Below are 144179 nucleotides of genomic sequence, written 5' to 3'. Positions count from 1 at the left end.
TTGCTTAACTCACAGACCCTTAAGAGTTTGAACTGACTTGGTTTATGTATCAAAGTTGTATTTACACAAAAGTCTTTAATGAGCAAGGTTGCAGCTTTTGTTTGAGTTCTGTGTGGGTAGCTAAGCATCTGCACCAGTTATGCACTGCAGTGTATTTTTTTCTGGCTAAGAAAACTTAAAGAAAACTACATTAATCTCTGTTTCAAAATTAACAATAATAAAACCAATAAGCACTAAAACCCTGGAAAAGATGCATTTATCTGCTTGGGATAAGAATAGTCTTGGAAAATACCAAACAAAAGCTATTTTGCACAATCACTATGACAGATAACAAAGCAAGGACCTAAATGAAGTGGTTCACTGAACCCAGATATTTTCTGTCTTCACTATATATGTTCATTGCAGCTTAATATTTCATCCTGAGATGTCCTTCATATGAAATTATTAGCAGCTTGAATTTTGCAAAGGCAGATGCTGAATGATATGTTTTAAATCATTAGAAATTGCAAGGTCAGGTGAGATTGGATCTGAGATTTTATTTCACTTCATGATAATCCTGGGTGTTAGCAGTGAGGACATGAGTCACTAAAGATCTCTGTTAAACAGTTTAGAGAACCACCATAGAAACATAAAGATTGACATGAATAGAGGCAGGCCTGGATGTGGGGGCACAGGAAGGGATAATAGATAGGAGGGTCATAAGAACAGCATGTGTTGATGGCACGCTGACTAGCAGGTCATGGAGATCCCTGCATGGCTGCATGTACCCAAACTAAAAGATTCAAACCAGTAAGGTCTCCCATCAGGGTGGGAGGACAAAGATCAGTCTGGGGCCCTTGTCCACCCAGAGAAGATGATGAGAAAGGGCAGTGAGGACATCCTAATGACTCACAGAAGTGAAACAGGATGGAAAGGCAAAAATCGCAGGCAGCTGCTCAGGAGCACAAAGGGTGCTTCCAGGCCCAGCCACAGTCCCCACTACCAGCAAAGCCCAGAAAGGACTGAGAGGTGGTATCTTGTCTCAAGCACCTGTCCCAGTGCTTATGAGAAGCAGGGCAGGAAACTGTGAATAAAGTTAGATTTCTGTTAAAATGACATTTTCATCATTTAAGGGCTCAGGTAGAGCTTGTAGCAAGAGTGCAGCAGCATTATTTCCTACAGCCTAAGTGAGTTGATCCTAAATGTCCCCAGACAAGTAAGATGAAGTGCATCATAGAAAAAAACAGCAACAACAAAAACTAGGCCCTGCAACAGGCTGCCAGGGCAGCCTCAAGGTGCAGGAGTTCAGAAAGCATTTGGAAGTTCTCTCAGACACAGAGTTTGAACTTTGGTGGTGTGGTGTGGAGCCAGGAGTTGGACTTGGTGATTCTTATGGGTTACTTCCAACTCCGGATATTATGTGATTCTATGAACTGCTCAGTTTTAACAGAGGAAGAAATGGGAAAATATAACAAGTGGTTAGAGGAGGATTTATCTTCCTGAGCTTTCCTAGAAGACAAAGCCCAAATAATTTTATAGATTTGGGCTAGAGAACAGCGGACTGATAGTTTCTTTCCAGAACATCCAGGAGCTGAAGTCCCTATCGTATTGACCAAGAACTAAAAAGCTGCCCCCAGCCTCAACTGGCATGACAGTCACAAGCAATGGTGCTGCTCCAGCTGACACTGGAATGAGAGGTGGCACTTCCTGGATGGAGCTTTATCCACTGCCACCACAGTGTTGTCACCTCCATTGCATTCCTCATCCAGTGGCTGCTGCCTGCTGGGACAGCATGGATACTTCTACAGCACCCTAAAAGGGAATTTAAGGGAAGCAAATGCTGTTAAAGTGCTTGGTTGTGCAGTGTGGAGAGACCATTTATTTCCAATCAAAACATTTCATTCCTTCTGGGGTTTGGCACTTAACATGATGGGGAATTCAGCTGTTCTACAGTTAATAAATGCATACTAAAGCTCACTTTTGTACAGAAGAAACACACCTTGCTTGTTTTACATTTCAAGGCACACGGTTTTCTTAGATTCGCCAGCACTTGTTTTCCCAAGCCTGTTCTATATTCATCACATACTTACATGTCCTCTGCTTCTTTGCATTACAGGGATGTTTGCCATAAAATATATTTTCTTGAATTCCAGTATCTTCAAACACCTCAGGTATTTTCACAAAATCCATTTTATTTTCTTCCTAGTGAAGTTTATTAAAATATCCACCGCTACAGGCTGTAGTATATGGAATGAAGCCATAACTCATACTTAACTACCCTTCTCCAGTCATGTTGCTGAGAGCAAAATAAATTTAAACTCTTCTTTTGACACTGCTGACTCCTGGACATGGTGTTTCCCTTACTAACTAGGGTCATGTCTTTAATGGCCATCAGTTATTGAGGAGCACTGTTAGACTCTCTCATCACATAATTATTAGCACCCGTTAGGTAGCAACAGCTACTATTTCAGCTACTGAAATGCATAAAGAAACCAATACCTATTACATTCCCCAGTGCTTCATTTTAATCACTCCCATTTTGTCCACTCTATTTTTCCCTACTTATCACTACAGTAAAGCAAGACTTAAGATCATTGGAATATACCAGTAAGACACACAGTGTTAATTAATCTATAATAATGGGCATCACTCCCAAGCTACACTTCTTGCCTTTTCCTCATTGAAACCATTGTGAATCAAATACTGTCTATGCATCTCACAGGGTCACAGTCATTTGGCTTTCTGTTTCCCAACACACATGATTAACCTGTGCAGTTTTTGTCAGTTCTTTGCTCCACTGACTGCATCCCCACATATGCACTACATGATTGCCCCACTTTCTCGTTACTGTTACCTCCTCATCAAGCTCGTGCTACACATTCCTTTTTTTTTAAGCAACATTTACTGTGCTTCAGAGAGCAGTTTGTTCAGTCCATAAGAAAAAAGTATGAAAGACAACTTGATTATCAGAAACAGAAACAGAATATTATATCCTAAAAGAAGGAAAGAACATAGCAAAAATCAATAGACAAACTAGAAAAATAATTCAATTGAAATTCTATGTGTATGTTTAAACAGAAGAGGTAAATTATAAAACATGTGAGTCCTCCATCTCTAGATGATTCCACACCATGACTGGATGCCTTCTGAGGAACTGCCTTAAATCAGACTGAAAGTATGGCTCAATATGAGGCAAAGCGTGTGAAATGCTCTTTTTTCTTGCAGTAGAGGAAGCCTAAGCACACAGATTACTTCTTTCTTTGAAATCTTGAAGCTACATAAATTAACTAGCCTTTTTTTTTCTTCCAAGTATATTTGCCTACATTTCAGATTACTGTGAGTCTTTCATCCTGCAGGTTGCTTGGCCAAGCTAATGTGTTTTGTTTAAAAGAAATAAATAATCAGAACAAAGAAAAAAAATTGCCAGTTTACCTTGTTATTGATTGTGAGGAATTGGCACCAAGAAACTGCATAACTGGGAAGCCTGAGCATTGCTTTTCTGTAGGCATACTGGAAAATTTCAGCAGAAGTGCTCTGAGGACAGCATTAAAGTAAGTAAGAAACAGAAGATAAATGAAGGACATAGTTCAAGCATGTCAAAATTTCCTTTTGCTTTGTTTCAGTTATCTGCTTGTATTGAATACTATTATTATCATTGTTTTTTTTCTTCATGTGAGATAGTGGCTGATAGGACCCTTACTGAAGAGTTCAGAGAATCTTTCAACTTATGTTGTAGAGTACAGAAAATTGAAGCAAATTAAATATGATTTGTATAAGAGAGTCTGGAGGGAAATAAACACACACTGCACTCCCAGAGACTATGTGACTAGCTTATATTACAAGATACAGGAAGAAGAGACCCATAATCCAAAAACAAGATATATGAGCCAAAAAAACCCCAAAAAACAAAAGGCAACCCAAAAACCCAACAACCTGAAAAAATTCTCAAAATGTGATATTTTTCTGTGCCTACCATCACTTCGGACAGGCAGTATAAACTTAATTTACAGTAACTTACATTTCTAATGCATGGAAAATTTTTCAAAAAGACTGTAACAGTTTTAAATATTTATAAAACTCATAGGACTGTACAGTTGTTGAATATTATAATTTACATAAACATAGATCTCTAAAAAGATACTTTAAAGTGAAAGGATTCTATCTCTGTGGTTTTATTATCAAAGGTTCCTGAAATCAGTAATGTTAAACAAAGAAGAGTTTATCAGAAGGGCACCCAGAAGCTCCCAAAAGGGGGATGTGCTGGCAATACATTATCTGCAAACATGGGCTGTCTGCAGGGACTCCACACTGCAGCTGAGGCTCACAGCTAACTGCCAAGCAGTAGCACAATCCCTCTGGAGAGCAGTGATCCAGGATCTTCAGGGCTGCCCATTGCCAAAGCAGCACCACCAAAGTTGTCATGTTTTGTTCACATTACACATTAGACCTATCCACTTGGATCTGTACTATTCTCCAGAGAGCAATAGCAATAGCATGGTAGCTAGATATGTCACCTTGGCTGTACTCATTGGCTTCCACTACTCTTCAAGATTTGCCATGCAGATATTAAACTCTATAATGCAGTTTAATGTGGTATGAGAATAGGAAAGATGTTTCATTACAGAGAAACACATCTCTGGAACAGGGTGGGGGAAGGGGAGTCACTTGGAACTATGTCTTTTCTCTGGCAGACCTTGCTGTGGTTCAATTATAACTGGGAATCTCATGATTTATGATGTTACTTGTGGGCTAAGAAAAAAAAATGGTGAAAAGCAAGGTCTTGTTTATCACTACTCCATTAGCAAGCTGCAGCATCAGCTTACTGCCTTCCTGGACCAGCACAGAAATAATTAATCATTTAATTCAGAGCTGGAGCATGGATGATGCAGCTTGGGCCAGGGATCTGCACTGGGTAGGGATAAAACACCCAGAACTCTTCCAGAGTTTCCATCTCTTTCAGGAAGGCTTTGAGTATTTTTTTTTTAATCTTTGCTAACTTAAAATATAAAGCAGAGAAAATAAAAGCAGCCCCATGTTGTATCTTATCCCAGCAGTTGCATGGTAACTATCCCAGCAATTTCATAAAAAACAGCTAAAGAAAGTGGGAAAAAATATATTGCTGCTGTCAGAGTCTAACAAATTTAGAGATTTTAATTGCAAGAGCAAGAAAACACAATCCACAACCATTTCATGAGTGGTGTTTTGTTAGTAATGTGTGCAGTTGACAGACATAAAAGGAAAAATTATCACCTGACATAGCATGTAAAGGAGGACATAGATAACAGAGAGTCTTCCTTCATACCTTTTACTACCACATCATTGATCTCTTCCAAAAATATAGAAGACTGTGAAACTTTTACAGTATCATTGCTGTGCCTTTTTTCTCAGTGGTAATTCAACATGAATTCTGTGAAGGAAAGCCAACATAAGATCCAAAGCAATTCTGCACTTTGCCATTTTCATTAGGCTTCACAAATAGACCTTCAATATTTCAGCAGTGGGAAATATCACTCAGATAACTAACTTTTGGCTCAACAAGCAGATATGATACAGATAAACATGATGAAGTGCTCAAAAAGTCTACAACTTAAGCCGAATCAATATAATTCCCCACAGTATAAAATTGTTCTGCAGTGATTCAAAATAAAAATAAAAAATGAGTATATGTGGAGAGCAGGAGCAGAGATGGTACCAGCCCACCTTCAACCTTAGAAGGAAAGGGATAAACTCTACATTTCAGAAAAAGATTTAAAATATGTACCAGTAGTTAGAAGGCCTTTCCATGATGATTTTCTGAAACAGTCCTCTCACATTTAGTTTCAAAATACAAAACAGTTAGTAAAAAATATATAAGTAAGAACTAAGAAACACAATAGAGTCCTATAACCTTAAGGTAAGAGCTATCACATAAGATAAAGACACTTTAGTGACTGGACAAAACGAGAAAAAAAACCACAAGCAATCATAAATTTAAATAATACTGTTTGCCTTCATAATAGTTCCTCCTTCATTTGGTCCATATGTCTGCAGGACAGGATATTTGCCTTGTCCATATGGAGCATAATAACGCTGAGATACTTCTTAAAAACTAATTGGGAGGAATAAGTTTTATATTAAGAAAAAAAAAAAGAACTTTGAAAGCATTAATTTTTCTCATGGTTCAGTAGAATCTGTCTACCATAGTGTTAGGTTTCTGTGAGTCATTGGACAGCACACAGCAGTCCCATCCAATTTAAAGAAATGTAGTGAGAGTGGTATTCCTCATGTTACCTGGCCAAGTACCTCTTTGTTTTCCTGTCAAGAAAAGCCCTACCTGTGAGGGCCATATGGTTTGGCACCACATACATTTGAGCAGCCCCAATGGGCAGCAGGACAAAATGAGCAATGTGTTTATCTTGAAAAAAGTAGTGTGCTTCCTGGAACATGCAAACTCAGAAACTTATTATGACTCCCAGCTTTTTTTTTTTTTTTGCTTATATATAGGCAGTATCTCACAGCTTCACACCTACTAGCCATGGGAAATGTGACTTTTAAGCCACTTAGTGCCTCGTTTAGTTTGTGAGGTTGGTGCCTCATATGTTGCAAGACCTGGTCAGACATACATCGCAATTTGAACAGATCGATTTAGCTACGAAGTCACTATAGGAATCCCTTTCCTTTTAAAGATATAGTGGCTTGAGAGAGGTGCAAGCTGATATTTAGAGTCTTCTTGATATGGATTACTTTCTGCTCCTTTTACATCTTCTGCTCTCTCTGATTCTTAATTCTGATGGTCTTGTGGGCACACGTAACTACAGAATTCAGTAGCTGATTTTTCAGGAAGATTGAAGCCACCCACAAGCCAAGGCTGATGAAGTATATAATTTTTCATTTAATCCCCTTACTGGTCATTTGACATTTTCCTTTGAAACAGGTGCTTGTTGAAGACTCCTGGGCTTCTGGACTTTTCTCTCAAGTACAGAAATGTCCTGCAGTGTTTTCTCTACAGATTTCTTTCCACCAGCACACTTCGATTCAGTTTTAAAGAGAGAAAGAGGCTGACATCAGATGAGAATCTTGCATTAACTTCCTGGATAACAAGTAGTAATTCAGATCTTTTCTGCCTAGCAATCAGCAAAGACTCTCTTAAAAGTGCTTCCTCAATTAGATGCAAGCACACAACCAAAAGTTAAAAGTCCATTGAAAAATCTATGAGGGAAGACAACAGAACAACAATCCTTATGCTAAAGTACATAATGCTGCTGAAATGCATATTCAAAGACTATTCCTGCATACGAACAATAGCTGCTCAAATTCCCAGGGTAGAAAAATAGACAGGATTTTGTCATTGTGCTGTAGCAATATTGGTGCCTTTTTGCTTTTCTTTCTTAAATGGCATATACTGGCTACCAGTACCAATGAAAACATGCATTTTAAAAAACCCTTAAGCCACTGCTTCTAGTTACTGTCCTTGAAGATGTAGCAGCTGGTAACATGGGAACTTTCATCATATATCAATTAGTTAGTGAGCAAGAACTAGTGCACATGCTAATTTACTGTTTTCATTAAATGGAGCTGAACAGAATTATCACTGATGAGTCTAATGAAATGAATATTACCTCTCAGTGGATACTCTGACTCAGAGGCAGAAAAAGTGCTGGCAGATACAGGAATTTTTTCACACTGAATTTTGAAAGAAAAATCAGTTCATATATCTCATGTACTTACACACAAATCCACAGAAAACGTTCACTTAAAAACCAAGTTCTTAAAGGAATTAAGTTTTGGGATGAATAAATTTAATTTTTCTGAATGGAATAAAAATGCTTCATTTCTGCTAAATTTTTCATTGGGTTCACTGCATTGTCTCAGAGCCTCACAGTCACAGCTTTGGGTATTCCCACTGTCCTGGTTGTTGGGCTGTTATTTACTCAAGCCATTAACACAAATGCAAACTATCACAAGACATGAAATCTGTATGAACTCTCCAGTGAGGGGAAGTAGGAGGGGTAAACACAATTCTATTTGTTTAATGTTACTTTTGCAAAAGGACTTCAGCACTTCAATTCATATTGAAACTGGACTTGCATGTTTGTGTCCCAGTACCCATGCTGATGGCTCAGTTTACAGAACGAAAAAACAACAGGCAACCCCTTCAACCTTTGATATTTACTGAAAATTTAAATAATTTAAATTTATTTTGCAACTTTAAATGGTAGAGGGATATCAGCTAGAAATATATTCATATATAAATATCCATAATATAAATATCAGCTTAGTCCTCCTTAGCAAGTATTCATACAGAAAAAAAAATATATCATTTAAGTGGAAGAATTAACAGAGACAGGAAGATTAAGTGTTAAAAGAGGCAGAAATGCTAAGAAAAACCTTCCTCAACACCTAACAATCAAGAGGTAGGAGGAGATGGGGAAGAGGTGAATGCCAGAGAGGGTGTAGTGGATTCCAGCCAGATCTGAAGTAAACACATGAATCTTAATTGCATGAGAGAAATTCCAAGCAGTCAGGAATAAATGAGAAAGCAAAATGTGGAGTGGCTTTGTCCTAGAGTACCAAAAGCCTGAGCAGGAGAAATGAAAGAAATTCTGCCTTTTATTTACAACTAATTTTTACCTGTCAGTGATTGACAGTGGAAGCACGATTCAGAATGTTTCTGAGCTACCTGAAGCATGTGCTGGATGGAAGCTTTCAGGACTGCAAGTTGTCACCAATGTCTTTGCTTAGCTCCACAAAGAGGAGCTGTATGGGGAGTCTGTATGACATACAGATCTTAGCTAATTTAAATTAGTGCTTGTTTCATAATCTTTATAGAGACATGACAGATTTATATCAGTTGAAGATCTGCCTTATTCTGCCTTGTTCTGCTTCCAGCAAACATACTGTTTATCTCCATTTTAATGCAAAACACCCTATTAAAGCCTTTTTTTTTTACCCAAGTGGGCCGCATGAGTAAGAGAGAAAGCTCAGAAGGTTCCCAAAAGTTGGCAAGAAGATCACCAAGTAATGAGTAAAAAATCTGAGTCACAGACCCACTCTTCTGATGACGACTATTTCTAGTCATTGATGTCAGCATTGCAGGTCTCAGAGAAGGGCTGTTTTGGGTAGGAAGTGTTATGATGCTTGAAGACTGTGAACCCATCTTTGTAAGTCCTTACAGAGAGACCCAGGCATTTCTGCGAAAGCTTTTATCTGGAAAGGCACAAACTTTTACATCTTATGCAACAGTGGCAGGGATGAAATTCCCAACAGGGCAAGATTAAAGGTGCAGCTGTCTCAGGCAGTTCCAAATGGCTGGTGCAACCCCTCTTGTCTTGGCTTGCCCCAGCTTCTAGCATGACTCCGAGAAAAGCAAAGGAGGACAACAGCTCTCTCCCCATCACAGAAAGTCAGGTAGTGTTCGTCAGTGCAACTGAAGCTGACCAAAGACTGAATAAGATTTCAGATGCGTAAACTTAATGTCTGGATTTCATGCATTCCACACCAAGGGATTTAGGAATGCCGCTAAAATGACAGCACCATTTACTTGCTGATTTTTCAGCTATTTTTGAACTCCCTTCCTTTCCTTATCACCACTTTAAAGGCCAATTTGTTAACTTGTGAAAGAGTATTTGCAAAGGTCTCATATCTACACCCTATATGAGAAAATAGCGAGTGATTTGCATGATTGATTCAGATGTTGCTGCCATCTGCAATAACCTAAATACTATGTCTCATTTGAGAAGATACATAAGGAAAGAGTCATAAATACGTGACTAACCACATGAGAAATCAAATACCTAAGGAACAGTACTTTCTGTACAGTCTCAAACTCCACAGAAAGAAATATACTTTTAGTGATTAAAGAGATTAGTTTTAGCATTTGCAGAAATCGTGCTCATTGAAACTTGCCTGAGAGAAAACTGCAAACAAATAAAATGTGTGGACAAAATATACATACATTCACTCTTTTCTTCAAGCATTACCAATGATGGAAAATTAGGCTGGAACTTAATTTAATTAGAATTGGAACCAGAAAACACTCCCAGTAACACAAAAAATATTTTGGAAGTCAGCGATATGTGCAACAGGAGTTCTCTTCTCAAGAAACAAGATTTGTATTTAACTGAAGGAGAAATTTTCACAACAAATATTCATGAGCAAAATACAGCAATAATTTGTTCTTCTGTAACAAATGAGTCTGCACAAATAAAGAATTATGCTCAAATCTGTTGGAGTTTGTAGTTTTCTCTTTTGATCTCTCAAGTGAATTAAAGTATGTGGTTAAGAAATAATCTGCATTTATTCAAGAAAGAAAGAAAGAAAGAAACAAACAAAAAACAAAGCTGAAATAACAGTGAGTATAGTCAATATTGATACTTAATTTCCTTGTTCACAAACACCATCTTGAAAAGCCTCATCCACAAAGATAAAAGTAATTATGTCTTATTTAATAAAAGCACCCTATCTAGCTCTTCACCCAAACTGATAGTGAAAACATTGATTAGACCAGAGTGAGACTTCTTAGATCTACATAAATACATAGATCCATTTGGCAAGAATCTACTGAAAGGTATTTTTGTGCATGTTTTTGCTTGAAGGCAAGGGCTGCTTCATCCAAACTATGATTCTGTAGCTATAAATATTGTGTTAAACATAATAAAAAGACTTAGTACAACCAAAGTATAAAACATTCACAGCTTTCCTTGCGTCCACTAAGGCCATTTCCACAATACTAAGAGAATTAGTTGGATTTGCCAAGAACAAGTTAGATGTGAAGAGAGTAGGCAGCAACATATCCTGTTATAATTTTCCTGTTAGTTATGAATAGATTTTGTTGAATTATTTGTTCCAGAGTTTTTAATTTAATTGTAATTAAGACACAGGGTTTGTTGCTGGCATTAACTGTGTTTCTCGATGAATTCTACTGTAGGCTGAAAGGTAACAGACAGCATCTCTTCATAGATCACAAAAAATACTAAGCCTTCTACAAAATTTGTATTTTCTATATAATGTTGTGAGGCCAAATATATCCTAAAGTTCAATTAGAAATCCAGTTTACCAAAATTCAATATCACTCAAAGTTGCAAATAGTTCAGGCATGCGATGGAATACATAATTGTCTATTGTATTTCCTTTAAATGCTGGTTAACCTCACACTGCTTCTAGATTAGCATAAAAGCAGAGACATACAAAATAAGACTAACCACAAAATATCAATATAAATTGATTGAAGTATTTTGCTGAGAATGCAACTTGAATGTTAAAATGAACACTTTAGTTGTGATATAGAACTTGAAAGTGAAGGATTAATTCAATAATAGTCATAAACTTTCATCTTCTTAAATTGTTATTAAATATACTGTCGTTAAATATTATGTAAATCATTAATTATATCCAGAAAGGAAAATACTGCAACGTAGATGCCATTTCAGTGGCAATAATCATAGGGACATATGTCTCTCATAACATTCTTGTGGGTAAGCTTAGGAGATATGGGATAGACAAGTGGACTGCTAGGTGGATTGAGAAGTGTCTGACTGGCAGAGCTCAGAGGTCTGTGGACAGCGGTGCAGAATCTGGTTGGAGGTCTGTAGGTAGGATCCCTAGGGATCAGTACTGGGTCTGGTCTTATTCAACATCGTCATCAATGACCTTGATAAAGGGATAGAGTACATCCTCAGCAAGTTTGCTGATGATACAAAGCTAGGAGAGTGGAGAACACACCAAAAGGCTGTGCTGCCACACAGCAGATAGAAACCTGGACAGACTGGGAAGGTGGGCAGAGAGGAATCTGATGCGGCTCGATAATGGTAAGAGCAGAGTCCTACACCTGAGGTGGAAAAATCACAGTCATCAGTACAGATTAGGGGCTGACCTGCTGGAAATGAGCTCTCCAGAGAAGGACCTGGGTGTCCCGGTGGACAACAAGTTGGCCATGAGGCAGTACCATGCGTTGCCAAGAAGGCCAACGGTATCTTGGGATGCATAAAAAAAAGCATAAACAGCAGTACTGTGTCCAGTTCTGGGCTCCCCAGTTCAAGGAAGACAGGGATATCTTAGAAAGAGTCCAGCAGAAGGCAACAAAGATGATGAGGGGCCCGGGACATCCTCCTTGTGAGGAAAGGCTGGGACACCTGGGAGTATTCAGCCTGAAGAAAACTGAGAGGAGGATTTTATCAATGCTTATAAATATCTAAAAGGTGCCAAGTGGGTGGGGCCAAGCTCTTTACAGTGGTGCACAAGGACAGAACAATGAGCAACAGGTACAAACTGGAACATGGGAAATTCCATACAAACATGAGGAAAAACTTCTTTAAGGGTTACAAAGTACTGGAACAGGCTGCCCACATAAGTGGTTGAGTCTCCTTCCCTGGAGATATTCAAAACCCACCTGGAGACTTCCCTGTTTGACCTACTGTAGGGAACCTGCTTTAGCAGGGGGTTGGACTGGATGATCCACAGAGGTCCCTTCTAACCCCTGTGATTCTGTGATGCATTTTTCTTGCCTTACTTGCTCTAGAAAAGGAGAACTTTGACATCTATTGGCGAACAGAAAGATATTAAACCTGAGGGGAAAAGCCAGACCTAGTTAAAACAAGCTTTTTGATCTGGCAACTTCTAGAAGGCAATTTGTACTTGATCTAACTTACATATTAATACTGTAGATGATTAACTCAAAGAGTAATTGCTTCTTAAAGTCATATTTTTGAAAGCGCTAACACTCCCAGAAGTAAATTAAAATGAGATTTTAGAACTGAACAAGATGAAAATGCTGTCATCTTTAATAGTTTATATATGACCATGGTACCTTCCTTGGTACTTTCTACCAAGAGCCTTTGCATGTAGGTCCAGAGGAAAAGTTTAACTAAATTGTTAGGTTTTCATTTTAGTCTTAATTCATGCAATTAAGCATGTGACCAATTTTCACTTACAGGGGTAAGGGTTAAGTGCTGTGGCTCTGGATAAGCCTGTGTTTACCTTATTTTTGAGGTAAACACAGCCTTAAATGATAAAATAATGCTAGAAGTAAATTTTTCATATTTAACAAAATATGAACAAAGCAGGCTATGGTTGTATAAATGTGCCATCTTTTCCTGTAAAGATTTGGTGTGATTGGAGTAGGCAAAAATGTCATAAAACAGAGGAGAGAGAGAGGCTCATGTTTCTCCCCACTCAAGTGGGAGAGCACAGAGGTGCCAAACAGATTTTGTTGCAGTTCCACATTGTGTGAGGGCTGCAGGGCCTCTGAAACCATCAGGATGGGAACTGCTGTCCCCAGAAAACAAAAACACTGCAGGGCAACGTTATATTAGTCCTTCACTTAACATGTCAAGGGGCAGAAACAATAAGGCATGGCAATGAACAGCATTTTCAGGAGAGCTGCAGTAGGAGGAGATTTTGACAATCAAGGTTAGCAAAGTAGACTTTAAAGGACGCTTCATATTCATTGAAGCTGAAAGGCTGATGCTGCTCCACTTTTGGCTCTTGTCAGATCTCACACTGACTGCAGTGAACTCAGAACTGGAGGTGAAGGCCCCAGTTGAAGAGAGCACTTAGCCAAATTCTTAAGTGTTTTGTTGACAAGGGCTAGGCTGAAGGATGTGCTTAATGTGCAGGTGCCAGTGCTCATAGAAAATGAATTGAAAATGCATATCCCAAAAGGACTGCAGTGCAGTTTCACGTTTGCTCTCAAACTGTCATTCTGTTGGCAGAACCTTCCTGCACATGACTTGCAGAAACATGACTCTGACTGGAATAAAGCTGCATCATTTCAATAAATACATAAAGCATCTTGTCATTTGCTGTTCCTGCCACCCCAATAGGAATTCAGTGGAATACTGGCACTGCATGCCAAGATGAAAAAGTCATGCATACTTATTTCTGGGCTAATACAGAGTAAGGGCAGGACACTAACACTTGTCCTCAGTTTATAAAGTGACTTTAATAATGAGGAACAAGTATTGAGGTTCAGTTGAATGAGAGACCTAGAAAGAATACTGATGTTATAACCGTGTCTTAGAAACACAAAAGCATAGGGGCCACCCCTAGTATATGTAAAAATGTTTCAGAGTCCTTACCCTCTGTATGACACAAAATGATCCACAACCACAGAGAGGCATCACTAGGTTGATTAACATGCACTAAGCAGTGCCCACCTTTTTAGTAACATTACATTCAAAGTGGAACTTCTACATTGTCACTTCTGGTTAAAATACAGAGAAGGTCCAAGGAGTTCCAGCCATGGGAATTTTCCACTCCAGTTGGAATATCTATATCAGTGTACTGCAGGCAGCCACATTATTACCTTCTGTCTTCTTTCTCTCTTGCACATTTGGACACATGAGCAGAACAAATTTTGCTTTTAGTATTGGTCCAGCTTCAACAAGATACGTGCTTACAGGCTAAACCAATTCTTTAAGGAGAGAATTCTCCTGGACTGAAGAAGTCCTTTTCCATGAATCCAGCTGTATGTTTGTTATATAAAATATCACCATCACACTACACTTACTCCAGGACCATGAAGACAGAAAAGGATTTTAATAATCAAAATGTAAGATGAAAGGCAATTTTTAGCATCTCCATTTGCAATGCAGAGCTTTTCTAAGTAGCAGGATATTCAGTTCCATGGAAGAATCACTCTCAAGAAAGCAGCTGCCAGCAGAAGAAATCTAATAGGATGGTGACTTGGAAGCTACATGATGTTCTTCTGTGCCTTAAGGGCAATACAAGTGTTTTGACTTCGTATCTTTTATAATCATAAATTTATCTTGGATCAAATAATTCAAATAGCAGTATGCCTTTGGTGATACATACACATTCCTATTCCTGTATTAGATATTATGCTATTATGTAGAAAAGATACATTAAATACCCTATTGATGCCATAAACTTGGTGATAAGAACGATTAGTTTCCTTTGTTTATGTTTTATTTTTTAATTTTTTTTTTGTCTTGAATGAATAGTATTCCTTTCTTAAAGGAACACATTTATGAAGGCTGCTCCAAAAGTAATGCCTCCAATTTTATCATATTGGTCCTTAACATCAGAGGTAGGTGGTCGTGGTATGGCAGCAGAAGTTAACCTTCCCAGTAATATTCCATTCCATTTTGTTGCTGTGACAAACGGCATCAGAGGGGCAGTCTGACAACATGGCATCTGACATGGAGGTGTATATGGAGCTAAGGTGTGCCCCTGAATTCTTCCATTCAGAAACAATGGCACCCACTGACATTCAATGACACTTCTGAATCTTTATGGAAACTAAACAGCAGATGTGAGCACAGTGAGGATCAGTGTTGCATTTCAGCAGCAGTGACAGTGGGTCAAATCTGCTCTCTGCTGGTGCAGATTTTTACGAGTGCATCATGCAGATTCATGCTCATCACAGGAGAAATTCCATACATAGCTAGAAGTGTTGACTATGTTGAAAAATAATGTTTTGTAGCTGAGAATTTGCTCTAACAAACAGTGTTATTTTGTTCTTTGTGTCTATTGTTGTTTTTTATGGAAGTAAATAGAAGGTATTACTTTTGAAGCAATCTACATAGTTTAAACCTTGAAAACACTGAAAGCACCTACCAATACAGAAAGAAATGCATTCCCTTTTGGCTACACTCTTTACAGCAGTAATGAGGTGGTAAGACAGAGACAGGAAAATTAATATATTAATTGATTTCTATTAAGGCAACATTAACTTTTCAGTATTCTTGTTTAGCAGGAGTACTGACTTGAGGCTACAGTTTAAACCTTTCACAGCATGATGACAGTAAGGCGCTCAGACCCAGTAACTTTTATTTCAAGGATTGCATGTAAGTAACTACTCTGAGCCACAAAATCAATACATTGTTCCAAATTTCACCTCTCAACAATGGTGCAAAATAAAATTATTGAACAGCTGAGGACTTCTTAGTTGTCCCTGTGCTATCAGTCTACAAGACAATTATAAATAGAACTCAGAAAAGTATGTCTTAGTGTTCCATATTAGCTGGGAGTATTTTTTCATTCTTCACCTATATTTTGAAGTCTGATTAGCCAAATTTATGTAACCTGAGTTAAAGGTGATGTACTTCTGGTAGGGGCTCATAGCATCTCCCTTGCACTTGCAGGAAACATTTTAAATTATCATAATGTCCAGTCTTACCTCTTCCAAGAGAAAAGTTTTTGGAGCTTTATTTCTTTAATTTAGAGACCTTTTGTCGATTCCAGTTTCACGGAAATGTTTTAAAATCTTAAGTGAAACAAAAACAGTGTGAAACTTCATTATCAGTGAAAAACTGTACTGTTATGAGATGGACTGCTAGGTGCAGTTACTATATACACTAGAGGTGTTCAAGAAACTACAGATGTTGCACTGAGGAACTCGGTTTAGTGGGGAAATATTGATGGTATGTAGACAGTTGGATTGGATGATCTTGGAGGTCTTTTCCAACGTGGGTGATTCTATGATTCTGTGATTCTATACTGAATCGAACTAGTTTTATTCAGACAAATTGGGATAACTACTGCCAAGAAAAAGGAAATTGAACTGTGCTTTAGGTATTTAGTCTGTGATTAAACATAGTTGTGGTGGTGAGGTGTACTAGAAAAGTGCAAATGGTAGCTACAAACCAGACTTGAAAAAGATGTACCTTCAACATATGCAAATCTCCTATTAAAGCAACAACAACAAAAATCCATAAAATAAAATTAGATGTTCATTTTTATCTTTACCTAGGTATTCTTCAGCCCCCTGAATGAAACTGTCCAGGGGTACTTCTGCAGCTGGATCAAGTTTGTCACCTTCTGTCCTGAGCTACCATGCTAGCAATGACAGGAATGTTCATCTTGTTATTACCCAGCAAAAACACAACAAAATATAATCTAAGAAATGTATCCACAACTGCAGATGCTCCACGTTTTGCTACAATGAAATTAACAGCATATTTTAGCTGATGTGAGCTGCAAGATGTCTTTACTATGATAATAGTTTCTGATTGGACGGTCATGGATGATTAGCAAGTGTAAAGTCTGAAATATTGGACAGGGAATGCTGAGAACAGATAATTCCTTGGGAGGTGCATTTGTGTCAGTTTGCATCAATAACTGTACCCTCAATATTTACACATCTAGTTTATCTCTATAGCTTTTATTTAATATTTCATCTCAGTAATACTTTGCAACCTGAACTGTAATTCTTCCTCTATGGAAGGTTGAACGAGGACAAGGATGCTGCAGGGTGTCTACTTGATTTGCTTATGGCAGTGTCCTCAAAGCTATCATTTGAGATACTGTCTGGTTCTTTATGTGGCAAAAATAGTTTCTTGCCCCTCCCCCCCACTTTTTCTACAATACTAACAAAGATCAGAAAGCAGATGCGCTTTTCAGACATTAAAACATCTTGTGAATCTCTGGTGGCAATTTTCCCCTTGTCCTGTGAGTCTGAAATTTTGAAGAATATAACTGGAATGTAAACCTATACACAATTCAGCCATGGAGAATTTTTATCTGTTGCAGCTCTAGCAGAAATCTTTCAAAATACACTCACAAGGAAATGCTCTGAGCAGGAAGACTCAAGGCTGCCATTCAAAACCCCTCTCATTGCCAAATCTACTGAGTATCTTCAGAGACAGGAAAAACAGGGTAGGAGCTGATGATGACAGGTGTCCAGAAAGACAGAAAACCTCCTTGAGAAGGTGAATGGACAGACTTCAAAGCTTACTTTCTTTCCCCCTGCTGATATGTATACTTTTTCTTACAGAATACACAAATAAATAAATCTTAGTGACTGATGTAGTTACTTTTTTTTTGCCATTGATAAATCTAGCCTGTCTGTCCCGTCTTTCCTTAGCTTGGAAATGGCTTTCAGGCAGGGTTGCTCCATCTGCCTATGGACTAATGTGAAGATGAATGTTCAGCTTTTCCCCAGACTCTCACTTTCCCTATTTGAAGATGTACTTAACATTTGCCTTTTCTAGACACTGGAGACATCTTCTGATTGATGCAATAAAAAGTGGTTCTATGATGGCTGTTCCACCAGAACACATGGATGTGTCCTGACTGGTCCTCTTCCCCGAAGAGAAGTAGTGTAACTAAAAGTGATGTTGCTACACTCATTGCAGTTATCTTGACTCTACTGAACTTTCATAATTACTTTCAAGATCTGGCACAGAAGTTTACAAATTCTGTCTATGACTACAAGAATTGTCTGGAATGTCAAATGCTGAACTGACAATTATTTTATGCTTACCTCCTGTAAGCAAGCTTACCTCCTGATTATTATTTCACTACTCCTGCAGAAATATGAATCTCAATCTTTGGTGTCTTGTTTTCCTTTCACATGCCATAAATATAAAATTTAGGAAAGTTATTTTATAGAAGAAGAACACAAATGTCAAGAGGATTTGCTCTAAAGACATACAGCAGAAACAGGAGCTGGAAACAGATCAAAAAGTAAAAGCTGCAGTAAAGTGATGTTACAATGTCCTAAGACTTTACACTAGAAAAGGAACATGTAGTGGTGAAAATGAAGAGCACAGACATACAAGGTCAATTATCAGTAAGAAGTTACCAACTTAGAATCAAGTGATCTGCTTCTATCTACGCAGAACTGAGATTGTAAGTGAAGTGGGAAAGTTATCCTAACGACACTTTATGCCTTTCTGTTTTAAGAACATATTCAATCTCTGTAACATAATACTTATATAATTATTCCACTATAGGTACACAGTAATCCTAAAGAAAATAGCAAGAAAAGTGAAGAAAAAATAGCCTTATGTTGTCAAGTAACACTGAAACTTTGTCCAATTTGCCAGGCAATTAATTTGTTGTGGCAATGACACCTGCATGAACTACAATTGTAAATTTGTTTGAGCTATGTGTATGTAGTCTCTGTACCTACTTCTCACTTTTAGACCAGTTTTGTTTTTTTTTCCTATTAAAAAAGCTAAACAAATAAGAAACACATTTACGGACTAGTTTACCACTCCCTTAAGTGAAAACTTCACATCTAATAAGAAAAGCATCTATTTTTGTCATTGTACACAATGAGAGATCAATTTCTTTAGGGAAATGTGGAAGGGCTATGGAGTACTATGCCTTTTAGCCAGGGGAAATCCACCCCTCTGAGATGGGATTTTCAAAGTACAATGCAGTCTTGAAGGTCAGGGAAAGGTCGTCCTATTCATTTGCACAGCACAGCAAGGCTTCTGCCAGCACGAATAGGCTTCTTGAGAACAAGCTACAAACTCAGGGAAAGCCTGGCTCAGTATACGAGCCTGATGCACAAAGGGACACAGCCCCTGCTCAGGCAGGGGGCTGAAGGGGCAGTTCATACTTTTCTTCATTTTTGTTTGACCAGAGCAATCCCAGGCAACACTACAGGCTTGGAGCAGAAGGGCTAGAAGACTGTGTAGAGGAAACGGACCTGGGGGTATTGGTTGATGCTCAGCTGAACATGAGCCAGCAGTGTACCCAGGTGGCCAAGAAGGCCAACAGCATCCTGGCCTGTATTAGAAATAGTGTTGCCCGTGGGAACAGGGAAGTAATTGTCCCCCTGTACTCAGCACTGGTGAGGCTGCACCTCTAGTACTGCGTTCAGTTTTGGGCCCCTCACTGCACCAAGGACATTAAGGCCCTGGAAGATGTTCAGAGAAGGGCAACAAAGCTGGTGAGGTCTGGAGCACAAGTCTTATGAGGATCAGCTGAGGGAGCTGGGATTGTTCAGTCTGGAGAGGAGGAGGCTCAGGGGAGATCTTACCGCACTCTATAACTACCTGAAGGGAGATTGTAGTGAGCTGGGAGTCAGCCTCTTCACTCTTGTAACCAGTGATAGCATGAGAGGGGATGACTTCAAGTTGCGCCCGGGGAGATTCAGACTGCATGTTAGGAAATACTACTTCTCTGAAAGAGTGGTCAGGCACTTGAATGGGCTGCTCAGGGAGGTGGTGGAGTCACTGACCCTGGAGGTGTTCAAGGAACATTTAGACATTGTGTTGAGGGACATGGTTTAGAGACAACTATTGAAGATATGAGGACAGTTGGACTGGATGATGTTGTAGGTCTTTTCCAAACTTGGTGATTCTATGATCCTGTTCTGATCCTTACCCAGTAATACAAGCTAGTTCACTTGCCTGACTGTCTCAGTCATCCAGGTTCCCTTCTCCTTTGAAGCTGGATAAAATCAGCATAGTCTAAATAAATCAGTTCTTAAGCACTTTCCCAAAAGAGAGGAGGAATTCAGCTTCTGTGGAAAGAATAACTCATAAATTAGAGAAGACAATTAACTTGATGGGACATAAACTCAGATAAAATCAGCTCTCAATTCACTATTGTGAAAAGACAAACATATAATTGGGAAAAGTTGATCCAGTGTTAACAGATGTCAATCTTCTACCCTCTGGCAATGACGTATTATAAATATGAGTCGTGTTCAGAGTGTCAAACAAAGGTGCAACAAACATCATACTACTGGAAAATCATGAGGTAGTTGCCATCACCAAAACCATGAGATGATTCTCATGACTGGAATGTGGCTATTGATAGCCACAAGATGTTCAGTAGAGATAAGTTCATAAGTTCATAAGGTTGGAAAGGACCTACAAGATCATCTAGTCGAACTATCCTCCTATCACTATCCCTACCCAACTACTAAATCAAATCCCTTAGCACCTAATCTAAATGCTTCTTGAACAGCGCTAGGGATGGTGCCTCAACCACCTCCCTAGGCAGGCCATTCCAGTGCCTGACCACTCTTTCAGAAAAAAAATGTTTCCTCAGGTCTAATCTAAATCTTCCCCGGCGCAACTTGTGGCCATTCCCTCTCGTCCTGTCGTTATTTATCAGGGAGAAGAGGCCCACCCCCTCCTCACCACAACCCCCCTTCAGGAAGTGGTAGAGTGCAATAAGGTCTCCTCTGAGCCTCCTCTTCTCCAGACTAAACAATCCCAGCTCCCTCAGCCGCTCCTCATATGACTTGTGCTCCAGACCCCTCACCAGTTTTGTTGCCCTTCTCTGAACACGCTCCAGGGCCTCAATGTCCTTCTTGTAGTGAGGGGCCCAAAACTGAACACAGTACTCGAGGTGCAGCCGTACCAGAGCTGAGTACAGGGGGATGATCACCTCCCTGCTCCTGCTGGCTACACTATTTCTAATACAGGCCAGGATGCTGTTGGCCTTCTTGGCCACCTGGGCACACTGCCGGCTCATGTTGAGCCGAGCATCAACCAACACCCCCAGGTCCCCCAGGTCCACCCCCACCCCCAGGATGGGTAAGGAAGAAGGGGAGGAAGAGTTGCCTTCTACATTGAGGAAGGAATAGTGGGAAAAGTTGTCCCAGAAAAATGACGACAAGCATGTTGAAAGTCTATGGGTGAAAGTTAGAGAATGAGGCAACAAAGGAAGCCTTGTGTTTGGGGTCTACTACAGGCCACCTGACCGAGCCTGTTGATGAAGCCTTCCTCTAGCTCTAGAAAGCACAGCAATCACAGGTTCTTATTCTGGGAGGCACCTTAACCACCCTAACATCTGCTGGAAAAGTAGCACGGCAAGCTGTAGGTGATTCAGGAGGCTCCTGGAATGTATCAAGGATAACTTCCTGAGTCAGCAAATAGACAGCCGCAGCAGGGGGGATGCAACCTGTTGCTTACCAGTGCATGTAAGCTGATTAGATACATCAGGATTGGAGGCTGCCTGGGCTGCAGTGACCGTCCAATGGTGGAGTTCACACTCATGAGGGATATTGGACAGGAAAAGAGTAAAATGAGGAAGACAAATTTTAGGAAAACCAACTTCAAGCTCTTCCAGGAGTTAGTCTCCCTCTGAATCTGTCCATGAGGATAAGGGAGCAGCAGAGTTGGCAGATCTTTAAGGAAGCTTTCCTTGGGCATAAGAGTTCTCCGTCCCCAGATGCAGGAAGTTAGGACAGGAAGGCAACAGAGACCAGCATGGCTGAACAGTGACCTGCTGGTCTAACTGAAGAGTAAGAAGAAAATGCACAGGCAGTAGAAGTAGGGATTAGTAACCTGGCAGGAGTATAGGGATGCTAGGGGTAGGTCAGGAAGTCCAAGGCCCAGTTGAAACAAGCTTTGGCAAGGTGTGCAAAAAAGGATAAGAAAGCCTTCCACAAGTACATCAACTGGAACAGGAAATTCCAGGAAGGCATACCTTCCCCATCCTAGTGAGCAATACAAGCAGGCTAGTATCAATGGACAAGAAGAAGGCTGAGGTACTCAGCAATTTTTTTTGCCTCAGTCTTCACTATAAACTACTTTGCACACAGACCTTGAATGGATGGTTCAGGAGGGAACTGGGTGAGCAATGCCCTACTGTAAGTGAAGATCAAGTTTGTGACCACCTGAAGAACCTGAAAATGCAAAACTCTATGAGTCCCGATGAGATGCATCCCAGAGTCCTGAGGGAACTGGCTGATATAGTCACCAAGCCATTCTTGATATTTGAATAGTCACGGTGGTCAGAAGTCCTTGGTGACTAGAAAAAAGGCAACAGCAGACACATTTTGAAAAAGGGTAGAAAGGAGAACTACTGACCTGTTAGCCGCACCTCTATGCCGGGAAAGATCATGGGACAGATCCTCCTGGAAGCTTTGCTAAGGCATGTAGAAGACATGGAGGCGATATGGGATAACAAGCTTGTCTTCAGTGAGGGCAGGTCCTGCCTAACCAATCTTGTTGCTTTTTATGATGGTGTAGCTGTGTCAGTGGACGTGGTTGTCCTTTATTTGAACTTCAGTAAGGCCTTTGACAAAGTCCCTCATAACATCCTTCTATCCAAATCAGAAAGATATGGTGGACTGTCCAATGGATGAGGAGCTGGTACCCAGAGTGGTCAATAGATCAATTTCCAGATGGAGATCAGTGATAAGTGGTGTCCCCCAGGAATCAGTGCTAGGACCAGTGCTCTTTAGCACCTTCACTAACAACACTGACAGTGGGGTCAAGTCCACCCTCAGAAAGTTTGCTGATGACACCAAGCCATGTGGTGAGGTTGATATCTCTGAGAGACATAGACTTCAGCAGTGGGCCCAAGTGAGTCTCATAAGGTTCAACATAGCCAAGTGCAAGTGCTTACGCCTAGGTCATGGCCACCCTGACTATCAATACAATACAGGGAATGAAAGGATAGAGCACAGCCCTGCTGGAAAGGACTTGGAGGTACTGATGAATGGCAAGCTGGACATGAGCCAACAATGCACCCTCACAGCTCAGAAAGCCAATCATATCCTGGACTGCATCAAAAGAAGAGTGCCAGATGGGAGGTGAACCTGTCCCTCTACTCTGCACTGATGAGACTTCTCCAGGAGCACTGTGTTCAGATGTGGAGTCCTCAGTACAGGAGAGATAATAGACTTGTTGGAGCGTGTTCAGAGGAGGGCTGCAAAAATGATCCAAGGGATGGCACACCTTGCCTACTAGAACAGGCTGAGTGCTGGGGCTGTTCAGTCTGGAGAAGACTCCAGGGATAACTGATAGCAGCCTTTCAGTATCTAAAGAGTGGCTATAAGAAGGAAGGGGACAGACTGTTTCGCAGCATCTGCTGAGAGAGAACAAAGGGAAATAGTTTCAAACTAAGAGAGATTTAGACTTGATATAAGGAAGAGCTTTTTTTACATTAAGGGTGGTGAGGCACTGGAACAGGTTGCCCATAGAGGCGGTGGATGCCCCATCCTTGGAGACATTCAAGGTCAGGCTGAACAGGGCTTTGTGCAACCTGATCTAACTGTGGATGTCCCTGTTCATTGCAGGGGAGCTGGACTAGATGATCTCTAAGGGTCGTTTCCAATTCAAAGGATTCTGTGATTCTATGATCATGGGTATTGAATGATTAAGTCACAGAGCAGACAGCCTGAAAAACATTGTTCAGCTCTGCACTTTGATGTCGCATGCAAAAGGGCATTCATTATTTTTAACTTCTTATGGTTGGCCACAGAATAACAGAAATTGCTTTATAGCACAAACCCTAAATGTCTTCAGAGATTGATTAACTGCTTTAGTACTGTATCAGCTATTAATTTCTCTGAGGGTTACCCAAGGCTTTATATGTTTCAAATCAATAGAGATTCTCTCTTAAATAACCTTTAAGGAGATAAAGCAAGCAGTGCAGCACTTCACTGGACAGTGTACACAAAGCTGACAGAAAACCATTTTATCCTGTATTAATCTAGCAGAATTTGAAAAGGCTTTCAAGGTGTGCAGGGATGAGCTTTGTAAACCAGAAGGACATCACTGATTATCTAAGGGCATTTTATTACGAGCATCACAGTGATACATAGCACCAATGCAGTGACTTCAAGAAAGGACACAGAAAGGGAACTTCACAAAAACAGACACAGAGGTTTGGGGAGAGGGACAGAGAACCAAGTCATCTCTGAATGGAGACCTGGGGGTCCAGGAAATTTTTGCAAGGAAATGGAAAGGAAGGAGGGGTTTGCAAGGGTCTGTGCCAGTCCTGTGCCCTTTGCAGTGCTCACACAGGATCTGAAACTGTTGCTGAGGTAATGAAAGGATCTTGCAGGATCAGTCAACTAATACCCAAACACAACACTTACTTTCCCACAAGAATAGCCCAGCTGGAGCTGTTTAAAAAAAATTACTATGGAGAAATTAAGCCAGGTCAATTATCATACAATCATTACATAATATGTGCAATGGACTGTTCCAAAATTTTCTAGATTTCTGCTGTGCTGTCATGCTGTTAACTGCTGTACGGTTTCACAGGAGAGCTGCAGGCAAGCATTCATCACAATATATTAATATATGAGAGCTTTTTTTTCTTTTCCTCTTCATCCTTTTCCATTTAGATATGTTCCTAGCTTCTCACTCACCGCTTTAAATTCCCATGAGCTCTATATAATATCAAAGAACCACAGGTTCTGATTTTTGCAAGGAGGTAACAAATAATAAACAACCAAAAAAACCCACCAAAAAGCAATGCTATGAAGTCAGTTTTCTCATCACTGATTAGAAAAAAATATTTTGCTATCATTAAAATAATAGTTGCTAATAGCTAATGCCCAGATCTTCTTATGTTGTTTTCTGAGCTCAGTCAACACTGTGTACTTCAGCTCCTCAGAGCAACAGAGCAGTCAGTCTGACACTTTTCACCACTAGCCCCCTATGAGTTATTAAGTACACCCAGAATATCAATTCATTGCAAACATTCACTCCTAATTAGAAGGATAAAGAGTGTCAAGCTCAAAAGCACTAGATATGAGATGGGATAATTTAGGCCCCCCTCCCTCAATTAGAAACTACTTCAGGACTCTATGTGCTACAGCTGTATAAGCAGGGTTTAAAGCATGACAGAAGCCACAGGAACACTGTACTATGCTTTGTTCAAGACTATAGCTTGTTTCCTCAAAGCAGCTCTTCCTCTAACTGTACCTCTAGCTGTAAGGGGAAGGTGAACAACACACTGCCAGTATGAATTTCAGCACTCTTAGTTATTAAATAAAAGCAATTTTAGACCTATAAATACCATGAATAAATACCTCATGGCATTGATTAGAATACTATTTATTAGATTAATCATGTTGCTTGAATATTTCAGGCTTTGGTCACAAAAGCCTGAAAGCTGAAGTAGACTGCATGTGATCTGTATTTCTTTTCAGTGCGCTGTTTTCTTTTTTGTTTTCTTTTTTGTTGATCAGAACAGTTTTACTTGAATCAAAATACCTTCTGTAATGAAATGTTACATAATGAAAGCATCAAACAACCTTGAGCTGAACACCTTCTTTTCCCACACCACTTAGTTATTCTCTTCTGGCATGGAGGTGTAAACAGATGTGTTCAATTTTGCAGCACCGAGTGATGGTAATACTTAAAGGCAAGAACAGAGGACAACGTACCTGAAAGGAGATGGCATCTGTGACTGCCAAAGAAATTGGCTGCACAGGCTTCCACTGGCATAAAGTATTGTCTTGCATTGACTCTGGATAGATGTCTGGTTGTAAAGAAAGCAGTTGCAAATGTTTACAGGAATCAGAACAGATATTGCTGACGTTATCTACACTAGTGAGTACTATTTGTTGATTTTTTCTAGATAAAGATGTATAACAAAATGTAAGAGTTTAAGTTCATTTTGAGACACTTTTTATAGTCACTTTATGTGTAGTCCCTTCAACCTACAAGATGTTTCCCTCTCATATATTAAGCTCTATATATAAAGCCTAGGAAACTGGTAAGATTAGAGGTTTGACTAAACTGTTCAGGAATCTCTGTTTATACATACACTCTCAGTAGATGTGGACACAGGTGCCAGAGAAATAACCTACTGAATTAGTGTGCCAAAGGCTGAGAGTTAAGGTTGTTCATAATAGAGAAGAAAAGTTACAGAGGAGACCTTATTTCAGCTTCCAGTTCTAAAAAGGGGTCTACAGGAAAGATGGGAAGTGGATCCCATCAGGGAGTGTAGTGCTGGGACAAGAGGTAATGGTTTTAAGCCAAAAAATGGTAACATTAAACATTAGAAATAAATTATTAAATATTAGAGTGGTGATGCATGGAACATGGAATGTGGATGCCCCATCCCTGGAGGTGTTCAAGGCCAGGTTGGATGGGACCTTGTGCAGACAGATCTAGGGGAAGTTGTCCATGGTCATGGCAGAGAGGCTGGGGCTAGACAATCTTTAAGGTCCCTTCCAACCCAAACCAGTCTGTGATTCTATGATGCTGAAACAGAAAAAGGAAAGGTTCTGTTTCGAACTTCAGCAAAAATTACAATAGCTGCAACGACAGAAGGACAGTGGACTTCAAACTGACATAAATATACAGGAGGTGCTAAACCAATGACCAGTCAGTCCTTGGAACTGGTTGGATTCATTCCATAGCTCTGGAGGGTTTCATATGTGAAACTGCAGGGCCACTCTTACCTGTTATGCAAACAACCACGATACCAAAGAAGTGGTGATATAAGACTATGGCGAGGTCTGCAGGGAAGCCTGGACATCACAAACAAATGAGTCTTTCAGCTCTGGTGAGGTGGTAGAGTCTGTAACAAAGAAGAACGCAAAACATGTGGAACAGTCTGCTGGGAAAGAGTCAGCATGGTGTCAGTATCTGGCTCACTAACAAGCTAGTGCTTGAGTAGGGTTTCAATGAGCACGCAGATAAAGGTGATCCAGCACAGAAAATATATTTGCATTCTCCAAAACTCTCTGACAACGTTCTTAATGAAAAGTTATTATAGCAACTAACATGACGGAAGATAAAGTCTTTTTATGTTTTTTATCTCCCTATTGTTATAGCAACCAAGCTTCCTATGAGCCCCTGAAATGCTATCCCCTCTAATTTGCTGCTCACTGCAACAAGATGCAGATAACTATTCACCTTTGGACCACCAAGAAAACAGCCCAAATTAAAAAGTCTCTCTTCTGCCAGCTAAGCCAAGGATCTGAAAATAAAGAAACATCATTTGGAACCTCCACTCTGAATTTCTGGAAAATCTAAATACTTTTCTGTATGCCTGTAATAGGCCATATTTTCATATTTCCATTTCTGTAAACAGTGAGGTTACAAGAGAATCCAACATCCAGTTGGAAAAAAATAAAGCGTCACTCTTTATGGTAAATCAAAATTTTCTCAGCTAACACGGACAGTAAACAGCCCAATTCCCTAGTTCCCTATCCATCTGTTAATGTGTTTTTACCATGCTTTCTCTAAAAGGTTTCCCTTTCCTCAAAATTTATCTCCATGCTTTTTGCTTTCCTTTAACTTATCTGTCTCATACTTTCTCATATAGACTTCTTTCTTTTCCCTTCCTCTGTGACTCCTCTTTGTCTGTCTCCCTCTCTTAGGGCAGAGGAAGAACTGGAGCCGTGGTATCCACAAACAAGGAAGAGGAAGAGGAAGAGATGGCACTATGAGCAGAGAGGAAAGTGCACATTTGAAGAAATATTAGAATGAAAGTTTTCAGTGACATAGAACCAAAAAGCTATCTGCAGAAGGAACTACATTGATTTCTCCTAATTTTTGAGTATTTTGCTACTGTTTCAACATGATAGCTCTGGCAGTTTTCAATACCTTGAGAAGAGCTAGTTTCTTACATCTTTCACAAGCAAATACTTGTTATATTCAACTTACTGCTTTATCTTCATTGCTTTTTAACATTTATTCTCAAATAAAAAAAATCCCTTTTTTTTAGTAAATAAAGAACTCAAACATACATTTTATTTCAGAAAAAAATAAAATAAGCCTATCATAAAAATCTTTTTTTGCCAGAGTTAAAGTTCTGATAATGAGTGCTCCTCCAAAAGTAATGCTTCCTATTTATTATGTTGGTTCACAATGTCAGAGGTGGGTAATGGGGTACAGCAGTAAAGGTTGAACCTTCCTGCTAATACTGAGGGCCACAAAGATGATCAAATGACTGGAGCACCACTCCTATGAAGAAAGGTTGAGAGAGTTGGGCATGTTTAGTTTGGAAAAGAGAAGGCTCCAAGGAGACCTCATTGCAGCTTTCTAGTACTTGAAGGGAGCTTATAAACAGGAGAGGGACTGATGGACTGGAGAAATGGTTTTAAACTAAAAGAGGAGAGATTGAGACTAGACGTTTGCAAGTTTACCCAGAAGTGGTATGCTGCTGGAACAGTATGCACAGAGAGGTTGTGGATGCCTCATCTCTGGAGGCATTCGGGGCAGGAACTAGATGAGTTTTAGGGTTCACTCCAACATAAGCCATTCTGTGCTTGTGTAATATTCCATTGCTGTGTGACAGATGGCAGCAGAGGAGCAGTCTGACAACATGGCATCTGACACGGAAGTGCATATGAAGCAAAGGTGAATTGTTCCATGTGAAAAAAATGTCACACAATGACATTCATTGATGCTGAATGTTTATGAAGACCAAAGAGTGGATGTGAGCACAGGGAGGTGTGTTTCAGCAGTGGTGACAGCAGGTCACCAGTGGATCACCCCTGCTGGAGCAGATTTTTAAGGATGCAGCATGCAGCTCCTGTTCATTGCTGGCAAAACTGCAAAGCACATGGTGGCAACTATGCTGAAAAACAGCGTTTTGATGAGATGAGAGTTTTCTCTACCAAATAGTGTTAATGTGTTCTTTGTATCTGTTGTAGTTTCCATGGAAATATAGGAAGCATAAATTGGAGAGATCTATGCACTAACAGAGAATCTTGCTACATCAAATTTTCAACAGAAGTGACTGTTCATTCATCACAAGGTCATTGCTGTGCCCTGCCACAAACCTACTGACAGCTAAATGAAAATTTGAGTTCCCACCTACAGAGGCATAAATCCTGTAAAAAAGTAGGCAAAAATCTCAGTTAGAATCCCTTTTACCTATGCATTTAAATTAGTAGTTATGTAAAACTATGCCAGCATTTCCTTTCTTTGGAGTCAATGGAAATAAATAACAAGTGAGGATATTTGCAAGAACACTAGACAAGTTGTCTGTCTGAGGTGCTTTGCTACCTTGTCATGTAAAACCCAGGCTAACCACAAAACTAAGTTTTGTTGCCTTGAGATTTCCCTGCTTAAAGCCTGCTTGTCATACAAGTTTGTCAAATAAGAGACAAAAAAAAAATCTTCCCTGAAGACAATGAATTTGTGCTGGAAGACAAGAAATCTCACTTATAGAGATGCAGTGGCTAGGGATATTATCTTTATGAAATAGAGCAGGGACAGCAGCTGACAAACACAAGAGGTCTACCCTGGGCATTGCTCAAGCCAAGAGAAGGGCAGCATTAGCACATACATATGGTACTGCATCAGAAGCATGGAGGGAGCATTTGTCATGCTTACAATTCCTGATGCAGGGGACAGGCTCTTCCGCAAGACAACACTTTTCAAACTTGCTCATTCCTCATTGTTTTCAAAAAGGTGAGACAGTAAGCCACGGGCTTTGAGCTGCCTTTTCTCAGCCTGCTGTCTCTGGCTTGTGAGGGACGACATTTAGGAGCAATCTCTCTGTTCACCGTAGAACCTTAGAGAGTCAAAATATTCATCAAAATGTGTCTTGGTTGGAAACTATCCACAGGGAGACACAGGATGGTCTTTTTCACTGTAATTTGAACCTTGGTTAGCACTGATGATTTTATGTCTTCAACTACATGTCCAGAACCGACCAAGTGCTAAGCTGCATACCATCTCCAAAAGTAACACACAAAATACAAACTATGCTTGCCCTCTTAGTGCAGGGACAATTTTGAAAACACTATGCAAAACAGTTCTCTCTAGTGGGACAGCAGCCTTAGCAGCCATTTTTACAGCATTCATTTCCCTGAGCTCTGCAGTTTCCTCCTGCCTCATCTCACTCTCAGCTTGCTCTGGCTGCTATTTCCCTCTGCAGAAGACTGACAAGAAGCAACAAGATTAGTACTGTTTGATTAGGCTGTAACAACAGAGACAAAGGATCATTTCACTCGTCAGTGGACTGTAATTTAGAAACAAAGCTAGTAACATGGTTCGTACAGAAAAATAACAATTCTCAGTGGACCGTGCTGACATGTTCTTTTCATACACTATTTTTCTACCAGGCATATTAATTTATTAGAAAATTACCACATAGAAGCTGAGCTTTCACACAGTGAATCACATACAAATTAAAATAGCCCAGGAAAAAGATATCACACATATATCTGTCCAAATTATTGTCTGCTTGGGGTTTTTTTTTGTATGACATCTAGGATACAAAACTTGTTAGAAGTCACAGAATAAATCCTGAAATTGTACATTGTTTTACAAGAACAGATCATGACAATAAATTCTGAATTTGAGCATGTGACTCTTTTGTGTCTAGTTATGACCAGCAAGATATTTACAGTGCTTATTTTAAAGTGAATGTATTAACTGGCCTTCAGAATAGATGACCTAAAGCTTCATATTAAATTTATATAAGAAGCTACAAGTGTTGATATTTCATTCTGTTTTGCAGAAACTGCATTAATTATTTCCTAATCTCCTGCTTTCTTCTGAAACTATCAAGCATTTCCAGATTTTTACTTATTCATTTATTTTTTAAGAAAATCTGGGCAAGTCCACTGGTGCTAACAGAAAACTGTTTGCTATACACAATGTGCACTTAGATCAGAAGCCAAAATCTGAAACAAAAATGGAAATTATTTTAAGTAATAGGAATATCTACCTGTTACAATCCTACTCCAACATAAAAATTACTTTGTCTCTACAGCAGTAGCTCTGCTACAAGATCAGTTAGTTCGACAGCCCAATGCAATGTAAAGAAATTTCAGGAAATATCATGCAGTTTCCCTCCAGCCAAGCAGCACATCCCTTGTCCTACCTCAGGCTGACCTTAAGAGATCTATGGTAACAGATTTTAGCATGAGGCACATCTGCAAAGGGACATTCAGGCACCTGCAGCTTAGTGGTTCAAGCAGAGGGGTTTTGGCCATTGTACAAAATAAACTGAGGCTGTTAGGCCTGTCTGTTACATGCAGTGAAATAGACATGTTTTGAGTGCAGCAATTGTGAGCAAGCACTTATTTCTCTTCAAAATAGCAAAAAGTTGTAAGTTCTTAAACATTGTAGCTGAAAGCAGTTGCGGTCAGGTAAAAAGTCATTCAATACCAGTAAGATCTAATAATTTCCTGAAATACATTAAAAATTCAATTTTTTACCCAAGAATTTCATTAATAATTATTCATAAGGAATAATTTATTTATGGTGAACAAAGACAACACAATTTTTATATAATAATGCTATGTACAAAGACAAGTATGTCTTTGAAATTGGCAACTGAGAAAATTATATTGAAAAAAACTCATGAAGTCAGTGTAATTCTTCAGTATGCAGCATTTTTTTTTTCCATACAGTTAAGCTCAGATGGTTATCAGGGACAGGTTAGAAAAATAAGGTAATGCTCATCTTGCCCTAACAGATTCAGATAATTCCTGGGGAACTCTTTCAAAATTACATCTTACCATGAATGTACTACTGCATTTCACATATTGCAAGAAACTCCACTTTATAGAAACTAGCTCTTATGAAGGATAAAAGAGGATGACTGTAGCCAGTAAGGCTATATTAAAACAGTATAGAATAAAATATTACAAAAGAATGAAATCAAGAAGCCTGATTTATTAAAAAAAGAATGAAATGGAACTAACAGCACAGAGAATTAATGACATTATTTGAATTTTCCTTCTAAGAAGAGTAAAATGTTGAAGTTGTAAACTTGTAAACATATTAGAAAGCAAGAAGGAAAAAAGAGTAAACAAAACTGGGGGAGTTTCCATAAAGCTACTTATACACTTGATAATCTAGATGCAGACTGTGGTCCCGCAGTTCATTCTTGTACATAGCTTGTGTCACCACATTCCTTTTTATTTGTACTTTAATTCACCACTGCTTTGTGGAGAATGAGTAACGGACAATGATTAATAAAGTAATAAGTAGACTAAAAAGCTTAGAAAAAAAAAATAAAAGTGATGGAGGGTATGAGGGAAGGAAGGAGAAAACCTTCCTTCTTCAACTGGCTGCTTCATACTAGACTGTCTCTGGATGTTCTTTGTGATGAGTAAGACCAATAATCTTTACGTCTCTGGTTATTACATTATTCCTCATCATGTCAGTACACTGAATATTTGTGTAAGCCTTGTGTTTCTCTAGTCCTTTTAGTTGGTTTTGATCCATAGGATTCTTTATAGCCTGCATTAAGTTCTGCAGGTGAAAAAGCCTTTAGCAGTCCTGATAATGCTGGCACAAGCAGGAAATGGATTAAATCCGTTGCTATACAACATACAGTCATCTTTTTCACAACACAGATCTTCACTTTGTAGCACAGCCCCTTTGTTGAATGTGGATGACAAACACTTCTAAATGAGGCATTTCAATATTATACTGAATTATATTATAGATATTATATCTTCACTTAAAAAGAAACTGAATTGTCTCCTTGCCTTGTGCAAATCAGAGTACCGTCTGGCCCACGGATAACAAACACTAGAATAAGATCTACTGACCTCTGCAGTAATATAAGCAAACAGTACACACATGCATACAAACTGCACACAACTTTCTAATGTACAATTTTAATAAGCCACATTTTTTTTACTGTCTCATTTCAGGAGGAAACACTAATGATGAGAAAGCATTTCTAATACATTTGTGTGTACTTATAGAAAAGGCTGATATTCAATATTAAAAAACAAACAAACAACTGCAACGACAAAACCACAAACACATTCCTTGCTGCTATTTGATTTATTTTATTCTCTTTTACCTCTTGATAACAGATGTTATGGGAAAAATGAGATTCAAGGCAAAAAAGTAATGTACAGCTTTGCTGCCAAGAAGTTCTCACTTCTAACTATGTCTCCTTTTTATAAAATATCTTTCACTCCTCCTTTTGAAGATAATTAACTGCTGTTATTATTCTAGCTCCATTACAATGTGTTACCCAAAAATGCTGATCCATATGTTATGGATTAAACTGCCAGAAACAGGTACAGGTGATTTTTGATTATTTGAGTCAAGATGAGTCAAGGTGCCAATGTCGTTACAAAACCCAAAGATTTATGTCCCAAAAACCTGAAGCATTTGCATTTTTAATTAGCACTATGTAACATTAATTCCAATTTCATCAAGTGTGTTCATCTTCTTTGTTAGTGTCCGTTATATAAATATTGACTTGTCAGTTGGCTCATCTGGTTTTTTAGTGAAATGGTCTTGTACAAAGAATATAATAATTTTCTTCTCTCAATGTATCTGCCAAAGTAATTAACTAATGAGAACTGAAAATCAGAACAAGAAGCATGGATTGTATTTCACTTGCCCAGACTCCTTGCTCCTCTAGTTATACAGCTGTGACTGCTACACAATCACAGTGATGTGATGAGGTGTTGCATGTATGGTCTCATCAATTTTTTTTTCTTCCAAAATACACCATGTGCCCAGCTCTGGTCCTGCAGCCAGTGCTCCCTGCCCAGTACCCCCAGCAGAGAGGAATGCATATAGTGCTGCTGCCAGAAAAAGGTGGTGATTTGGCTACCGCAGTAGGAGTGATGCTGCCAGACTTTCACTCATCTTCTCTCACACATCCAATAACTCTCACATTCCATTTTGCAAAGCAGTAGAGAAACACTGCAAGTTAAAACAATGAAAGTGGCTAAGGTGTTCTTCTGAAGGGTTACAACCAGGAATACAGGCGACTAAGAACATCAAACCTCAGACTTAGAATATTCAGCTTTTTGGGTGCACATTAGAAGTAGGCAACGACTCCAAATAGCTGTCCTTTAATAGAAAGAGTGAGCATGCCCCATTGCTTATGTATAGTCACATGCTCTGTGGAGATGGTTACACATTCGGTAAGCAAACTCCCAAGAAGAACCTGCACAGAGGTGGGAAGAAGCCTGCTGAAATTTCAAGGCAGGACTTCAACATTCAGCCCTCTTCTCCTCTGCAAAATCAGTTTTACACAATACCTTTCTCAGTGCTTTAGCTGTTTGGATACCACCCTGACAGACCAGACAGTCCTGAATGATTATTATAACTGCATACCTAACTGCACTTGGGATTCCTTTGTCAGGAACAAAATCAAAGCAACAGCATTATAGTATCTCAATGCTGTATATCAATATTTAAGTCCTTTGTTAATCAGTTTCTAAATTAGGGACACCTGGCCTAAAAGGAGATGATTTTACATCTAGTATAGTACTATTGGCTTCCATATAGAGCAGATGTTCCATTTTGCTACAGTCATCTTCAGATTCCTTCTAAATAACTGTCTAATTTCTGGATCCTTTTGTCCTCTCATTTCAGATGCTGGTGAATGACAAAACAGCTGTGGTAGTTGTGTGCCCTTTTCATTTACCATCTACTCCAGACAGGTGGAGAAAACACTCTTTAACATGCAAAGCAAAAGATAGAACAAATTACTAGTGCTGCTGAGGCTGCAAAAACTCTTAGCAATTAGCAAATTGCAGAACGGTGGTAAAAAGGGATTGGACAAACTAAATATCCCATGGGAAAACCTGGGTTCATATTCTGTCCCAGTTATTCCTCATGAAACTCAATGTGAAGGCAACCCTCAAAAGTGACATACAGTTGAAACAGAATTTCTCTAGCACGGCAAAAGGTTTTTTGTTGTTTTACAAGCGGTGGTGCAGAGCAGCCGTCACACACCTGAGGGCCCCCATCTCAGCTCTTTAAAAGATGTGAATGCTAGCATTCAAGCCGAGAGTCCCAAAGTGATTAAGAAGTCAGGAGGTCCAGGTTCCCAGCTTATCTATTCTATTTCCTACTTTGGTTAGTTTCATACAGCTGGGCTCTCTAACTATTGGTGACTTCACACCACACCTGTTTAAATTAAACACGTCTTTTCTTCCTGTTCATATGAGATTTAGCTACCTAAATCTAGGCTCAGAGTGCTTAGATTGCCTAAAGTTTAATGAAACAAGAGTGTAATCATTTTATTTTGTATCTAATGATGTATTCTGTTGTTTCTTCTTGCTCACTGTGCACCTTGGCTGGAGATGTGCAAAGGGCCAGTCAGTCTAAGATTTAAGATTTTCTTCTGAGCACCTTGATAATGCTCTGAATTTCAGGCCTTGACTTTGTTCTTAGAGCCCAATTATCAGGAGGAGCTTAACAGGCTTTCATAGCTAATAAATGCTTTTCTTTCCTATTATTTTTACTGTAATGAAGCCTATCCCCATCCTTGAAACTTTAATACCATTCATCCTTGCCTTCCTAGTGTCTGTCTTAATTGCCTTTTTAAATACTTTCAGGCTCGTAGACTTTCTCATCTTGGATGTTGCTCATCTCTTAAAATCCTCCCAGTAAAGTACACTGTGTGTTGAGTGGGGGGTACTTGCTAATGTAGAAGCTGCATCCTATCAGTCACGTTCCAGAGCATTTGTGGTATTTGTAAATCAAATTAAAACTTTTCCTCCATCTCTTAAGGATCTCCAGTGGACTTTGTGACATCTTTTGCGCACCCTCCTCCACGCTCATTCAGCACTTCTGATCTTGCCCTCACTGCATCTGCTCTATTTGCACTGCGCTATATATCCTGAAGACTTTCTCCCTATCTGAGCCTCTGGCTTAAATTAAGAACTTGCTTTACAATTTAGCCTTTGACACTTTAGCCTTCCTCCTTCTATCTCGTGCAACTCCCTCTCACTGGCTTCTTTCTGAAAGTTTCCAAAGCTGATTCAGAAGCTGCTAAACTTCACCCTGCTATTCTGCTCATTTCCATGCCCATGCACTGACAGAACTTTTTTGCTGGTGTGAGATGCAACCCTAATGTATGTTGTTGTATGCATACTACATGAGGGCGTGATGTGAAACATGCCCATAACAAAATGAGATATACTTTCTCCTTGTTGCTCACATAATTTTATCACATTTTCTTTTCCTCATTAGGTAGGCTGAGTAATATAACAAAGGATAATAAATCCTCCTGCTATGGTTACCAGAATGATGTGAATAAATCACCATGCTACAACAAGTGACATTCACATAGTAAATCTGTACAAATTTTATACACTTCTCCAGAAAAAAAAAGCTGCTGTGTTTTCAGAGCAGATAAAATGTGTTTCTCTGCAGCAACTCTTCAATTTCACAGAAGTGCAAGCTCTGTTTACTGCATGAAACTTTCATGATATATTACATCGTGTGCCCCGAATTATTTTAAAATACACCAAGGAGACAGTGCAGAAGTCCTTTGGGTCTTCTATCTTAATCAATTCGCCTTTTTACTGAGAGTTCTAGTGAGAGAATGGGATACTCAATAAATGTAAAGTGGATCTTTAACAGCGCAGTGATTTTTTCATCTTAAAAATCTGACAAATAACATAATTAGGTGAGGTATTCTGCATGTATTTCACTGTAACTTGCATGCATGCTTCTTTATCAAATCTCAGTGTTTTTATTACAATGTAGGGCAATATTTCTCTCATTAAGCAATGGCTTTCTTATGATTTAGAACACAAAATATGCATCATTTATTTATTTATTAACTTCTGTGTAGATGCAATTACGATAAAAATATTATCCCAGGAAACTGAGTTGTAAAATAATCCTGTTGGGAAAAGCATTCCAGTTTTAAAATCTGTATTTTAAAATAATATGATTTAGTAGCATTTTTTTTTTATTTAGCTTTTTGAATTGTTTTTATCCTGTGGGAAAGGAAAGGTTTTGTTTTTTTTTTTGCCTTAGTTGTCTCTTATTTAGTTCTAAGGAAAAAAATGGAAATGTCAAGACAATCACCAGTAGTTTTACCTCTGTGAAATTATGAACTGATTGCATTTTCCTGGTGTTGATTCACCATTGTATCATACATATGGACAAAATGCCCTAACTGAAACACTGGGTGCATTTAAGTCACTTACAATTGAACAACCTTCTGCAGAAACTTGCTCTCATGGATCTGTCTCATCTCCTGAATTCTGAAGTACAACTTCCACAGAGGTACTGAAGGCAACAGTCACTGGCAGACTGCTGAAGATTATCGAAGTAGGGCTTCAATAATTATGAAATTTTAAAGAATTCCAATAAAAATTTTGAAACAAAGATGTACTGCTTACTGCTAAACATTTGTAAGATTGATCATATTTAATCTTAGCCCTTTTTTATCGTCTTACATCAAAAAGGCAAACTGATGCAATTTCCAGTGATGAGGCAGAATGGCTAAGTGAAATGAAATCAATAAATGAGTTTCCCTGTTTAAAATCCCATTCCTAGTTTAATGGAAATAATGAATTATAGGGATTATTTTTCAACTGCAGCACACTGTTGAAATTTAACAAAGACAGAGATGTAGGAGTGTTGCTGAGACTCTGTGCTGCATGGAGAGGGTTTTTTTCAAACTTCCCTTCTGCTCCCATGCTATTCAGCATACTTACTAACAGTAAAACAGTTTTCCTGGGGACAAACTGTACTAAGTACAAACATTACAATTGCGCAGATTGTATTGACATTCATTTATGCAGTAATAAAACTGATGCTACTTCTCAAATGAGTCTGTCAAATTCTGAATTCCTGGCTTACTGCAATTTAAATATAGCAGTCAGCAAAGATAGGTGGCTCTTACAGGAGACATGAATAAAAGCTTTATTAATATTTTTGTTTTGCGATGTTTCTTAATGTTTTCATTTACACAAAATATAATTTAAGTACTTTGTGCTTTTGTCTCTTATTTCAATGATTCTCCAAAAGAATAGGTTCTCTGTAAACTCTAAAACCAATTTGGCAATTGCTTTAAAGTACTTCATGTGTAACTTGGTACAGAAAACTTAAAAAAAGACTATTTGTTCCATGGCAAAACATTTTTACTGTAGAAAATAAATTGGTTAAGCTTCTGTGATTCCTGCCATTAAACTAGTTTCTATCAAAGTCTGATTAATAAAAGATGTCAGTCCTTCTCCAGTGATCACAACACATCCCTGGTGGCACATGCTGAAAATGTTCAAAACCAAAAATTATCCAAACCTTTGGAAGATTATTGTTTTCCAGAGGTCTACAGCATAAAAGATTAAGTAGTAAGATGTTGTTGATAAGTATATTTTGTAAGTCTAGGAAGAAAGATCTTAGAGAGAAGTTTTCATACTTTAGACTGATTGTTCTGAACATGTTAGCAAGAAAAATGGCAATTTAATCAGCGCAGGGTCTATTCACCAGTAAAAAAAAAAAAAAGGAAGACTTAGAATTTGAAGATGCCTGTATGGATTGATTACTACTGCTCTGTCAATAATCTTCAAAATTGACAATTATATCCTATTTTAAAATTCAGAGGTTAGTTTGGGGGATCTGAAGTAAAAAAAAAAATCAAATTATTTTTGAGTTTACATCACATAAATTGCATGCTGCAGTTAGCACACCTGAGATGCCATTCAGAGAGACCTAGACCAGCTTGAGCAGTTGGCCCAGGAGAACCTTATGAGATACAGTAAACCAAGTGCAAGGTCTTGAACCTGAGTTGCAGCAATCCCCACTATCAATACAAGCTGAGAGACGAAAAGATTGAGAACAGCCCTGCCAAAAAGGACTTGGAGGTACTGGTGGATGGAAAGTAAGGAGAACGTGAGCCAGCAGTGTGCCCTCAAAGCCCAGAAATCCAACTGTATCCTGGGCTGTATCAAAAGAAATGTGGAGACCCAATAGAGCCTTTTCAGTAATTAAAGGGGAATTTGTAAGAAGGGGACAGACACTTTAGCAGAGTCTATTGTGACACAACAAGGAGAAATGGTTTCAAACTAGATGTTTATATTGGCTATAAGGAAGAAGTTTTTTACAATAAGCATGTTGAGGCACTGGAACAGGATGCCCAGAGAGATGGAGGATGCCCAATCCCTGGAGACATTCAAAGTCAGTTCTGATGGGGCTCTGAGCAACCTGATCGAGCAGTGGGTGTTCCTGATCATTGCAGGACAGCTGGACTAGATGGCCTTTAAGTGTCCCAGTATTCTGATTCTACAAAATTTATTCCAAACTCAGACTAGCAGGAACAATTGCATGCAATTTAAACACAATTGAAAACACATAATGTATTGAAGTTTGAAACCAGTGCTATATGTTTATCTACAAATTATTTCAAATTTATAGTGTTTCCAAGGTACACTTAATTATTGCCTGCAAGTAAATAGTTATTCTTATAGAATATTGTGTACTGGAATACTTTTTTATTTCCAAGGGCATGATTTCTGGTCTCAGCCTACTGAAGGTCTTTTGCTTTTAATCATGCGGTATTTATGTTTTTTCATGTTTTGTATTCTAAGAGGCCATTCATTTGGGGTTTTTGGTTTCTTTGTTAGTTTTAAGGCAAACACGCTTACATTTGTCTTTCTCTTGCAACCAGCCCTCGAGGAATTTTAATATTTCATTCACTACATATACACACCACACTGACTGCTTATGAGAGAGGGCTGACCCTTCTTCATGTCCATGACCAGAGGTCTGCTTAAAATACATCACTGAATGTTAAGAAAAGATTAAATTTCTCTTTTTTTTTTTATTTCACACAAGCATGCTCTCCTATAATACATTAACAGTCCATCAAATAAAACACCTAAAGCCCTAGTACTTTAAATCCCCATGTTTTGTCATAAATACATTAGAGAATGATTTAGGAACTTTAAAGAAAATACCAGAGCTGAAAAGACTATGCAACTGATAAAGAAGTAAAGGATCAAAGCACACATTAAAATAAAATTGAAATTATGATCTAATACCAAAATGCTATTGCATGCATAATTTCATGAAAATTCTATTTAATTTCAGTGCATTCTTATGCATTCAGTAAATCTACCATGGAAAGGCAATAAATCAGAACATTTTTCCATGAATGTTTCCCATAAGCTTGTCATATGAAGTGAGGAATAATACACCTCGAGAACATCACAGAACTATTTCAGCGCTCTATACTGAATCAGGCCAAATCTCAAGATTTATGGGCATATTTGTTTTCTTAGAGGAAAAAATATATATAGCTCAGGGTATCTCAAGAAGTATAAACAGGCAAATGTTCATGCATAATAATTAGAAAAATGCAGTTAGCATATGCAGCAGTCTGGGCTTCTGTGCACACATCTATTGACAGTTGCACCTGACAAACCAGCTTTACTATAACACGGTAATTAGGAATAGTATTATAGCTTTAAAATCATAACTATCTATATATTTTTTTTCCTATGTACGCGCAAACCAAGTAAGCGATCAGCAGGTGGGTTAAGGAGTTTAAACTAAAAGGACAGAGGAGGATTTTCAATCTTATTTAAGAATATCAGTATTTCAGTATAATTAAAGGAATGCAATAACAAAATTAATGGACAGACACTAAGTGGGAGAGCATCAAATGTACCAAAACATAACGATGTACCAATATGAGAAGAACGGACAAGGCTACACGTTTGAAAATGATGTGTTAATAATGCAGTTATCTAGCTGAAACCCACAGAAAACTTAACACTTCAGTTAAAGGAGTATGAATCCATCATGGGATAAATGAACCGTTAATGAGATGCTGTGAAAATATATCAGAAAAAGCGATGCTAATAGTTTAGAGCAGCATTAATTACCAGGAAGAACTGGGAGAGATCACATTCCATGTACACATGACATATCAGATAATAAACATTCAAAAAAGATGAACTTCAGCTACATAAGTGAAAAATAAAGGCTGTGAAGGTGATGGGAGGAAAGAGAGCTTTTCTGCAAGAGCTCAGTGTCTGTTTTCTACGCTTATCTTAAGGTATCAAAGAAGCACATTTTGCACTTAACTCAAAGAGTGCTAAAACTTTCTAATAGTTATTAGCGTGACTGAATCAATAGGTCTCCAATGACCTCCTGAGAAAGCCCTGTTCCGGGCACACAGCTCTTCATGCTGCTTGAAACAAGACAGAATTGCTTAGAGGTATTTACACAGGATCGTTCAGGATCCTATTTACACAGATTGAACCCAGAACATTGGAGGACGGTCCAAATGCCAAGTTTTCTCCTTTCTTGGCTTCCCTGGGAGACTTCATGTTATCCTGTGCTACTCATAGGGCACTAATAGACCCTGACTAACACTGCTTTGAACTTTACCACCAAATATCTTCCCCTCAAGATGCATCAATTTTTCTCATTTTCCTTTCAGTACTGACTGTCTTTGAGGCAGACAAAAGTAGTGATTTAGAAGAATAACTTAAAAATCAAAGTTATTTCCTAAGTTATTCACAATTGTGCAGCTAATTATGTAATTTGAAAGACTTTTTACAAAGGAAAGAAATTCTCTTTGCCGTGTACGGATTTTGATTTGCAGGAATAAATGAATAAAAATATAACAATGACTAAATTACTAAATGGCTAAATTACCATCATCTGTTCAGCTTATTAAAAATAAACAATGACTATAATAAATCAAAACTGAATAAAGCAATCAGTGAATTAAAAATAATTTTTAACTGATTTTTGAAATTACCAAGTCACTGAATTAGTAGAGAATAAATCATGAAACATTAAAAAAAAAGCCTTGCTTGTTGTTTTTTTTTTTAATACTCATGCACATAAAGATGGCTTGAAGATGTATTATATCCATTATTTCCAACTATACACACAAAAAAGCCTGTATATCCACCACCTTCTTACCCAATTGTCTATCCACCACCTTCTTACCCAATTGTGCAAAGTCTGCCACTGTGGCCTTGATTTAGTAGCTCAAAAATCTGAATGTTTGTTCTTAATTTAGGTCTCTGACTCAGGAAGTACACCTAAAAGGACAGTGCAATAAATGTTGTTAATTGCTGAGAAATAATGAGATTAAAGTATTTTCTCTGAATTTAAATCCTAAAATCTCATCACTTCTAAAATGGGCTTTTCCTCATACTTCTCATGCAGAAATAAGCAGTGACTTAAGAATAGAGATAACTACTGAAAAATTAACAGTAGCAGCTCCAGCAACCATCCTTTCATCTTATTTATTTTAAAAAAAAGAAAAACAAAAACAAAACACCAACAACTAAATTTGAAAATAAAAGAGGGAGAAGGAAGTACAAGAGAAGTATATTCTAGAGGTCTGAAATCCAGCCTGAGCAGCGTTGTTCTTGATGGGGGAAATTGGGTCTATTATTAGGAACAAACAAGGGAGAGTGTGGAAGTCATGACAGGAGTGGAGGCAGAAGAAGCAGAAAACACAGAAACTGCATAGATATGAATAAGGGAAGGCCAAGAAAACAAGAAAAGAAGGAACCAGACTCAAGAACAAGAGAACAGGGTGTTCAGAGGCTGAGATGAAGACTGACCAACTTTCTACCAGTCTACATGTGAACAGGAGCCTGAAAAATAGACGAGTGCTGGAACAGGACACTGTCTAAACCAATAGCAGTCAGTCTTGTAGATGTGGAAAGTAGATTTTCTGAAAAATTTGTTGTGATTATTGCTCAGGGACTGACAACGCAGAACTGCACTCAAACTGTCTTCCACCAGCCTATCAAAAGTATTGTTTCAATAAATTAGATTCAAGATTACTAGTTCGTAGGTATGCATAGGTGTGTGGTCTCACTGCAGTTGCAATTCAAAAGCAATTCAGTTTTAAATTTTACAGTTTCTGTAAGAAAAAGCACAATAGCGCATATAAATGCATATACAATGAATGATCATTGTTACATCTGAGTTATTGCCTATATGCACATTCATTCTGTGCATGACTCAAAATGAATCTTGGACATATGCTGTACAAACCAGAAAGGCAGGCCCAAACTAGCCACCGTTTACCCGTTACCCAAAGTACTGAAGTATTATATTGTTTGATAAATCACATTTGAGTGAAGGTAGCAGCTTGGTATCTGTCAGTAATGGCACCACTACTGACTCTTCTTATGCCAGTACTACCTACAGCTGTCTATTTATAAAGACAGAGCTTTCACTGAAATCTAGTGAGTGTTCATGATAGTCTCCAACACTGTAGTCTCACTGGCCGACAACACAACCCATTAATCCAGTCTAAGAATGTCTAGCAGGAGATAATAGTTTAGCTTTCCTAGTTGCCAGCAGAAACAACCTTGGAGACTGCTTCCTGTGGAGAAATTGAGAAGGAAGGATTCCAGTTTAGGGATATAAAGTTTCCTATGGAACATAGGTAGACTAGTTCTGTGAATGAGATACATCTCAGAAACTGCAGGGATCGCATAAATATACTCTCTCTGCAAAGACAGTATCTGCCATAGAACTCACTTTTTTTTTTTTTTGCTTTCCTGGTGATGCTATCAAAACTAGAAAGATGTTTAAACAGTCTAAAGAGATGCAATGTTAATGTTGCCAGAAGCTTGAGAAATGAGCCCTCAGAGATTCACTTATCTCATGAAAAAGACCCTCAGAAAGGGGAAGATGATGAAGGCAAAGCATACGTAATAAAATCTTGTGCCATGAGTTCACAAACCAATGGGAGCATGTAGAAAAGACTGCTGATGGGTTACACATAGAAACCGAGGGAACCAGGACCTCCTGTGCAAGGTCACTGAGTAAATGAATGAAGGATGAGAAAACTTTGGTGGTGCCCAAAGACACAATGCATTTCAGACACAGAGCTGAATAAAAGGCTTGCTGTCTTACTAATCTAGAACCTGCTTGTGCAGTAATATTTGGCAGTTTTTAGTCACTGGATAGATGGCCATTGGTGGTTGGTGACAGAATAAATAAATAAAATAATTTATACTGACTACATATAAAATATTCCACTTACCTTAGGTGGTTGATAAGGAAGTGAGAAATTTGATGCTCCACAGAGCATCAAAAGCAGGAATGTTTGGGAAATAGCCTACACATATTGCAAATGCAAACAAGCCTTCAGTCTGGGACTGGTTGTCATATGCATATCCAGAAATATAAAGCGTGTGGGAGTTCAACCCTTGTTGAACTTAAAATCCCACTTCTTATGGTTATAATACCAGAAAATTTCAATTTTTTTTTTGTTTGTTTGTGTTTTTAGTCTGTACATGGATTAATGCATCATAATTGTCCTCTGGACATCATCTTTAAAATCAAAATTTAAAAATCTGCAAATGTAAGCTACTTCATTACTTCGACAGATGCTGTTAAAATTATCCTTCTGACTCTGGCTTACTGATGCACTACATTTAATTTAGATTCATAATATTTATGGCAGAAACTTATCACTATTATTATTTTGTAAATCCCATGTTCACCTGTAGTGCAGCCCAGTAAAAGATGCCAATACAATTCAGTTGAATGAGTGGGTGTTCTGAACAAAATTGTGTGGAAGTATTAGTCAAGTTATTGAGAACCTATCAATTTATCAGCAGAGGTTAAAGCAGGAAATGAACTGTCATGCCTCAGAAAGAAAACAGTATCAGCCAAAATAGTAGACTTTTCAGCTGTAGCCTACACAGAGAAATTAAATACGTTTTCAGGGCGGATACCTGGAAACCCAGTACACAGCTGCAGGGACAAATTACTACTATTTCTCTCCAGAAGCTCTGGTAAAAAAAAAATAAAAGAAATGACGCAAATTCTAACGCTTTTAAACAGCTTGCCGAGGAAACAGAAGCTTCCTCTTCCTTCCTTCAAGTAAACAGAGAAGCTTTTCCTTCTGTCAACGGTTTACGGGCAGGTTTGGCCCGGTTTTGTGACGATTGGTGCAGGGGACCCACGGACCCACGCCCCAGGAAAGGGGAAGGGGAAAAGGGAAAAGGGAGATGGGCCTAGGAACAAAACAGCGGCAACGATCTGAGGAGGAAAGCTAATTTACTAAATAAGATATCGGAAAGCAAAATAACACAATATAATACAATATAATTGGAATTAAAGCTAATAAATCAAATAAAATGAGCAAGAGAGAGTGTCTGATAAACCGAAGGCCTTACGCTAATGCTGAAGGTGGGCGGCAGCGAGCACCCACTGCTGATCCCAAAGGAAAGAGAGTGTCCCGTGACCGCAGACAGTTTTTATCTTTCCCTCTGAGCGTAAACACGTAAGAACGCAAAGCATCGCAAAGTCCTCTGGGAATGTAGTTCTTCTTCTCAGACAGGTATACCTGGAACTATCGATGATCCACGGAGCTGGAGCATTAACTCTTTAACTCTAAATGTACTACATGATGTTATGATGTGGAATACCAGTACCAAAAATTATAAAACCATGACATTCCACCCCTTATTCAACATCATTACATCATGTTTGATATATAGAGAAGAACAATGATTAACATGCATTAAATACACACAACGTATATATATGTATATACATGGAATTACTGACTGCACTCCCCCAACATCAAATTCCCTTGTGGTACACATTGAACATCCCCATTCTTCTGCATTACCCACCAAGTGGACCCAGGTCTCTGAGCAAATACAGTTCCCCAGAGAGGTTTGCCCTTTCCAGAAGCTGGAAAGACCCAAACTGATTTTCCCAACATGTTCTTTACATGTACTACAGGGACCTTATCTCCCTCTACAGTAGGTAGAGATCTGGATTGGGCAGGACCATCACGATTGATGGATCCTCGAGTGTTGACCAACCAGGAGGCTTCTGCCAAATGCTTCTCCCAGTGCTTAAATGTTCCGCCACCCATTGCTTTCAACATTGTTTTTAACAACCCATTGTACCTTTCAATTTTACCAGAAGCTGGTGCATGATAGGGGATATGATAAATCCATTCGATGCCATGATCTTTGGCCCAAGTATTTACAAGAGAATTTTTGAAATGAGTTCCATTATCGGACTCAATTCTCTCTGGAGTGCCATGTCGCCATAGGACTTGTTTCTCGAGCCCTAAGATGGTGTTCCGGGCGGTAGCATGGGGTACTGCATATGTTTCAAGCCACCCAGTAGTTGCCTCTACCATGGTGAGCACATAACGCTTACCATTGCAAGATCGTGGCAAGGTGATATAATCAACCTGCCACGCCTCCCCATATTTATAATTTTGCCATCGCCCTTCCCCCCAAAGAGGTTTCATCCTCTTGGCTTGTTTAATTGTGGCGCATGTATCACAGTCGTGGATAACCTGTGCAATAGCATCCATAGTTAAGTCCACCCCTCGGTCTCTAGCCCATTTGTATGTTGCATCTCTTCCCTTTCTCCCTAAAACATGAACATATAATTTTGAAATTTTCCCTCAGCTAAACAGACCTCATTCGATTTCTAACTTTTCCCAAGAAAGGTTTAATTAGAATGAACATCTCAATATAATTTGTGTGGTTTTTTTTCTTCCTGATTTTTTAAATTTCAGTTGAGAGCTCCAGTTTCTGCCATAGAATGAAGTATGACTTAGATCTGTGTTTTCCATTAATTATTTTTCAGAAGTGGTTCAAAGAATGGCTAACATTGGAAAGACCACTTACAACCATCTAGTCCAAACCCCATTTCAAGCAGGGTTAAAGCAGCAAGACAAATTCTTCAGCCAGGCCTTTTGTGAAAGGACAAAAGCAAATGGTTTCAAATTAGGACAGGAGACTTAGTTTGCATAGAAGGAAGAAGTTCTTTTTACAATAGAAGTACTAAAGCACTGGAACACATTGCCCAGATGTGTGGTGGATGCCCCGTCCCTAGAGACATTCAGGGTCAGGCTGACAATGCAGCTACCTCCCCTGAAGCCAAAATAACTTCATCCTAAGACTGGAGAGCGCTAAACCTGCTCCTCAATAGCAAGTCTTCAGGAGGAGCAGGAAGCTTTCTCCTCTTAGTATTCTTAAAAGAAACTTCCACTTGTGTGAATGACTGGATCTCCTGAAGGTACACAGCCTCCTCTGAGAACCTTGTCTATCTTCCATTCATCTTGAATACTGTGCAGTTGGGTTTCCTCCTCTTGCAGCTCTTCACTCCTCTTATGTATTCTCATATGATGTTTAGCAAACCTGCAATAGTACTGTATTATCTTCAGCTCACTTTGAAGTGTGCTTAAGCTCCCAATGAATTCAGAGTTTATTCAGCATGCGTTACTTTAAGCGTACTTACATTTCACAGGCACAAGGCTTAACTGCACATTCTGTAAAACAAGGATTACTGTTGAATTGGGATAGAACTACACATATATGCTTAAAATTAGGCATGTATTTGTATGTTCTTGATGCATCTTCCAAATCATAATTACACTTAAATGAAATACATAAGCAATGCCATTCTCTTGTGACATTTGATAGGAAGAATTAGCCTCTATTCAAGAGTACTTAAGCTGGAAGAACATTATCCCCCTTCCACCCTAGGGCAGGAAAGAGCCTGAAAAAAGAAATGGGAGTGAGTTTTGAAGGCCACCAAGACTGCCAGTGCTGGAGCATCTGCACTGTTAGAAAAAGCTGAATCCATCTGGTCAAGAGATGGCTTTTGGGAGAGATTCACACATCCTTCCCTTACATCAACAAGAAGGTTATTAATGCTACAAAGGCAAGTTCATCCATCAGTGAAATGCACAGAAAGAAGACAAAGGCAACAGAAATAAGACTAGCTAAGAAGAAATTTTCATCAGGTGTCCAGTCAAGTAGCAAAAGAGGCTGCCCAGAAGAACCATTCAGTCTCTGTCTTTGGAGGTTGTCAAGACTTGACAGTGCAAGTTATACCCGTGCCTTTTAGAGATTGACTCAATGTCTGATTGAACAGGGAAATATCACAATATACTATTGAATACACAAGTTCAGTGCATGCTGCTTTCTTACTTAACTATAACCTGGTATCTTTAATTACTTATTCACAAATTTGCATTCAAAACTGTCAGCGAACTATTGGGGCTTCAATAGTTTTGCTGAGCTCTAATTCCAAGAAACAATACAAAACCAAAAGCTGAGCACACAAAAAAGCTTCACACAGAAAGAACGTCTTGGACATCTTATTTGTCCCTTAATATGCTCTTTATTGCTTGCAAGTTGCATTTTTCTTTATGTTTAACAAGCTACTTGCAAGGGTAAACAAGTTTCCTCCTAATGATGTTCTGATGGAAGAAACATAATTGCACACCATAAAATCTTAGTAGCTATTTTAATTGCTCCACAAATTATTTGTAAGTGCTGTGCTTGATTTACTGTAGCAAACTGCTCCCCTTTCCTCCTGCAACAGCAAAACAGAGCTGACTGGGAACATTCTAGGAAATACACATATATTTTAGGGTGAAAAATACCCACCTGTTAAATGCAAGTCTTTTTACAGGAAAGATATAACTAAGGAAATAAATTTTACTTGGAAAGGTTTCTTAGCTTCAAGTAGAAGTTTTGATCAGATTTAAAATATCAGATCTTAATCACAGTAAGAATATTAGTATCATGAGAGATTGAATGGTAAACTAAGGCACACAGCTTGATAGAAACAGGTTCAAGCTCATGCCTTTTCTTGATTGCAGCAGAGCCAGAAGTCTGTACTTGGCTCTAGGTAAGATATCTATCCTCATTCAAGCCTTTTCTACTGCACTAAAAAGTCAAGGCAAAAGTCTTAAATAATAACTAAGTAAAGTTTTTGTTTCTTGCTTTATCTTTAATATGTAGACAGCTGTGAACCAAGTAAACACATGAGGGCATAATCATGTTTTTCACACCTCTCACCACCTCAGCATTTTGCAACCATAAATGAAGCGGTAACTTTAATGAAGAACAGCATCACTTGTAGACAGGCTATTTTGAATGTACAAATATGGAAAGACTGACATTTAAACAGTGAAAGCTGTTTCTCTACAATGAAGTTCTACACTAATTAGAACATAATTTATTGAGTAGGAAATAGAAATCAGTGAGGCATTAGGAAAAGCTTTTAGAATGAGAAACTTCAGAGCTGTTCCATCAGAGGATTACATTCCAATATAATTACTTATTCAAAGAGTTGTATATTAATGAGTTCAAACTCATTAATGAGTAACGTTTGTTTCCACAGAATTCATCATTGATATTTGTCTAAACAACTTTGATCTGTTCTTAATGGAATCTTATCTGCTGAATGAAATCATGAAATATTACTACTTTATTGAGCCACTTGTTGTCTAAAACTTTTTTTTTAATATAAAACATTAAACAGAGCAAAATTGTTTCAAATTGCATGTAATTTTACACAGGCATATAGCAACAGGACAAATAGAAACAGCTTTAACTGGAAGAGGTTAGACTAGATATTAGAAGAAATTCTTTACTGTGAGGGTGGTGAGACACTGGAACAGGTTGCCCAACAAGGTTATGGATGCCCAAAATCCCTGGAAGCATTTAAGGCCAGGCTTGAGAAACCTGGTCCAGAGGGAGATGTTACTGCCTATAGCAGGGGGGTGGAACTATATGACCTTAAAGGTCTCTGCCAACCCAAATGATTTCCATGATTCTATGATTCCACAATAACTATTTATGCATTGAAGGCTTAAAGTTGGTACAGGGTATAATTGACCTCTTTTTTTTAGAAATTAAACTCCAGACTTCAAAATCTGCATATTTCTTACAAAGTGGTTTCTGACAACAAAACAAAAACATGAAAAGTAGAAAAGTAATGGTTGACTGTGAAGTTCTATCAAAAGTAACAAACAGAATAACTCACTGACAAGATAGTACTAACTCCAATTCATTAGCCTAATTCTCAATTGTAAAATAAAATGTAAAATTAAAAAAAAAATTACTTCTGACTTCATCTACCAACAGTGTAAAAAATGTTTAAAGTGCTATGAACAGAAATCTCCAGTAACATAAGATTCAGTTTTAACAGTCTCTAATCTGCTTATTAAGACTGAGGAAGTCGGTATTGTTTGCCACTATTTGCTCTAATTGTGTCATGTTTTTATTACTGAATTTCACTCAGTGAATTTATCTTCTCTTTCCCTGCTTTCCTTATGCAGTACTCCAGCTACAGCCATTTCAGGAGAAAGTCTTTACTTAGAAGTTGATATTTGCTATTGCATGTTTTAAAATTATCACAGATGTTTGTACAAGTTTTCCAGAGTATAGTTGGAGACCATGTTTCAACTAAAGCTGTCCTTTTGAAGGTCAAACAAGATCCTCTTCTTTTTTCCTGAGTGATTTCCTTTCCCCTGAGTTCTAATTCTTCTACTGTGAGTTGCTCCTACCTACTGTTACTATTTCCTTTAGGATGATAAACACCAGAGTTGATGTAAGGATAAGATCAGTGGAGTTATCAAAGATTTAAGCAGGTGCTGAAGATGGAATCTGAATAAATAACAGGACTTCTAGCTTTGATCATCCCCTCTCCAAGTCTGGATCATTCTCCTCTTCCTCAGAGACCTTATGCTGACTGTCATTCCAATTTCCCCTTGGAAGCTTTCTCTGGGCTCATTTCTGTAACAACCTGAGCGAATTAATAAATGACCAAAGAAGCAAGTAAAAAAAAAGGTAATGACCACTGATGGTGAGCTGACTGAAGGCAATTATCCTGGGGTGTGCTGCAGAAAACAGTGCTAAAACTGACTGCGGCTGATGCTGTCATAAGTAATCTGCAAGATTAGATTAGTGATCCTCTAAAACACTAGCAGAGTACATGGAGACAACTTAAAAATCACAAGCAAGGAAAAGAAAGGAAGAGGAAAGATTAATTAGAGACATAAATAAAACAGACTTTTTCTGTTAACAGAAAAAAATAAAATTAATGCCTCCAAGAGGAAAACAGACTCAAATATACTTGAAGTTTTGGCTTAGGATACTCTCCCATATCAGACTGCTGAACTGTGATCCAGCTCTTGCACTTTGCAAGCACGGACATTAATTTTATCTTTCAGGAATCCTTTTCTCCCAAGTTTCTTTTCTTTTTCTTCCTGGGAGTTGAAACTTTGTGGCTTATCACTTGCCTGAAGCTCTGTTTCCCTGCTTCCTCTAGGGCTTCCTCTGACAAGCTCTCCAGGCCTCCTGACAACCTCTGTTGACATTTCCTTCTGGATAGGATGACATTTAAAGCAAAGGGCACAGACCCTGCACTGAAATTTCTAAACTCACACATAACAAGACTCTAGGCAAAACATAACACATATACACGAATTTATGACAACAGATAGGTTGGCAAAAAAAAAAAAAAACAACCCAAAAAACTATTTCCATCCCTCCATGACCTTGGAAACCCCAGGAATTTGTTGCAGAGTGTTAGGGTAAATCACACATCACACTGTAGTGCCAAAGCAGTCCCTGGTATGTATTTGTGCTGCTCATTAGCACCTCTCCAAGCAGCTCCTTACAGTTCAGCTTTGGTACTGGTACAGATCAGAGACTGCCCCTCAACAGCTGATTTGTACATGGCAGCTCTGCTTAGAAGACCAAGAGCGTTGAACTGACCAGAGCTGGTTTGCAGGCAGGCTGGAGCAAGGTCCCAGCCACGCTGCTATGTGTAGTATGAACGTGCTGTTGAATCTTGAGCCTCACCAGCGCTGCATGTCTTGCAGGCCTCAAACAGAATCTGCAGCACAGTGCAGTAAACAGACAGCCATTTAATTAACACACTTATGAACAGGGCATGACCTCCCTGGGAGATTAATGAGACTGTGTCTTAAATGTAACCATCTACACTCTTATAGGAAAGTACTTCAACTGACTCGGGAGCCACTGCTTCCATTTCTGGAAGATAGTTGTCCACAAGCCCTTCTTTGAAAGGCTGAGCAGAACCTACCTGGATACTCCACAAAAAGAAAGCACAAACATCTTTACTACTGCACTGAGGGAACACCTTTTGAAACAAGGTAGCCACAGATGCATTTTGTGGGAAGTCCTACAGATCACATTGGCTTCCTCTAACCTATGCGGTGGGTGAAGCAAGTACCGCAGGTATCCACCACAAGAAGAAAGGAAAGAGGCAGAGAGATGAACTAGATTAAGAAGAAAGGAGAAGCCAGAAAACACACTTCTCAATTTTCCCAAAACTACTTCCAGCTGCCCATGACTCAGATCATGGTGGCTTTGTATCTAGCTGAATTGCTTTCCTGCTCACAGCCAAAACCAATCTCAGTTTAAATGAGCTACCAAGAAGAGCACATCCATGGCAGACTAACCTACATTAACTAAAGCACCTGTTTCAACGTGAGCAGAGAATGGTCAGAGGTGTTTAGCCAATTCTCTCTGAAAAAAGCGTACATGTCTAAACATTAATAGAAAAAAAAGCACAGTATCGTTAATGAACTTGAGTGAGAAATGTGTTCAGCAGATGTGTGGGGGCTTTGCATATACACATACAACATGGGCAAGGTGTGGTACAATCATACAGAAAAGAATTAACACACTTCACTCACATTTGGTATTACACTCCAAGCATAATAACTTCAGAATTATCAGAAAAATATTATTGAATCAGTGTCCAGAAGAGACTGAATAACAGAAGATAATCAAAAAGAATAAATGAAAGCAGATGAAGAACCTGAGTACTAACTAGAGGTACAGAATGTTAAATGAATGTAATCTTGTTTATTAACACTCAGTAGCACATTGGAAAGACAAGTGAAACAACCTGATGTTCATCAGTCCAGAAATTACTATGATTTGTTCACTTCTATATTCTAATTTTCAATTTACATTGTGCTGAAAATAATTTTGTCCCTGAAGCTAAAAGGGGATTTGAGAGTCTGGTTACCATAAGCAGTTTTCTTCAAAAAGTTTTTGAAAGTAATCTATCTAGAAGAAATACACAAGAAGAAAAATACAAAGGCTTCACCAATATTATCCATAAGGTTTTTCTATTTCAGCTTCTTGGGGCAGGAACATTATGGGAACACAGGGTTCACGACTGTTTTTTTTGTTAACTGTTGCATCATGCATGCATCCTTAAGTTATGATAGATTAATTTAAAAATTCAAAAGCAAATGAAGCAAAACACCCCACCTGCACTAAGTTACCTTGAGTAAGGAATATAACAGCCAGGTTTCTGAGTTTACAGAAACCAAAATAAAGGTGTAACATATTGTAAAAATAAAACAGGTAAGAAAAGCTCTTGCATATTTATTTCTAACTTAAACTAGTGTAAAGGCAAAGGGATCAGTACAAACAAGGAGATGTTACAAAATGAAGGAAGAGAATGCTCACACATATCCAAAGATCTACGCCTGCAGGGAAAGAACTCCAAGAGAAGGGATCTCCAACAAGAGATCCTTCCACAGTGGCAGTCAGCCCTTAAATGAGGTCTAAGAGGGGTGCAGCCTGGCTCCACCACTTCCAATCACACATGTGAATTGCCTTCATCTGTGCTCCCAGGGCTGACTCGGTCTTTCCTTCAGGTGCTCAATCAGTGGTTCAGGATGTGACTCAGCAGTTTCCATATAACTAGTAAGTGAAAAACACAAATGGTATCAAAAATAAGTCCAGTGATATATTTGACTGACATGTATTTCTTTAACTCACTTGTTTCAATTACTGCCTTCATTTACTTTCATATGGCAACATAAATTATTTTAAGCAGATTTTCTTTCTCATTTGGAACAAAAAACTGGAAGTGCCAAACAGAATGTTAAAGTTCATAGTCCATTTACTTCTCATGGTCTGGAACATAAATTTTGTTTTATATAATCATTTGGACAAAAAAAAAAAAATGAAGCAGAGCGTAGTGCTCAAGAAACTTACATTAATATTACACAGAAATGCTTGTAACAATACCTTAGAGCCACAGAGAACTGGGACACAAGTGGAATCCATGTGGAACAGGCTTCGTTTTGCTTCTATTAACATCTAATATATGAATGTACTTACTAAGGAACAAACAGTACAGAATGCTTTCTGAATGGCAGAACAAATTGCTGCATCAAAAGCTTATAAAATAATCTATTCCATTATATTCTAATGACAGTAGACTAATGCTTAAAATGTTGCATAATTTCTTAGAAATTCTCTGTTCAAAAGAGCCTTTAGACAAACACAAGAAAAGGAGAAGTCTACTTTGAAATAAAAGGTTTAATCTTTTGCCTTAAAAAGTAAGTTATAATTAGCAGGAGAAATTAACAATGAATGGGATTTTAGCAATTTAATTACCCACTTATGAGCAAATGCTTTACATTTACATGCGACGTGAAAAACTTCAACCAGATCCCTATTTAGAAAGTATGCTTAATTTTATTAACATGAGCTGTAGCAAACTGCTCTGCCAAAAGTGCCAGTGCCTCTCCTGGTAATGCTCATCAGACAGTGATTCAGACCCTTTGGTTGCACGGGACTTAGGAACAGCACTAGGTCATGGGAATGCTCCCCATGCTAGCTCCGGCCTAATGGCAAGGACACAGCAAGGCTTCATCAGGTTACTTCATCATGCAGCTTGGACACTGCCGAAAAAGATGACACTGCTGAAGGCTTCTAAAAAATTTCACTGGAGTTTGCACTTTCTGGGAGGTCTAATAAGAGTTTGTCTCATTTCTTTGTTCATCTCATCTGTCTCTTTTTTTCCTTGTGCTATGAGGACAGGACAGCTGCAGAGTAAGGTCAACATGGAATTATATCAGCCTGGGGAACCATTTTTATGGATGGCTACTAAAATAAATTGAAAGAATCTGACTCTCCATTATCTCTAAGGCCTGTGGAGCCTTGATCTAGGACCAACAACAAACATCAGTGAGACATCCTGACACTCTACAAAAATCAGAATCCTGAAAACAGGTAACAAGTCTCCCTGTGGAGTTAGTCCTTCTCCTCACCCTCTCCACTCAAAAAAGCTTCAAAGGAGTCAGACACTAAGCAGAAAGACAGTAAGCTACAAAATTAATCTTTCAATTTTTCTTTTTTTGACCTAAAACATATTCCTTTGTTTCTGACATCGAAGACAAAGCCTAGAATACCCAGTGACTGAAACCAACAACTTTTCAGAGTAAGAAAGCGCTGGGTTGTGGAGGAGAAATCATGGTGAGAATCCTGTTGGAGCACTTCGCTGGACATACAGAGAAGAAAGAGGTGACTGGAAATAAGCAGCATGGATTTACTAAAGGAAAATCATACCACACCAACCTGATTACCTTTTAGGATAAAATGCCTGGATATGTGGACATCCAAATTAAGAGTGTTCCAGTCTAGATGAGTAAAAAAACAGGCATGTTTAAAAATGATTTGATGGTAAAGCTTACACATCAGTTAACAGGTTAACCTTTAATGGGTTGTACTTGGATGCCTGTCACAAGTGGACTGTCACAATGAGCTGTCCTGGAGAAGGTGATGGAGTACATCCTCACCAAATTTGTAGATGGGAGTCCCAGGTACGTACACAGACTGGATGAACATGCTGACAGAGACGAATTCAGCAAAGACAAATTCAAGATGTCCCACCCGGAAAGACAAGCCCTATGCAATGATACAGGCTGGGAGTGCCTGGCTAGGAAGCAGCCCCAGGGGTCTGGTGGGCAGCAGGCTGAACATCAGCCTGCAGCAGCCCAGGCTGCAATGAGGGACAGCACAGCTCTAGGGAAGGGAATACTCACTTCTACTCAGCATTTCTTATCTCACATCCAGGCCTGACACAGCTGACTCCTTGGGACTTCTCCAGTAAAAAAGATAATAAATTGAAACTTGATCAGTAGAGGACCTCCAGAATAGTCAGGGTTGGAACATCTGCCCTGTGAGGTGGCTTAAGGGAGTTGGGCTGCTTGGGCTGGGGAAGATATTTTTTGGGAGATCTAAAAGCAGTTTCCAGGTCCTGTGAGGAAGATATGAATGGGACAAGGCCAGGCTTTATGTAGTGGGAAGACTAAAGACACTGAACATAAAACAGAGGTTTAGACTGTTTATAAGAAAAATCTTTATCACCAAGAAGACAATCAAGAAGAAGAGGAGGTTACCCAGAGAAGCTGTACAGTCTCTGTCTTTGGAGTATTCAATACCAGACTGAATGATGAACTAGCTACAAGCTACCTAGTCTAAATTCACAACTAACACTTTCAACATAAATTCTCCTATGATCATATGAACACAAGATGAATGTAGTGTCAAAGTAAACTACAAGTTAGTGACACATAGAAAACTGTAACAACAAAAAAATGTTATTACAGGATTAAAATGAGGTAAGATTTCATTTCTACCACTGCCAATAAATATAAGCAAGAACTATCTCAAATCAGCACATCATGAACACATTTTTATAAGGTTCCAAATTAAACTTTTAAAAACATCTTGTGATAGCTCATTTCAAATCCTACCCATTACTGTCATTATTAGCAGACATGTAAAATTATTCGGTGAATGAAACAGTCAATGGAGCAGCAGTAATAGTAAACATTTATTTTCCTTGTATCATAATTTTTCTACTCATGAGATACACTACCATAAAATTCTACTTAAAATAGATGCAGACAGTTAAAAAGCAGACATCTGGATAGTTATGAATGAGGCAAAGTAACAGATTACAAATACTAACCAACTATTTGTCTACTAAACAATAAGCAATGCTAACTTGACCATATAAATATATAATATATAAAATATATGCAAAACTACATATATAATAAATATATAATTTGACCATATAAATTTACATCTGTATAAATCTATATGAAAGTCTGAATATTTTGCATTTTCAGAACATTGACATTTTGACAATATTTAGAGTATGTATATTCATGAAAAGAAAATCAGTATGATGGAAGAAACGCTGAACTGTTAATACTAAAACTGTACAGCTAACTCAGGTAGAATATTCCCAGAAAACAACAGGTCAGACCAATTTCTTCTTTCAGAGTTCCCTGTTCTTGGAGTCTAGGATATGTTATGCTCAGAACATGGAACTTCTAGACTGCTCTTTAAGGACATAAAATATTCTCAATTTTGCAAAGACCACATGTACTTTCTCTGGATTTGGGATTCTTCAGCAGCCAGATGTTTAAAAGTTGGATGTTGACATATCTTAGTAAGTACTTAAGTAAATACTTAAAGTAAATCCAAATCACAGAAGGGTTGCAACTGGGATGCAACTCCTTGCCTCAGAATATATATCTGTAAAATCTAAACACGGGGACTAGCTGTTATCACATTTTGTTTCAAAATTAAAGATAGTAATGTTTCCGTAAGTCACATCTAACAGTTACTGGGAAAAAGTAGAAACTATCCAAAGAGCATGGACTTAAACCTAGGCTTTTCCACTCCCAAAAATGTAGATATCTCAAGGTGAGATTTAGTTCTCACAGTAAGACTCTGAAAATACATGTTGTTATCATAGTTAGCTATGTATCTAAGTACGAGCACTGTTCAACACATTTTCCTAAACAGACATTTAGTGATAGTGCTACTAAAGATGCTCCAGGGTATTAGAGGCAACTACATGAAAACAGCATAAGTAATACAGGACTTCTTTAAGAGTGGCATTCCTTTGCTGTAGCAGCTGGAGACTCAGCACAAAATATTGCTCTATTTCGTAGATTTTTCATAGCTTAGACATCCCAGCTACACAGAGACATCCACATGTTTACATCTGCACTACCTTCCTATTGAGGCAAGTCCCACATTGGTGGGAAACATCTTCAGGAGACTTAAGACTGGTACAACTATCCCAGTTGCAGGTTATTGCTCCCACCAAAAGTCAGATATGCTCACTAACACAGATTGACCAACTATTTCATTTTGCAAAGGAACAGACAAGGAGAGCTGAGGGCTTAACAGTACTTGCTAGTAGTTGTCTGAACTGCTACAATGGTATTACAAGGGGGACTCTCACCCAGCCCCAATGTTTTCAGAACTTCATACAAACCATTTCATGAAATAAGATTTCATGAACAACATCTCAAGTCAGAAGTTGAATCAAAACTTATGAATGATGAATGTATTTCCCAAAACATCCATTGCTTTTTCAGTGGCCTACAAAGTTCGCTGGTGAGAAAATGCAATGCTCTGCAAGGAAAGAAGCCTTTCAGAACAGGAGTCATAAAACAAACATTCTACTATTTTTCAGATTCCATTATTCTCCTTGCTTAGAAATTATTCAAAACATTTTTGAAGTTGTTTTTCTTTTTTTAAAATTTTTAATCAAAATGACCAAATGTTGCACAAATTACTATATCAAACAGACATAAGTTCCCTTTTATTTATTCTTTTCATTGCTCTCTTTGTAAACCTGTTTTTATTGCTATTATGGGAACAATATAATGAGGTGGAAGAACGTAGTTGAAACAAAAATTAATAACGCAATTAAAAAGGCACAGTTATTCCTGAGTGGCTGCCAAATTTATATTTTTATTTATTTTCATTTTCTTTAATTTGGTAAAACTTATCTGATTTTCTAGTGTGAATATTCTTTTTACAAATAAAACAGATTTCTGTTGACATTTTGCTAACAGAAAATTAAAAAAATGTTATAATACTAAATACTAAGCTTAAGAATCATAACAAAGCTGGACAGTCCATGAACAATTATAAGAATCTCTTTCAGAAGCCAATTCAACATCAAAGTAACTTGTTTTGCAAATATTACTATCTTTTACCTATGTAGAAAAAAAGCTTTATTATCTTAAATAAGTGCATTCAAACTATCAAGTTAAATATTAACAAAATCAATTATTTACAGCAATAAAAAAGCCATGTTTCAGAGATTTTTTGGACATTAAAATGTATCTCTCTCAAAAAAAAAAAAAGACAAAGGGAAGGATAAGGTAAACGTTAGAAAAGTTTTATCTTTTTGATGAATATGCCCTACTGGAAGACAAAAAAATAAAATGATCTTTATTTACTAGAAATAATCCTATCATTATGAAACTCTCACTCTCCTTCCCCAAACTGATCAAAGCTGCTCTGGATCTGTTAAGCTATCGTTGAACTCATTTTTATAGGCCTTAAATATTTCCATTAATATGTGAATTTAATTATTACTAAGAATACAATTTTGTTTCACAGAAATAAAAACGTAAAAAAAAAATCAGTACTTAAGCATATAAAGGAGTTTTTATCACTGTCCATTTATTTTGATCAAAAAGGTCTAAAGCAACCATAGGAGTTAATTTAAAATAGTAGTCAACTCAGACTGGATTAGGACTGACACGTACACAAATAAAACCAAGCATATGAAAGCTGTAAAACTAAGCATCAGATTTCATTTTGGTCAGAAAATCACTGTGATTAAATAAAAATCTAAGACTATCCTAGAAAAATAGTGATGTTACCAAGTTTAAAAATATTTTTGTCATTTCTGATTTCAACATCCTACAGCAATCTCTGCTACATCACACTGAGCATGACAACACACCTGTTTTCTGATGGTTAGTCTTTTATTTCATGTTATCAGTATGCCTATCCATCCAATGTTTCTAAATAACACAGAACATATACAACTTACAGTTTTCTAATACAGAAGCCTAGCTCTACACTTTTATTATTTCTTGACTTTCAAGTTCATAGGGCTTATAGTAAGCATCACCTGAAACAATTTTCTTTGTTACCACTTTCACCAATATATTGTTTTCTGTTACAATAAATTGCATTTAATAAAACAAACAAAAAAACCTAACAGGGCTTGGATTACTACATTCCTGAATATTTAAAATTGGAAATAAATTTCATTATCTATAAAGCTAAAGCATAGCATAGAAGTTTAAATTATTTTCCAATAACTACAGTTTTCCTGTCTGACTCAAACATTTTCCAATCCACTTTCACAACAGTGCACTGCTTAAAAGTAGGTTGCTTGTTTTAATCTATTTGTATTTGAGCTGAGTTCAAAAGAGCACTCACTTTCCAAAAATATAAAGAAAACAAAGGGAATTCATCTGAAAGGTAAAGAATAATCTGATCAACATTCTTCAGAAATTTGATTTTCTTTTCTCCATCATAGCCTGAGTCTGGAATGTTACTTTCTTCTGTCTCATATTGTAGAAGTTGTTCCAGAACCATGAATAAAGAAGAAATATTCTCATACTGGGTAATGTCATACATAGCCTGGATCTGGGAATAAAGAAAAAGTGATGCATAAACACAGTGAGGTAATACTTGAGAAGCCCATTATCTCAGATGATAGTTTAAGGAATACTTTTAAAATCTGAAGTAATATTTATATGATTAGAATGGCTACATACTCAGACATGACTTCTAAGATATGTTTTCTTCTTTGCGAACCCAAACCACTAACACTCCATCCAACTCTCAAACGAGAAGTCAACACAGCCTTTTATCCAGGACGCATAGAAGGTTTTCTCTAATTATCCACAGACTGTGATATACAATTATGATCTACAGATTAATAGCAACAACAAAAACTTTTCTTGTTTTAGACAAATTAATTAAATTTGGTTTGTTTCTGCTTCTGGAGATATTACAAAAGTAAAAAAAATTCTCTCCATTATGAAGAATCAGTATTCAAATGATGCTTCTAGAAAGCAAATAAAATATTAGACTTCTCAATATCAATAGAAAATAGACAACTCAGTACTATAGCTCTGAGTCGATTAAAAAGAAAAAGAGAGAGTCTGTCAGAATTTATTCCAATGCATAAATGCACCTGTCCTGCATTTGGAAACTGCAATTTCGAATCAAATTTTTTACAGCCTCTGCTGTACACACAGAATAACTGATAAGATGGAACCTTAGACCTTGTGGAGCTGTCCCTTTGGAATGAAATTCTGGGTCTTGCTTAACAGTAAGATCTACCAATACTATGAGATGAACTTGTTCTGAAAAAGACTTAAATTACAACAGCTGATTGATCAGAACTCCAAGCTCTTCAATCCAAAATCAGAGTTTGAAGCCTCCCAGTGTAATGTTTTCAGGTAAGCTCTTACATCAGTGATAACACTAATACACCGCAGCCATCTTCTTGCAAACTCTTGGTGTAGTACAGTCATTTTTTTCTGAGTTTTCTAGACATCTTGAAAATATTAGTCCTAGCCTGGCACATTCCACTTATGTCTCTCTGGATCCTGGTAAGAATAACCTACAGCAGTTCAAAACCCCATGACAAGTCAAAATTGATGTTGCTACCATAACAGACAGCAAAAAGATGTCTGCACAATATTAAGTACTTGCATACTTTCAAAGTCCACTTAAATCCAATTAAATAATTAGAGAAAACGTCTTTCTATTACTTCAAACTATGAATTGCATTATATAAATGATATTTTTGTTGTTGCATGCTAGAAGACAGTATGTCATCACTGTATGGCTAACTCTAAAAATTTTCTTTCCTTCGGTAACAGAACATTCATGGCTTATTGAATTACGTTAATCTCACATTAAATACTATAAGAAGAAAAGAAAACTTACAGTGGTAAAGTATGATTCTGCACAGTGAAATAGAAATGCAGAAACATAGACTGAAGTCCTGTTGCTTTTAGCTTCTTTAATTTGACTGCTGAGAGTACAATTTTACAAGCAAAAATTATGTCTAAGTCTTAAGCACTGACCTTGGAAATTCACTCAGATATTCCTTTCATGAGTAATCAACATAAAATATTTCAGAAAAGTGAATTATGTCACTTCACTTACTCCCATAACCTTAGGCTTTTTGAAGCAGTTAAGCAATTGTGTTACTTTCAGTGGATCTCAAAAAGTCCAACTAATTGCAACTTAGTAAACTACCTAATTGATTATGTATAATAGAAACTACATGGTAAATAATTGCTTTTCATCTACAGATACTACTGCCCGAACAAAAAATGATTATAGCCACACAAAGGGTGATTCTGAGAGCAAGGAGGAAGCCTTTTTTTGAGGTAATAGCTTGCAGGGGATGAATGCACTTCAAAATACTTTTATAATACTGGGGGAAAAAAATAAATCAATCTACAAAAATTTCTGGTTCAAGGCCTACAGACCTTTCCATCCCATTTAATACAAACTGAACAAAACTTATTTTTGGTAGCACTAATTGATGTGATTACTACCAACAGAAATTTATGCCATAGAATTAGTAGACTGGTACATTTACAGCTACTGATGGTTAATAAGGTAACAGCTTTTTCTCCTTGCTCACCAATGTTATGAGTAGCAGCATACATACATGTATACAGACATACACATGCACCAATATATCTAGACTATCCAGAAAGTTTAGAAGCTAAGTTCATAAAGCAAATCTTATACATGGACAATGATTCCAAAATATATTCATACCAACAGTAAGTAACTCTTATATTGACCCTGTTTTTTCAGAAAGAATTTTAAGACAACCATACTTTTTACAGATCAGGCAAGTGTGTTGCTGTTGTTAGCTTTGTTTTGTTGGGTTTTGACATATTTTTTGTTGTTGTTTTGTTTTTTTTAAACATATTTTCCTCTTTTCCTTCCCAAGTATTTGGAAATATGTTTCTTAACAGTAAATCTAACAAGATCTGAGTAGAGAGGGACAATCACCTCCCGGTCCCTGCTGGCCAGCCCTTTTTTAATGCAGCCCATGATCTTTAATCAGAATTCACGTATCTACATCACCAAATGCAGAACAGAAGAAACAAATCAAAGGCTGCAATAAATTTCCCCTTCTTTTCACATATTGGAGAGTAACCACCTGGAAGAGCAGATACTTTTACTACGTACTCTGAAGGCTTGGGAGAAATTCTATATCTAGTCTTCTTTACTATCATGAAGAAAAAAATAAAAATGACACCAACTGTACAAATATGTTAAAATAGTATGTTCAAAAACTTAGGCAGCAATAGCAGTCAGAATGCTAAAAGTCAATCTGTAATCATGTTGGCCCTTATTATACTTCATTTTTGCAAAGCAACAGCTAAAATATTATCAGATGGCCCTGCATAAGCTTCCAAGCCACTGCTGTCTTAGACAACAGATTAGGAGTTAGCATTTCCAGAAAAAAATTGGACAAAAAGAAAGTCTGTAAATACACAAAGAATTCAAGTAATGATAATGGAACAGTGGATTTCTTTTCCAAAGGCTAGGTTATCCAATAAGACTCAGTAAAAATTCCCAAATGATGGCAGAATATATTAGTTTTCTTGCTTTGTTAGTTCATGCTCATTTATAACATTTACTTAAATGCCCTTGATAACAAATATATATATAAATGAATTTTATCTCTCTAAAAATTATTTCCAACATTTTTGCTATTGAAAGCTTTCCTCCTTCCTTTCTTACCAGTCATCACTATTTTTCTAACCACAAGCATTTCTCCCTCTTTCCAACATACCTTTCATAGTCATTTACTTTTTTTCCCAAGCCAGTGCTAATTAAAGTATTAATGTAAACAGTGTTACATTCATCACATATTAATTTCCACATAACCATAGAGTATTACTGAAACAGACAACAACAGTCTTCCAAATTGCCCAGGAGTGGTTGGGCTCCACAGACCAGTAGACATGGCTCCAAGCTGCCAGAGTTGAAGTGCTTGGACAATGCTTTCAGACATCAGGTTTCAAATTTTTATCACTTTTTTTTTTGGGGGGGGGGCATTCCTATGTGAAGCTAGGAGTTGGACTCAATGCTTGTTGATCCCTTTCAACTTGGGATATTCTGTGTGATTCTATGAGTTAATACAAGCAGAAATCCAAGTAAGCAGAACCCAGCTGCGCCCAGGAGCGAGTTGCTCCACATACCTGCTGATCTGATGTCCACGTTCTCCCTATTTTTTACCACTGCTATTTCACATATTTGCACTCTTAATAAAACATCTAGCTGAAACCTAACATTTATTTTACATCAGGGTCACTTTCAACTGGGTCAGTTCCATGTGGGAAATGAGATTTGGAAAGGGAAAGTAAGGATTGCAATGTTTTTCATTCTGTATTCAACAGATGTCTGCACTCAGGAAATCAGTAGCAGAAACTACTGCTTTAGAAATGACAAGAATATGTCCTTGCTGAGGACATCATATTCCAGTCTGCTGATGCCTTTACTTGTCGTTCTTCAGGCAAATGACCACCCAGCCCTTTGGCTTAAGGTTACAGTAACCAAAAGTGACCTAGAAACTACTGGATATCATGTAGCAAATTGTGGGATATGACAGGTAACAATGGAAGAAACCAACACAAGTCATGGATGGCTAGTTTCAGAAGTGAGATAGGAGCAGCCAACATCACAGTCAGCTGAAGGGAGCAGTGGGGACCTTGGGGAGAGAGGAATCCTGTAGTAAGGACAAATGAGCAATTGTCAGCAATACAAATGTTAACACTAGATATCTGATTGTAGTATCAGCAACACCAAGTTTGGGTGCAGATGTAGCAAAATAGTTATCCATGATTTGTTGTCTTGAAATCTGAAAATGGAAGGGGTTGGTCCATGTAGGGCTAAGAGACTAAAGAACAAAGCAGCAAAGTAAATACAGACATCAAAGTCCAAAGAATTTTTTTTTAAATTATATTTTTAGTGCTCACTTTGGCTAGATACAGAAGAAATGTTGCCTTGAAATCATTAGCAGTATTTTAACAATACATTTGCCCTAAGAACTGTATTATCAAAATCTATTCATTAAAGTAAAAGCAACACATTTCAGCAAAAGAATTTCTAAATTGCCTGATTGGAAACTGCCACACAGTGATCAGCACATAGCAGATTTTGTATGGTTGCTAAGGTAATGTTGACAAATCAAGGTTTTCAGTGAATAAATTCACCATCCTACTTGAAAACACTCTCTTATACATCATCAGGTGTAAAATCAATGACTTCTAGAGGTCCCTTCCAACCCCTACAATTCTGTGAATCTGTGAGTTTACCCACCCTCTGAGTCAGAGGTGATAGTAAATCTCTTTCCAGAACGACTGAAGCTCATCCCCAGATAGCGATACTACCTTTTTCTCATTGTATGAGGATCAACTCTAACAGTGAATTTGGTTCTTGATATGTTGCTTTTCCTTTGAGAAATCCCTATTCAGTCTATTCAATGCTGTATTCTTGTCCTAAGCACAACACAAACTTTTTTCAGAATGCTTTAGGTATGTCTGGATAATAGGGCTTTTTACTTCAAAACCACAAAGACTTAACTTGATGTTCCACAAGCACGTGAATAACTACTGTATAGAACACTGGAGTGTACAAAACCAACACGCATCATTTAAGTAAGCACACAGTAGGATAATAGAGGGTATCTCTAATTGCTGCTTAGTTTTTAAATAATGCACTGACAAGCATCTCTAAAATATTTAAGGCAGGCATGCATGAAAGACTTGACAGGAAATATATTTGTTCTGATTTTAATACACTGTCTTTTGTTAAAAGGTAATTACCTTACAAATTGGCATGCCTCAGGATTCAGTCTTTAGATGATTAGCATTTCTCTTTAATTGCTTTTTGTTTTGTTTTTGAAATGCATATTTCCCTAACAGCATTCCCAGTAATCATAATCCCCATTAACCACATCAACCTGACAAGAAAGTTCAAACTGATTTACATGTGCTTTCAGTGGAATATTCACACCACCTACAATTCCTTATTTAAACTTCCAGTAAACAAAACCTTTCAAGTATTTTTGATCTTCTATTCAATGGGACTTCAAAATCTGTTTTTCCCATGTCTTTATTGATGCCATTACTTCATCCTCAAGTAGCTCTGTAAGATTCATTCCACTAGAATTATGTCACCAAAACCTCCTCCAAACTTTCACAGTATACTGTCAAAGGCAGAATTTTAACTATGAGCCATGAAATGCATGGTAGAGTCATTTCATGAATATTCGATACAGTAGACAAGTAGCACTAATTATTTAATATATACAAATTTTGTTGAATATGGACATAGAATAAATATTGAATAGACTATTACAATTCAAGCATATGAAAATAATGCTGCTTATTCAGTTTAAAACTGTGAGAAATTATAGAAGCAAAATATTTACTTGAAAATCATACACAATATATAATATCATGAAAGAGCACATTACAGTATATCTAAAAGATTGTACGCATGCTGTGAAGCTTAATTTTAGGAGCAATTACTCCTTTGCCTAGAACATGATAAAACATAACATTGAACAGATTGTTTCCTACAATCTTTTCAGGCCTTACAGAAACTAAATGGTATGACTGTGTACAAATATGGTTTCTCCTGCAAATCTACTCTTTTCTTAATTTCACATCACACTCTCCTAGAAAATCCCAGACTAGTAGTTTTCTAGAAATTTGCATGTATTTTATTTATTAATTTTTAAATGCTACAGCAGTACAGAAGTATAAAAACACAGGTTTTAAAAGCTCCCAAGTAGCAGTTTGCAACTTGTGAATGTCACAGCAGAACCTATGCTGGAAAGCATCGATATGCAGTTCAAGACTTGCCCTATAAATTCTGAGTGCCAAAGGTAATATCTCTAGAGACAGCTACCTCTAGAACTTTTGAAACTGACAAATTTCTGCAACTTTGTATGAAAATTATAGCATTCTGACAACACCAAAAACAGAACAACCCCCCTCAGCCCCCCGCAAAAAAACAAAACAAAACCCACAACAAAGTAAACTTGAAAGGGATTAGAAACCAACTATATTTTTCTTTCTAATTTTGAAGCAGAAAATAATGCAGAAACTTTATAGATAGGATTATGTATTAAAAAACCCACAATTCTACATTACAATATAATCTGAACCAATCGTTATAGGATTTAGAGAAAGGTCTGTGGTTTAAGCATTATAATTATTGAAATATAACACCAAGCTGAACCAAGTCCAAAGGACTCCTACACCCAACTCTGGAATAGTCAAGATCCCCATTTAACACAGCCTGGGCTAAGATTGCTGCTGCGCAAGTAACACTGTCCATGGCCAAAGCTCCTGAAAATCTTATTTGTCAGTAGTTGGTAATGACAGAATTGGCCTTAATTAAAAGATTCTAGCAAGTGCAGTTATATCAAAATTCAGATGTATAACATCTTCAGCAAGCACTCTGTCACTTACAGCAGAACCTATTCACTGTGCTAGCAGAATGTCATCACAAAATGATGAATATGAAAATTTGAAATGACACAGAAGAAAGTTAAAGAAAATTTTATAGAATCATAGATTGGTTTGGGTTGGAAGCGACCTTTAAGATTATCTATTTCCAATTTCCCTGCTATAGTCAGGGACACCTCCCTCTAGGCCAGGTTGCTGAAAGCCCCATCCAGCCTGGCCTTGAACGCTTCCAGGGAGGAGGCATCCACAGCCTCACTGGGCAACCTGTTCCAGGGTCTCACTACCCTAAAGGCAAAGAATTTCTTCCTAATACCTAATCTAAATCTACTCTCTTCTAGTTTAAAACCACTTCCCGTTGTCCTGTCACTACTTGTCCTTATAAAAAGTCACTCCCCAGCTTTCCTGTAGGTCTCCTTCAGGTATTGGAAGGCCGCTATAAGGGCCACTTGGAGCCTTCTCTTCTCAAGGCAGAAGAGACCCAGCTCTCTCAGCATGTTTTCATAAACTGCCCAAACAGAACTTAAGCTGTAACCAAAATAAAAAAGATTTGAACAAAGACCAGTGAAACAGGATCTGCATTGAGAAGCCTGAAAGATAGCATATTATGATTGAGGTCTAAGAGCTACTACAAAATGCTGACGTAAACTTACTTACTAGGGCCTGTATGGAGCCTTGATGAAAGCTGAAGTTTCTAGAAAGAAATTATCACTTATGTGGACATGATATGATAGCTGCACATAGCACATTAGCATAAATGCAACAATGAATAATATTAACAACTGCAGTAATAGAAATATATGTTATTCTGCGACAGTGCTGAAAGCCAAAAATATAGTTGCACTTGGTGGAACTGAATTTTATAGAAAGAGTTCAAAGCTATCTTTCAGTTGGGGTTGTGATGTCCTCAAGATGTCCCTGCAATGCTTTTTTTCTTCTTTCTAACTGTGGACCAGATGTGCTAATTTAAAATACCTGATACTTTATTTTGCACAACAAAAGCTCTATTGGTTAATTCTGCTGAATGTCTAGTAGTATGCAAATGCATACAGGAATGTAGCAATACTTCTCCTAAGTGCGGTTAGCAACACAAAAGCATTCCTTTTTTCTCAGCAATTAAATTTAGCTAATATAAACAGAGATAATGCTATACACTCAGTGTAATTTAACATAATGCTTCATTTATTAGCAAGGATTAAAATTGTGCAAGGTATCAAAATAAAACATTAACAAATTATACTAAATACATAGGTCACAAATCTCTTAAAAATGATTCCAGATGACTACAGGAATTATATTAAGAAAAATACAACAGAAAATCATTACATAACTGACTCATTAAAAGACAAGCAAAGAAACAAAATCAAATGCAATCAAAATTGAAGTGTACCAATCATCTTCATTACACTGTACCTAACATTTTTATTTGTTAGAAGATGTAGCCTACATGACCTAGTTATCAACTAACCTGAGAGAGAACACCTGCAAAATTAATACAAACTCTTATTTAATGGTTAAAGTTTCTTCATTAGAAGAAAGTCACTATGTAAATCCAGTTTTTTTTTTAATTCAATTTCTACTACACTTATTCCCTGCAAGAGCACTAATACAACAAGGAGAAAAATTTAGGGACAATACAGTAATTTGTAGACTGTGAACAAGAAAGAGAATATTGCTACATTTTTAATGCTTTAGAGTAGACGTTAAATGTACTGCTACAGGTTTCCCTGATGACACATTACCCAACAAGGAATTCATGCTGAGACTGTTTCTGCTATCATGTTGGATGCATTTAAATCTAATTCAAGCCCTGCTGTGCTATACTGGCATAAAGCCATTGATTTTGTAATATTTTTAAGCCTTCCAGATAGTAAAATTCTTTAAAAAAAAATTTTTTTTTTGCCCCACATTTTGTCCACCTTTTTCTTATCATATATTTTAGATTCCCTCTCAAACATGGAAGGCACATGGCTCATTTAATGTTCTTCTCAGTCTTCAGTTCTCTGTCCAGTAAGAATTGAAAGATTTTGAATTCCTTAATCCTAAAGGGTTAATTAGACCTTTTCCATCTACTGTTCCCACAGTGGAATCCCTGTACAAGGTAGCCTGAGGCCAGTACCACTCTTTGGCTTTACCTTCTCATAAGGGGAACCATGAAGGCTCTTTTAATAATAAAATATGGCTCAAGATCTGTTCCAAACTTCCTTGTCCCTAGGTGACACAAAGATTAATCAAAAAACAAGAAAGCACTTCACGTACATATTTTACCCCAGACCTTGAAAGTCCAAGAGTTATCAAGTCAAATACAGATGAGAGAACTTAATGACTGCGTTCTAGAACAATTTCCTTCCTATACCTTTTCAAGATAAGAGTCTACACACTGTGAAGCCTTCTTTCATTTTACAGGAAACTGGTTCTCATCCTGGAAAGGAGGAAAAAAAATCACCTGTTGTATTCTTCAGGAACAGTATTCTTGAAAAGAAGCAGGGCTAGAACGATTCAGAATAAACATGGACAACTAACAACTTCTGCCTGTGCTAATACAATTTACACACAGAGTTCTATTATTCAAGAAATGCACATACTGCATATAATAGTGAAAACTGCAAAAAGTAGAGAATTAGAAAAGGAATGCAACAGGCCTCTTGAGCATGTCGCCAATGTGAGCACAGGTACCCTGTGATACTTTTCTCAAAGAGACAGTCAACTGGGTGTCTAAGAGATGTTCAACTAATGTAATTTCAGTGGATTTACTGAAGGAACGGTCAAGAAGTGTGACCTTTCTAAGTATGATCCATGGAACTGCTTTCCTTTGAAAGGTGACAATTGTCACTAGGGGATTTTAATATGCTTCTAAATTTTTTAATTAAAGACCTCTTCCATTATGTTGTCAGAACAGGTAGCCACTACATTCTAAAACTAAGATGCTCTTCACAAGAATGGTGTGGCCTTTATTTTTGAGATGAGTATCAAGAACAACAACCATTGCTGACTGTAGCAACTTTGTGATTAACAGAATATGCCTTAGAAAAAACCTACTTTAAGTCAGTACAATAAATAAATAAATCAATAAATTAGGCATCAAGGACCAGCTTATGCAGAACATTGAATTTGTATAGACAGCCTGATATCTAGCCAGGAGAAAGCGATGATGCAAAGAACTTCCTAATTCCATTGTCCTGCTTATGGGTCTCATCTCTAGAATATGACCGTTTTATAATTATCATCCACCATCTACTTCCCATATAGCTACTGAAATAACAACTCCCTCCACCATGCAGCTAAACCAAATGAATAGTAAAGCAATCCATGTTCATATATATATGTGTATATATATATTAATAGCAGAACTTGGAAAAGCAAGTCAGTTGCTGCTTCATGAGGATACGATCTGAAGACAAAACCTTCTCAGTATTGCCAAATTCCCAAGCTAGATGGTCTCAAATGAGGTGAGGTAAATTAATTAAAGCAGTTTCAAGATAAATTCTCCCAATATACTACCATTTTTCAATAGTAAGAATGGTGATGATAACAGACCATATATTCTGCTGGTGCTCAAGAATGGAATGCATGACCTTCTTCTGGGTACAGTCAATGGCTCTTGCTGTTTAGAGTTAACTGACAAAGTTACTAGCAGCACAAATTGTACAAAGATTTATGAATTTATTTGAAATGCTGAAAAAAGGCAGCAGAACTTGAGAAAGAGGTTTTCTGCCATCTTTACTCAGAAGCTGAAAATCGTCATCATTTAAGACAAATGTCTTTCAATTCAGAGCTCTGTTATAGCACTAAGTTCATTTTGCCTGTCCTAAAACACATTTTTAGTGTCAAACGTGTACAAATTTCAAAAAGAAGAAACATATTTGGTTATTTGCAGGAAAGATACTGTCCTGCTATCCATCTAATGCAATAATGTGGAGAATCAGACAGTAATTAGCACCTTCTTCCTGAACCAATGCTGTTTCTCCCCTTGGAGTCATTTGTACTTGAAAAACAGCTCAACATATAAGGTGTGTAGCACTTAAAAACGTTCCTATGGAAGTAATCCACATACATTATTCCTAAAAGCATCTACTGCTTGAAGGTGGGAGACTGCTGTGAAAAAGGAGTAGTTCCACTCCATACATTATCTTCCCATCCTGACCATCAGCCTAGGTATCCTATTTTCCTTCTGAGAAACTTATAAAACCTTTGGAAGCTCAGGGGCAGCTTTCTAAGAACACAATAAACATTAGAAACGTGGTTGGTTTTCTTCCTCACCCTTTGGATCCACCACAGAACTATAAAATACTGGCTGAAAATCACTACCTTAGAAAGAAACAAACCTGAAGTTATATCAATAGTCCAAAGATATAAAGTAAAGCAGCAACAATTTCAGAGGATTAGCTCATAGAATGAGGATTTTCATGGAATTCCCATGTGGACAAAGTAGCAAGAAATTTCTGGCATTGGATCTTTAGACAGAGAAAGAAAATACAGTAGATGTTAGCTTTGAAGAAAGGTATCTTCTCTGCCTTGTATACTTTATTTTTCTTTCCTCCTTAAAAGACAATCTTTATTTCAGTAGATGACTTTGTATGTTTCCAGATCTGCTGCTCTTCTCTGAAGCTTTTCTATTCTTTACATATTTTCTAAAACAAGTTGACCTAGCTTGCTGCAACTCAAAATCTACATCTGTACTAGTCCATCTCATAGTCCTAGTAAGTAGTTTAGTAAGGAAGTAATTAGTTTAAAACAGTTGCTCTGCCTAGAAATAATAGCTAACAACCTGTTTACTGTAAGTACTGTGAAATTCACTCTTAACTGTGAAAGAAAATAATAATTCATTACAGTTAAAAATGAAAAATTACTGTAACTAAGATTTTCCAAATATAAATTTAAAATAGCAAGCACCACCATGCCACACTAAATTATGAAAAAATGACAATACCTGAAGCGTTTTTTAATTTGCTGCTCCTGTATTGCAGTATGATTTATCTTACAATTTAAAACTGTGCTTAACTGCATATTAAGAGATGGCTCTATGTGCAACAAGATTTTATTAATACAGCTGCCTATCATATTTCATATTGAAAACAACCTACACTGGCTTACCTATAAGCTCATAATAAAGACCTACTACATGTAAAGTAGCACATTCTATACAGACTAATTTCCATTCTATTGGTTTTATAATATTCATATTTGTAAGCAGTTTTGAATAGCTGTCAATTACTTTTCTTTTAAAATGTCCCCTTTGCATTTATATTAAAAACCTTTGAGAAGTCAGTCACTAACTGGTGGGAATAACCTTACAGCAATGCGGGTACATAGTTTATTTTGACTTTGTGCAAATCTGAAAATATTTCTTTATTCTTTTAATACTTAAGTAATTCAAGTACAGTGATTATTCCAGAAACTGCACCGTCCACTAAAGAGAGAGAGAACTGAGTTCCAAAGTGCTTCAGAAAGCTACAGCACAGTACTATTTAGAACATACTGACACAAATACTTAGACTATTGCACAGATGACCATTACATGGTAATATTACTTTCGGAGTGACCCTTCTTATTTCCATGGAAACTACAACAGATACAAAGAGCACAATCACACAATTTGATCGAGCAAGTTTTCAGCTGCAAAACTTCTCAGCTATTTTTCAGTATAGTCACCCTAGCTAGCTATGAGTTTCCACCAGTGACGAACAAGTATGCTCCACTCCTAAAAATCTGCACCAGCTGAGGACATCCACTGTCACTGTTCCCACTGCCGAAATGCACCACTCACTGCCCCACTGAGCTCACTTCCATTGTTTAGTCTCCATAAACATTCAGCAAGTGTCAATGAATGTCAATGGGTGCCATTTTTACCACATGGAGGAATCCAGCTCCACACTTTGTTTTATATGCACTTCCATGTCAGACATAATTTTGCCAAACTGCCCACCTGCTGCACAGTGACAAAATGTAATGAGACACTGTTGGGAACTCCTACTGCCATACCAACAATACCTGCCTCTTACAATATAGGCCAACATAATAAAATAGGAGGCATTACTTTGGGAGCAGCCCTCACATTTTTAGCAGGAATTCAGGAAGCCAACAGGGCTTGTAACAAAAGAAAAGTGGAAAGAATGTAATAAAAATATAGATGACCTGTAAGATTAACAAGATAATATACTTAGGGAGATTTTGACATGAAACTACGAATTAGCAAGACTGGAAAAGATGTAATGTCTGGCCAGTGTATTCTTGGTTCTACTAACAGCAGAACTGCAGTTGTCACTGGAGGCAGGGCAAGAGAGGGAGGGTGCTCCATTCCCAGGACCATCCCTCCCCATTGCCATCTTAACAAAGCCATTTCCCCTTCCCCCATATTCTCCATCCTTGCTGCCATGACCACAACCATCATCTCAGGCATAGACCCCAGCAGCACAAACTGCTCCAGAGTGCTGCATCCTCCTGGCGGTGGTTCCAAATTTTCTGTGGGTTTTGAGAACCAAAAGAGCAACCTGTGTGAAAGAACAAAACGGTATCCAGCATCTTTAGAACTCCTGAAGAAAATTCACCTTCCCAAGCTAAACTGTAAGGGACAAAGCCAGGTGAAATCACAGAAGACACTGAATCATCTGGAGCATGGAGAAATTCAACTGATGCTACCTGTGGAGACATCGCAGATCCAAAGGCAGGAGATGACAGTGGTGAAACTTTTGAAAACACTGAGGCTGATGTAGAGGCTACCCCAGGTCAGAATGAAGAAAAATCCCTACCTACTACACCTGTTCCTAGCACCTGCACCATCCAGGAGAAATGCACCCAGTGGCAAGTCCATTCTAGTCCTTAAACCTTTCCTAATGGCTTTGATCTTGTGACTGTTTCTTATCCACCTCCCCACCCCCTATGCTTGTGAACTGCACAACTTGATCCTGACTATATATCTTGAACTTCTTTCAACTAAAAAGAAGCACTTTATGTACTCAATCTTTTTTTTTTTTTTGAGATCAAGTTTTTTTTTCCACTTTAGTCTTGTGTTTCCCTCAGGTCTACTGGAGGTTACATGAGCATTCTCTAGTTACAGATTTGAGGAAAAGCTTTATGAAGTATAGTAATTTAATTCAAAGGAAAGTAGGTTGGTTCTAAGTGTGCTTAAGAGGGTTTTTGTACTGAGATTTTTAGAACCCCTTAGCTATACAAGGGTCTAGAGTCTTGGTTAAAGGGGACAGCAAATGATCAGCAAGAGAAGTCCTTTCTTCCACATGTGAACTTTGAGGAAGTAAGAGAATTCATGGGCTATATGAGGTAAATGCCTTGAGTTCTGCTGTGACATTTAAGGTGGTTAGTGTACACCATGCTGTCTTAAAAACAACAACAAAAAAATTGATACTGGACTAGCATAAAGCAAGTATGCGCCAAATAGAGGGTTGATGACCAGGGTGACCTGGCCTGAGGCTACAAGCAGATTTATTCAGATTTTATTCAGTAAAGGTAGAGTGGATCATAGAAATAAGTATAAAATCACAGGTTTTTTTTTTTTTTTTTTTTTTTTTTTTTTACAACTGACTCAATGCAATGGATGATCATGCTGCTGCTTGACCACAAGGTGAAAATATCACCCTTTAAAGTGTGTGTTGTAACTTCATGAAACTGGACTGTTGAGTAAAGAAAATGTTTTTTAGAATTTATTTTTTTATTTTTAAAATAAAAGATCATTTCTATACAGCTGTTTACATGGATTGATAGTGACAGACAAGGGGAAAGGGTTTTAAACTAAGATGGGGGAGATTTCTGTTAGCTGTTAGGAGGAAGTTTTTTCACTCAGAGCGTGGTGATGCACTGGAGCAGGTTGTCCAGAGATGCTGTGGATGCCCCATGCCTGGAGGCATTAAAGGCAAGGCTGGATGTGGCTCTGGGCAGCCTGCTCTAGTGGTTGGTGACCCTGGGTTGAAACTAGATTATCTTTGAGGTCTATTTCAATCCAGGCCATTCTATGATTCTAACTGTACTGTGGTGTACCAATATTATGGAAAGTGACACAAGAAATGAGTATTTTGTATGAGTTACATTCCCTGTTTAATACTGGATGGTTTTGCTTTGCTTTCTTATTTAATCTAGTGTGAATATTGTATAAATGGTATTTCACATCACATGGTGGAAACTTTGGATGCTGCAAAGAACAGCACAATCTTAGTCTATATCTGAGATTAAACTGTATAAATCTTTCATTTCTGAAGAAATTAACACTGTAAGAAAACAGGACATTAGGAGCATTGGTCAGGCACTGGAATGGCCTGCCTAGGGAGGTGGTTGAGGCACCATCCCTAGCGCTGTTCAAGAAGTGTTTAGATGAGGTGCTAAGGGATTTGATTTAGTAGTTGGGTAGGGATAGTGATAGGAGGATGGTTGGACTAGATGATCTTGTAGGTCCTTTCCAACCTAGTGAACCTATGAACCTATTGTTACCAATTGATCTCATTTCAAATATTATATGGAAATCTCATACTTTCCATTTCTAACTTGAAATAAAAGATTTATTTTTTCATAGCTGAACCTAATTTTAGTTTGTAAACTGCAATTCTCAGGTGAGTTGCCACAAATAAAAACAAACAAACAAAAAACAGAAAAAAAAAGAAACAAAAAAAAGAAACATCAATTTCTTTAACTTTTCACACTTCAAAGCTGTCTCCCACTCTTTGTACCTCCTGTTGTCAAGCCTGTCCTTAAGTACTCACTCTTTCTGAGCACTGTTATCAGCATACTGAAAGACTTCACTGTGAGAACAAGGCACAGGCATTTATGTCCTAATTGTGATGGAACTCTTGCAGTTTTACAAGACAGCATTTCTGTTGTTCATTTGTTTGTTTTTATTTTCTTAATTCAATATGTAAGTTGCAAAAAGCTGTGAAAAAAAACAGCAAAAACTGGTAGCTAAAAGCCAAATGGTCAATAGTGACACACTAGCCCAGTTTAAGAAGTGTACTCTAACCTAAAATCACATATACTACTTAAATGTTAGCTTCAGGCACTCACAAATTAAGAACCAGAAGCAGTCAACTGCAGTAGGAAATCATAATTCCAAAATTTGCAATTAGTCTACCCTTGTTTTTCTGTAGCTTGTGACATTATATTTTGTGTACAAGGGACTGCAGAAGCCTGAAATTCTACACAGTCCATAAAACAAAACAAAAATTGTCCTCTGCTGCTCCTTTACTTCTAAATCAATTCTCAACATGTGTTTCTTTCTGTTACTGTGTTACAACTGTTACTTTTCCTAATTCTACGCTCATATGAATTCACTGGCATTTCTATAGCACAAGTAGACTGGAAGTGAAGCATATGTTCATAAGTTCATAAGGTTGGAAAGGACCTATAAGATCATCTAGTCCAACCATCCTCCTATCACTATCCCTACCCAACTACTAAATCAAATCCCTTAGCACCTCATCTAAACGCTTCTTGAACAGTGCTAGGGATGGTGCCTCAACCACCTCCCTAGGCAGGCCATTCCAGTGCCTGACCACTCTTTCAGAAAAGAAATGCTTCCTCAGGTCTAATCTAAATCTTCCCCGGCGCAACTTGTGGCCATTCCCTCTCGTCCTGTCGTTATTTATCAGGGAGAAGAGGCCCACCCCCTCCTCACCACAACCCCCCTTCAGGAAGTGGTAGAGTGCAATAAGGTCTCCTCTGAGCCTCCTCTTCTCCAGACTAAACAATCCCAGCTCCTTCAGCCGCTCCTCATAAGACTTGTGCTCCAGACCCCTCACCAGTTTTGTTGCCCTTCTCTGAACACGCTCCAGGGCCTCAATGTCCTTCTTGTAGTGAGGGGCCCAAAACTGAACACAGTACTCGAGGTGCAGCCGTACCAGAGCTGAGTACAGGGGGATGATCACCTCCCTGCTCCTGCTGGCTACACTATTTCTAATACAGGCCAGGATGCCGTTGGCCTTCTTGGCCACCTGGGCACACTGCCAGCTCATGTTGAGCCGAGCATCAACCAACACCCCCAGGTCCTTTTCCTCTCTACATTCTTCAAGCCATTCTGCCCCAAGCCTATAGCATTGCATGGGGTTATTGTGGCCAAAGTGCAGGACCCGGCACTTGGTCTTATTGAACCTATGTATTAAACTAAACAAATCCAGAATTTACAGAACAAATGGTCGCTTTTAATGTATTTACAGAATAGAAACAGCCAGAACCAGAAAAGTAATTCTGTTCCTCAAAAATAACTTCATATTCTCGGTGACCTGGAAGAATACTAAGTAACCACTGTTGTAGGACCATTAAACGTCATCTAGTCCAACTCTCCTGCAATGAACAGGGACATTGCACAGCTAGATCAGGTTGCTCAGAGCCCTGGCCAGCCTGATCTGGAGTGCCTCCAAGGATGGAGCTTCCACCACCTCTTTGGACAAACTATTTCAGTGCCATCCACATCATAAAAAAAAGTATTTCTTACATGCAATCTGAATCTCCCCTCTTTTAGCTTGAAACCTTCTCCCTTGTTCTATCTCAAAAGACCCTGCTAAGTAGTCTGTCTGCTTCTTTTTAAACAGCCTCCCTTTAGATACTGAAAGGTTGCTAAAAGATCTCCTCAGAGCCTTCTCTTCCCCACAGCCTGTCCTCATCCAACAGTTTCACCCCTTGGATCATTTTGTGTCCCTCCTCCGCACACGCTTCAATAGGTCTATGTCCCTCCTGTACTGAGGACTCCACATCCGGACACAGTACTCCAGGTGAGGTCCCACCAGAGCAGAATAGAGGGGCAGGATCATCTCCCTCGACCTGCTGACCACTTTTCTTTGGATGCAGCCCAGAACAGGGTTGACTTTCTGGGCTGTGGTGGCACATTGCTGGCTGACGTTTAGCTTCCCATCCATCAGTACCCCCAAGTCCTTTTCAGGAGGGGTGGGCTCTATCCTTATAACCCCTAGCTCGTACTTATAATATCAGGGGTTTCAACAACCCAGATGCCAGGCCTCGCGCAGTTAGTTTTGCTGAACCTCATGAGGTTCACCTGGATCCACTGCTCAAGCCTGTCTAGGTCTCTCTGAATGGCATGCTGTATATTGGGCACGTTGACTGCACCACACAGTTTGGTGTCATCCACAAATTTGCTGAGGGTGCAATCGATCCCCCTGCCAACGTCACACAGAATTACAGAAGTTGGAAGGCATCTCAAGAGATCATTGATTCCAATGCCCTGCTGAAGCAAGTACCCTACAATAGGTCACTTATGAAGATGTTAAAGAGCACAATAACGTAACACAATGTTTTTTGTACCCTTCAATTTTAAATCCTGAAGGAACCCACAAAGCTTCATTTTAAAGTTCTCCAGGAACAAATATTGATTTTTATTTTTTATTTTTAAGTAATAATTGCATTTTAATCATCTTTCAGAAAAGCACTTAGCTTTCTGTTACAGATGATAAACTATGGAAGTCACCATTTTTCCTTATCATCTGTCAGTGGAATATATATGTGTCAACATTACAGATGGAACAGTATGGTGATGTAAAAACAAACCTATTAAAAGAAAACATGAAAGTACTGATAAAGCGTTAAGTAACCTACACAAAGAAAATAGAAGATGAAGCAATTAACGATACTGAAGATAAGGCAAAAATTTATAATACATGTGACTGATATGAGAAGCTAAAGGGATTACAGAAAGCAAAAAAAAATTTAAAGCAAACTATGAATACAATGAAAACCACAGAAAAACAAGGGCACTCTAGCTACAGGCAGGCACGAAAACTAAGAAGTTAAGCAGAAAAAGCAGGAATAGTCAAATTACTGTTCCAATTTCAGAGTAGAATAAAAGGCTATTTCCTACAATATGCATAGAACTGAAAAAAAGTCAAAAGTGCATCTGCAGCAGCTTGACGCATTAATAAGCAATGCTCTCAGTGCTCTTTTCAGACTGTCTTTATAGTGTTTCTTTCATAATGTCAAGACCCACATTAAAACACCAGATGCATATACATTAAACCCTAGATTACTGTATGGAGGATCTATTTCAACAGGATAAAGCATTTGCTAGGAAGGCAGCGGGGCTTTTGTCTACTTAAGTAGATCTCCTTTATACTATATTCCTATATACAGTTATAAACGACAAGAACAAGGTTCTTCTACCTATGTTCACTCTAAATATTAAAAAAACCACAAAGCTTCCTTGGCAAGAAAGTGCTACTTACAATACAAACAGAATACTTTACAGTTTGGACTGCAAATGAGGAGTTTCAGAGGACACAGATCTTTCTTCTGCCTCAGAAAAAGACCCTCATACTAGCAGATACTTGATTAAATCATAAAAATCATCATTTACTTTTATATACTTAATTTCCAATGCTTCATGCTATTTTAAAAAGTACGATTTATTATTATGGCTAATCATTTCAGGGACTATAATTAGTTCTCAAATAGTATTTGTATGATGCCAATTTATCACAGTTCACTGCTTGTGTTTCTGGATACAACTGGCAGCCAGTAAAACCAGTCTATGTTTTATTTATTAACTTAGCAGAAGTGCACTTATTAGATTTCACATTGTCAGTATTTCACTGTAGCAACCAAGTCTTTAATGTTTTGTTAGAAATATGTCAGCTGCAACTGGTTCTGAGTTTGGTTTTCAGATACGATGCTTTTACATTAGACATGCCAGGCTTTTGTCAGTGATAGAAGCAGCTACAAAATGACAGATAATTGCTCACTGCTTCTTGTGCACACCCTTAATACACCACAAGAGCAATTAAATCAATCTGCCTCAATTGCACAATAAATAAATAAATGCATTTCTACAGGCTGTACTGACAGCCTGATTTTATAATGACACTGATAGACAGAAGTTCCTCAAAATATTCCAGTCAAATATACCACATGAAATAGTAGCTTCTGGCTTTCTTTAAACTTACACTTAATGAAAGATTCTTAAAAGCAAGTTGGTCCTTAACACAGGCTGATAGTTAGCAGAGAAGATACCGCTGACCAAATGATTAAAAACATCTTATGAAATTTCACAATAAATATCCCTCCTGATGAACCATATGTAAAAAAACAACAACAAAAAACATTGTACCATACAAGTTAAAATAAAACTTGCCATATATATATTAAACCAGCTCTGATTTGTGTAGAAATTCATTGGGAACCACTACTCTGATGCTCATAAGTCACCCTCAGTCACTCACAGCGAAACCACAACTGTATGCTGATACCAATTAGGAGAGGGAAAAAAAGCTATTTTCTTTCTTAATAGTACGTTGCCTGTTAGAAGAATTAGGTGTGCATACCTGCAACAGTAACAGTTTCTTAGACTACCTGAAGTCTTTTTAAGAGTGGCAACAAGGATATGAAAAATGCCTGCCTTTGGATCCTCTGCTCTCACTTTTCAGGTAGACTCAACCAGTTGCCCGAAATTGATAGATGTGCTGCAGTCCTCAGACAGCAAATGGCCCTACAGCTTTAAGGGGAGAACACATGTTTTGCTGGACTGGCAGGGCTGGTTGCTGTGCCACAGCACCTGAGGCCAGTGGGGTGCCAAGGTCATTCAGTAAAGCAAGAGCCCTCTTAGGTTCTCCAGCTGTCACAAGAAAGAACAAACATTTGGCCATGGCAACTATGCTATGTATTTTCCATGGCCAAAATAATATAGCAGACATCTTTGGAGGATGAAGCTGAACTAAAAGCTTAACATCTCGTCTTCTTCATTCCAACACTGTTAAGAACAAGTAAGACTAAATTGCTAGAGCAATCTCAACTATCTTATTTTTGTGTATATATATATATAGTATATATATAGTATATATACTATATATACTATATACTATATATAGTATATAGTATATATATATAGCCACTCAAAATTTCCACTCAATTTCTTCTTTAATTATCTTGCACTATAATTTAAAACTGTTCAAACAAAAAATATGGATGACAAGAAAATGATCACAATCATGAAGAGATTTAACTATTGTTTTCTCCTTCAACCTGATATTCACATTTGTTACTGAATACATACTACTGTTAACCTTTCCAACTTATAGAAGTCATAACAGCAGTGATTGATAAAAAGTTCACAAATGCAAACAGCACTTCAAGTTTACTAAAATTGGTATGCTCCGCAGAGAAGGGAGATAGAGAAACTTATGTCAGAGCATCTGGTGGGCCAGACAACCAAGGCAAACATCAGTGCTAAGTGCAGGCAGCATTATTTCAAAGTGCTTTCATAAAGTACAAGAAATGATCAAATTATGCTTCACATGGGGCCATGATAAAAATTACTGATATGAAGTATCTTTTAGCTGAAGAAAAGGTTGAACTCCCAGCTAAAAGGAAACCCAACCATACTTCTGTAAAAATAGATCTTTTCTTAAATAAACATCTCAACAAATACATAATTAAGAAAATAGTACTACTATTGGCTCAAGTTGATATAATGCTAACTGTGTGGGGAAGCACTTACACTTTGTTCACAGTTTATCTAGCTTTTTACATAAACATAAAAGTTTTTAATATAAATCTACAGATAACATATCCAGTAGAGTTTTCCCTTCTTCCCTTCCCCCCTCTGAATTTGCAGCTGATTCAAATCTTGATCATACCGACAAATATTAATGTAATAAATGTGAGCACAGTTCAGATTTACAGTTGAAAGAATCCTCAAGTGATTAACTTCTAGTCCAAACTCCCAAGGTATATATGTGTATTATTATACATAAAGTATTATATACATACTATATAAATTTACATACATATATACCCACATAAATATACTGAAGTCTCCCTGAAAATATAGATGTGCTTGAAGACATTCATAAATGAGAAGGTCATCTGTGTTGCCTGTTCCTGTGCACTCAACCCATCTGTCCTGTGATGCAGCCAATAACTTACTCTTCAAGTGCATTTCAAGCATTTTAACAACAACAAAAAAAACCCACACTTGTAACATCTAATCTTAATCACCAAGTATATTTCTTCTTGTTCACTTTAGGAGCCAAAAAGGCAATTTCTCCCATTCTGGATGACTACTACAGCCGCTCTTCCCATACATCCTGTAATGCGAGTAATCTCAAAGATGATACTCAAAACATAATATAGATGACGGTATAATCAAATAGGTCTATATAGATGGTACACAAATAATACAAAAAGGAAGATGGCTTACCTTAAAGATGACAAAGGCTCGCAGTAGACTCCACACAAGAGGGATCTCCAAGAAGAGATCCTTCCCTGGTGGTGGTCAGCCTTTAAATGGGATTTGGGAGAGGCGGAGCCAGGCTCCACCCCTTCCAATCACACAGGTATATCACCTCCACCTGTGGCCCCATGGCTGACTCGATGCTCACCTCAGGTGACCAATCAGTGGTTCAGGCCATGATTTAGCAGTTCCCATACACATCCTCTCTCTGATAGACTAGATGATGTCAGTTCCTACAGTACGGACCTTAAGTACTTAATTTCAAACTCAAACTAAGTTATTTAATATTGTGCATTTATCATCTTACTTATTATATATGGTTTCTTGATGCTTTCGATTAGGCATGGTGATTTGAAACCAATACAATAATACTGTAAGCCTGATTTGACTCTTTCGTCTGTAGTTTTAATAACATGATAATTACTGTTCTGTTCTTGTTTTTACAAGGATAGTTGCTTCTGCTGATAATCATGTTGAATTAGGAGGAATATTATTATTCAGTACTTTTTTCTATCCTTGTTATATGCAAGAATGTAAAATACACAGCATTCACTTTCTCCTCTGAATACAGATTTTTTTTTTTTTAATGACAATCGTTACTATAATTTCAAATATGCTACATGTATTACTTTAACTTCATTAGCACTTTTAGAGGGAGGTAATTCTTTTACCTTATTACAACAGAATCTTTGAAACAAGCACACTATCTGTTAATGCCAAACTTAGAGAACTTGGATGTGATTTCGCATTGTCTGGCATTACACAAAGATGCAATTGAAGATTAATTCAAAGCACAGCTCCTACCAGCTTCTGTCAAAGTTATGAGCTCTCATACATTGGGCTTCAAACTTGCATTCATACACTGACAAAAGCAAAAATAAAATAAAAGATACATATTAAAATGGCCTGAGGTAGATATCTCTAGGAAAAAAATCAGCCTGAAAGGCTGGTATTTGTCACAGCTTACAAACAAATGAAAACAAGGTCTTATGACCTTGCTGACCCCAGAAACTATCATCCTGTTTGCCTCACCTCTGCACTAGAAAGATCATTGAACAGATCCTGGAAGCTATGCCAAGGCACGTGGAAGACAGGGAGGTGATACTAGAAAACCAGCAAGGCTTCATCAATGGCAAACCCTGTCCAACCAAACTTTTTTGATGGTGTCACTGCATCAAAAAAGAAGGGAAGAGCCACTGATGCCATCTACCTGGAATTCAGTAAGGTCTCTGGTACTCAATGCCTTTATTTCCAAGTAGGAAAGATATGGATTTGATAGGTGGACTGTTCAATGCATGAAAAACTGGCTGCAGGATCGAGTCCTGAGAGTGGTGGTCAATGGATCCGTGTCTGAATGGAGATCAGTGATGAGAGTTGTCCCACAAGGGACAGTGGTGGGACTAATATTCATTAGTACCTTCATTAATGACTGTGACAGTGAGGTTAAGTGCATCCTCAGCAAGTCTGCTGATGACACCAACCTGTGTGGTGCAATTGACACACCAGAGGGATGGGATGCCACCCAGAGGAACCTAGACAGGCTTGAACAGTGGGCCCAGGTGAACTTCATGAAGTTCACCAAAACCAATGCGAGGTCTTCCATCTGGGACAAGGTAACTCTCACTACCAGTACATGCTGAGGGTTGTAAGGATAGATCACACTCCTGCTGAAAAAAGACCTAGTGTTACTGGTGCCCAGAAAGACAACTCTGTCCTGGGCTGCAGTAAGAGTGGTCAGCAGGTTGAGGGAGATGATCCTGCTCCTCTACTCTGTACTGGTGAGACCTCACCTGAAGTACCGTGTACACATGTGGAACCCACAGCACAGGAGAGACATGGACCTGTTCAATCATGTCCAGAGGAGCATCACAAAAATGATTCAAGGGATGGAACATCTCTCCTACAAGGACAGAGGGCTGATTTTGTTCAGCCTGAAGAAGAGAAACCTCTGAAGTGACCTGAGAGTGGACATTCAATATCTAAAGGGGACCTAAAGGAAAGCAGGGAACAGACTCTTTAGCAGGGCCTGTGGTGACAGAACAAGGGGAAATGACTTCAAGATTAATGTGGATATACTTAGGTTGGATTTAAAGGATAACTTTTTTATAGTGAGGGTGGAGAGGCACTGGAACAGGTTGTCACATCCCTGGAAGTGTTACAGGCCAGTTGATGGGGCCCTGGGCAGTCTGACATAGTGGGGAATGTTCCCACCCATCACTAGGTGAAATTTAATGTCCCTTCCAACTAATGATTCCTATGATTCTATACTTCTCAGAAGTACAGAAAGAAGAAAGTAAGTTTGCCAATATGAGCAGACAAAAAGGAGGCTTTGTCAAGCTTGTAATTTCAACTGCAAGTTTATAAATTGATATACAGTATGAAGAAAGCCAAAACAATTTCTAAGAGATCCAAGCACCATTTGGTCTTAAGATTGCTAGACAAATAATTATATTTTCTTGCTTGAAGTTATTCAGGACCCTTCTTAAAATCAGAGAAATGTTAAATTAAAAGCTTCTTTTTTTTTTTTAAATGAAAATGATGTTACCTTCTCTTGTTTCCTTGATTAAGTAAAATAAAACATTTCTTTTTAATAACATCAAAGACTTGTGACATACTTAAATACATTTCATTCAATCAGTTATTTAAGTTTCCTCTGAAATATCTTTTGGGTATGGAAGACTAGAGGATAACCTAGTATATAGAGTCCTTCAGAACAGAGTCCATACCCAGTCTTACCTAGACTAGAGGGAATTCAGCACAAAGGAGGATTTTCTGAGCATGTCTTAATATTCACCTTAAATTTCCACAAATTAAAAATTATTAATCTGCATTCAATAAGAATTACCTTCACATAAGTCTGATTGTTAACTTTGAGAGTTTTACTGAAGCATCTATAAAACTTCCCAAGAAAGACTGCTTCTTGATAGCTGGAAAAGTGACTCAACTCTGTATGATTTAATACTTTCCTCAAGAACTCAACTAATTTGCAACTATAATCCCACTTACTGCTGAAAAATTTATCAAAAGTGAAAATCAGGGTCACCACCTTGGGTGTCAAGAGAACGTATTTCAGTCTCTTCAGCAACGCATTTGGGAAAAAAGCAATGTTGTATGACACCAGAGAAAAGAGGCACATGAGCACTAATTTTCAAGGCTCAAGCTCAAAAATGCTCTACCTGATGTACAGGTAAGAAAAAGTTGCATGGCTCCTGCATGGATGAACAAGCTGCTCCTGACAAAATTCAAATATAAAAAAGGATGGATTAAGGTGTGGAAGCGTGACAGGTAACTGAAAGAATACAACAACACTGTCCATATTTGAAGAGACAGGGTTAAGAAAGAAAAAGTCTATCTGGAAGTGAATAGGAACATGAAGTACATCAGGGATGATTTCTAGAGATACATCAGCAGCAAACAGGAGATAAGGAAAAATGTTGCAAAGGAACAGGTGCTGAGGGACACACTGCCTTCTTCTGCTTGAACTTTACTGGTAAGATCAGACTTCTGGAGCACCACATGTCTGAGACCTTGGGAAAGTTTGGAGAAGTGAAAATTTACCCTGATTGGAGATGAACAAGGTTGAGAAACATTTCAAGAAACTGGACACATAAGACCATTGGACTTGATGGCATGCACCTATAATAGTTCAGAGAAGTGATCAATGTTACGGCAAGGTCATTATCTTTGGAAGGTCTTGGCAACTGGAAGAGTTATTGAGGAGAGGAAGAAAGAGAATGACAGTGCAGTCTTCAAAAAGGAACATCCACGGAACTACAGGTCAGATCATCTAACCTTGATCCTTGGACAGCTGACACAGCAAATAATCTTGGAAGCCATTTCCAGGCATATGATAGACAACATGGTGAAAAAGAGTAGTCAGCACTGATTTGCAAAGAAGCAAATTGTGTTTAACCAACCTGACAGCATTCTACTAGGAGCTGCTAAAGGTTACCAAACACTGTTGTAGTTGAAAAACTTGAAAATTTGATTAGACACAGACTGAGCAACCTGCTCAAGCTGAGCATGCTTTAAACAGAGGGGCTGAACTAAATCACCGCCAGAGCTCCTTTCTAATCTTTTTAATTCTGTGGTCATTTGATGAAGTTACTTTATTTAAGTAGTTAACAGAACTGAATTGTAACTCACATAATCAAATTGTGCAGGAAGGACTCAAACTGAATATCTCAATAAGCTAACCCAAACTAAGCTCTGCCAATAATATATTCCTATAGGCAGAAGAACTACTCAGGTTTTAATTTCTCTGCAACCTCTCTCTCATTTGTACACAGTTCCCTCCAGTATTCTATATTAAATGTAATAGCTTGGCTTAGTAAAAGAGTTTTGATTAAATAATCAGGTTACATGAAAAAAGAGTTCTTTAAAATAGCAACTTCAGCTAGACATTGGATACTCTGAAAACTCAGAGACAGGAGTAACTTCCAATGAAAGAACTAATTTTAAGGATGAAATGAAGCCAAAAGTTTCAAGACCTAACACCTAGAGATTTAATTGTGCTTTGCCAGCTAAATTCAGGGATTGACAGACACAAGGAAATACAAAATATGCAAGTTCAATCTTCAAAGGTTGAGCTGTAATCATGTAACTTGAAATGCCAGTGCTTACAAAAGAAAAAAAAGACAAATATCAAAAATCTTATTTTTTCTCCTATTTTTCTTCTATATTTTTCCCCATTTTCTTTCCCTATGAAGTTGACTCAATTCATTTCTCAATTTGTGAGCTGTTTCTAGAACCAAATTAACATATACCATTATAAACAATAGGAAACTGAACTTGGGTAAATTCAAGAATATTATTTCCTAAAACTAATTTTAATTCTGTTAGTGCTACATTAATTTCAAATGTCTTTCAGCAGGAAAGAAATAATTCCAGAAAACAAGCAATACAGATTGTGCTATCGTCAATTATTCTACGAATGTGTACGTTTACAAATGTGGTTCAATGAACATAAGTATATGGTTGCACGTATTTCATCCAAGTTCAAGAATGCAATCAACAACATCTTAATCCTAAATCTAATCAAAGCATATAAATTAAATTTTGCCCAACCATACCTCTTTCTGGAATACCTCCAACTTTCACAAAGCATTCTGCAATGCACAAATCCTGGACATCCAAACCTTGCTCTCTAGCTTAACAGCAGTCCGTGTCACTGACACCCAGATCTAAACACATTCAGCTGCTGCTGCCTTTCTCCCTCATCACAAACTTAGCACAACATCCTCTTTCTGCATCTCCAAATCTCCTAGGAGTTGCAAATACAGCAACAAATTCACTTTTTATTCTTGTTCTCACACAAGCCCAAGCATACAGCACACCACAGACATACCTGAGAATTGAGAAGGCCTAATTAAAATGGATAATCCAAGTTAGTCCAGCCCTATAAACATGTTTATCTTTAGCTCACCACATCCTCTCTCTCTAAATTAAATCTATGTCAGAAATCCTGCAAATCCTGGGAGCTCCTGCTGATTTCAGTCCTGAAACTTACCTCCACCTCTGGGGACATTGCTGCCTGCCAGACCAAGCCTTAACCATCCAGGTTGAATGCTGACACCAAAAATCTAGACTAACTACAGAACAAGATTTAACCTACAACACATCTCAGCCACACAAACCAGAACTCAAACCTTACCCTCAAAACAAAACCTCAAATATCCTTTCAGCCCAGACATAAAACCACTCTCTTAATCACCTGTACATCACTCAAAACCTAGCAGTGAGGTCTGCTCATTTTGGATGCAAACTTGGGACTGCAGCTCCATCTGGATGTGGTGGTCACTGCAGTTCATCGACAAGGACAGATCCAAAATAAAAAAAAAATCACCACCATCACAACTGTTGTCCATAACAGTTTCAGCTGAGGGCATAACCAGTGAATTTGTTGTAATACAGCTCTAGCCTGACTAAAACCCAGGCAGCAGAACAAACACAGCTTGTTAGTTTGTGACAGATGTTACCTTTCAGTATCTTTCCTCTTTGCTGACAACCTTATTTTGCAATCCTAAACCTAAATCAGGTGTAAGTCCACTGCAGCCATCCCTACCAATGAACAACCTAAGCCAATCCACATGGTCCCTTGAAAACTCAAGAGCTCAGCCCAAGCACACAGCCAAATGGATTGCAAAACAAAAATATTGCTTATCAAAGAACATGCAAGGATCAGAAGCTGTATTTCTATGCTTGATGGAACACCACAGAACATATATCTCACGGTGCTTTAACATTTTAGAAAGTACTGAACAAACATCTGCTAATCTTTCAGACGCTGTGATATGAGCAGTGATGGCTATGCATAAACTCAATAAGTTGACAGTCACAGCTTCAAAGTTACTTTTAATTATATACATATATATATATATATATATATATCAGCAACAAATAAGTTCCCAAAGGAGCAGGACAATGCTCAAATTCTTCACAGACTCAACTATCTTACATATTTAGAGAGGGGGAAATAAATGTGAAGAAATCCAAATATATTTATGCGTCCTATAAAATGAAAAGATCATTTTGAAAAAATGAAGTCACTATTTCACTGGTAAGTCACTATAATTCCTTAGCTTCCACTTGCATTTTACTATTTTTATCTAGGTGATTATTTAAAGACAGCTTAAACATCAACTGTAATTACTCTTCCAAACAGAAATCCATTTAGTGGCAACTCCTAGCTAAAAATTCTAGGGCTACAATGCTTCCCATTTTGTATTTTATATCTGCATATAATATAACAGCAAATAAATTGCAAGCCATTGACAGAGGAGCTGTTCATTCATAACATTTCCTGAAAAGCATTTGGTGAAGCTTTGGACTTCAAACAAGTGCAAAATAAAATTAAAAGGTAAATCTACAGTATATATGCCAGTTCACACAGGTAACACCAATATCCAAAAGCAATAAGGAACCCATGTTTTATTTTCTGTAACATCATGCTGTCTTACACACCATTGCTAGGCATGCCCTGTAAAGAGAGCAAATTACCAGGAGCACATTTATTTGATTAAGCAATAATGACGATGTATGCCAAATATGTTCCTTCTATTTAGAGCATACTTTAAAGTTTACAGGATTAACTGTGCTGTCAAGAAAGCAGAAAAAGGACAGAAGCCACAATGAGAATAAAGCAGTAAAAGCCAACTGTGGCATCAACGCAGATAAGCATTCATCTCTTATTTACTTACTGTAAGCTGTATTTAATAATGTAATTCAAGTACTTTCTATTTACAATCATGTTAATTTGTTTATTTATTTTTCTTTCTAAACAGTCCTTTTAGAAAGCTTAGATTTTTCAGATTATTTAAAATAGAAGGGTTTCTAAGAATATTACCTTTATACTTGTTAAGGTATGGTATATCCCAATTTCTGAAAATTTTCCTCTTCTGGTATTTATGTTTCCATGAATGAGAGGTTTCACCAAAATTAAGACTAATAATTCTCTGGTCATCAGACATGTCAAGTTCTCCTAATGTGATCAGTATGTGGTTCTTCAATTCCCAAATACACCTGAGCTGTTTTGACTGTATGTCATCCTCAGTTTTGCCAACCACTGCCCTACTGTGCTTTAGCTTTCTAAGAACACTTCTCAGCTCCCTTCTCCTCTATGATACCATTTAATGATAGTATGAGAGGGAGGAGAGAAACTGTATGGACCATTTTTAATTTTCTAGTTTCGACATGTCACACTGTTATGTATGCATCTTATAATCTAATCTTTAATAGAGAATGAGATATATCACAGAAGTAGGCATATGCTTCAAAGACATATGGCCCTCTTCTGACATACAGCAAGTCCTGAATGATTCTTTCACTGCTGTCATTTAGGGGAAAGATTTATGAATTTGCAAATATGTATTTCCAAGCCAGATACATATCTTTGAGGAAAAAAAGCAGATCCACTGATTGTTATATAAACCCATTAATACTTTTGTTACCAGTAGCATCAGCAGTCATGTGGAATAGAAGATAATTCTGTATTTAGCCAGATCACTGTTTTGCAGCAACTTTCAACATTCACAGTTTAAAGCATGTTACAATCTGTGCTTACCAACTTAACAAGGAAAGAAATGACATCTTAAAAAGGATGAACAGATGCCCAGATGCCAGTTTAATTATTTTCATGAGGCCTGCATAGCATAAAGCTCTTTTCTTTCACATGGGTGAAGTATTATTAATTTGATGTGTAAGTAAAAGTCAGCAGAAACTGCAAAAATCCAGGTAGGCTGAACAGTCAGTCATTTTAGTATATTTTACAGTCATATAATACACTCAACTACTTTCTTCTAATCAATGACTTACGCCACTTTACACTATAATTGGGAAAATTAGAAAGGAATTTTTCAATCCCTTTTAAATGCTCTATTACAACAAATACAGATATGTATCTGATGAGATCAGACACATGGGTAGAAAGAAAAGCACAGGGAACTACTGACCTGTCAGTCTCATCTATGTGCCAGGGAAGATCATGGAAAAGATCCTTCTGGAAGCTATGCTAAGGAATGTGGAAGAGAGGGAGGTGATACAAGACAACCAGCATGGCTTCACCAAGGGCAAGTCCTGCCTGACCAACCTGGTGGCCTTCTGTGATGGCATTAAATGGACAAGAGAAGAGCTTCTATATGGCCTTTACTAAGGCCTTAGATACAGTCCCTCACACAACATTTTCATCTCTAAATCGAAAACACATGAATTTGATGAGTGAATAAACCAACGGATGAATCGCAAGACTGTACATGGAGAGTAGTGGTCAATGGCTCAATGTCCAGGTGCAGATCAGTGATGAGTGGTGTCTCTCAGGGGTCAGTACTGGGACTTTAATATCATCAGTGACTCACACAGTGAGAAAGAGTGCACATTCAAAAATTTTACAGATGACACCAAACTGTGTGGTATGGATGACACACCAGAGTGATGGGATGTCATCCAGAGAGACCTAGACAGGCTCAAGCAGTGCACTCAGGAGAACCTCATGATGTTCAACAAAACCAAGTGTGAGGTTTTGCGCCTGGGCCAAGGCAACAGAAGGTTACATAATCTAAAATACAAGCATTTTACAATATGATTAAAATTAAACTAAAACCCTTGAAATATCTATAGGATTCCTTTAGAAAAGTTAAAATGAATTTTGATTTCAATGCAAGTTAATGTTAGAAAACATCACTTTAAGAAAAGCATTTTAATTGTACAAAATCAAACAAATAAATGTGCTTGGACGCAAAAGCCATTATTTTCAATCTCTGTGGTTCACCAAATATTTATGAATTAATTGCCAACAAAATGTTGTAGTAGGCATGGACATCTGTCATTCCTGTTCACCTCTTATCATAACTAAACCTAAGAGTCTCTGATTCCATTTTATGAAGTGGAAGACATGAAACAGCTTGCAACTAATAGAAGTTTTGCTTAAGTAATAAAACAGGATAGTGATAATGGTCAGTTAATGGAAGTTGATTATATAAAATTTTAACCATTTTCAAATTTAAATATTTAAGATGAAATTTTTAAATCTCTGAAGCTGAATATTTCTAATTAATAAGTGAATTGTTACATTGATTATAAATCAAGAAAAAGGATTTAAAACTTATTTCAGGATCATGCCTACCAAAGCTAATGCTCCATGAACTCAGGAACACACAGAAACAGGTCTGAAATCAGGCTGTCAGAAGTTTGGTGTTGTACTGTGGTATGTAGAGAGGTTTACATTACACAGTATTTTCAGAAAAATGATCCTTACAGGATGTATATGGGTTTGTAAGTGAATATCAAACATAAATGTGAATAAATGAATGTAAAGCTAAATACACAAATGCATGAAATGAAAAAAAATTCTTTTCTCAGCAAGCCAGAACTTTAGTTACATACAGGAAACTACATGAACTGCAGGCTGTCAAGGTCCTGTACTTCCAAGGTCACCTACAGAGATACCTGCACACATTTCTCGCAGTTACATATTCAGTCACCTGGAACATTCTGCAGCTCCCAGACTAAGTTTGACTTTCGTGCTGGCAATGAACATTTCCAGACTACATTGTTACTGTAAAACACTGGAGATTTCCTAAGCAAATGAAGCTCACTTATTCTTCTGATGGATTCTTAAAAGCTGTGTGTTCTAAACGGAGTCAAAAGAAAGCACTCTAAGCTTTGGTAGGAATATATCTGAAAGTCCTTTTCCAGCCCTGAGTTTGCGATTGGTTGATCAAGGTCCATTAACCTCCCAAGAAACATTATTAACACTGGATGAGAAAAATATAAATACATAAATTCCTTAATCAGAAGGCAATATGCCTCTATCACCCCCATGCAACCCCGCTGGAAGAAAATAAATAGAGAAATAAATACATAAAAGAGGGTATATTATTTCAGGAGCAGAAGGCAGATTTTTAACAGTGGAAGGACACAGAAGTAGAGATGAAAACTTTTTTTATGGAAAGAAACTCTTGAATATCAGAGAACTAGATGATCCAAAAAGATTCTTCAGAGAGGATCACAGAAAGTGCTGTTTAAAGAAGGGGTAGAAGGAAACCTCATTAAGTCATTATCCTTTTTAAACTCTCCTCGTATTAAAGGTGGGAGGCATTTTGTGAAGGCCTTTAATAGTATAAAATCTGGAAATCTGTATTATGTATTGATAACAGAAAAGACCTGAAGAAAGCACAAAAACAAGGTAAGTAAAATGTGACAGAAGGTGACCTATAGGTAGCAAAGAGTTTACCTGAAAAAAGACCTGATCCTGAAGCTGAAAAAGTCAAGTAACAAATGCATTTTACTGCCCTGATTTTTTTTTTTTTACATATAGTAAAGATGGAGAAACAGATCAAAAGAATCTTTGTTTTTTCTTTTGAGTGTAAGTTTCTGTCTCCACAGAATTTCTCCTGAGCTCTGAAACTGGGCCAGCACTTTACACGAAGACAGTCATACAATGATCCTCCCGATGAAGGGCAGAAAAGATGGTAAGTGTTCCTATGTAAGAGTTACATAGGAAAACAACTTATTAGAGAGTAAGGAAAAATTCTGTGGCATCTTTACACTTTCCACTGTATGTACTTTACAAAATAAACTACTCCTGGCACAAGTTTTAACCAATTACAGCATTTCTTTCTGCTTATGTTGAAAAAAAAAAAAAAAAAACGCTACAAAATTGTTCTACACAACTAAGGGCATCAAGCCATCCTTGAGAAACAGACTTTTAATCCATTTACTATGTCAGCTGTTGTATAGGAATTGTTTAAGGATTAAATTGCCATTTTTTTAATATTTATGTAGGAATCTAATGTTCTCTTTTCTTCACATAAATATATAAATTACACCACAAGTAATAAAAAACAAATTGCCAGTAGAAAAATCCAAGTTGGTACTGTGTAAAGAGAATCTCTTACAGTTAAAATCACAAGATACTAATTTACTCCAATTTTCTCAACTTCAAGTAACACAGTTTTGTAACCTTTCCTTTTTGTAACTTGCTCCTACACATCATGCATTACAGAAAAATGTAAAGCCTGCTCAAGCAACACATAGGAAATTTTTAGACTGGACCACAGTGCTGGTTATACACATAGGAAGAATATTTACTAGATATACAATGACTTCATTTTCCACTTAGTGTATGCTTTCTTTTCATTGACCCTTGTAGAACTCTACACAATCAAGCTGTAATCCCAAGTGAGACTGTACCATTTTTAACTAAACGTATACCACTGCAGAAAAATATATGAAAAATATATGAAAAACATATGAAAATCCACATCTTCATCTTTCACATCTTCTTCAAATTTTAAAAGGAATATCTACTCACTCTCTTTCTTTCCAACTCTATAGTTCACTTGAAAACAATTATGCTGGTTCCATCTATTCAAATTACATATCATTTCAATATAAAAATCTAACAAAAAAATCAATTTTAACAAATATGTCATCTCCACTCCATTTCGCTTTTCATCTCCTACTCATTACAATAAATGAAATACAACTTTAAGTGCTGGATAACATTTGTATCATGTAAATTAATATAATGTGAAGCAACAAATTATTAACTAATTCTGAAGAAAAATAATGCAACTTTCAATCTCAGGAACAAATGGAAAGTCCTAATTCTTTATGGGTCCAAAGACATATTTAAATCTTTAAAGAATTAATTTTAACTGACTCCTAACTAACTTACGTATTTTACAAAATACACATCTTAGAACCTATACAATCTGTTTATTATACACCCCAATCATTTTACTTTTTTCCATCAGGAATTTTTATTTTCCTTTATATCTCTTTTGAATCTGCTGGTGAAATTAGGAATCTTAAACCTGTGCATTTTATATAATGATGTACTGACTAAAATGCTATGGTAGCACTGCTCAGCAATAGCCAAAACACTGTTGTAAATCAATGACATTCTAGCTATAAGTGTAGAGTATGACTGTGTATGGCTGCTGTGAGGAAAGCTAACTCCATCCCAGCCAGACCCTGTACAACACTGTACAGAATGATGAAATGACTACATCCCATGAAACAAACAGATGTAGATAAAACACTCCCCAACACCAATTCTTGTATTCCTCGAGAAGAAAAGATGGCAGTACCTGGTAAGCTTGCAACATCTGCTCAGCAAACTGCTGTAGTTCTGACAGTAGTAAAGACATTAAAGAATTTCGAAGTATGCTGTTCCTTCCTAGCAAAACAAGAGTGTTTGACACAGCATTCAGCGCCTGAAACTAAACAGAAATGTAATCTTTCAAAATGTTTCTTTTTTTTTTACCCCAAATGAATCCCTTAAACAAAAACAAGATTTATATGCCAATATTTTTTTAAGAATAAAATATCAAATTAATTTTTCTTGAAGCTTATGTATATAATTAAGGTAAGTATAGTGTATAGGAGATACGTATTCTTGTATACTTTACGAAAACCTACGTCCTTTACCCAAAAATCATGTGTTCTCATAAGTTTCACAGTATACCATACAAAGAAATGTCCCCAAGGGTGCAAATTCCTCAAGGCATTCCCTTGGGCATTAGCAGTCATTCTGTCCTTCCTGTTGTCACAGAAAATGAGTGACCACTCTGCACAGACAGGAACTAATTTTTTCCCAAGTAGACAAATGAACAAAGAAATTATCTGAAATAAGCAAGAAGCTATACTAGATGGTTCAATCAATGGAGTTATCAAGAATAATCTTGATGAAATGCAAACTGATAGAAGATGCACTGGATTTTCAAGTTCAAACAATTCAGTTGCAATTTGTCGTTTAACTGGCTATTACCAATGTCTCTTGAACCGCAAAAGGAGTTATGCAAACTTAAAGGAGTTTTATGTTTGCTATTTCTTTCTATTTAAAATAAATTAAAAAATATTTCCTTAGTTTCCTGAAATGCAATGTACAGTCATTATATAATGCTATAATTTATGTAACATACTGCTGTAGACAGCAACAAAAATGTAACTTCATATAACACCACTAGAATCTTTTTTCTAATGTATGAATTCAAAGAAAAAAATACACTAAATATATAACATTAAAACTTTATACCCCTACAGCAATAATATTCAGTAGCTATTGCATAGTGTCTTCTGATACAGCTAACACACTGTAGATGGATATTTTTGACTGACAAAACAGTACTCTGACCTTGTCTCATCCACTCAAAAGCACAACTGCATTTAGTTTATTCCTCTAGCCAGGTTATGCACACTTGCACTCAGACCAACTGCTGATTTTTATCTATTTTGATTGGCCATGAGTTTATGGGGAGGTTCGGGTTGGGCACTGTTGGAAAAAAGTTCTCTGGAAGAATGGCCAGGCATTGGAATGGGCTCTTCAGGGAGGTGTTCAAGAAACATTTAGGTGTTGTACTTAGGGATATCGTTTAGAGAAATACTGGTGGTAGGTGGACAGGTTGACTACATCATCTCTGAGGTCTCTTCCAACCTTGGTGATTCTATGATTCCATATATATATTCACATTCTCAACTAAACCACCACTTAATGAGTCTAAATGGGATGAATCTTCCTGAAAAGCATTTCCAAACAGATGACAGACACAAAGGTGATGAGGAGTCATCAGTGTGGACTTAAAAAGGAGAACACTTAGACATCTTGATAGCCTTCTAGGATTACATCACTAGCTGAATGGGTGAAGGGAGAACAGTGACCACCTTCTACCTGGATTTAATAAGACTTTCAAAACTGTCTCTCATAAACCCATTTCAACAAAATTTTTCAAGTATGATGTATGAAATATTGAGTCAGTAAATGGTCAGTGTGGTGGATTAATATCTGCCCAATCTGCCACACATGGGGGACTGTGATCCAAGGTACAGCAGCCTGCTGGAGGCCACTCACTAGTGGTGCATCTCAGGGTTTGCTGTTAGCACCAGAGCTGTCTAACCTTCATGAGGAACCTCTTATGATGGGACAGACGAACCCACAGCAAGTTTGAAGATAATACAAAAGCAGGAGTGTTGGGCTTCCTGGTGACTAACAAGTAGAAAAAGCTAGCAGCATGTCCTTATGACATTAGCCAACACCATTCTGGTCTGCAGGAGCAGGAATATTGCCAGTAGATTAAGGGAGGTAATCTTTACCCTCTGCTAATACTGGTGAAAGGCATTTGGAGTGAGGTTCAGTTCTGGGCTCTCCAGAAGAGAAAAAGGAGACATGCTGGAGTAAAATCAACGAAGTTGATGATGAAAGGATTAGAATGTTTAAAACACAAGAAGCTGCTGAGAGAGCTTCGACTATTCAGCTTCAGAAGAAAGGGTTCAGAGGGACCTTATCAACATACATTTCTGATAGGGAGAAGTAAAGAAGACATACCCAGACTCTTCTCAGTGGTACCTGGTGAAACTACAGGAAGCAACAGGCACAAAACATAGGAATTTACATTTAAACATGATTAAAAAAATATGCTTACTGGGAGAGTAATCAGTGGTAGGGGTTGCCCAGAGCGATTGTGGAGTCTCCATCCTTGGGGATGTACGACACATGACTAAATGCAGCCCCTGACAACCTGCTCTGACTAAGCCTGCTTAAGCAGAGTAGGGAACTGGATTATTCAGGTATACCTTTTGACATCAATGAAACCTTATTTACATTTTTGCCTTGTTTCGAGACATTACCTGTCAAGTCAACTGGTTCCACTTTCTTTTAAAATACTGCTACTACCACCAAAACACAGCTAATGATATCTATGATTTTACATAAAAAGCAATGCTTACACAGGCATGAAATCAACTGCATCTTCAAAGTGATGTGATGGCATTTAGGATTCACTGAAGTGCTCAGGTTTCCATGGTTCAAGAAGAATACAATTTACAGATTAATTAACTTATTTTCAGGTCTTAAATGGATTAACTATCATTTACTAGCTAAGGTTTCTAAGAGTTACAACTTTAATAACACTTTACTAGTCACTTACATAGCTATAAATCCTAAACAATAAACTTTTGACTTCTTTAAGCTCATGGAAACAAAGTACCCACAATGCTAGCTCAGTATCTTCAGGCACACTTATATCACAGATCATTTGACTGTATTGCAGCAACTCAAGGAACTGAGACTATATTCACTGCACCATGAAACTAGTACTGTTTCTCAATTCTCTATTTGTTCAAGGTCCCTTCTCCACATAGCTACAATCTCAAGGACTTTGCATTTATAAGTTTACATTTTAACTTTTCAAGTGCATGTACTACCTGAATATATAGTTTCCACATATATATTCTGTAAGTTATTTAACCTTCAGTTCTATCAAGAACACACAACCTTGAGGAAAATAATATACCATCTTCATGCTTTAATTTCTCCAGGACTAAGGGTAAGTACGGTTGCACCCTGCTAAAGCAACCCAGTATCTTCCTCCTCTCACTTGTTTCCTGCTTTTACTGTAGAAACAATAAATTAGTAGTTTCCCAATTACTGTCAGGATGTCAGTTGATGTAATGCCTATTTACCAGCCTAATACAACCACCTTGGCTACTGTTTGCCCATCATGATACAATCTCCTGTTCACAATCATAACAATCAAACAAGTGAATCTTCTTTATTAATCACCTCACTTCAGCATATAATCTCCAAATCAATACAAGAAAATTATAAAAGATAGTCAAGTTTTTATAATCAGCAGCAAATCTTCATGCTGTCACAGATAAACAATAAATTCCTGATATTAAAGAAAATTCAGAAATTGTGTACATATAAGTTTGAAAATCTGCAAAATTAAAATGTTAAAATTAAATTATCCATTAAAAAAGCATACCTGAAGCAATCACTAAAAGAAAAAAAGCAAAATGAGACCAAGTAAAGGAATTAAAATATAAAACATGCTCTGAAGACACCTCCACAAATGGATGAGTTTTCAGTAGACATTATTCAGTACTCCATGCTCCTTAGACAGGCAAAACTCATTGATTTAACCATAATTCATTGCAATAGAAATCAAGTAACACAGTCTGCATTAAGTTCAATAAAGTAGTTTTTCAATGGTAGTCTTCCCAAAGAACACACTCAAAAGAGAATCTTTCAAAAGAAGTCTATATTCTTTCACTTTGGCAAGAGTTACCACTTTCTAGCAGGAATTCTGTAGGAATAGGTGACAGGGAATCTTCAAATTCAAAGCCTGAGGCTCTACTAAATGGAGTACATAGGGATTTTGTAATGATGGTACTTAAGGAACTTGAGATATGGGTATTGATGTCTCTGAAAAGTCCCACCTGCTAAGTGATCTATTAAAGAAGCACAGATTCAGTGTTGCATTTTGGTGTATCTCTTAGTACATTAAAAACAAGGAGAAAGCAAAGAATTAAAGTTAAAAAACCCTCAGAGGCTGTATATATTAAATGCACACAGAATTTATATTAGATAAGAAAGAAATCCACAAATGTAGAAGAAAAGCAAGACTTCATCCTTCAAAGTGATGCTCATACATTGCTAATTAAATTCTGGAAACTTTCAAACTGATAATAGTTCAAATAGCATGTAGTTTCATTAAAAATAAAGCACCTCCTCAAATCTACCAACCAAACATTTAAAAACTAACAGAAATCTTTTAATCCCTTGAGTTGGAATAGATGAAATAAAACCTACACTGTTCAGGATTTCTCAGTTAAGAGTAGTCAGAAAAATACACTGCAAATAAATAAATAAATAAATGAACAAAAAAATGTAATAAAATAAAATACCAGAAATAAGAAAATAACTGAGTTTGGTAGACTTGGGTTTGCCTCTAACCCTCATTCCACCGCCTAGTTCCTGCCCCCTTCCCACGTTCCTGATGATGCACAGCAATGTTTGCCAGTGGCTGGGAAGAATGTGTGTTACCAAAATAAATATACAGTGTTAATGTTCTGCTTGCCTCAAGCATATCGATTTGGTTTCTCCTTCAACAAGCCAATTTTAAAACCTACTGGAAGGGGATTTTTTGTTACTTTTCACTTCCCTTTCCATGTGACTTCAAACCGGCTATCGTTTTTTAAAAGTTATTGGTAAGAAAAAGAGTGATCAACAAGACAAACAACACACAGCCCTGTTTCCCCAGAGAACTGGGACAAATATCTTTACATATGAAAGTAAATGTTTAGAATGTTAGACTTCTTCTTTTAATTTCAAATCACGTGTGTTTCAAAATCATTAGTTCTTACACGAGCAAAATTATTCCTTCCTGAGTTGCATGATTCAGTATATCTCGTGACTGGAAATTTCAGTTTACAGCTTTCATGCCTATCAACAGCACTCTTCCTCCAAGCAACTGGTATATTTGGCAACAGAAGACAAAGGCAAATAATTAAGCAGGTATCCTCAAATTTCAGGATACTAAAAACAAAGCAGTTCTTTTGCCTTTGAATTTACATTACATTTAAACTTTGTTTAGTCCATGCTAACTTTCACGCCTGAATAAAGGTCAATCGAAAATAATCTCTTATTTTCAGAGACCATTAATACCCTATATCTTACTGTCCCTTTGTTTCTTTTGTTAATTTGATCACTGTCATTCATCTACCCCCCTTTCTTATGCTGCACTATTTCTCCTGCCTTCCACACTTAGGAAAACAGCCATTCTTGCCTCTGTAAACTTCATCTTGAGCCTTTGCTCTGCACTTAGCCTTAACTTAACTTTATAATATTGTTCATGCTTCTAAAATTCTTCTAAAACTAATTTTCTCTGCTAGGACTACCAGCTAGCTTCCTTGCTGCAAGCTTCTTTTTTATACTGCAGTATTTCAGAATTGTTTTGCTGAGCTTAGGCAGAAAAACATTTTGATGGACAGTGTGACATAGTGCTTTGTATGCTATTGAAATAGACTGCTACCCAGAAAACCTTCGCTCTCAATTATAGACCGTGCTATATTAGAAATTCTACAGTCACAATAACATCATCTTCAAGTCTTCTATTCCAAGCTTACGATTTTACTTTCTTTGCTTCAGTTTAATGGGATAAAGATTTATCTTTTCTTTCTAATTTTGAATTTGTTAATCTATCTCAAGAGAGTATAAGACATACAGAACAAACATGTCATGTAGACCAGATAAATATACTAAACACTGTTGTGGATTTGTGGGGTTTTTTTTTGTTTGTTTGTTTTTTTCCTTGGTGGTAGTATGGTATTTTGTTGATCTGTAAAGAATTACAGTTAAATACTTAATACACTTGCAATCCTGCTAGACCCTGTGTTTTCAACACCAGATTTACTTTAAGCAATGCTACATTAGCAGGGGTCAACATCTGAATGTCTGCACCTTCTTTGCAATTCATGAAACAGGCAGCTACACATCTAAAACATCCAATAATCTGAGACCAGTAAACGCTGTCAACGGGAAAATGGTATCAGCAGCAGCTCATGTGAATGTTTGCTGCTGAAGGCCATTTCTTAAATAACTAGTCTAATTAATCTACTCATTATTAAGCAGCTGTAAATGCAAAATCTTTCCTGACTTCAAGATACAAATTAATACTCATCTTGATCCTCCTTTCATAGATAGAGTTGGTCAGAAGCTTATATGTATACAGAACTGCCATCTGCCTGCTGATGCTGGGTGCCTGTGCCATGCTAAAAGATGTGGGAGACACTGAACAAGAGTGAGCTCAGACAGAAGAGAAGAGCTACAGATTCAATTTTTTAATCTGAAGACTGCTTAGAAATAAGACACTGGATAAAATCAGTATTTCTTAATTCTTATATTTTACAAACTACAGTGTGAGCTGGTCACACTTAAAGAATTTTACGAATGCAAATCAAAGTCTCATTTAGTTGTTTAAGACTCACAGACAGTCCCTAGAAATGAAAATGGATTTCAGATGTGTATCTCTTAATCTCCCATTCTCCTTCCCTCTGTTCACAATGTGCAAGCAACTTTGAACACCACTAAATCCATCAGAAATGCCATCTACCTGACATGCGTTCATAAAGAGAACAGGTAGGTACCTTGTTCAGGGTCTCAAATTTCACTGCAGCATTGAGCACTCAAAGATACACAAGGAATACTTTTTGGAACGGGCCTTAGAATACAGGCTCTAGAGAGCTTGCTTCATTTTTATCCCATCACTGCAACAAAAACACACATCCTAATTGGGCACACATGAGTATTTCCTAGAGAAGCATGACAAATTTAAGCAACAAGAAAAAGCTCATTGGTAAACAGACAAAAGAACAGAGAAATTCTATGGTTCTTGTTATTAAAATACATACAAACATTAAAAATAAAAATGAACTCATTGCATTTTTACAGCAATACAAGCATTTTGGATACTACAAAAAAAAAAAACAAAAAAAACCTCCCTAATGGTAGAATAAAATATTCAGCTAACCATCCCATGTGTCTTCAACAATTGTAGCTTTAGTTCATGATGTATATCAGCTAAGGATGTGTGAAGGTGGACAAAAGTCTCAGAGGCAGACAAAATTTTATTTCATTCATTCCTGTTTAGTTACTCCTATGATCCACTTTGCTGAAGTAAATGAGTCAGTCAATCTAGTGATTGCTTCAGACTGTAGCGATTTACACAAGACAATGGCCTCTGATTACCGTTTGACTTAAATAGCTCTCCACATAGCACAACAGATTGCTGAGAAAATTTAATTCAACAATCAAGAGATTCAAACATTGACTCTTACTAGACCATAAAAATCCCAGCAATGCATTCTAATATTCATGCAAATGAACTGCTATTCCACCATGTATGCAAAACTCTCTGACCAACCAAAACACACTGTGTCTCAAGAGCCACGATATTCCCCTTTGAACTCAATTAATCTGAGAAAACTTAAGCTCACTAGATTCATACTTGAGAGCCAATGGTGATATAAGGAACTATTTTTAAGTATTATTTGCCCCTGAGCAGGCAAGGTTTTTGTAAACTGAGGAGTCAAGTTCTGTCCTGATAGTTGCTGACAGAAGATGCTGCAAACCAATCTTGTCTAGGGGAATTTGCTGCCAGCCACAGCTCCAGGTACTGAAACCAACAAAATTATCGTAAGATTACTCACTCCTGGGCAATTTCGATCGTTAATGAATCATTCAAGTTGTATCCTAGATGAGAAAAGATTTGAAACTCTGGTTCTAGTTAATCTGTATTTTTCAAATGCAGAAACAAACTTTCATATATTTCATAACACAATTGCTAGTAAGATTCAATTATTTCTCTTTTTCTGCTTATTGCTGTACTACATTTCCAACCTGGCATTTTCAGCAATGTTTGTGCTCCTTTCTCACAAAAACATTAAGCTACTACAAGGAATTCTTGCATTTGCTTTTCTACTATATGTACTATTAGTAATATTGGAACTGTTGCAAAATTGTTCATGAAGACTTTTAGATGGAACATAAACGAGGAATGTTAAAATGGGCAGCAGAGTTCCAAACAGGATACATTTTCTAGAAACTGTTCATGTGTCAGCATCCATTCAGATATTCTTTAACACAAAAAAAATTTCAAACAACTACTTAAGAGGTAGAGCAGCCAACTCAAAGTACAAAGGGAAAAAAAATAAAAAAATGAAAAAGGAAGGAAATAGCAAACAACATCTTTTATTTTGTTAAATGGTGCAGGCAATTCGTGACCCCTGACAGCATCTTTTGAAGTCAGTATTGATGTGTTAAATAGAGCAAAGAATAAGCAAACAATCATGGTTCACTGAAACAGGGCTCCTTTCTTTCTGGGCCTTGTTTGAAAGAGATTAGAAGAGTGGGGGGTCAGATGGATGTTTGTCGAACAGAAACCAAGCATCAGAAAATAGTATAGCTTGAGAACCCTACACAGCTCAAATTTACTTAAAGCAAGGTCTTCTAATTCAGTGGTTTGATTTAGTCCTTAAAACAAGAAGTCCAACAAATGGTCACAAGCCCTCATAAAGAACCCATGGTGAAGGCTATGGTCTTCTGGCACATAATCGAAGCATTAGCTACACTTCAGGTTACACTATCAGCTATATCTAAAAGAAGACAAACAGTGAACTTCTGTCAAGATGCTGATAAACTAGCATGACACCACCAGGGATCACATCACATCAATCCTGCGTAATGCAGAACCCTGTGGCAGAATATGGCCTCTACACCTTTGAATACAGTTCAACTGAAGGAAGCAACATGAAAAAGTATTTGTCCTCTCTCTCCGAAGTACTGAACCACACTCTGAATTGCTTACCAAACATTTTGGTGATTTGCACAGCTGTATACTCAAAGGATGTAAATAAGACATGTAAAGTAACTTCATTTATGTTGCAATGATTTGAATTTTAAAGCTAATTCCATATGGTATGAAATTATAGCCAGCTCAATTTCCCTCCAGTAGATTTGCAGGCAGCTTCCAGGAAGATTCCTATGTAAGAGGAATTTAGTGTCCTCTCAGAAGTGCCCTACTTCAATGAGTTGTGAAAAACCTTCCCTGGAAACATGAAACAAATTTTATTCCGAACACTGCAGGAATTTCAAATTCCCAGTGTCCCTGACTGTTGCACATTCCTGCAACAGGAGAGAGGAGCTCTGGTTCCAGTGAATCAATGGAAAATAGAGTAAGTGTAGCATCTTGTTGGACAGATCAAAAAGCAGGAAAGGTGTACATGACTCTGAGAAAAGGGATTGAGACAGCTGTTGTTGATTCTCAAACAGGTAGATTAAAGCAAAGAAACAACCCTTTGCTTCCTATCCAATCCAGAAAAGTTTCTACTTCACTGGGGCTAAGATTACACAGCACAACTATCACACAGCTACAACAGCTGTTATGTCAGGTACTGAGACAGCACATCTGAAAAGCAAAGCTCCAGAGACTGAACACAGCCTCACAGAGGTTTCTTTTAAGAGGACTGAATTACTCTCTTCGTGATTAAGCAGGACTTGCAAAGAATCTGCAGAAATAGGACAGTGGTTCTACAGAGGACTGATTCTTAATGTGAATGAACAACTTGCACATTGAGAGGTAACAAACACACCAATAGAAACATATCCACGTGGACCTCCAAGAGTCTCAGGGTTGAGGATTCACAAACTGGTGATAAGAGCTTGCTCCAAAGATAGCAGTGACTATCACAAATTTCAGAGCGTGAGAGCTCATCTGTACCAGAATTAGATACAGGATGCTTACAAGCTTTTCTGTGTCAGCAATACATGGTTGCATGACCTTGCCAGCAGAAGTAGGATAGGTCTTCTAGCAGATGATTTATCCTCAGTGCATTCACGCCTCACTCTTAGCAGCAGTGACTTAAGACCCTTTCTAGATACTTCCAGATGGCTCCTTGCAAAAAGACTGCTTGTCAGTTGTATACAGAGGGAGGGAGAAAAAGTAAAAAAGGGAAATTCCAAAGATTAATTCTCTTTGGAGTTCTTTGATTTTAAATGGTTTATACTTTATGTAATATTACCTTTTATACTACCTCTCTATCTTTAATGAGAGATGCATTTTCTTTGCTTTGCATCCATCTGTAGTTTCAGGTCAAACATTCTATCCAAAGTGCACTTTATGCAACCGAATCCAGGCAGACAACCTCCAGGTAAATGACTTTCTGGCTCCCCCAGTACTTCCAGCACTTTATAATTAGAAACCTCTCAAACAATGGGACTTGGCAGTTAAAGCAAGAAATTCTACTGCTGTTTTTCTTTCTTTACATCTAATGTAGAAATAATTACCTTTTCTACAGTTCTCAAAGGTTTTTAACGTTATTTAATTTGCCCTGCTAAATGCCTAGACTGCTTTTGAAGATGAGGCATTCAGCCTAACCCACAGCCATTTGGTTCTTTGTTCACTTTTTGAAGGTGTTTCTTACAGCCCTTTGTCCTCCTTGACAGATCCTGACAGTATTACAGGTGAGGATAGCAAAGAGAAAGTTGCATCAGATCCTACAGCTGCACTGATGGCTGGCTGTACAAATGCTTTCTGACAGCTAGTAGGGTTAGATTCAACACAGTTCCTAATGTTTTTATACTGCAGGCATTTAAGTACCCTCCTGGAACCAAAATTCCTAGTTTGCCACTCTATTCAGATGACAGCCTTGTAATTAATGGCAATCATATTTAAAACCTATAATCTTGATATTTCAGTCAGCACTTGAGTAAACAGTGATGACTAAAAGCGAATCCTGAAGTGTCTCTGGGAGGTATCCGTTACCCAGCACGGGAAGAATTAGTTGCATAACTTCCACTACTAATTGGGAATTTACATGTTTATCCCCATTTTCAGCTCATTTTAAACAAATGAAAACTGTGGGAATATACATACATATTTTTTTTTCAGAAAATCTTTATAAACATTGCAATTACCACACACATTTTCCCCTTTCCCTGGGTTTCTGGAAATTATCAGGATTATCCCTTAATAGTTGTTCTAGACAATTTGTCAAGTCTTTGAAAGCTGTTTGATTGAAGTACTGACTGCTGATATGAATGAGCGTTCAGTCAATGCTGCGGTAGAAGCAAGATATAAAACATCTCATAAAAAGCCATCTGTTTAGTGAAGTTATTCAGAAGAAAGACGCCACTTGCAAATTATGCAGGCATACTCCACCTTTACTGAATGATTTCTAAAAGCATTTTGCAGACTTGAAACATTCAGTAACTATCAGGATATTTTCTCTCATTTGATCTGTAACATCTCTCCCTTAACTCCTCTTTGAGCTCTGTTCTCCACCTAGATTCCTCCAGTCAGCAAGGGTTGACAGACCCACAAGGACTATCAAGTCCAAGCACTGGCTCCACAAAGGAAAACCCAAACTAAAACCCTATGACTGAGAGCGGTGTCCTAATGCCCCCTGAGCAGCAACAGCTCGGGGCCGTGCCCACTGCCCTGGGCAGCCTGTGCCATGCCCACAGCCCTCTGGTGCAGACCCTTTCCCTAACTCCCACCTGACCCTCCCATGATGCAGCTCTATGCCATTCCCAAAGGGCCCTGTTGCTGACCCCAGAGAGCAGAGCTCAGTGCTGTCCCTGTACTCCCTGTGAGAAGCTACAGGCTGCCATGAGGACCCCTCTCAACTCCTCTGCTCTGGGCTATGCAAACCCATGGACCTCAGTCACTCCTCACACACCTTGCCCTCAGACCTTTCCCCATCTCTGTAGCCCTCCTTTAGACTCTCATAGCTTTATGCCCTTCTTGAGTAGCAGCACCCAAACCTGCAACCAGTGAGGTGAGACTACACAGCTCAGAACAAAGCGGGACAACCACTTCACTCACCCAGCAGATCTGGACCTGATGCACCCCAAGGTACAGTTGGCCCTTCCAGCTACCAGGGCGTAATGACAGCTCAGATTCAAGTTGCCATCAATCAGAAGACCAAGATCCCTTCTTTTTCCTTGCCCCCTCATCTGTACATTGAGCCAGGGCCGCCCCATCCCAGGTGCAGAACTCAGTACTTGCTCTTATTCATGCAGATGATGGCCACGCTCAAATTTGTCCAGGAAACAACAATTCTCCCAGCTTAGCATCATCCACAAATTTATTTAATGCAACTTCCAGACCATTATTGGAATCAACAGCAAAAACATCAAAGAGAAAAGGCCTTAAAATGGAGCCTCAAAGAACCTTCACTTATGATAAGTAAGGCAACAGTCAGGCAATAGCCTCCCATCGCCCAACACAGCCACGTTTTGGTTGTCATGGCACATTCTTAGAGTGACATCACCATGGACTTATGATGTCACAACAGAACACAAGACACAACAGCCAGCCAGCCAATAAAATAAAATAAATAAAGTAAAAAAAAGATTTTTTTTTTAAATTGCAGTAATGAAATCTAAACACAGAGATCATGTTTTAGGTCTCACTCTGAAGCAGTGTGCTGAAGATCTGATTTATCATTATACCAACTCAAGAGCCATGACTCTTCCAGCAAGACGTAACCATACAGTTCCTGAGTAATCCAAAGGAGTAGCTGGCACATTAGTTACAGTTGTCTGAATGCTGATACTAAGGCTTCTATCAGGATAAAGCTGCATGGGACAAGATTTTTTACCTTGATATGGTTGAATGGGTTGGCTCTTTCAAGGTAACTGAAAGCAGTAATCTAGGATCTAGTTCATTCCATATAAGATGACTCAAACTTGCTCAGCCTGTGTTTCTATAGATTTGCTATTGTATGAGAGATGTTCACATGACAATTTATTCTTTCTGGTTATAATCACCACTGCTGCCATTTACATCACTTTTAAAGTTTCTAATTCTCATCAATATCTGTGTTTCAAATGGAATGTTACACCAGACTCGCAATTTTTCTCACAAGTTCTATTAGAATCTGCAGCTCACAAAATGCTTTGTGACAAATTCTGTGGGTTATGGGAAAGGTAACCCATTTACAGTTCTTTCCTGTGAACAACAAGGATGATAATATAAATTTAACACAGAAAAAAACCAGTAAGATTAAATTCACTATTTGAAAGCACATCAAGATCCTTAGCAGAAGGCACTAAGACCAGGAGTTGCAAAGCAACCATCATACAATAAGGTCAATATATTATCAGCGAATGAAATATGGTCTTAATATAACCCCATCTGGATATGGAACAGGCAGAATCTCAGCTTATCTTATTAGAATACTGCTAAATTGAAAATAGGGATGGGCAAATGAAGCAATTTCAATGCTTTATAACTAACCCAAGTCAGATAATCTGCATGTTTGACACACCAGTTCAAGATAGTGCTAGCGCAACTTTCACAGGCTTGGGCACCCTTCTTTTAATTAGTAATAGCTATAAACATGCTCAAAGATGAAATATAGCACATTTTTTCCACTCCCCTGTGTCCATGAAGCCTGGACTAAACAATCCCTTATGAAAGGACGTGGAAAAGCTGAGAGAATGTCTGTCACCATGGTTCTGATCCATTTTTAAGGAACACCCTAGCCAACACTGCATCCTCATTTAAATGAAGCACTGAGTTTTGAAATAATTCAGATCTTTATCATTAAAAGGAAATATAGCTCCCTTAGTTGTGACTCATTAGCAAAATAATAATAAAAATGCTCTCATTTGGTTTATTTAAGCTCTCATGTAATTTCCAACTTGCTACTGGATAACTGTGTTTTGTTTTTGTTGGGTTTTTTTTACATACTTGTGTATCTGGTCTTCACACTAATACCTCGGTAGCCTAAGGTTCCCCAGGGGGTTTCCTACAACACTGCCATTCATTTTTCTCTTCTGCTATGAGCTAAACATCACTTTTATTCCCAGGCCAACCTCTGGTTTTGAGGTAGTTTCAAGGTGTCATCAAGGGAAAGAAAAATGGGAAATACACAACAAACTACATTTATTATCGTGGGAATGTAGGTATGTGAATGTGGACACCACAATGATACCACTCAAACAAACAATTCTACCACTACATCTGATTAAATTTAAACTAACAGTTAGAGTAAAAACCAAAAAGACAGACAATGAAGCTCATATAGAAGTAGTTCTGTGAAGAAAAACTAGGGATAATTTGATCAGAAGAAATTAACAAGAAGATGCATGGAATAATACAAAATGATGAATACAGACAAAATGTAGCTTAGTTCTACTTGTACTATGTGCCACGGATATCCTATTCCTGTATTCTTTACTCATTCGCTGATTCACTTTGAAAACTCAAATCTGCAAATGTCTAGATGTGACGTGAAGCAAAATAACATTTTATCTAGGTACAGTAAAAAGAATAATAATTACGATTATATGGTTGTTACTTTGTGAGTATCTACGTTATATCCTTGAGTAGAAAGGCAGACAACCTATCTTTGTCTCTTACCAATTTCTTCTAATTTGCCTTTTTAGCAGTTCTTAAAAGTCCTATACTTAGGAGTAGACCGGAAGGATCTGCATGCATAATCAAGTAATTTTCCAAATGCTTTGCAGCATTTACTGGCCATATCACACACACATACACAAAATAACAAGAACAACCCACAAGAAGTACTCTTCAAAATGTATTAAGACAGTATTTTAAAAAGTATAAAACCAGAGGAGTATTACATTATACTACAGCAGTATAGAAAAGATGGAAGATGTTTAAAACTTACCCTATTGACACTGCTGTTTCTTAAAATAATCTGAATTAGATTTTTCATAAATTCTTCCAGCTTCCTGAAACACTTCTTCAGAACATGATTAGATAATTTAGTGTCAGTTACTAATCTGATCAAAACACAAACAGCCTCATTAAGAAAACTTGACACTGGAAATTTAGGACTGTTGTAAAAAACAGTTAGCCCATCAAGCAACTGAGACAGTGAATTGCATGTAGTGAAAGAATCAATCTCAAGCTCTGTGAAGTTTGCTTGCAGCATTCCTCTTTCTGACAGTTTTCTTATTTCAAGCAGATGTTGAAAAAACTGCAGTGGAACAGTCAAAGATTTCTCCTTGCTAGCACAGCAAAGATTCAATGGGGGAACTATTTCCAACCAGCGCTTAGATGTGTCAACAGTCTGCTCAAGTTCTTGGAAATCAGAAGCTGCTCCTAAAGAATTGAATGCATAGTCATCAGACACATCACATCCAGAGTCCTCTAACTGGCTTGGGTAACTCACAGGATTTATACATTCCTCATCCAAAAGAGTTTCAGCCTTGCCACCTGGTTTTCCTGAAATACAAATGTGAAAGTTACACTTACATGTTAGTTAAAACATTTATAAAGAAAAATAATGCCCCATTTCCTTCTTCCTTTTGCTCCCATGCAAAAATCACATCGTATGTACTTGCTGCCCAAGAGTTCATAAGTTCATAAGTTCATAAGGTTGGAAAGGACCTATAAGATCATCTAGTCCAACCATCCTCCTATCGCTATCTCTACCCAACTACTAAATTAAGTCCTTTAGCACCTCATCTAAACGCTTCTTGAACAGCGCTAGGGATGGTGCCTCAACCACCTCTCTAGGCAGGCCATTCCAGTGCCTGACCACTCTTTCAGAAAAGAAATTTATCATGTTTATCATGACTGAAATTTAAGTTAATCATGACTGAAATTTAGCTGATGTGTAAGATATGGTTTTTAAGTCTAAACTATTAGTAAGTAACATGTATTTGTGAACCAGATGTTTCATGCAGATAATAGTATGAATAACAATTCTGAGTTTGAGATTTCTGATGGTTCAGAGTTTTCATAGGGATAACTGAAGTGGACATCTATAACACCACAGATTCCCAGGAGAGGAAATATGTGTAAATTTCTGCCTTCCTAAACATTTTTCACTACTTTTATTCTCATGAATTCAGGGTATTTCCAAAAAATAGTGAAGACTTATTACTGTAACTTCATTAAACAAGATTTTCTCCTTTTGCACTAGGCTTGGTAAGGAATTCTAACAGAGTCAGAGTTGAACATTACACTTGAACTTACTATTCATAGGTTAATTAGGTTGGAAAGGACCTACAAGATCATCTAGTCCAACCACCCTCCTATCACCTATCCTATTATTTAACAAAGAAAAATACTCAACAAATCTCATCTCTATTTTACACTATCTTCTCCAAGAACACACAAACTATATTTCAGGTGGCATTTATTATATTTGTGCTACTAAGAAATTATTTTCCATGCAGTAGTGTACAATCTCTATCATCCTATTTCATCTTAGATGTATGCAATTTGGTGCCTCAGAGCACAGTAACAGATGACAAGAAACTCTCACTGCATTACATCCTGCCTATGGCAAAAGATTACTGCTAAAACATGCAGGAGACATTAGCACAGTGAAGTGGAAGAACAATGCGCATGATCATCTCAGTGCTACAAGAAAAAACTAGAGCCCTATCAGCTCAACTTCTTGCTGTGCCTCATTTACTGGAGCACAGTCACACACAGCCCACTCAATTTCAAACTGTTATTTTCCACAAGGATCCAAAGCAGTACTGTAATCCTCCGAGTCTGCATTCTCAAAAGAACTAAAAATATATAGATTATTTGGTAAATCAGCAAATAAACACAAGAAACACTGTATTCTGTGACACATTTCAAAGCATCAGTGAGAAATGAATAAGCATTTTTAATATTGAAAGTGTCACATGACAGGAATGTACAGTATTCTGTATACTACTGTAAGACTATTGTTTAAAAGTTTCTAAAGATTCAAATGAATGTACAACTCCAAACTGAATCCTGAACATTACTTCAGTCACTGAAAACATACCCTGGTATTGAGCTGAAACCTTAATAGCACTACTGTTGATTGGTAGAAAACATGGAGCTTTTCCAGAATTGAACCCTGGAAGGGAACAAAGTATCATCATAGAGTCAACCGCATGACAGGACGAGAGGGAATGGCCACAAGTTGCGCCGGGGAAGATTTAGATTAGACCTGAGGAAACATTTTTTCTCTGAAAGAGTGGCCAGGCACTGGAATGGCCTGCCTAGGGAGGTGGTTGAGGCATCATCCCTAGCACTGTTCAAGAAGCATTTAGATGAGGTGCTAAGGGATTTGATTTAGTAGTTTAGTGGGCAAGAATGGTGATAGGAGGATGGTTGGACTAGATGATCTTGTAGGTCCTTTCCAACCTAATGTACCTATGAATCTATGACCAATTCAGGGCTAACCAAAGAAGTTACAGCATGTTACTGAGGGCACTGTCCAAGTATCTCCCAAGCACTGACAGGTATGGGGCAGCAACCACCATGCTAGGAAGCCCATTCCATGTTTGGCCACCTTCACAGCACAGGAATTCTTTCATATACCTAATACACAACAATTGTTCACGTTTACTTTAGTTTCATGCCCCTTTAACATTCAGACAAAGTCAAAACTGAGCAGGACTAGTACCAATTGACTCACAATGAAAAGGCCTAACTGCAGGGAAATCAACTGATATTTCTAGAAGGTAGAAGAAGCAGGACCTAGAATTTTAGGTATTATTAACAGAGTTACCAGATGTCTGCAGATCAAACTGCAAGCAAACAAGAAGAGCACACTTGGCATGGTTTGAGTAATAAACACATATATCAGTCTTTCATGTCTTCTGTCCCTACTGCTTTAAGCAAAAGGTACTCCAGAAAAAAAAAAAAAAAAAAAAACAGAAAAAAAAAAACCCTTGAAAATTGTTTTTTCTGCTGCTGAAGAAAAATAAGTTGTAGGAAACTCATCTACTACTTAGAAGCATCACTAATGAGTATTTTGTTCAGTTCTTAATCCCATGGGATAAGATGGTAACTGCTCATGGAGATGTAACTCCAGGACTCCAAAGAAGCAGAGCATTGAAGTATGAGAAAAAAAATGTGTTTGTTTTTTTTTTTTAATTATCTTAAAGGAAAAAATAAAAAATAAAAAAAAATCCCCAAACCAAAGATGTAGCATATACAATGAAATATTCCTACAAGCATGAGAAAATATTGCATATGTGTCTAGGTTCCTTTTCACTGAAATAGGAAACTTCTCTCCCATGATCAGTTTTCAGAAAACAGTGTTACAGTAAGCCCCAGTAGCAATATATTTCCAGTTCAATTAATAAGAGAAAATGCTTAAAAAATGATCAGTGATTTATTTTGTTCCAGTTACACAGAGAGCAATGAGATGCTATATTTAAAATAAATAAATAAATAAATCACCCAACACGAAATATGATTCATGATTTCCCTCAATATGTCTAAACATCATTACTTCTTGAAAGGAGAAAAACTAATCACTTTATGCCTATCATTTAAACGTGAAAATAGTCTTGATGTTCACACCATGTAGTTATCAAGTTTAAAAAAAGGAACAGTATTAAGCCTGTCTCACAGTAACAACAATCTTTCAGTGGCAATTTTAAGAAAATGTGACCATAAAAATTCTAAAACAAGAAATGAAAGATACAGAGCATTATACACTAATCACAAAATTATATGCCTTTATACGGGTAACGAAATATTTGTCTATGAATAATTTTATAGTCTCCTTAAAAACATCATATCATATTAATGAAACATTTACATTCTCAATCCCCACTTAGGACTTCAGTTTCTCTGCACATTAAAATCCTGAGCTGAAAACACAAAGCCTGCTTGAAACTCAATGTGCACTTAAAAAAAAAAAAATTGAGACTAACAGTAATATTCAGAACCTTAGAAACCTCTTTGGTGAGACTGCATTCTGCTTTCCAAGTATGTGTTCAGTCAATAACTTATAAATGGAGATGACATACATGAAGTGATTTGTATTTCTTCCAGTTGTCTTCACTTTTCTACTTTTGGATTTTTCAGCACTCTTATTTTTCATTTATCTTTCATTAATGGATTTGTTACAGGTGCACTTTCCACGAGCACTGAATCAAGTTCATTCTTTTCTCCTCACATACAGTAGCAGTTTTAATGCTCTTCGCAAGCTTGCTGTGAGCCTGTTTCTGTTTTGATGTTTTCATTATTAATTAAGCTGTTTGAGGAAATATATATATGTATATCTTTCTCATAGAGGTCTACGTGTTTACCACACTACAGCTGTCCTGATCTGGAACCAAGGTGAAATTCTGTATATATCAAAGCAAATTTTCTCAACATCTCTCACATATTCTAGCCATTATTACTTGAATAGTTTGAAGTAATAATAATAAGATTCCAGGATACTCCAAAGGAACAATTTTTAGAAGACTGGCAGTCAATACTTAAGTATTTCTGTGGGTTTTATACCAGCTTGGAAAATTCTTCTGTTACAAGCTAAGGTACTTTAGGTTGACATGCTTTGTGCATCATAGGAATAATTTTGCAGAAATGAATCCAGAACTTAAAATATAACGTGTCCAAAGGTATCAGGATTTAAGTATTTCTCAGAGCCAAGAACATATTTCAATTTGTTAGGGATTTTACTTTAAAAAAGCATCAAAATATTTAGAACTCAGTAATAACCAAGACAAATTTTGAGGATATAAACATTTGGGTTTTTGGGACTTCTGTGGAAGATAGCACAAGCCTTCTGCAGTTCAAGTCAAATAAAGAATACTTGAGAAAAAAGCATGGAAGGATTTATCATCAGGTGACTAACATAGGGACTTGAGTGAGTTAATGCTCATCAGCATGCTCTCTAAGACAAAAGATTTAGCTTTGCAACACTGACCAACTCAATGAGATGATTGAAATCTGATTTATAAGATCAGCTGGGGATTTTTCAAGAGAATAAATAAGTTAATCTTACTCATGAAGACTACCTGTCTGAGCTGAATGTACAATATTAGGACTTATTAAGAACAGCTTGCATCTTAAAACAAACTCAGCTGCTCTAGGGGACAAGGATCAGCCAGCGCACACAGCAATCTTCTGGCTGATACTTTACTAGCTGCAGTATAGCTCCAGTTACTCTTTATAACCTTACAAGACTGAAATGAAGTAGCCACCTTAAGACATCACTTGGGTTACACATTTCCAAAAAAATATATATTTTAAGACAATGCTAATGTTTGTCAATTATGTTTAAATACCCACCCACCCATCCCTCCCCAGAATAAAAGAAGAGCTATTAGAGGAACTGAAAGTTACGTTTCAGTTAAGGTAGTATTGCCAAAAAAGGTTGCATCTTCCCTGGGGATATTCAGAAGCTGTCAGACTAGGTGACCTCTAGGGACCCCTTCCAACCTCAGCCATTCCAGGATTTTGCCTTTCATGAGAACAGTTTGACTTATTCTTAGCTCCCTACAGTAGTCTTACAGGCAAGAGTATCCAATTGCCATGGCAACACTTTTAAACTAGTTTTTACTATATGCATTCTCTTTTTCCCAAAACTATTATTCTGTTTACTAGAAGAAGGGAATTATGAATCACACATGCTTTCATGAGCTACAGTCCTAAAAACTACTGTGCATCTTATCAGGAACTTGATAAATACAAGAAATATACATGATAACCAAAAACTCCTTGTCTTGCTGGGATAATTGGGTTGTTTTCATCCCTAAATTAGTTTGTTATACAGAAACTTGGAAAGAATATGTTTCTTGGGTCCTGTTGCTGCAAGTATGCACTTAGGACACCTGTAGCAATTCTAGCTGACAAGACAGACAGCATCTGCTTTCAAAGAGAAAATTCTACAACCCAAACAGACCTGCTATACATGGAAGGAGCAGTGTTCTGAAATTTCAGTAAACAATTTTGCTCCAGCTGGTGCTTTTTCCAGATTGCAAATTCACTTATTTAATTATCCTGAAAAGGCCTCAGCTTTCTTAAGTTCCTCATTGTGTGACTACAATTACAGGGAACAGACTTATCTCACCATCTCATTCCAAGAGCCACTTTCTACACTAAACACATTTTAACTCCCAACATTGTCACCTCATACCTGTTCTTATTGTCCTACTCCCCTCCTTAAAAAAATAAAAGACTTTTGTGACCGCAAGACACAACTTGCAATGCTGCCCACTTGCATTAGTACTGCTGGTAGAAGCATGAGAGTACACTGATGCCAACTGGCTTTCATTTCTGCAGTACTGCCTGCATTAGAGAAAGTGCTGACATGGTGCTTAGGTAGACTGGGCTCCTTTTACGGATCTGTATGGACAGAAGGCCACATTTGTCATAGGGGAGGGAGGAAAAAAAAATCTCTTGATGTAGAAATACCACATCCCTAAACATATCTTTTTGCCATAGCAACATCAAACTAAACATTGACTTCTGCCCAACAGGGAATCTTCTCACATTAGAAGAAATAATTTAAAGAAAGAAAGATGTCAAAGGCCTCCACTCAAGAGGAGCATTCTTTTCTGAGGCTGCAGATATACTCCTTTTCTGAGGCTGCAGATATACTCACTGATAAATCTGCAAATGCTGTGGTCTGACCTTTCTGAATTCACCTAATTGTCTTCCCTCCAGAAAAGAGATAAGGTGGTTTTTTGAGCTTTAAGTTGAGCACCCAGAAGTTCTGCCACCCTTTGCTGAGCAAGAAACACTCAATCCATGACTTGAAAAGAGAAGTGGAAAGGGAATATATAGCTAAACTCTGTCTCAAAACAAATAAGCAGAATTCTGTGACGTTTTTACTTCAGATTGGTTTGTTCCAATTCTATATGCATCTGCTATTGTCAAGTCTTCACTGACAGCAAGAAGAAAGGAGACTGAAGCACCTTCATTCCTACTAATCTACAAATAGAGCTACTTACTTTTTTACAGATACATTTAAATGCCACAAGAAACGCAATAAGTTAAGAAGTTAAAGTAAGGGATACAAAATGTTTTTTTGTCTCTATTTCTTATTCCCTAAAGAGGTAAAATTTGCTGCAAAAGTCTTGGCACAGTAAAAATTTAGGGGACAATACCCTGAAAAGTCAAACACAGTCTCAGTCTCAAGTTACAGCTGAAAATCAGTCATGTTATTCACACAGCGAATCAAAGTTCAGCTTGTAACTTCACACACAGGCACACTACAGAACGATGTGCTAGCAGCCATGTGCTACTGCTGAATCTAAAAACACAGGAGCAGAGATGAAGATCTGCTGTAAATGATATGAGAAAGGAAGAGTAAACTAATACCAAAAAAAGAAAAACAAAAAGAGTAAAAAAAGATAGCCCTGATTATTAATTTTTATTAGAGAAGCTACCAGTTCAGTAAATTCCTGTGTTCTGCACAAGAAGGGAATAATATAAACCAAGACTGAAGATGAAAATAAGGAAAACAGAAGACATGCACAATACAAGTTTCACTAATACACCCTGGATAACTTTGAACCTGCCAAGCTTGTCAGCCTAAAGCAATCGAAGCAACATATCTATCTCCTCTAAATTGTCATTCCCCAAATATTTGCTGGGCAAAAAAGGGCTGAGTGTTCTATCAAAGCCTGCTTGAGTTGAAATAAAAGCTGCACGCTTTTCAAGATCTCTTCAGCAGAGGCTGCCAAGAAACAATATGATTGTTGATTTGATGAATTGATCATGGTTAAGGAATATTGTTTAGATGACAGGCACTTCAACCCATGAATCAATACTTTGTAAGACCTTTTGTCTTTTCTTGCAGCTGTAAAACAGACAACTGTATGCTCAAATGTTTTGTTCCCATTCTTCAGTAGTACCTCTACATTAAATTTCAATCCGAATCAAATGAAATGCAAGAATTTTTTTTTCTTCTTTTAAACCAATAGGCAGAGCTGTAAGGACAATACTGGCAAAGAGAAAAATAGTGAACAATTACAAAGAATCACAGTACAGTTCAGAAGGTCATCTTATCCAACACTGTAGAGCTGCTTGCCCTAGGACTCTGTCCACGTCACTTTTGGATGTCTCCAATGAGGAGACCCCACAACCACTCTGGCAACCTGTGCCAGTGCTCCATCACTAGCACAGCACAGGAGTGCTTCTTGGTATTGTTGTGGTTTAACTCAGCAGGTGAATAAGCAGCACAGTCACTGCACGCTTCGCCTGTCTTCCCTGTGAGATGTAGGAGATAACCAAGGTTAAAAAAACCCAACAAAGTAGAACTCATGGATGGGTTGAGATCAAACCATTCACTAACCATGAGAAAAGGAAAAGGATAATAGTTATGACATATATATGTATGTGTCTATGTTATCAACATTGCTTTTATTCTAGAACTAAAACATAGCATCATACCAGACTGACCAAAAAAAAAATAAATTCCATAACAATTTCATTCCACTTAAAACTAAGACATGTTCAGAAGGAATCTCCTTTATCCCAGTTTACATCCATTACCTCTTGACCTGTCAATAAGCACCAGTGAAAACAACCTGACTTTGTCCTCTTTGTACCCTCCATTCAGATGACATCCCCTCTGAGTATCCTCCAGGCTGAGTAACCCCAGTTCTCTCAGCCTCTCCCTATAAGTGAGATGCTCTAGTTCCTTCATCATCCTGGTGGCCTCTTGTTGGACTCCTGTCTGTCTATGTCTCTCCTGTACTGCAGAGCCCAGAACTGGACTCACCAACCCAGGTGTGGCCTCAGCATTACTACATAAAGAGGAAGGACCATTCCCTTTGTCTTGCTGTCAATACTTCGCCTAAAGCAGTCCAGGATATCTTTTAGCATTCTTAGCAGCAAGGGCTCATTTCTGGCTCATTCAATCTGGTATTCACAAGGACACCCAGGATCTTTTCTGCCAGGCTGCTCTCCACATGGGTAGCTCCCAGTAGGTCCAGGTGTCTGGAGTTGTTTCTCCCAAAGTGCAGGACTTAGAACTTGTTGCTGGACTGCAGGAGGTTCCATTTGTCCAGTCTGTCACAGTCTCTCTACAAAAAGATTTGCTTCTTGTCCTTGGATAGCTGACATACTGATGAAATACCAGCATGCAAAAGGGATACCAATGTTCTTGCATTCAGAAGTTAAATAAGGAGTTTCCAGACAGTATCAGTGAATATATACTATGGAACCTCATAAACAGCACATTAAAATAGAACTCATACTGAAAAACAAATTAGCTAAGTAAACCATGTTTCTCCCCTTCAGCAAGGATACTCACATTTCTTAGGGTCTCTGAGGACAAAGTACTAGTAAGGCTGGATTAAAATCATTCAGATAATATGGCTTTAAAAGTACGTATTGTTTGCTTTCTTCTTCACGCATTTGTACATCTATACTGTGTTTATCTTTACATGAAGAAAAAAAGCAACCATCAGTTTCAAAGAGCTCACAAGTTTCCCGCATAAAGGAAATAATATTCCGTAGACCATCTCTAATAATTCCTGAAGCCTCTGAAAAACCTATTATTATTGTTATTCAGAACACAGAGCAGGGAAGATTCAGCTGCAAGGTGAACCTTGGCTGAAAGACAAACTCTTTAGCACTCAATTGGCAGCAGGAGAAAACAGTATCTGCTGCTTACTGTGCGAGTTTTTCTGGTGAGAGATTTTGTGAAACCCTGTTATTTTTGCATTAATAGAATCGTTAAACGGAACACAAGGGAGACATAGAAAAGCTGAGGTTCTCAATTCTTCTAGAAGATTGCACTGTTTAGGCAGAAAGCCAACCCCAAACACACCGATGTAGAGACAAATGGAGGCAGAAGAAAATCCATTGTGTCTCTAGACATCTGGCCCTAGGTACAATCCACTCTAAACCCCAAAGAGATCTTCTCTAGTACAACATTAGGTAGAAAACTTGGTGTCTGTACAGTAGCCTTCAGGAGAACAGAATGGAGACCTACTTAAAATACTTTCTTTTCAAAATAGATTCAAGCTCCTTGTACCTTCCTATCTCAGCAGTAGAAACATTTTAGCTTCTATTTAAAAACCTGAAGATCTCAAGACAGGCACAACACAGAAGTATTTTATTTTTCCAGAGCAGAAAATTTCAGTAATAGTGTCCCTAATTTCAGGTAGGCTTTGCCTCCACAATCACTTTCCTTTAAATTTCAGTCTTAGGTGTTCCACTCTTACTACTGATCAATATAAGAGTGAACAGAAATCACCAACTGATAGCCCATCAGACATCCATAAAGATCTTTCTTTACTCAAATGTAAAAACTGAGCATGTCTCCAGTTTGACTCTAACTATGAATTCCCACTCAGCAGTTACATGTTGGATGAAGAATAACTTCCTTCCAAAAGAACAGACAGCTCAATTTCATTATCATAAAAATTTACATGTCTTACTAAGGTTGGGGGGGGGGGGGGGGGGGGCAGGGAAGAGGGAAAAGGGTCAGCCAATCAAAAGAAACACCACAGAAGACAGATGTATCAAGAGTTAGACTACAAGAGCTGGAAATTTTTAATGTTAAGGAAAGTTCATGTGAAGAAAAGGGAATGAGCTACTTATCTTGGACTGCACGTGAGGTAGGAGGGACTGATGTGAACGACCATATATATTTAAAATGTCAAAACGTTTTCTAGCTAAAAGGTTTATCTGCAGTGCAAATTGATTTAACCTGTTTACTGATGTTCTGCTGATCTCACATCTTGTAACCACAGATACTCTTCATGTTTGGAATAAGTTACAGAAAAGAGGCATGCAAAGAATAACTAAACATGAATAGTTAGTAAATCACTTTTCTAGTGATAAAAAAGTAAATAATAAAAACCTCCATGAAAAGTCTAATATATTACTCCTCCCCTTTATAATCTAGAAATCTTTTCAATCTTTTCACAAGGCAATAAAGAGGGCACAGTTTTAGTACAAAAGCATTCCAGTACCACAGAATCACAAAATAGCTTGGGTTGGGAGGGACCTCAAAGATCATCTTGTTCCAAACCCCCTTCTGTCAGCAGGGTTGCCTGTAACAGGATCAAACTGTCCAAGACTCCATCCAGCCTGGCCTTGAATGCCTCCAGGGATGGGGCATCCACAGCTTTTCTGGGCAACCTGAGTCAAAACCTCACTATCCTCTAAGCAAAAATGTTCCTCCAACATCTAATCTAAATCTCTCTTTTAGCAGAAAACTGTTCCTCCTTATCCTATCACTATTCACCCACATAAAAAGTCAGTCTTCCTCTTTTTTGTAAGTTCCCTCTAAGAACACAAGGCCACAAGGAGGTCTCCCTAAAACTTTCTCTTCTACAAGAAGACCTCAGATCTTAATCTTAGGAGAAGTGCTCCAGCCCTCCCCTAGACATGCTCTAACATCTCTAGACAGCTCTGTACCTTGTGCTGGAGGCCCTAGACCTGGATGTAGCACTGCAGATGTTCACAAGGGCAAAGTAGAGCAGGAGAATCACCTCCCCTTGACCTGCTGGACACCTCTGTTTTGATGCAGTTGAGGATGCTGTTGGTCCTCCAGACTTCAAACACACACTGTTGGCTTGCATCAAGCTTTTCACCCACCAGAACCTCTAAGTCATTTTCCACAGGGGCTGCTCTCAATGCTCTCTTCTCCCAGTCTGTACATATCTGGGATTGTCCCGACCCAAGTGAATCTCATTAGGGTCACACATGGACCCATTTCTCAGGCTTGTCTACGTCCTCTTGGATGCCATCCCTTCTGTTACATCAACTGCATCACTTTGATAGTGTCATCAGTAAACTTGCTGTGGGTGCACTCAATCCCAATGCCTACATCATTAAAGCCTCATCAAGTTTTCCATTAGATAAATTCCTAAAAATCACAATTTTGGAAGCAACAAGCTACATATTTTGATTTCAGAGACCTCTTCAACTGTGAAATGTCTCTGTCTTTCAGCCCACACCATTTAGATCTCCATATCTCAGAAGCAGTGTTTCCCCAGAACCTGGAGACATTCTCCACCACCCAAATTCCAAGCTCATCCTCTGTCACTAAGCTTGCAGAAAGAAAAGAAAGAGCAGCTCAATACACACAACTCAGAGAAATACTGCAGTTTGAGGCTTTTTTTTTTTTTAAGGGTTTATTTGCTTGTTTTTAAATTTCACTACTTGAAGATGAAAAATTATCCAATTTCTCATCAGCAAAACAGAGTTGAGTTCTTGATTGTAGAAGCTACTACATTTTCACCAAATACAGCTATTGAGGCGGTCAGGAATGGCCTTGGAGTTGATATCTCAAGATTCACTATAGGTAAAGTTGTACTAAAAGACATGAGGTTAACTTCTGATTTGGCAGCTCCCATTCCTTTTATGCACCATCTTTGACACAGTTGTTTAAAAAAATAAAAAAATAGCTTGCTTTTTTCTTTTGAACTTGGTTTTAAGGTACTAAATGCAAACATAGCAAGATGCTCCTCCTTATATCTAAAATGGTCTTTAATCATCATATTCTTTACCTAACGGTTTTCCGGAATCCTACAATAGCACACCTAAAATATTTTATCATATATCATGATAAATTGGTTTGACTATATGATCTTGGAGACCTGTGATTCCATGAAATACTCTCAGTACCCAGTGTCCATATTAACAGAGCCATCGTATACATAGTTCTCTGCCTCTCCTGGCTTTCCTTGTCACATATACCACAGATTCATGCTTTCAGCATATTAGGCCTATGTTCTAATTTTAAGTGTGTGGTTTAAAATAACAATAACGATGTCATTAAGACACTAGTATCTTGCAGACTGTAGGAGAATATTTTGAATTAACATACATACAGTAACTTCTGCATTTTTCTGGAATTATTCCATATATGAACTGTCAAAATCAATATGGTAAGTTCTAAGAAAGTATTAAAGTTACAAGTTAAATCCCATCACAACCCACGTTACTGTCCTACAACCTTATAGTTTTTAGAAAGCCAGGAAAATTTACAGTAAGAACTCTCATATCAACATATAAGAAATAGAGCAGGCAACATGAAAGCTCTTTTGTTTCTGGCTACTGCAGCATGGTGATTGTCAGAAATGAATTCAGAAACTTACCATTTTCCACGCAGACTCTCTTACAGATCTTGTTCAAAAGAAGTTCCTGACGTAACCGAAAAATTTCAGCTTCTAGTGCTTCAACTTTCGATTTCCAGTCAAAATCTTGTTCAGATACAATTTTGGCAAGGTGCTCGGTGTACTCTTTGCAGCTCTTCCCTGGTGGTTTTGAGCGGATAATGGCAATAGCCAGAGCCAGTTTTGATATTTTCAAATACCAGACTTTGTTTTCTCTTCTGCCTTTGTCTTCTATCACATACAAAAGAAGAGAAAAAAAATCCCTTCACCATGATTTTATTAAAGCAACTTATGCACGCTTTCCTTAGCTTTGAAAACCATTTAACAGTGAGACCAATTATCTTATTTCTACCACAATCCAAAAATCAATCAAGAACAACAGAAGTATGAATAGCTGTCCACAATGTGAGAATAAAACATACACAAGCTGTGCATCAGTACTAACAACAATAAGTGTAGTGTTTGAGAACAATCACGGAAATCAGCAAAGTTCAAATAGGCTTATACTAGCAACATATTAAACAGCAATGTTGTCTCAACTAAAACAAAAGTGAAAATGTCAAAAATCTTAATAAGAAAAATGAAAGAAGAAATTCACTAAAACTCTACGGCTGAGGAATGGGATTATATTAGTTTAAATCCAATGCATATGATTTCTTGATATGGTATCAAAAAGTCTCAATTCTCTAAAAATAAGAACAAACACCTGAGGATATTGGTAGTTTCCAGTGTTGCATACCTGGTACTGCTGCACTTTTGGTTTTAAGCTCACATCATACCCAAAGGTCTTTACAGAGATACTGCTGACAAAATGCATACTCAGGCTGGAGTAAAGGTGCCTCTTTTTCCTTATTCTTGTTATCAACAACCGTCAAGTTAAATTCTTTCCATTCAAATTAGGAATTCACATAATTCACATGTTCACATATAACTTATACAAATTCACACATCAGTGAGGTTCTTTGCAACAGCAAAGAAACATTCACTGAATGTTTCCTTGAAAAAAGTATTACTTTCAGAAATAAAAAAAAATCCTCCCTATGCTTTAGTCCTAGTTCTAACACAAAAAGGCTCTCCATAAACTTTTTTTTTTAACCAAGAAACTACATATTAAACACTATAATAAACTGTGTTGAGTACCTCAGTGAAATAGTAACAGCACAAAATTCAGTAAGGCATTTTGCACCATCCTTTCACCAGATCATTTGATATCACTTAGCTGATGATTTCCCTCGGTTTTCCTCAGCTTTAGAAAATAAGTCATCTAACATGATATTAATGATATTTATCAAGCAGAGCCATTTAGAAAAAGAGATGCCTTTTAAATATTTTTCTACCTTCCTAATACTACTGAAATGCACAAAGAATTCCTTGTATGCTATCCATTCAGACAGACACAAGTCACATCTTGAAGTATGAGTACAAAAGGTAAGATGACAGGAATTCCTTGGGATCCATCTAGAGCCATGCTCTGAATTACTGAAAAACTACATCCCTGCTCTACCTGTGCAAAAAAAGTTAGTCTAAGTATCAGTGTATTGATAATGGTTAATGAAAGAGCAAGACCTTAGAAACTGAACTATACTATCTATACCAATATATAGCTATATAATTAAATACATGAATAATATCTTTGCATAATTTCTTCCTTGTAAAATCTATTTCACACAACTTTTTCATCAATAGTTAAGAATTCCACTGAAAAAGTGTTACTTCCCAGAAAATCTACACTGCCGTGGGACAACAAACTGCTGTAAGGCTCTTTTCCTTTATACATCAAAGGAAATGTTTTGCAAACACAGAACCATGCCAGTAATTGAGCTACCATCAAAGTTGTTAATAAAATGAAATACATAGAATCACACAGAAAGCAGAGTATGTAGTAACCTTTGAGGATCAAAGATCTTTGGCTTTCAACTTGAAATACGCTCCCCAGATTCTCATCTTCTTAAATGTAAGTTTCACCCAGGCATCACTCGAGCCACACATCAAGCTCCATTCTTACAAAGTTTATCTGCAGAGCAGAGCTATAGATTAATGCAGACAGAAATTCTTCTTACAAGTGGGTTTTTATTGCTGTTTTCTCATTTTGATGTCTCTGGGGACCCCTCTGCAAAATCTTTGATTCACCTGCTTTTATAAAACAGAAAGGCAATACAAGCTTTCTGCTTTGTAAAATGTTTTGTCAGTACAAGCATTTTCTCATAAATTACATTCAAGAAAGCTGCAAGAAGGTATGGGGCAGGACACAGTATTTAATTTGAGTGCTTTGAGACTGTCTACATGCTTTTTATCATTACAGAATCAACATCAATACCTTTTTTCTATTATGTTGTTTATTTCTACTCACGCAACAAAGAATCAGATTGATTCTTGATTCAGCTTGACTACTGATGTTTTATGATCCTGCACTTCATATGCCTCGCCCATACCTCTTCATTAGAAAAGTAAATTAATAAATCAACAAATCCTTATATTTTCTGAAAATCCACTACTAAAATGACACACCTACATTACTAGAACTAAAGTCCAAGAAATTAGGAAGTTATTTCTGAATATTCCAAGCTCTCAGCCCTTGTAAGTGAAATATCCAGTGACACAGAGTAATAAGAAAATAAATAAATCACATAAACCATTCCAGCTTTGCTTTAAAACCCAGTTATCAAAACACTTAGCAGCAATCCATGTTAATCCTCACAGCATAGAATTAAGCAACGAAATTTGGATTTAGAGAGGCTTTTTCCTCTTTAAATTTCAACACAGACTAATACAGTAGGAGTACCAGAAAACGAACAAGTGTAATGAAATATTCTTACTCTGGAAAAAGGGAATCACTTTTGTGCAAAAAAACCCTTTACAGCTGCTGCTCAAGGAAATAAAATAAAATATAAATAAATAAATAAATAGTACTGATTACAAAATTTGTTTTCTTTAGAAACATGACAAAAAAAAGCAATATTTGGAGAAATAATTCTGTTGGAATCTTGAAACCAGGTAATTCATAGCTAATGATGATTTCCCTATGTGTATTTCTGGAAGCAATGAATAAAGCTTTTATAGAGAATAAACAGCTTATTTATCTCCTTTCTTTTGTTCTTCCTATCACCATCTTGTTCTCCTTTCTTTTATGACCACGGAAAGAGATATTTCCAGGACAAAAAGCAGAAATTGTAGGAATCAACTCAAGTTTTCCACAACTCCCTAAATGGAATGCTCCTCACTCACAAACCATTGTAAATAAAATTACACACTGGATGGTGCTGCTAGAGATTTGCCAACTGTGCATTAGCAAAAGTTGCATGGCAAGCTATTGCTTTCAGGAAGCACCACGCTGAAGACAAGCAACCACGAATGTATTCCACTAAAAGCATACTGGAAGCTACAGTGATAACAATATTTTTGCACACATCAGCATAGAAATAACACTACTGACTAGGTAGAAAAAGTTTAAGAACTAAACCAGAAATTTTCTTAGACTGAAAATGATAAGACATGACCATGACAAGAATAGACAGAATTCATCATGCTAATCCTAGCTGCTAATGTCAAAATATATCAACGGGAACTGAAAGAATCAAGAATCATTTGGGAAAACACATCTGGTAGTCAAGCTACGACTTATCAAACCCTCTTCTCACTCATTGCTAGGGAGGGAGTCTTGGGCCTCTTGGCAACCCAGCTAGAAGAAGGGAGCAGTACCCACACTAAGAGGTACAGGTTGATGACAAGTTTCCTATGCAAAGCCTCAGACCATAAACTGACTGCAATCAGAGTATGGGATCAACTAAAATGATGTCAAACAGGACTGGGTCTCAGGTTTCCTTCTTTGAGTCAGGAATCTGATCTCCAGCCCTCTTGCTCTCAACTCTGCTAAGTAGGTCGCAGCTGTGGAAGACTGTTGAGTAACCATTCAGAAGCTGAAAGATGTGCAAAAGAAATCATAGAAATCACAAATTCTTAGAATGGCCTGGGTTGGAAGGGATCCCAAGGATTATCAAGTATCAACCCCCCTGCCATGAGCAGGGTTGCCACCCACTAGATTGAGTACTACATTCACACTACCCACAGCCCCAGCCAACCTGGCCTTAAACACCTTGAGGGACAGGGCATCCTCAACCTCTCTGGGCAGCCTTTTCCAGCATATCATCACTCTCTCAATATAATCTTCCCCTTGACATCTTATCTAAATATCCCCTCCTTTAGTTTAAAACCATTCCCCCTTGTCCTATCACTGTCTACTCATACAAAAAGTTGTTTTCCCACAAGTTTATAAACTTTCTGTAGGTATCAGAAGGACACTTCTCCAGGCTGAACAAGCCTAGTTCCTTTATCCTGCATTCACAGGAGAGGTGCTCCAGCACTTAGTCCATCTTTGTGGCTCTCCTCAGGACCCTCTTCAAAAGCTCCTCATCCTTCCTGTGTTGGGGCCCCAGATCTCGATGCAGTCCTCTAGATGGGGCCTCACGAGGACAGAGTGGAGGGGGACAATCCCCTCCCTTGCCCTGTTGACCACCCCTCTTCTGACTGAATCTAGGATACCAAAGGCCTTCTGGGCTGCAAGAGCACACTGCTAGCTCATGTTAAGTTTTTCATCAACCAGGACCCCCTAAGTCTCAAGGAATTCTCCCAGTTTGTATACTTATTTGGGATTACCTCAACTCAAGCAGTTGTAAGTGCCCTACACAGCTCAATAGTAGATGACAAAGAGGAATAAATAGGTGGTAAAAGATCTTTTGAGGACCTTAGATAAAATCATAGAATACTCTGAGTTGAAAGGGACCCAAGGGACCATCAAGTCCAGCTCCTGGCTCCACACAGCATCACCCAAGATTCAAATCCAGTGTCTGACAGCACTGTACAATGCCTCCTTGAACTCCAGTAGCTTGAACCTGTGCCTTGGGGAGTCTGTTCCAGTGCCCAAACACTCTCTGATGAAGAATCTTTTCCTAATCTCCACTGACCTTCCCCTGATGCAGCTCCATACCATTCCCTCAGGTAAACAAACAAACAAACAAATAAATAAACAAACAGGAAAGCAGAAAAAAATCAGTCATAAACACTAACTTTCTATACTGATTTGCTGGTTCTTCAGCTGCATTTGATGCAGCAGTTCATATTACAGTGTTAGGTACAGGAAGATACCTTTTCAGCAAATCTCACCTCAGTTTTGAGGCTGCCGTAAAGAGGAAAAAAATACCTCAAAATAATATATATATATATACAGATAATAATCTTTAAAGTTTGCTTTATTCTCAGTTGGAAGCTTCATGTATGTAGCGCTACTCTAAATTCCAAAGATTTCACATTATCATTAAAAAATATATCAAAACATGCATTGGAGTAATGAAAGTCTCAACCTGAGCATCAATTAGCCCACAGAGGGTTAAGCTTCAAGTCAGCTGTCAGATCAAAATGAACTGCTCACTAAGGAGAAAAAAAAAAGTAGTAAAACAAAGAGGGAAAAAAAGCCACCAAAACAGTGACCTCGGGATGAGCTGAGTGTTCCCTAGGCAGTTCTGGGTTCCTCTATTGGGCTCTTATCACAGAAAGTGCCTGCATAACCCAGACATTGAAGGATTAACTAATCTGTTCGCATAGGCAAAGCTTCTGCTCAAGAACTTTTAAGAAGTCCTTCAGGAAGTGTTCATGGGTAAGAGAGGTGAATTTTAAATAATTCATCTTTCTGAACCCTACCTATAAATTTTTGACTGACCTCAAAGACACAAAAACCACAGCGATAGGAGAGAAGAGAGACAGATCAGTCATTACAAGAACAGGGAAATACTGAGATTTAAAGTGATAAAACCTTTGAAAAGAAAACCAAAACCCAAACTTAGTATTTGAAGAACTGTTTGCTGTTACAGGACAGCATGCCTTGGGCATCAACCCTAAGTTCACATACATAATTCACATTTAATAGTGGAAGAAACTTTAAACAGTAAGGTTTCTGTCAATGGTATTTGGAGGACATCCATTTCTTGTTCAGATCATTATCATCTAAGAATGAAAACTTTAAAAATTCATGCTGTATGACACAAAACAGACTGTAACACAATTAACTTCCAGGCAGTCAAAGGGCTCTACATATCCAAAATAGATGGTTACAAACTAAAGGACTTATTATCAGGGCAGCACTAAATTGCTGTCACCACTGCTACACAGCAGAAAGTCATCTAACAGACCTACACAATAACACATTATAAACATTTTAAAAGTTTACAATCCAAATTAAGTGTATGGTCTGGTACTAATGGTACAAACATAATAGGAGAAACAGTTCTGTAGGCACAATTTGCACTTTAACAGGTCTGTCAATTACACACTGCAGATAAAGCTGAAAGATTGCCCATACCTGTGTGATCTCACGCATTACATTATGGCACCCAAGTTACTGACCTGTTCTAATGGAACACAAAACAGGTCACAGAATGATGCAAGTGCTCCAGTGAAACTGAGCTGAGCTGCAGACACATATGGCTATTACATTAAACAACAATAAAATAAACTTGATTTAATTAGTATGCCTAACATAATGCTGTCTTTATGTATATAATAAATAATGATAATGGGACAGCTGTATAATCAAGATGAACCAAAGTATGCCTTGTGTTCCAATTAAGTAGCTTTTATTGTAAAATATGTAAAATGCTTATTAAACCAAGGCTGCTTGGCAGTGTCATTTTTTTAAACAAAGATAGGCACTGTGTACATTTTCACTGAAACATTCAGTTTTACTACTACCATTAGCCTAAACAATACCTAATGCTAAAATGATGCTGAAACTAATAAAACATTTTAAATGTTTTATTATAATGTGCCAACAGCACAAAGAAATTCTACTAAAACATATCACGAAGTTTATCTCTTCAAACCATTTAATTCTTAAATCATTTTAGCTTCTGAAATCAAGTTATGTAAACTCTACAAAAAAAATTAAAGAGCTTCTTAGCTCTTCAATTAGCTCAACTATAAAACATTGTCTAGCACTAAGTACACAAGCAAACATAAGCCCCTCTGGATTTCAGTGAGACTTAAGAGACAGGATTTATCATCTTAACTACGCAAGTCTACAGTGCAGAAGGCTTCAGCTGAGCTAGCTGTTTTTACTTCCTTTAAGATCAACAGACAGATAGTTGGCGTTAGAAATCCACGTTTAAGTCAAGTGATTTGTACATCTGTCATGTAACGAAGGAAGTCACCCCAAAAACACTCAATCCCCTCCGTGGACCACAAAGGGAGTTCAAATGACAAGATGTGATGCCCATACACATCTTGTGAACAACAAACTGCAGTGAGAGGAACGCACCACAGGCAGTAAAAGCTCAGATCTTCCATAAAAGTGCCTCACCAAACATTGAAATGATTCAGGGCTAAAATTAGCACTTAAAATAAGTTTGTAAACATAGGTTTTCTGACTACATCTGAAGAAATTAACAGAACACAAACATCATAGAAAAAAATTGAGCACAGCCTTGTGAACATTTAGCAGCATTCATGCACAGAAGTAACATGAGTTCAGTAAGATAAGTTCAGTAAGATAACGTGAAGAAACTGTACTTTATTTCCTCCCATTTGAAAATGCACAAAGTCACATTTTTAGATGCCAAAGAAAACTACTTTCTCAGCCACTTTCTCTTATCAGATTTTACAAAGTATCCTAAGTCACTCAAAAGTTCAACTATGTCACTCATTAATAAAACATTACAGAGGATTGATAGTGAGGACGGTGTATGAAATACAGAAGGCTTAAAGAGATAAGAGGATTCTGCTTTTATTCTGGTCCCATCAGAATTGGCCAAATAAGAAAATGTGATGCAAGGAAGAGATTTTTGATTGCTTTAAATTATGTATACATTCTAACTACAAGCTGAGAGTTCTTCTTGCACTCAATTTACTTTTCAAACAGATTTGTTTGTTTTTGCTGTGTCGCTTGCAGTGTTATCTAGTCAATCTACCACATGGTATGGTTACCAGTACCACATTTTTCATGCACAGACACAAAACATAACTTATTCTATAAAGCCTACTGTTCAGAAATTAAAGTGTAGCTCAATGGTTTTCATTTTTCTGTTTTTAAATTGGCACAGATGTTTCCTTACCAAAACATAGCTGTTACCAAATCAATTGGAAGTCACCCCACTTGCTTTGGAAACTGAGGATATTCTTTTCATTACAGCTTTACAAGCGGAAGTCAGATCTTTAGTGAGTTATATGTGCCAATAACATTGAGTTACGTTAAATATAAATCCACAATTCAGTACCATAATTTCAGGCTGTCAATAAAGTAGCTATAGCTCCAAGTTTTGCCTACTGCAACAGTAGGTAAACAGCACAGTCATTCCTGAATGCAGGATTTCAGAGCAGACTTTTTACTTAAATTATTAAAAAAAAAAGCAACAAGAAACAGCACAGAATATTATACAGAGATTATTTTGCATCTTTGCTCTTCCTATGTTAACAATATATTGAATAAAATACCACAATAGACTTCAAATTTTATCTAAGTAGTTCCACTCTCATAAGTTCTTAAGTCCTTAAGTCCTCCAGATCAGTATTTCTCAGTGAATGAGTTTCCTTCGGATAGCTTACAAGGAAGCTTAGCTTTTCTATACCAATTTTATACTGGAAGAACAAAAGATGAGATGGCACAGAAGTAAGCAAACATTCTTGAGACCTGACACAGAGACAGACTCCTAATAACCTACGAGAAAGTATACAATAGAAGACCAAAGCTTAACGTTCACCGCAGATACTAACCTAGCTACAACCACAATGAAGTCCCTAGCATTTGAGTACTAATTTATGAAGCACATAGCGAACTATAAAAGTGATGTACCAAGCATTCACAGCCAAGACCACAGAAATTATTCTCCGCACTTCAACTCAACTTAATAGCTACTTTATTCAAATTACGGAAATCATTTCTTCTGCTAGTTGCTAAGACAAGCACAGAATGCATGAGACAATGCAAACTTATTTTTAAAAGCAGAACATAAAAAAAAATAATCGCACCTATAAATGACAACTTTGCAACAAGGTGTTTGAATGTTACTTGGAGTAAAACATAGAAATATATGTATATAGATCAGAGTGGCGGCTTCAGCCGAGCATGCCCATGGACATCACAACAGCCACAGCCGGCACACCCCGCCCATCCACGCCCCCAAAATGGCGGCGGGGCAGGAGTATCTCCTCAGGCCACCGCCTCCCACACCTCCCTTAGCACCTCCCTCATCGTTTGCCTCATCGCCTCCCCAGCCTGCGCAGCTTGAGGCTCCTAGGAAGCCCCAGCCCACCTGCAGCGATCTCCCCGCCCTGGGGGAAGCACCCGGGCTCCATGACGACGGGCAGTGGCGGAGAGCTGCGCTCAAGGGCCCCGCCCTCGGTTCCTTGCTGCCCCTCGCGGGTGGTGACCCGGCCCCGAGCTGTGGGGCTGCGCTGAGGCGGGCGGGTGTCCGGATCCAAGGCATATGTATGGGCCCTGCTCGGCCCCGGCATTGCCCGAGGGTTAGTCGAAGCGCCGGGGAAGCCTTGCAGAAGATGGCCGTTCAGATGTTGAAAGAAATACAAAAGAAATAGAGATCGTGAATTCATAGAACGGCTTGGGTTGGACGGGACCCCAAGGATCATCTAGTTCCACCCCTCCATGCCATGAGAAGGGTTGGCAACCACTAAGTCAGGCAATTAATCAGGCAGCCCAGGGCTCCATCCATCCTGGCCTTGAGCACCTCCAGGGATGGGGCAGCCACAACCACTCTGGCAGCCTGCTCCAGCACCTTGCAGTTCTGTGAGCGAGAAACTTCCCCCTCACATCTAATCTAAATCTCCACTCCTTTATTAAACCTTATTTCCCCTTGTCCTATCGAAGTTATTATGGTATGTACGATTGTATTATTTACTCAGACTATTCTGAAAAGTTTGTGGGAAGGCCAGAAAGAGTCTGCAGCTGAGCAGGGAGGGAGACAAGGTGAGACATGGGTAATTTCATGGGATGGAGTTAAATTGATCAGAATATATGAGACTTTTCACTGTAGGAAGGATTGGTCTTTGTGAACAGATGTTACTAGCAGTATATACTTTTGAATTAAATGTTCAACCCCATTTTTTTTTCTCAGTAAACTTGAACAGTTTTTTTTTAACACTTTAAGCCCATTCCTTCATAAAAGCTCTTTTATCAAGACACATAGTGGTAGATATCTAATCTTAATATACTTTTAAAAAACAGAATTGGAAAAATAAATTTACCATCTCAACTACAGAAAATATTAACACATTGGTACTTTAAGACTTCAAATGATAAAAATAAGTTTGACTGAATAATTTAGAGAGTATTCTCATTCTGGCTTTTTACTTATTTTTCAATGAAGTCCAGGGAAAAAAAATAATAAAAATAATAAATAAAATATTCTTCAGCTTTTTTATTTTAATTATTTTTTACAGTGACATACCAGTGGCCACAATGTGTTTATTCTTTTCTATGCATCTTCTGTGCATGCAAGTGATGCAGATACTTTTCAAAGTAGGCACTTACTATGTAGAATGAAGCGCCCATGTTTTCACATAATATTTTTAGGTATGACTGAAAGAAAAGACTGGGAGACATTAGTACTTTTACCTCCAAGCCTGGGGGAAGAATCTTTACTACTATTTTAAAAAAGAAAGGGGCTCTGACTGCCTTATCTTAAGGTACCAGTCATACCTGGAAGTATAGGCTGAGACCTTCTGCTATCAAATAGCTGTCTTGGGATGGGGTGATTTAGGCTTGATTATTTTGTATTTAATCATTCAAGATGTACTTAAATTTCTTGTAGGTGCATGGCCCTTTTATTATGGATTTGGAACTAGTAGTAGTTAAAAGCAATGTTGTCAGGAACTTTAAACTCATTGTATGCAACCTGCAGGATACCAGGCAACCTGCACTCCTTTACAGCATTTAGGTTTTTATTTGAAATGGAAGAATCCCAATATTTTCAAGGTGGAAAAAGCTGACTCCCTCCCCACCTTCCCATGGTTAAGCAGAGCATCTCTTTGTTATTCATCAGAAAGCAGCAAATAAGGGCACAGTCAACTGCAGATTCACTTGGAGATATGTGGCTCTGGTCTACTGAAGAACACTTTTCAAAAATAACTTGTACATTTTTTTTAAGTTCTATTAACTTTGTCCTCAATATTCTCAGTGATTATATAATCTTATCAGATCAGCTTTGTAATCAAGTAACAGTGAGTGTGCACATGTGAACTTGTACGTGTGCAAGCTAGGGATAACTAGTACAAAAAATGTAAGATACAATTTTTGTTTTAATATTCAAACACTGGGTGATTAGCACTTCATGTAATCTCAAGTGAAGCAAAAGTAAAAGCAGGCTTTGATTTCAAATAAGCAGTTTGTAGATCACGAAGGGAGCCAATTCTACTAGCTGAAGATAAATTCCTTTGATCTCTATTTCTGAAGGTGCCTTTTGATCTGAAAAACAGTCAAAGGATATATTCATGGTAAAAGGTCATGCAAAATAATTAGCTGCATTTATTAATAATTAAATATAAAAGCAGTGCAGGTATTTAATCACATTAGAGGTCACACAGTTTCAGTATTTTATCAATCTGTGTGCTGAATATTTACAAACAGGTCAGTGGTCATCTAAGAACACAAAAGCACAACCTTCAATCAAGTGTTAAGTATAAATAAATTATATCTCTGTAGAAAATGCAGGCCCTGCTGTTACTGGATGCCTACAGTATCAACAACAATTTGAGCAAACATGAAAGTAAACCTTTTCATTTGGAGAACTACAGTTTCTCAGAATTCATTAGACATCTTTATGTTTTAGTGCATCTCAGTTTACCCATGTGCTGAAAGTTCCTGAAAACACATACAAAGTCTGTTGTCGTTGATGTAGTTTGCAGTTTTGTATTGCTGATGCGGAGCAAGAGATTACTAACTTGAGAAAAGTGAGTGAAAATCACTGTCAGTGTCTTCTCTTTTGCGCTTTCATTCTTCTGTGTTACTGTGCTATATTAAGAATAAAAACTTTGGCATCATGCATCTTGATTACTTGATATCACACTCTTCAAAATGGATTGTAAAGTGTTTTCAATGGCTCTGTTTTGTATGTGTTCATGATGATGGAAATATGGCTCAGATATACTAGTAGCCCCTTTGATCATAATCTGCAATTTTAAACAAATCATCTTATTTAGGATGTTCAGGGAGTTATGCAATGACTTCTTTGCTACTGTTCAGAAATAAAGCATTGCCATCAGGAATGAGATTGCACTTCAGCAGCTGAAGCAGTAAAAATTCCCCTTTTCCAAAAGCAGTGTAAAAAGTTAGGCACAATTTAAGAACAGGGAAACAACTTGCCACCAATAAGAGGCAGTGTGCCATCAGTTACCATGGTATGCTCTGTTATGAAGAGATATTTCACAGTGATTTATTTAAATGTTATCGTAGAATCACCAAGGTTGGAAAAGAATTCCAAGATCATTCAGTCCAACTGTCCACTATTTCCTCCTAAAACAAGTTTCCCCTCTGCTCTGTTCTCATGTTACCCCATATGAAGTACTGCATCCAGTCCTGGATTCTCCAATGCAAGAAGAACATAGTTGTTGGAGCAGGTCCAGAGGAGGGCTACAAAGGTGATCAGAGGGCTGGAGCTCCTCCCTGAGAGGACAGACAGGCTGAGAGGGCTGGGACTCTTCTGCCTGATGAAGAGAAGGCTCCAAGGAGACCTTATAGTGGCCTTCCAGTGCTTGAAGAGGGCCTACAGGAAAGCAGGAGAAGGATCTTTTGTATAGGCAAGTAGTGAGGAAAAATGGGTTTAAACAGGAAGAGGGTAGATTTAGACTAGATGTTATAGGAAGAGGTTCTTTACTGTGAAGGTGGTGAGACACTGGAACAGGTTGCCCAACAAGGTTATGGATGCCCAAACTCCCTGGAAGCATTCAAGGCCAGGCTGGATGGTGCTTTGAGCAACCTGGTCTAGAGGGAGGTGTCTCTACATATAGCATGATTCAGTGTTTAAAAACATGCTATTCAAGATCTAGAGCCTGTAAACTTCATATGGCTCAAAGTACTTTTTCTCCTTCAGTCACAAAAGGGAATGCAAACTTTTTCTCATTTTGTGGAAGCCTATACACACTTGCACACAGAGGCATGTACATAACTAGTGGTAATGACCACTCCTATGGGCCATGCAGTCCTGTTTCATTTTCAAATTTATAATTTATAATGCAATATATACTAGAAATAGGATAGGTTCTGTACAGAAGTATGTACTTACATGTGTACACACACCTTTACATTAATAGATGCACAGGCAGACAGATAGTTACAAGTGAAAAAGTGAAACAAATTATGGTAAAGAAGCAAAGGGAATAACGTTTGTTATCTGACTAATATGTTCCAGCTGGCTTCTAAAGGTAAAGGAAGCACTTTTTACCCAACACAGGCTGTTCTCCTTCCCTCAGAAAACTCACGTCCCAGTTCAGTGACTACTGTCCTTTATAGCTAAAGGTTTGAACATAATTTTAACAGATCAAGGGAGCTTCGGTCAATACTGGATCTGCTTTGAAACTCATATGCTGTGCTTCCTGGGGTTCCTGAAGTCCACCTAGGAAGGCAGACCTGGCAAAAATCCTTTTTTTTTTCCAGCCATTGAGCTGCTGCTGTGGGGAAGAGCATCTGCTGAGAGCATAAGAGAAACAGACTACTGTGGTTCCCATGCCTGAAATGGTGGTGATATAGAAGTTTGTGCAACTTGATTTGTTGTATAACTTGAGGTCTCAAGGATTTGGAGAAAAATGAAAAGTAAAAGAGCAAATCAGCAGATTCTTACGTAGATTACTGGGATAATTCATATCTAAGAATAAAGTAATCTGAGTTCAGCAGAATATATGTAACATTTGACCTAAGTGTCTAATATGTAATTTCCTTAAGGTTTGTAAGTTACACTTACATCTAATCAGAAGTTTTACTCTGCACTGATCTGTGATAATCTGAGGTGAAATTGGACCAAGTGATGTATTTATGGAGATAGTCCTTCTGTATTCCCATGCATTTGGTGGGGAGTTATTTTCCAATAGTTCTTATGGTTTTCATTCCTTTTTCAACTCTACTATTTTATCTATGCTTTATCACCAAATTCTACACACAAATATGTGTAGGACTCTTAGTGAAGTCATTTTCTCTCAAGGGAAAATGTGGCCTTTAATAAATATGCAATGAGGCACAGTTATGATTGAAGTATGTAGTTTTAAGATGCATAACTTGGTGATTTAAAAACCAGATTTCTTTAAACATGCCAAAGGCAGGTATAAGTCAAGCTAAATGTTACTTGAATTGGAGTATAAAAGGGCACTCTAAACATTTTTCATATGATTCAGAATCTATTTACTCATATTCCATAACTCAGAACCAGCCAAAGTAGATTTTTAGCACACTTTCATAATAATTCATATTTTGGTAGTGAACAAGTATGAAAAAATGTCAACACCATAAGTTAAGTTCCTAAACCTCTGAATGTCATGGTAGATGCTCATTCTCAAACATAATTAAGGCTATTGAAAACAAGATGCTATAAAATGTAAAAAATATGTTTTCCTCTTTGTTTATTCATTTGAAATATTTGTTTAGGTAACCCTCAGAATGCTATTAAATATCATCAAGGAATAATATTTCAAATGCTCCAGAAGTTTAAGGCGCTGCCAGAGTTCACAGAAGCCTGTGTTGTCACTGGTATTTCCTCACATGCAAAGAATACCTCTCTTCCTCTGAAATAATTACGTATATTCTTGTTTTCATAGCTAGAACTTGTTCTGCTAATTTTTCTGTATACCAACTTGTCTTCACCATTTTTAATTTCTTTGTGGAAAACAAAGAAAGGTAAACTTTCTGAATGCTCTGGGTCTTTATGGCATTTTGAAATTCATTCACAGGCAAAGAGATTTTCCCAGTGTAACACAGATAATTTCTTAGACTGTCAGTCAGTATGGTTTAACATGAGTTTTCGTATTGAGTTAAATCCACCAAACATTTTTCCTTGGCCATCTTCATGGTACAAAAGTGCTGTTATTTAAATTTCATTAAACAGTGTCACAGTGAATCAACCACAGAGTGAGAAATCAAATTTGTCTTCAGCTTCTTTACTAGCACCCTACATAATAGGTAGTGGCAGCTGTAAGCCAGGATATGCCTATGTAAAGCATCACTATATTTTTTCCAAATACTTTGGTACAACAGAGATACTAATGCAGTTTTCAAAATCCAGGTGCTTAGATACCTTGACTATAAATTCAATTGAGTAGGTTATAGTGTGTGTACAAACCACCATTCCAAATACAATCCTAAAATTTTTGCAAATTTACAAGGGAGAATGTTTTATTTTTTTCCTTCTGTGAGAACTCCTAAATATAGTACACAATTTGCACCTGAGAACATTCCTGTTGAGTGCTGTGTCAAGTGTCATCCCATACTGATTTTCTATACTTAAGTCACAGTCGTATGAGTTTGCAGCACAGAGCAAAGGAAGTCCCTGTTTAATGTTTTAAGTAGCTCACAGAGAACTTGCAGGTTCCTAACAAATATGGGAAACCCTGAAAGAATCAAAAGTCCCTGAAGGAATTCAGAGATTATGCAAATGTCCTTGACAGTAAAACTTTATACTAGATGAGCTGGCAAGTCCTTAACTGTAAAACCATATATGCATCTCTGATCAGACTTTTGTAAGGGCTTAGTGAATTTTCAATGAAGATTTTTGAAAGGGAAGTTTTTGAGCTATCAATATCAGAAAATCATGAACAATTGATTGTTAGGTGATTAAAACAGTTCAAACTAAAAAGAAAAAAAATCATAAAAATGTGGATTTCTGTTTTCAATTAAAAGATAAATGTGAAATTCAAGTCTTAAGATACAGTCTACACAAAATCACATGAAAAGTTTCAAGTATTTTTTATTATTTTTCCCCATGTAATAAAGGCTAACAGTGTCCTTTTTTAATGTCTTGGCACATTGAGAAGTTAGATTGGCTCACATGAGGATTAGATGGTACTTTCCAGTGAGTGATTGAATGAGCGATTTCAAAGAGAGACAAAGAAAAAAAAGAAAAAAAGAAAAAGAAAGAAAGTTGGCAAGCTTAGTTTGCTTAGTAGCAAACTGTCCAGTACCCTGGTTGTAAAAGCTACAAAAACACTGTTACAAAATAGAGATAAACATAGCTTTGATTCTGAAACCTTTCAGAAATATTTGGCAACATCTCATCTTAAACTATGTTTTAAAAACTTTGAAGGAGATTGCCTTCTGATGTCTGAAATAGAAAAAAAAACAACAAAACAACAAATACCTAGTAATGTCTTGTTTGAATAACTCCTGGTAGTAGTAACAATAGACAATAATATCAAGACTCAAAAACTGGATTGAAGAAACTGTAGAAATTTTCTGCATGGAAACTGGAAACAAGAACTGAGAATCATTATAACTTCTTTCATTTCTATTCTTGATGCAAGTCTCTGTGTAGAATGTTTAAGCACAAAAGTATGCTACTTGAGTGTGATTGAACTGATAAAAAAGTCATAGGAATTTTTCAGATCAAAGCAAGTGTCTTTTCTTTCCATGTATAAAACTACTGCTGCAGATTTAGAGGAAAATAACTAGTGAGGTGAAAAACAGCTGATCAGGCCTTTTTGATGCCAGTTTTTATGAGGGTGATCTTCAATCACTTGGGTCAATGAATAAAGAGGAGGTAAATCATATCAGTGTACATCAGTACCTATCTTTACTTTGCCCTAGTCTGCTGCCAATCTGAGACTGAAATTCAATCCTGAAGCAGTAGAAGTGACACAGAAAGGTTTTGATTTAATTTTTCAATGTCATGTCATTGAGATATAACATTGTACTCAAGATATTGCAAAGACTGTAGATTATTTTTCTGTTCTGGAAGATGTTTTGGACATCAAGGAATTACTTGAATTATAAGTAGGTAGGCAGAGTAGACTCTTTTTTTCGAGAAAAAACCTGCTCCCAGGTTTAATTCAGCTCATTGCTCATATCCATTTGAGCAGTGGGCTTTCAAGTCAGAACCAGGAAGTCATTGCATCTTCTCATGTCTACAGAAGCACTTGCTGCTTTGCAGCTTTTAGCAAGAACCTCCCAGACTTTCACATAGTTGCTAGGCCAGGCAGGCAAGTAACCTAAGCAAATGAATATTATACCATGCAAGAAGATTATAATTGAGAACAGTTATGTCATGTCCTGTACTAATGGTTGACCACCTGGTGAAGGGGGTGGCTGGTCCAGAAGGCACAGGTGGAAGCAATTTACCACAGGTCCACCACTCCCTACGCTTCTTCAAGGGCTCTCTTACAAAAGAGCATCTCTTGGATGAAGGCTACTTCCTGAAAAGGTATGTTCTGTGGCTAGAAACCTAGTGCCAGCTGAGTGACTTGACTTTTTCCTATATATAGTTTTTCATATTTTTTTAATGATGCTTTGCCTGATATTGCAAAGAACTTATCAGAAGCATTTTCACTGCTTTCAATGACCAGTACCAGTTCCATATAGTTTTGTATTCACCAGAAGCCTGAAGCATATAGGCTTATTGGTTTAGACCCACAAGTGTTAGCAAATTGAATTCTTGTCTTAGGTGTCCTTGGTTACTCCACAGTTAGTATCAGTGAGATATTATGAGCTGTCCTCATTGAACTCCTGTTAAACAAATTCTTTGAGAAATTTCTACGGTATATTAAAGATCAGCCTGGGATCTTCTGTGGTATTAATAGAAAATGGTAAGAGGGAGGGAGAACGCAAAACTTGAAAGTTACTATGAAAATTAGGGTGTTTTTACAGATATTTGGAAGGTTATCCTAACTCATCTTTTGAATTCCTATTTGCAAAGCTTAGTTTGTCAGTTTTCCCTTTATATCCTTTCAGATACAAGATTGATAGGTTAAGACAAGAACATATATTAGAGATATGAATTAAGAAGATAATCCAAGTACTATGCAGGTGAAGTCACTATGATTCTAAATCCATACACATTAACTCTATGTCTGAAATCCTGAAGCATGTGGGCAAGCTTCTCTGCCTCCAGACAGCATGTGGGGAGTCACAAAATGCTTTGGATACAGCAGGAGCTGTTCTGTAGCCTTCTCTGCTATGAGACAGTAGTAATGTGCATTGAAGGCAACTTTTGCTGGTGGATTTTACTAATAAAGTAGTTGAACTTCGAGGCACAAATAATGAAACATAATGTTTAATAGGTGAATCTAAAAAGCTTCATAGCCCAACAAAGCAGGCCACAGCCAAGGATTCGAGATCAGGTTACTCAAATTCTCATCCAACCTGCCCTTGAATGCTTCTAGGAATGAGGCCTCTAAAGATTCTCTGGACAACCTGTTCCAGCGTAAATAGTAAAGAATTTCTTCCTTATATCGAATCTATATCTATCCTTGTTTAATTTAAAACTGTTACTTGTAGTGAATAGGACAAGTGGTAAAAAGTGTCCATCTTTTTATGAGCCTTCTTTAAACATTGAAAGGCCATGATGAAGTACTGAGTGTTAAAGCTTATAGATCTGGTTAGAGGTTTGTATAAGCTTTAAAACAAACTGAAGAAATACTTTAGGAGTTGATTAATTGTACTTGTTAACATCCCACACCCTTTCCTTTTCTCCTCCTTCTTTATGAGTGCTTGCTGGATCAACTTTTCTGGCGATTATATTTCTGAGGACAAAAAAGCAAACAAAAGAAGCTTAAGAAACCATGCAGAGACTTTCAGAAAGTCATTAGGATCTTGAAAATTTGTCCAAAAGGTTAATTGAACTTGATATTTCTTCTTTTGATATCTCTACCTTTGTTCTGCTAATGAAACACCCAGTCATGTTTTGATGGAGAGAATTGATGGATAAAGTTGTTTGATACTGAAAATGATCTCTACACTGCTAGTCAAGCTCTTTTTGTCCCTCATGTACTCTAAATATGGCTGGTTTTCCTCTTACGTAACATGTGAACAGAGACTGACAGATACTGGTTTTCAGTCATCTGAACTGTCAGCTGCTGTACATTAAGAAGTTATCTATGCCTTTAATTGTGAGTGGGGAAGGGATTTATTGCTTGCAGGAGTGTAATTGTTCCACATTAAATCTACAGATAAGCCCCTTCCTTACTGCACACACCCAGTTCCATTGACTTTAAAATATTAAATTGTCCCTTTCCCTTTAAACACTCTTGCCTAAAGCTAGATCTATTATCTTGAAGCCTTTTTAGCTTGGACTCTGAGGAGATGCTGATACTGCAAACCAGTATCCCAAATGAGCAAATATTCAACTGAAGCATAAGAATGCCTTTATCATTGCCATATTTCTTCACTGCATTAATTTTGAAACACGTTTCTATATTCTGCCTAATCCCAGTCTTAGTGTTGAAAGTTTTGGTAGTTGACCAGTTTCTTCTCCAGTAACTTACTGGGACAAGGTGTAAGCTTGTGGGAAGAGGGCAAGGGAGGGAAAGATTTTTATCTTTTAATGTGCCAGAGACTGTGAAATTTTATTTTCTATTTACTTGATAAGATAAATCAGGTTTATTCTGATGTCTGAATCTAAAAGTTTGGTGAATTGCTTATTCTGTGTAATAGATGGGCTTGAAATCAAGTGAGTAATATACAAATAGCTTAAGAAAATCACGTAAATGGTCCTGTGATTAAATAAGTACCTGTAGTCTCCATAGGGTTGTATTTGTTTATCTTGTCTTGTTCATGTAGGGAAGATAGAAGAATGTGTCTATTTAACAAAAAGTACCTGTGTAAATAAGCTAGAGAAGCCTCAGATGCTTTATTTCCCAGCCTGCCTGAGAAGGCAAGGGATCTTTCTTATTGATAGCATTAACAAAAGAGGAATGCACACCAGAAGAATATCTGTTTACAATCAGTGAACTAAGAATGGCTAATTTACACTACGGTAACATTTATCAGGGCTGGAATATAGAGTTATTTCTCATTTTGAGTGAGTCTAATTGCATGGTATGAATCAGTGAGTGATGCAAAGGAATCGTGCTATAAAAGAGACAGACACTGCTTGCACCAGCCAGGGTTAGGGAAACTTGTTCCTGTCCTACCTCTCCAACAAACCTCCAAGCTGTACACGACAAGAGCGATCAGGTCAAGGGATGTAGATGTGGACTTCCTCTGTAAGGAGCCAAAAAGCCTGAGAATTACCAGTGAAAGCTGATGCAGTTTCTGAAGGAGCTGTCTCTTTTAAACCCTTTGCCACCCAAGGCTGGCAATTATTCTTAGGTCAAAGATATTTTGCATTTCTACAGAGAGATGCATGACTATAAATAGTTTATTTTAGCCCTGACTTCCACTTATTATTTATATTATCTTTCCTTTTCATTCATTTCATTAAAAAAATCTCTCAAACAAAAAGGCATACTGAGAAAAATAAATGTCAAATTGTAGGAATAAAACATTTTGGCACTCTGCGACTTTTTAAAAAATGAGAGGCTAAAGTAACAGCATTTGGCTTGGTATTTTCTCCAACAAAGAGGTAACCTGTTTACATAGCTACTTTATGGGAAGTATGATGTTAAAGGAATGTTCAATAATTTCTGGAATTATTTGTGTTTTTCCATTTTAATGGAGTTAATAAAATTCTCTGGTGTGTTATATGTGTATTTCAATAACCACTTACTGTTAAAATTTTCAGGTGGAACTTCAAATAGTTCAGAGTAGAATTTTATGTACTATTCAATGATAAATAGAAAAATGCAGTTCTCATTCTTTTCCTGTTCTATTTTTCTAAAATAATGGTGTGTGCATTGTTGCAAAATCAGTAGAAATGTCCATCTCCTACTGTTTTTTATGAACTACGTGATCCTATAATTAAATGAATGTACTATTCTACGTAGTAAAAAATCATAATTTAACAATACTGTCCAAGATTGACTTGACTCTATTTACTGGTCTTTGAGAACTTATTGTGTTCTTAAACATGTATGCATAATGGCACTAAATGTTGAAGATGATATTACTCGTATTATTGTGTTGGTACTTGGCAGCAGGGAACAGAAATACATCTTTGCAGTGGGAAAACAAGCAAATGGAAGTTCAGGAAAGTATTAGCTGATATTGCTAATGACAACCACAAAATAAGGTGGTGGAAAGAGAAAGTAACTGACCACTGGTGTTGTTCAACAACCCATAAGAATGTAATATTAATCTTGAAACACTGACTAGACAATAAATCGTATAAATTACTTAAGTGTCTTTAACGTTAAGGTTTTTAACGGTTTATGTCATTTGCAATAGGTAGCATGTCACATCCTATTCAAATACTCAGTGCCTTATGTGTAAACATCTATCTAGGCTGC

At 37.6% G+C, this 144179-nt stretch overlaps 1 protein-coding gene across 1 annotated transcript; it reads right to left on the bottom strand.

Moving 5' to 3' along the window:
- Positions 1–59887: 59887 nt before the first annotated feature.
- Positions 59888–132161, bottom strand: MEI4 (meiotic double-stranded break formation protein 4). The gene is made up of 5 exons (XM_065730929.1): positions 132119–132161; positions 122805–123053; positions 109670–110229; positions 94780–94911; positions 59888–60139 (listed from the first exon to the last, which is right to left on the bottom strand). The coding sequence occupies exons 1-5, from the start codon at positions 132159–132161 to the stop codon at positions 59888–59890; spliced, it is 1236 nt and encodes a 411-aa protein (XP_065587001.1).
- Between the last annotated feature and the right edge of the window lie 12018 nt (positions 132162–144179).

This window comes from Cyrtonyx montezumae, unplaced genomic scaffold (assembly GCF_038088225.1).
Source record: "Cyrtonyx montezumae isolate F1298 unplaced genomic scaffold, pur_monq_1.0 scaffold_13, whole genome shotgun sequence".
NCBI classification, from domain to species: Eukaryota; Metazoa; Chordata; class Aves; order Galliformes; family Odontophoridae; genus Cyrtonyx; species Cyrtonyx montezumae.
This window is presented reverse-complemented; position numbering and strand designations above follow the sequence as displayed.

Bases quoted from the DNA above. Each gene is read 5' to 3' on its own strand.
- MEI4 (XM_065730929.1), bottom strand. From the start codon at position 132,161: ATGGAGCCCGGGTGCTTCCCCCAGGGCGGGGAGATCGCTGCAG. The intron at 110,230-122,804 runs GTAAGTTTCTGA...TTTGTATTTCAG, and splicing joins GAGAGTCTGCGTGGAAAATG to GAAAACCAGGTGGCAAGGCT. The intron at 94,912-109,669 runs GTAAGTTTTAAA...ATTTCTGTTTAG, and splicing joins GAAACAGCAGTGTCAATAGG to TTTCAGGCGCTGAATGCTGT.